The sequence below is a fragment of the Larus michahellis genome, chromosome 1, assembly GCF_964199755.1.
Source record: "Larus michahellis chromosome 1, bLarMic1.1, whole genome shotgun sequence".
Taxonomy (NCBI): domain Eukaryota; kingdom Metazoa; phylum Chordata; class Aves; order Charadriiformes; family Laridae; genus Larus; species Larus michahellis.
The window spans coordinates 54675-178658 of NC_133896.1; the positions used below are offsets into that span (position 1 = coordinate 54675).

The following is a 123984-nucleotide window of genomic DNA, read 5'->3' on the forward strand; positions in this document are numbered from 1 at the left end:
TGTCCCCTTCACTAGCCACAAACACCCTCTCCAACTTGGCTCCGCTTATGCCAGTGCCCACTAATGAAACACCCATCCACGCAGCCTCTCGAGAGCTAATCAATTCGAGACGACTGAGCAACCTTTGCCTGGTTGTAGACTGTCATATTCACTACAGACTCTCATCACGATTCTGCCTACCCTGGATGCTACACACCTGGGCAGGGCAGCCCCAAGCCAAACACACACAGACTGACACTACACAGAACACTACGAATGATGCGCCTCAAGGATGAGAGAAAACTCTTGGCAAGAAGGATGACACCGGGACCAAAGTCACCGTCAGGCAAGACGACCTGCGGCACTGTGATGGTGACAATGTGAAAAGGCTCCACAGAACCCCCTGAAACAAAGTGTAGAACTTCACAGTTCCTGAGAAGGGACTGTTAAGCCTAACAAGATGGACATGCAGAAAGCCTAGCTTCAAGACCTAAGAATGTAACGACACAGGGAAGAAGCCCCAGTCGCTGAAGTGGGCCATCCGGAAAGTTCCAAGACGCAAGACCAACGCACGCTTTAAGATGCTAATGCAAGAAGAGAGGCAGACAGTTGGTGCTACGCCCACAGGTGCAGGCGTTCAATACTGTAAGGATGGCGCCCGATGCACATTCTGTGCTCCTGAAGCTTAAAGATGATCTCAAGATGCAAAAAAAGGTCTAGGATGCAAGACACAGACAACACAAATGACACGACAACACACACAGACTGGAACTGCCCTGCCCAGGATGCGCTAACATCACACTGGTCAGTTAGCTACTTCATTTACCCGCCCAAAGGAGACTGTGCCCCAGAACAGCCCTCCCCACTACGCTAACATCAAAGACCCCATTACACAATTGTCAGCCTCCACCCCTCTCCGGTGCTGGTCTCTCAACTTAGCTTTTGGAGGGCTAGCAGCTGATTCCATCCTTGATGTAGTTCACAAAACACAACCATCCGATACGTTCCTGCGGTCACCAGCTTACTCCTCTTCCTCTGCAAAAGAAAAAGAAAAAGTCATCACAAAAGCAGCCACAACACCAGCAATAAGCATCCTGAGAGGAGATGATGACCTCCTCCACAAAACCCCTCAGCCTCCTGAACACTGACGCAGTCTGATTGCCTGCTCCGCACCGATTCCAGAGTCGGATGCTGCAGCAACAGTTATTCACGGCACCTAAGATGCCAAAAACCACAACATTACCACTGCACTTCTGCCAAACCACCAGTCCGTGCTCCTCCTCGATATTATCTGTCTTGCCTCAAATGCAAGAGCCTAGAAGAGACTAGATACCATAGACAACCAAACCAATATACAAAACTGTTTGAGAAAGACACATGAACCCGCCTCCCTTTCCCAGCCGTCCCCTAATGCCAAAACTTTAGAAACTCCCTCCCTTCTCCCAAACCGTCAGGGAAGGAGGCCCACTGCTTCCCCACAACTCCTGCCCCTTATTTTCCAACTGCTCCTCGGGACCTACTCTTCTGAGCCCTGCCCTGTGTTTGGCAGGCACCTCCTGTCTTCTGCCTTCACAGAGACTCCGGGCTCTGCTACAGACCCGGAAAGCCAGGAAAACTGTTACAGAACCTACCAGTAGCCTCCTGCAAGTTGCAAAAGGTTCAGGGCCACCGTGATACCCTGCGTGCTCTGGGGGGAAATGATGAGCCATCCCTGCTGTTATATCCCTGCTGCTTTCTCAAAACAAATAAACTCAATATACAGATACATACAAGACAGTCACCCTAAATCCCGCTCCCATATCTTGTAATGCACCCGATTAAGACTAATAAAAACACCAACTAACATAGTGTACATAAAAATTAGAAAAAAAGTACAAAATTTTACCTTCAATGAAGTCAGAAATTATAGTAAAACACACATCACCTGCCATAAGCAAAAAAACCCAACACATACTATTAAACCATTTAAACAAACTAAATGCTCCCTACAAAACTAGAAATATGAAAAAAAAGAGACAACATATAACCACCCTTACATTGAAAAGTCTTACTTCTGATGTCTTACCTATACTAGTTTAAACACTAAAACAAGCCTTCCCGAACAGCTGAACCGGCTCCAAAACAACACTTAAGAAGCTCCAGAGCTCTAACCCTGGAAAAGACCAGCAGCAGAATGACCTCCTGACCTGAAGCTGTGGCTCATATACCCCAGGCCCCACCTGCGGCCCTCAGACCCCACCCACCACCTTTCCCACAGTCCCTGGGTAAAGGGTGGGGCCAAACCCCAGAGGCATAAAAGCAGCTGAAGGTGCAGTAGGTGTTATTATTTGCTTTAAGGTTGCCATCTATGAAGTAGTGAAGAGTAAGAATAACCCTTGCTAGAAAAAGCATTATATGCTCCTCCTTTGCAGCTACATCTATTGCATCAACAATGTGTCCAGGTAAGCAATTTAATTATTTTTTTATGGAATGTAGATAGAAAAAAATAAACATCAGACTTATCTCTATAGCAAAGTAGTTTATTCAATGCAATAACAACATTATCGTTAAAACTTATGTACTTTAGTGTCCTTCAAAAAAAAAAAACAAACCCAAACACAATATATTACTATGGGGTCATTCCTTATTTCTAGTGAGACCACGTGTACTGCCGAACTTCTGCCAGAAGCCCTTTTTGGATGGGAGCAAATAACAAAATGGAATCTATAAGAAGACCTTCTCAAAAACATTTTCCTCTGTGAAATAAGGTATTTCCTGTAAATTGCTGGCAATTTAAAGTCATATTGGTAAATCTCTTTTTGACTTTTTACTCAACAGTGCTACTTGAGTCCCAAAATACAGAAAGTAATAAAAAAGCATGGAAATACAAGTCATGTATTTTCTGAACCTGCATAAAGCACCCTAATTAACATCTAAGTAGCTAGAACAAAAACAAACTGTAAAAGGCAGCAAAAATCATTATAGTGGACATATTGATAGAAGGAGATGAAGGCTAAGAGGAGATCTGAGACTGTGGTAGACATCTTTAGGAAACCCAAAACTGAGTAGAAAAACATTATAACACAGAAACCAAACACAAGGCTCAAGAGCACGTAGATGACTTTGGAAAAGGTTCTCGCATAAAAAGACGTGTTATCACATAGATTAGAGAGGTCCTGAAGGAGCCGGAGAAACTAAGTGTATTTTGGTATGCGATGAGATCAACAGGGAATCGAGCAAAGTATGATTGTCCTCAGGGAACTGACTTTAGGCGCACCAAAACGAAGAAAGAACAGAAAGACTGATGGGGTTAACAGTTGTGAACTCGCGAAAGGTTCTGAAGGGAAAAAAGGGGTGCAAAGTGCGCTCCAGAGCTAAAATGAGATTCTGGTGGGTAAGGAATTGTCATGGTTTTGTCCGGATTGGCCAATCAGAACAACAGATGGCCCTTCCCCCCTCTCTCCTCAGAGAAGAGAGGAAGAGATAAGGAGATTTACGAGTTTAGAAAAAGAACTAAACTACTTCAATGAAAATAATAATAAATTAGAGAATAGTAAATAATAATAGAATAATAAAAATTAAAGAAAACAGTATACAATATATATAAAACCGTATCTAGCTCCCAGGATGATGATCGCATCACCAGCAGACACAGGGAAAGTCCCAGACTGGAGTCATCAACAGACAGGAGATGAATTCCGCAACTAGAGTCAGGAGTGCTCGGATCGGGATCAAAGGCAGACGAACAGACAGGGTCCTCCTCAGACATTGGCCATTGAAGAAAGAGCGAGCCAGAGCAGCATTGCCCCTTTGATCCCTCAGCTTTTATACTGAGTGTGATGCAGATGGGATGGAATACTGTGTTGGTCAGTTTTGGGTCACCTGTCCCCTCTGCTCCTCCTTGTAGGTGTGACCCCTCTATGCTTCTCCACTTCCAACTCTCTAACAGGGCCAAGCAGCGAAGTTAGCTGACCATGGTTGTTATAGCAATAAGTATAAGCAAGAGCCTCTGTGTGCACCATTCCTTGGTATAATCAGGTCTTATCACTCTGAGAGTGACCAGTGTCTAAACAACATGCTGTTAATTTCAGACTTTAGTCAGTTAGAAGAGGCCCAGCTAAAATTACAGTAAAATTACAAATCAGAAAATTGGTTCTGTTTTACCTCAAACCAGGACAGGGATGTCTTGCGAGAGCTCGGCGATGGTAGTGGACGAGTCCCTGCCCGAGAGACCGAATAAGCCTCACAGACAACAAGACAGAATTCTGAAGCGAATTTTGACAAAGTACAGATGACATCAGGGGACAGCATAAAGAATCATAGAATCATAGAATTGTTGAGGTTGGAAGGGACCTTTAAGATCATCGAGTCCAACCTTTAGCCTACCCTGACAAGAGCCACTTCTAAACCGTGTCCCTCAGTGCCCCATCTACCCTTTTTTTAAACACCTCCAGAGATGGTGAATCCACCACCTCCCTGGGCAGCCTATTCCAATGTTTAATAACCCTTTCAGTGAAAAAATGTCTCCTAATATCTAATCTAAACCTCCCCTGACGTAACTTGAACCCGTTTCCCCTCGTCCTATCACTTGTCACCAGGGAGAAGAGGTCAGCCCCCATCTCTGTACAACCTCCTTTCAGGTAGTTGTAGAGGGTGATAAGGTCTCCCCTCAGCCTCCTCTTTTCCAGGCTAAACAACCCCAGCTCCCTCAGTCGTTCTTCATAAGGTTTGTCCTCCAGACCCCTCACCAGCTTTGTAGCCCTTCTCTGGACACGCTCCAACACCTCAATGTCCCTCCTGTAGCGAGGGGCCCACAACTGAACGCAGTACTCGAGGTGGGGCCTCACCAGTGCCGAGTACAGGGGGATGATCACTTCCCTAGTCCGGCTCACCACACTATTCCTGATACAGGCTAGGATGCTGTTGGCCTTCTTGGCCACCTGGGCACACTGCTGGCTCATATTCAGCCGGCTGTCAACCAACACTCCCAAGTCCTTTTCTGTCGAGCTGCTTTCGAGCCATTCTGCCCCAATCCTGTAGCGCTGCATGGGGTTGTTGTGACCCAAGTGCAGGACCCGGCACTTGGCCTTGTTGAACCTCATACCATTGGTCTCAGCCCATCGGTCCAGCCTGTCCAGATCCCTCTGCAGAGCCAACCTACCCTCAAGCAGACCAACACGCCCGCCCAGTTTAGTGTCATCTGCGAACTTACTGAGGGTGCATTCAATCCCTTCATCCAGATCATTGATAAAGATATTAAAGAGAACCGGCCCCAGCACCGAACCCTGGGGGACACCACTTGTGACTGGACACCAACTGGATTTAACTCGATTTACCACCACTCTCTGGGCACGGCCATCCAGCCAGTTTTTTACCCAGCGAAGAGTACACCTGTCCAGGCCACGGGCAGCCAGTTTCTCCAGGAGAATGCTGTGGGAAACAGTGTCAAAAGCTTTGCAAAAATCCAAGTAGATAACATCCACAGCTTTTCCCTCATCCACTAAGTGGGTCACCTTATCATAGAAGGATATTAGGTTTGATAGGCATGACCTGCCCTTCACAAACCCATGCTGACTGGGCCTGATCACCCTGTTCTCCTGCATGTGCCGTGTAATGGCACCGAGGAGGATCTGTTCCATGACCTTCCCAGGCACCGAGGTCAGACTGACTGGCCTGTAGTTCCCCGGATCCTCCTTCCGGCCCTTCTTGTGGATGGGTGTCACATTTGCTAACCTCCAGTCAGCTGGGACCTCCCCGGTTGTCCAGGACTGCTCATAAATGATACCAAGTGGCCTGGCGAGCACCTCCGCCAGCTCTTTCAATACCCTTGGGTGGATCCCATCCGGCCCCATAGATTTGTGCACCTCCAGGTGCTGAAGCAGGTCCCTCACCGTTTCCCTTTGGATTAGAGGGGCTTCATTCTGCTCCCCATCCCTGTCTTCTAGCTCAGGGGGCTGGGTACTCAGGGAACAGCTGGTCCTACTGCTGAAGACTGAGGCAAAGACTTCATTAAGTACCTCAGCCTTTTCCTCATCCTTGGTCACTATGTTGCCGGCCCCATCTACTAGAGGACAGAGATAATCCTTAGTCCTCTTCCTATTGCTAATATATTTATAGAAGCTTTTTTTGTTGTCCTTGACAACAGAAGCCAGGTTTAGCTCCAGCTGGGCTTTGGCCCTCCTGATTTTTTCCCTACATAGCTTAACTACCTCTTTGTAGTCGTCTTGAGTGGCCTGCCCTTCCTTCCAGAGGCCATAGATCCTCTTTTTTTCCCGAAGTTGCAACACTAGCTCCCTGTTTAGCCAGGCCGGCCTTTTTCCCCGACGGCTTGTCTTCTGGCACATAGGGACAACCTGCTCCTGCGCCTTTAAGACTTCCTTCTTGAAAATCATCCAGGCTTCCTGGGCTCCTTTGCCCTGGAGGACTGCCTCCCAGGGGACTTTGTCAACCAGGATCCTGAAAAGCCCAAAGTCCGCCCTCCGGAAGTCTAAGGTAGCAGTTCTGCTGACCCCTCTCCTTGCTTCTCGCAGAATTGAAAACTCTATCATTTCATGGTCACTGTTCCCAAGACAGCCTCCAACCTTCACATCCCCCACAAGACCTTCCCTATTTACAAACAACAGATCCAGCAGGGCACCTTCCCTAGTTGGCTCTCTCACTAGCTGTGTCAGGAAGTTATCCCCAGCATATTCCAGGAACCTTCTAGACTGTTCCCTCCCTGCTGTATTGTATTCCCAGCAGATGTCCGGCAAATTGAAGTCCCCCACGAGGACAAGAGCTCGCGATCTTGAGACTTCTCCCAGCCGTTTATAGAATATTTCATCTGCCTCCTCATCCTGATTGGGCGGTCTATAACAGACTCCTACTACGATATCCGCCTTGTTAGCCCTGCCCCTGATTCTTACCCATAAACACTCAACCCCATTATCACCATCATTAAGTTCAAAGCATTCATAACACTCCTCAACATACAGGGCCACACCCCCGCCTCTCCTTGCTTGCCTATCCTTCCTGAAGAGCCTATAGGCATCCATGGCAGCACTATAGCTATGTGAGTCATCCCACCACGTTTCTGTGATGGTGACTACATCATAGTTTCCCTGCTGCACGATGGCCTCCAGCTCGTCCTGCTTATTCCCCATGCTGCGTGCATTAGTGTAGATGCACTTCAGTTGGGTTAATTGTCCTACCACTTTCTTGGGGGGACAGGCCCTGATTTGCACCTGGTCATTCTCGGACACTACTGTAGTTACCAAATTATCACTACTCCTTGTGTCTATGCTGCCACACAATTCACTATCCCCCACCATCGCTGAGGCAGGCTGCAAGACCTTGCTATCACTTATACCCATGAGCACTGCTATGTTGCTCCCAGGCACCACTTTTGTGATCCTAGTTTCGTCCCCATCCCCCATCAAACCTAGTTTAAAGCCTTATGGATAAGCCCTGCTAATTCTTGTCCCAGTCTCTTTCTTCCCCTTCGGGTTAGGCTTCCCCCGCCTGATGCCAGCATGCCTGGTTTCCTGTAGATCAGCCCATGTTCAAAAAAGCCAAAGTCCTGCCGGACGCACCAGTCGCGGAGCCAGAAGTTAATTTGCTGGCTCCTCCTATTTATCCCCTCGTCTACCCCTGCAAATGGTGGGATAGAGGAGAACACTATTTGTGCTCCCGATCCCTTAACCAGCTGTCCCAGGGCTCTAAAGTCATTCTTCATTGCCCTCAGACTTCTGGTACCTACTTCGTCACTGCCTACCTGAAATATCAGTAGCGGATAGTAATCTGATGACTGGACCAGGGAAGGGAGTTTCCTCCGTATGTCCTTAATTCTGGCCCCAGGGAGGCAGCTGACTTCCCTGTGGGATGGGTCCGGTCTACAGATAGGACCCTCTGTTCCTCTCAGAAGGGAGTCACCTACTACAATAACCCTTCTTTCTTTCTTTGTTGAGGACGTCCTGAGGCGTGGGGGTGAGTGACGAGCACTGTGCATTTCACTGGATGGATCAGCTCCTCCATCCTCAATCGCCTGGTCCTCAATTTCTAGAGCCTCATACCTATTACGTAAGGGCAGTTGGGATGGTGAGGGGGGCTGTGAGAGGTTTCGCTTACCTCTCCGAGGAGGGATCTGACACCACTCCCCCTTGTCCCTTGAGTCCTCTCCTTCTGCCTGGTGACAGGAGGGAAGTGGGTCATCCACTTCTGATAGAGCCTCTTCCTGCTGCCTTTGCCTCAGGGTATGGCTCCACCAATCTATTTCGTTTTCACAGTTCCTAATACTTCTTAACCTTTCTACCTCTTCCTTCAGTTCAACCACCTTCCTGAGCAGATCATTTACTTGATCGCACCGTATGCACACAGTGTCTCTGGATCCCTGTGGGAGCAGTGCCAGACTCAGGCATTCATTACAGCCCGAGACCTGCACAGCCACATGCTTGCAGAGGAGCTCAGTCTGAGTTCCCATGTTTTTCCTCGCAGAAGCTTTTGACTGTTTTGCGGCCATGTTCTTTTCTCGTACTGGGAGATGGAGGATCTCTGCTGTTTGCTTCCCTCGTGCCCTGAGCCGGTGCCCTTGCACGCCGATGTTCCTCTGATTGTGGTTGCCCAGCTTCTGCTTACCTTAGACTCAAGGTTTCCAGTGACCCACCGTACGAAATGCTGCTCCTTGTTCGTTCGCTCGCACTGCGGTGCCACCCTGGGTGACCCACGTAGGCTACCCGCGTGCTGGGTGCGCAGCGGCCGGCCGCTGCGCTCCGGGACCACCCGTTTAGAGCTGCCGCATGTGACGCTGACTCCGCCCCTGCCGCATCAGCAGCCCGCCCCCGAGCTGCCGGTTTCGCCACGAGCTAGCCGCCTTTCCTGGCGACAAGAGCCCTTTGCCGGCCTTATCCGCCGCGATCCCCTTCCCCAGTGAGGCCTTACCTGCACTGAAGCTGGTCTCCACGGCGACTGACCATTGGCGTGTTTACAGCTCGTTTAGAGCTGCCGCGTGTGACGCTGACTCCGCCCCTGCCGCATCAGCAGCCCGCCCCCGAGCTGCCGGTTTCGGCATGAGCTAGCCGCCTTTCCTGGCTACAAGAGCCCTCGAAAGAGCCCTCAAAAGAGCCCTTTGCCGGCCTTATCCGCCACGATCCCCTTCCCCAGTGAGGCCTTACCTGCACTGAAGCTGGTCTCCACGGCGACTGACCATTGGCGTGTTTACAGCTCGTTTAGAGCTGCCGCGTGTGACGCTGACTCCGCCCCTGCCGCGTCAGCAGCCCGCCCCCGAGCTGCCGGTTTCGGCATGAGCTAGCCGCCTTTCCTGGCTACAAGAGCCCTCGAAAGAGCCCTCAAAAGAGCCCTTTGCCGGCCTTATCCGCCGCGATCCCCTTCCCCAGTGAGGCCTTACCTGCACTGAAGCTGGTCTCCACAGCGACTGACCGTTGGCGTGTTTACAGCTCGTTTAGAGCTGCCGCGTGTGACGCTGACTCCGCCCCTGCCGCGTCAGCAGCCCGCCCCCGAGCTGCCGGTTTCGGCACGAGCTAGCCACCTTTCCTGGCTACAAGAGCCCTCGAAAGAGCCCTCAAAAGAGCCCTTTGCCGGCCTTATCCGCCGCGATCCCCTTCCCCAGTGAGGCCTTACCTGCACTGAAGCTGGTCTCCACGGCGACTCAAGACATCCTAACTCAAGACATCCTAAACATGAAAGAAGAAATTAAGGGTGCTCTGAAGAGCACAAAAAGCCAAAATCAAAAGGGAGCTGAAGTGCTGTGGAGTATAAGAAAGGACTCAGAAGACAAGGCTTTAAGAGCCGGAGGCGTTCTGAGGGGGTAGGGTAGGAAAAAAGGCTCGGACCCGCAGCAAGGGTTTAGGAGCCTCAGGAGCAGGTATGGACAAACTACAGATGAATGAGTGAGAGCGGAACTCAACGGAGACGCCCTTGATGGTAGAGAGAAAGATGAAGGGGTGCCACGGAGCAAAGAAACATGGGAGGCTGTCGTGGTTTAGCCTCAGGCGGCAACAAAGAACCACGTGCCGCTCGCTCGGGCCTTCCCAATACAGGAAGAATCAGAAGAAAAAGGCAAGACTCTTGGGTTGAGACAAAGGCAGTTTAACAGAACAGCAAAGGGAACAGGCAAACAACAACAATAACATGGATAGAGGCATATACAAACACGATTACGGAACTGCCGCTCCCCGCTGCTCACCAACCGGACCTGGGATGACCCAGCCCGCTCCAAGCGGCGACTTCCTGCCCCCTCCCTCCCGGCAGCTCAGGGTGGGCATGGCTCACATGGCATGGAATACCAGGAAAAATTAACCCTATCCCTGCCGGAACCAGGACAGACGCTCTGATGGAACAAAAGAGATAGAAAGGGAGATAAAATGCTATGAGGAGCTGTGGAGTTCGAGAAAGGTCTCAGGAGGCTTGGTGAGGGTGAAAAAAAGGGGCATCGAGGGGTGCTGATAGACAAAAGAAGGCTGGGGGGAGGACTAGGAGGAACTTGGATGATGGTCTGAGGGGAGTACGGATGTTCCCGGGTGGCTGGAGACGAAATACGGGAATCCTAGGTAGCGTAGGGAAACAAATGTTTGCTATGCTGCTAGGTTACTTATTGCAGCCCAAGGCTCCGCAGGTCTAAGCAAAACTTCGGTGTGTGACACTGTGTCACATACACAGACTTGGGAAGTCTCCTGAGGGAAGGAGAGGGGTGTGCAAACTCCATGACAAAGCTGAATATGTGCTAAGGGTAACCTCGGAGGCATCTATAGCTGTTGTGGGTTCAGGGTCCTGAATGGGCCATAGGGTCAGAAGAAGGTACAGTGACACGAGGAGGAAAGTGGAGGGGGGCAGTGGAATGGAGTGCAGATGTCCTCAGGAGGCTGGGGACCAAATGGAAGCATCCTAGATGGCGCAGAGGGTGATAACATGGCTCTGAGGCACAAACACAGCTGAGGACGGGTTTCTGGGAGAAAGAGCTCAGACATAAAATTTTATAAGTCACAGGAATTAAGAAAATAAGAAAAAAAATTAAAGAATAGAAGTGGTGAACTCAAAACACTTAGAAAGAAAATCAAAAAACAGAAGGCACTAAGGAAAGACAAGAAATAATTAAAAATAAAGACAGCAAAGGAGATAAGTGTAAACAAAATCTTAAAAGCGTCCGTGATTAAAGAAGCAAGGAAACAAATTACAGAATAACAATGGCAAACTAAATCAGAGACGTAGGAAAAAAATTAAAAAGCAACACCGTTAAGGAAAGACAATAAATAATTTTAAGATTACAGCAAAGACAACAAAGGTATACATAGCAAGAACAATGAAAAAGTGGTAGCCGGTAGAGTAAATAAAGAGAAATATTCCAAAATAGGGACGGCGAACAAAGACAGATGTAGAAAGACAATTTTAAATGCAACAGCAGAAAGGAAAGACAAGCAATGATTCAATGAAAAGATAAGCCATAAAGAGAACAAACAAGACAAAAAACCAAAATTTAAGAAGTGATGGGGATTGGGGAAACAAAACAAAATAATTAGGAAACACAGATGTCAAACTGCAACGGAGATGTAGAAAGAAAATTTTAAAAAGCCTCTGCATTAAAGAAAAAAGAAAACAGTTAAAAATATACCCAGCGCACCAGATAAAAATGGACAAAAAGAACCTTTTAAAAGCAAGACTGATTACAGAAAGAAAGGAAAAAAAATTAAAAACATAGCAAGAGCGAAATAAATGAAAAAGTGTAAACGCAAAGGAGTACAAGACCAATACAGAACAAGCAAAAATTGGTACTAGCAGCTTCATAAAAGTAGACACAGAATTTTTAAAGCGAGGGGGTAAGAGAGAGACAGGAAAAATTAAAAGGCAAAAATGGCAAACTGGATAAAAGTTGATAGAAAGAAAACTTAAAAGACAAACAGATTAAGAAAACAGGGAGCAAAAAAAATAGGGTCAACAAACTGAATAAAGACAAAGAAACAAAACTGGAAAATTAACGAAGTAGAGGACAGGCAAGAAGAATTAAAAAACACAGATAGGGATCTGGGTAAATGGAAACACAGAAAGAAGATTTGGAAAGCAACGGGGTACTGGCCATACAGGTAGGTAGCAATTTAAGTAGCAGGAGGTGGAGTCGGACTGACAACCACAGAGAAAGGACACTGGAAGAGGGATGCAGGGTGGAGCAGAGGGAGTCACTAGAAATAGAGACAGGTGGCTGGGTAGAGAGAGACCTAACAAATGCAATTTTCACAAGCCATAGTGAAGAAGGCAGTGTGGGAAGAATGAAATAATAGCGGATGGGGAGCTGGAAATGCACAGGCACAGAAAGGAAATGGAGAAGGGGAGAAAGAACTTGCTGGCATTAAGCAAAAGAGCAAAAAGCTTTGGGGAGCCAGAAGCCAGGACAAGCAAGGCGGCAGGCAGAGATCAGAAGAGGCATGGCAGGGAAAGGCCTGGACATGCACAAGAGGGCACATGACTCACCGCAGCTCCTGGCTCGGGAGACCGCTGCTCACAGGCTTCTCTCTCTGCCCTTTTGTCCTCTGTGGTGCTGGCGGCCTGACCCTTGCTCACCTAGGAGCAGGCAGGGGGTGCCTCGATGCTCTTGTCCCATGAGGCTCACACGTGCAGCCGACGAAGGCAGCAAGCTCCCGGCGCTCTGTGCTGGTGGCGCGCTCTGTCAGGGATGGCTGGGAGGGATCCTTCCTCACTGCGGGGACCATCCATTCCTGGCTGGAGGCACCTGCCTGTCAGAACCCCCTTCGTTTGACTCCTCAGCCAGCGCCGGCAGGCAACTGTGCCCAGGCAGCTCCCTGGGAAGCTAGAGGCCCTTGGCAAAGCAGACCCATCCCCAGTGCAACCTTTCTTTTTAAGCCCTTGGCCCAGCCCATGCTCACCTCATGGGTCCCACCTGGGCTGCCTCAGCCCCAGCTGGAGCCCACTGGAAACAGGGGCCATTGCCAAAGCCCCACAGCACATCACCCCCTCCCCTGAGCCTCTCCCCAACCACCAGCTCTGCACCCTGGGGGCAGCAAAAGCATCCAGGGGCACAGAGGAGGCAGGAAGTGTTTCTTCCTTCATGTGCCTAACAAATCCTGGCAGAGAGTTGGCTATGAGGCTCAGTGCCCAAAGGTGGCAGGACAGGGGGAGAAAAGGGAAGGAAACAGCAGGAGGAAGAACAGAGGGACATAGGGAAGGGGTGTGGGACAGGAAGCCAGGAAAGGGGATGCTGCCACCAAGAGCAGAGAGGGGAGAGACTGTGCAAAAAAACCCAGGGACAGAGAGATGGAAGGATAAATAAGAGAGACAGGGAGCAAGAGAGAGAGGCGTAAGGCACCAGCAGGACAAGACAGAGATGAGACAAGGGGCTGGGAAAAATCCCACAGTGACCAGGAAAAAAAGCAAAGGCGAGAAATCTAAAATAGAATCAGGAAGCAGGACAGAGGGAGACGTGGAAAAGAATTTCAAAAAGCCACAAAGTACAAGAAACGTAGGTGAGAACTAACAAAGAGGGACAAGGCTATGTCAAAAGAAAGTGTAAAAAGTGAGAAGGGGCAGGAGAGAGAGGGAAGAACTGGGGAATTCTCAAGACAGAGATGGCTAGAGGAAGAAATGGGAAGTTTGCACCTGGGAAGGAAGAATGCCAAACACCAGTATATGTTAGGGGCGGACATGCTGGGAAGCAGCTTTGAGGAGAAGGACCTGGGGGTCCTAGTAGACAGCAAATTATCCATGAGCCAGCAGTGTGCCCTTGTCGCCAAGAAGGCCAATGGCATCCTGGGCTGCATAGGGAAGACTGTGGCCAGTAGGTCGAGGGAGGTCATTCTCCCCCTCTACTCTGCACTGGTGAGGCCACGACTGGAGTATTGTGTCCAGTTTTGGGCTCCCCAGTTCCAGAGGGACAGGGAACTACTGGAGCGAGTCCAGCGTAGGGCAACCAAGATGATTATGGGACTGGAGCACCTCCCTTATGAGGAAAGGCTGAAAGAGCTGGGACTCTTTAGCCTGGAGAAGAGAAGGTTGAGGGGGGACCTGATTAATGTTTAACAAACCCTCAAGCCCCGCCCACCACCCTTCCCACAATCCCCTGGAGAAAGGGGTGGGGCCAATGCCCCCAGAAGACATAAAGGTGGCCACAGGAATAGCAGCTCTTTTTCTTCTGCCTTAAGTTATCAGCAGGCAAAGCACCCCATTTTTTTATTTCTCTTTGGGACTCATCTCTAGTGATTCTCTTACCACTTTTGTTTGATTTCCGTCCAGTTCTTGCTGTGGAGAAGAGAGCTCTGCAGGGGCCGCTTTATTTTTGCGATCTTCAGATATTTTTGTGGCTACCTATCAATCGTATTTTGTGGTTTTGGAAGAGTGCTGGAAGCATATGATTTCCAGAACACTGATGAGCATTTCTAGGGTCCTGAAGGACTAAAGTGCTATAGAAACGCACGTTGGAGGACTGAGGGGGCACTTCCGGGCTCCTGGAGGACTAAAGTGCCATGAAGATGCGCGTCGGAGGACTGAGGGGCTCCTGGAGGACTAAAGTGTATAGAGACGCCCGTCGGAGGACTGAGGGGGCACTTCCGGGCTCCTGGAGGACTAAAGTGCCATAAAGACGCACGTCGGAGGACTGAGGGGCTCCTGGAGGACTAAAGTGCCATAGAGATACGCGCCGGAGGACTGAGGGGGCACTTCCGGGCTCCTGGAGGACTAAAGTGCCATTGAGACGCGGGTCGGAGGACTGAGGGGGCACTTCCGGGCTCCTGGAGGACTAAAGTGCCATAGAGACGCACGTCGGAGGACTGAGGGGCTCCTGGAGGAGTAAAGTGCCATAAAGACGCGCGTCGGAGGACTGAGGGGGCACTTCCGGGCTCCTGGAGGAGTAAAGTGCCATAAAGACGCGCGTCGGAGGACTGAGGGGGCACTTCCGGGCTCCTGGAGGACTCAAGTGCCATAGAGACGCACGTCGGAGGACTGAGGGGCTCCTGGAGGACTAAAGTGCCATAGAGATACGCGCCGGAGGACTGAGGGGGCACTTCCGGTCTCCTGGAGGACTAAAGTGCCATAAAGACGCGTGTCGGAGGACTGAGGGGCTCCTGGAGGACTAAAGTGCCATAGAGATACGCGCCGGAGGACTGAGGGGGCACTTCCGGGCTCCTGGAGGACTAAAGTGCCATAGAGATACGCGCCGGAGGACTGAGGGGGCACTTCCGGGCTCCTGGAGGACTAAAGTGCCATAGAGACGCACGTCGGAGGACTGAGGGGCTCCTGGAAGACTAAAATGTCATAGAGACGCGTGTCGGAGGACTGAGGGGGCATTTCCGGGCTCCTGGAGGACTCAAGTGCCATTGAGATGCGCGTCGGAGGACTGAGGGGGCACTTCCGGTCTCCTGGAGGAGTAAAGTGCCATAAAGATGCGCGTCGGAGGACTGAGGGGCTCCGGGAGGACTAAAGTGCCATAAAGACGCGCGTCGGAAGACTGAAGGGGCACTTCCGGGCTCCTGGAGGACTAAAGTGCCATTGAGACGCGCGTCGGAGGACTGAGGGGGCACTTCCGGTCTCCTGGAGGACTAAAGTGCCATAAAGACGCGCGTCGGAGGACTGAGGGGGCTCCTGGAGGACTAAAGTGCCATAGAGACGCACGTCGGATGACTGAGGGTATACTTCCGAGATCCTGGAGATCGACACCCGGAAAACTGCCGGGTACTGACGGGGACGCGGTAACGCGTAAGAGCCGATGCTGGATGGCCGATAGCCGCTCTCGAGGCCGAGCGGGCAGCACTGATCCCGCTGCAGGCGGCGCAGAGCTCGCCGGCCTCCAGGCCGTCCTGGTTCGTCCTCCAGCCGCCGCTCTCTCGAGACTGGCGCCAGACCGGCCTCCGCGAAGCCGCGCATGCGCAAGAGCTGCGGAACCAACGCACAGCGCCGCCGCGGGCGGGGGGCAAAGGCGGGGCGGGGCCAGGGAGGGCGAGAGACGGGGCCACAGCGCACGCGCGGCTCCCCACCTGCAGGACCAGCCTTCAGCCACCAGGCGGCAGCACCCCCTCCATTATCCTGCTCTCAGCGCTCATTAGGGTGATGAGCGGTGACCGCTCTCAGCCCGCTTTAGTCCAGCCAGGGACCAGCTCTGCCCTCTCTGCATTGGCAGCCCAGACAGCGACAGCCAGCGCCTCTGCACCAAAAACCTGTGGAACAGTGGTTTTTGCCCTGGAACGAACCCCAGGGACGCTGCATTGCTCCACACCGGGTACCAGGGCTGTGGGGGTGACAGCAACGAGTCTGCTGCGGACCCAGGAGGGAGGCAGGCGTGGCACCTTATCCACAACACAAAAACTTATCATTTTGGCTTTCCAGTGTGAATTTTTATTTTTTTTCCTTTTCTGGCTGCACAAATCCATATATAGCACAGGCATTTACACTTCTGTATCTATTTACACATTTATATTATCTATTTACACTTATATAGAAAATCTGTTTAGACTTAGATTTGCTTAGACTTATACATTAACACTTATGATATAGAATATCTATTTAGACTGTCTGCTTACACATCTATTTTGACACCAATATCTGTTTATAAATAATTTTAAGTATTTTTATATTCAAAGTCTTTTATATAATACAGAATCATAGAATCCTTAGAGATAGAGGTTTTTATTTTGAACTCATTTTACATACATAAATGAATATTATTCCTATATATATATATATAAATGAGAGACTGTTCCATATTTCAACACCTCACACCCATAGTTACAGGTTTTAACATTTTTTTTTAAATGCATCCCAAAAATTTTCAGACTTGGGGCTGTGACCCACCTCTTTTGGGGGGACTCCATGTAACCCCCACATCCTCCACTCACCTGTTCCTCTGCCACATCATTGCTACACCAATGACATCGTGGTGCCCCAGATGACATCATCACCCACCCACACTTCTATTCACCCCAAAAAAAGGGTATAAAACGCCCAGGCCCAGGGCTGGCCCCTTCCCCTCAGGGGGCTCCGCCACTGGCTGCAAACCTGGGCTGGGGCATCTCTCGAGCAGCACGAGGTGTATACAACAAGGCACCTGGAAAACAAAAATCCCCAATTATATAGTTCAGCATGCTAAAAAAAACAGTACAGAAGAGAGTAGAGGAATTCCGTCAGACTGAGGGACAGGAGCTGAGCTACAGGAGGATTCTGGGGAAACACCTCGTCTCAAAATGCAGCACAGCCTTCAAAACCCAGAGCCATCTGAACTCTTAAAGTCAATATTAAGACAAATCGATGCCATTTTGAACACGTTCTTAACAGCAAACCATCTGGCTGATGTTGCGTAATGCCTGACCCCTTCCCTTTTACTGAAAAGGTGTGCTTTAGGTTTATATACGCCAAATAAAAATACTTACACTATAAAAGTACTTGACTTTCTTCTGGCACTAATTTCACTTGCACAGCTGTGAACTGATACCATGACACTAGCTCTCTCCAAAATATACAGTTATAATTTGACTAGGGTTTTTTTGTGTGCTACACAAGGAGGAGGGACACCTGGCCAGCAGCACTGCCTGAGAGAGATGCTACTGGGCTGCAGGGGAAATGGACCACTGAGCGCCACACAGAAATAAAGTACTTCAAAGCACGCCGTCTAAACATCAGGGAGAAAAAAAAAACAAAAAACATTACATTCAGTTGTCTCTTTTTAAAGCTTTAGAGCAAATACCTTCCTTGATCTCCACAGCACCTTGTAGCATTTCATCTCCCTTTCCCTCACTCTCACCCCGTCAGAGCTCCGCATTGGTCACTGCTACACAGCTCCTTTATCATTCTCTCTGCCTTCCAGGGGATCCCCGCTTGGTTCCTCTCTCACTTATCTCTCCTTTGCTGAGATGCTCCATCAGGCTCAGGGGCTCCCAGAGGATTTGGCAGGAGCTGGTGTCCCCTGGTCCCCTGGGAGGGGGATGTAGGGTGTACCAGGGGGGAGTCCAGGGGGTCCCAGAGGGCTCTGGAGGGTCCTGGAGGGGATGTGGGAAGGTCCCAGGGGGTACTGAGGGAATGTGGGTGTTACCAGAAGGCTCCAGGGAGTCCTCAGGATGAACACAAGGAGTAACAAGGGGTCCTGCAGGGCTTTGGGGCGTCCCAGGGTGCTCCGGGCAGTCCCAGAGGGCTCAGGGTTGTTCTGGGGGGCTCCAAGGAGTTCTGGGGGTGGGTCCTGGGGGGCTCCAGGTGGTCCCAGATGATCCTAGAGGTGGGTGCGGAGGGTCCCAGGAAGGCTCTGGGGTCTCCAGGGGATCCCACAGGGCTCTGAGGTGTCCTTGGGGGCTCCAGGGGGCTCTGGGATATCCTGAAGGGACAGTGCGGGTGTCCCAGAAGGCTCCAGGGAGCCCAGGGGGAATATGAGGGGTCCCAGGGGCTGGGGGGGGTCCCAGAAGATTCTAGGGGGTGCCAGGGGTCCTGGGGAAACATGAGGGGTCCCTGGAAGATCACAGAAGGCTCCATGGAGCCCTGGGGGAACATGAGGGCTCTCAGGGGGTCCTGGAGGGCTCTCGGGGGTGCAGAGGGGGTTCCAGGAGGGTCCCAGGGTGATGTAGGTTGTTGCTCCAGTGGGTCCCAGAGGGCTCTGGGGTGTCCTGGGGGACTCCAGAGGATGCTGAAGCAGGTGTTGGAGGATCCCAGAGGGCTCTGGGGGGTCCTGAAGGGCTCAGAGGGGTCCCACAAGTCTCCAAGGAGTCCTGGGGGGGCTCTCAGATGGGATGGGGAGTCCGAGGAGGGTCCCACAGAGATGTGGTGGGTACTGGGGGGAGTTTCCAGAAGGCTCTGGGGTGTCCTGGGTGGCTCAGGGAGGTCCTGAAGCAGGTGTGGGAGGGTCCCAGGGGGCTCTAGGGGGCTCTCAGGGGGTAGGAGGGGTGGTCCCAGGAGAGTCCCAGGGGGAGATGGGGGGTACGGGGTGGGGGGGGGGAAGCTCCACAGGGTCCCAGAGGGCTCTGGCGTTTCCTGGGCGGCTCCAGGGGGATCTGTGGGGTCCTGGAGGGGAGTGGGAGAGTCCTAGAGGTGTCCTTAGGGGAATGGGGGGGGGGTCCCAAAAGGCTGCAGGGAGCCCTGGGGGGAACATGAGGGTTCCCAGGGGGTCCCAGATGGTCCCAGAGGAGTTCTGGGAGAACATGAAGAGTTTGCAGAAGGTCCTGCAGAGCTCTCAGGAGGTGCTGGGGGTCCCAGAAGATTCTAGGGGGTCTCAAGGGGATCCTGGGGTGTTTGGGGGATCCCAGGGTGTATCAGAGGGCTCGGGGGGGTCCCAGGGAAATGTGGGGAGTCACAGGCTGTCTCAGAGGGCTCCAGGAGAAGTCCCGGTCTCCCCATACCTGTGGTGCAGACGGCAACAGCACAGGACCCTAGGGAATAGCTGGTGTGGAGGAGGCACCCCCTGCTGGGGGGAAATGTGGTGGTAATGGGGGGGACACTCCCTTGAAGCCAAAGACAATGACCTTGGAGGAATCATTGGGCCCCTTGGAGGCCCTCAGATACAGGTCACTGTAAAGCTCCTCATCCTGCGGGAGGAGGAACAGTGGGGGGAGCGGTCACAAGGACACCCAAAGGCTGGGGGATGCCTCAAACCTCCCCTCCCACCCTCAGCCCCTCTCCAACCCCGCCCCCATCTCCCCTCAGCCCATCCCCGTCTCCCCCTCACACCCCTCCGTCCAAATTCAGGCCACGCCCCCGCCAAACTCAGGGCTCCCCCTGGACACCCCCCTGCCCAGCTCAGGGCTCCCCTTACGCACCCCTACCCCACCCCTGCCCCCCCCAGGGCTCCCTTCAGCCCCCCATGTCCCGTACTCAACCCCCGACAACGTCCCCACCCGGGAGTCCCCCATTTGCCCCCATCACCGCTCAGGACGCCCTCGAGATCCCCCTCCCCACCGCCCGGGCCCCCTCAGCCCCCTTGCTCCCCCAGCCCCCCTCAAGGCCCCCCCTTACCCCTGAGGGCCCCCTCAGCACCCCCCCAATCCGCCTCAGCCCTCTCGTTCCCCCCCAAAGTCCCCCCTCATAGTCCTCTCAGCCCTCCTCATCACCCCTCCGTCCCCCCCAGTCCCCCTCAGGGACTGGACCCCCCAGCCTCCCTCAGGGCCTCACCATTAACCTCGGGACCCCCGTCCCCGCCCCCCAGGCTCCCCCTTCCCCCCCGTCCCCCTTAAGAGCCTTCTCAGGGCCTCCCACCCGCCTCGGGGCTTCCTCAGTCCCCCTCATTCCTCCTCAGGGCCCCCGTCGGCTTCCCTCAGAGCCCCCTTAGCCACCTCTCAGCCCCCCCGTTCAACTTCAGGGCCCCCTCAGCTCCGTTCACCACCCCTCGGGGGCCTACAACCCTCCCGTTCCCCTCAGGCTCCCTCAAGTCCCACCCTCAGCCCCCCCAGGCTCCTTCGGGATTCCCTCAGCCCCCCCCCATCATCCCTCGAGGCACCCTCAGGTCTCCCTCCGCAACCCGCCATGTTCCCCACCGCCCCCCGCTCACTTTGATACGGTCCAGCTGCCTCACGACGTGCTCACGGCGGGCCCGCGGGCTGGGCCCGGCCAACCGAGTACGAGCCCGCCGGGCCGCGCTTTCCGTCCGGACGGCCCCGCTCCGATTTCGAGCTGCCCACCATTTTCCCCCGACCCTCTCCGCCTCCGGAGCGCCCCGGCCTGGACCGCCCATGCCGCGCGCCCATTGGCCGCCGCCCGCCCCCCCTCCTCGGGCAGCCCCGCTCCATTGGTACGTCGTTGCCGTCAATCCCCACCGCAACCCACCCCCGGTGAGGCGATCGGACCAATGGAAGCGCGGTGAGGCGATCCGACCAATGGGAGCGCGGCGCCCGCGCTCTGATTGGCCCATACTCCCGCCCATCCGCCTGGGAGCGGTTGCCATGGTGAAGACGCCCAGGCCGGAGCCCGGGACCGTCGCCGTGGCAACGAGGTGGTGCGTCCGGGCCCGCCGGCGGGGAATTCACCCAAACCCGGCTTTTTCTCCTTAGAAACTTTATAGAATTGTGTGCAACAGCACAAAATAAACCCGTTGCGCGGCCCGGCCCCCACGCAGCGCTCCCTGGGGTCCGGCATTTCGAGGGCGAGCCGGGGTCTCGCAGCTCGGGGCGGGGAACCGGCCGCTGCGGCTGCGAGTGGGCCAGCACCTGCGCGGCGGGGCGGGAGGCAGGGCCGGGGAGGACGGGGAGGGCGGGGAGGCGGGGCCAAGGGGGCGGGAGGTGGTTCAGGGGAGGGCCGGGAGGCGGGGCTGAGGGAACGGAAGAGGAGGGCGGAGAGGCGGGGCTGAGGGGGCAGCAGGCGTCTCTCCAGCTGCATACCGGCTTTTGGTCGAAAAGTCTTGAGCTGCGACGACCAGTACCCTCAGTGCACAGAGGTACTGCGCTCGCTGCCGTGTCCTTGCGGCCACACTCCGGTACTGGAGTAGGGAGGGGGGCCGGGAGCCGCGCATGCGCAGTACAGCGGGCTCCAGAGTGCTCACTGCTGGCGAGCAGAAGCCGGTACTGGATCTCGGGCGGGAGGCGGGGCCGAGGAGGGTCGTATTTTCCCCAAATTGGTTTCGGCTGCACAAATCGAGGTGGATTTGGCTTTCCCGGGAGCCCGAAAGTGGAAATTTCTTTGGCCTTCCCCCGGCAACCGCCTGTGCGGGGCCGGCGCCGCGGTACCGCGCTTGGCCCACGGAGCGGGGGGCAGCAGCGAGCGTGCGGTGAGGCGGGGACAGGGGACGTGGTCGAGACGGGGCAGGAGGCGGGGCCAGGGAGGGACAGAGGGCATGGCCACGGGGGGTGGCCTAGACGGGCCGGGAGCGCGGCCACGGAGGGCGTGGCTGAGACTGGCGGGGGCGTGGCTAGGGGGGGCGGGGGCGGGGCTACAGCGCACGTGACGCTCCCTACCTTCAGGAACGGCCTTCGGCCGCCGGGCGGCAGCACTCCCTTAATTGTCCCGCTGTCGGCGCTCATTAGGGTGATGAGCGGTGACCGCTCTCAGCCCGCTTTAGTCCAGACGGGGACCGGAACCACTTATCGGCCTGCGGGGCTCCTGGCCCTGTCCGCACTCGCAGCCCAGGCAGCGGCAGCCAGAGCCTCTGCACCAAAAACCTGCAGAACAGGGGTTTTTGCCCCGGAACGAGTCCCAGGGATGCTGCATTGCTCCACGCCGGGCACCAGGGCCAGGGGAATGACAGCAGCAAGTCTGCCGGGGACCAGGGAGGGAGGTGGGAGTTGCGCCTTATCCACAACATCCAAATTGGTGATCTTTGCTTTCCTGCATGAAAATGTGGGGTTTTTTTTGTTCCTCCTTTAAATCTACATAAATCCAGGTGGATTTAGCTTTCCCAGGAGCCCCAAATTGGGATATTTTCCCAAAAAAATTAGGGGGGGGTCCCCGCAACGCAGACCCAGAGTCAGGGGGTTTGGGTTATTTTTGTACTGTGGCAGCAGCTCCCGCTCGTGCGTGGCCCCACGGGGGAAAGTCCCTGCTTTGGGGAAATCGGCCCCAAATCGGGATGGGAAAAGGAGAAGGGTGAAGGGGCGGCTTTGGGAATAAATCTTTAAAAAAACTTTTTATAGCCTAAACTCCTTTATATTGCGCAGAATCATGGAATCCATATAGAGATAGGTTTTTATTTTTAACTCCTTTTATATACAGAAATGCATATTATTTTTCAATAGATATAAAAATGAGAGCCTGTTCTCTATTTCAATGCGTCACACAGAGTTACAGGTTTTAACATTCTTTAACCACCACACCACCACCCCCCGAATTTTCAGACATTTTGGGGCTGCCCGGCCCCTCCCAGCCAGGAGCAGCTGAGCCGAGCGGGGCCACCCCTGCTGCCCCCAGCCGGGCACGGGCTCGGTCCCGAAAACCCCCCAGCGGCCCCGGGGCAGCGCTCGGCGCGGGGCCGCTGCCGCCCTCGCCCACCCCGGCAGGGCAGACCCCGCATCCGCCCGCCGGGGCTCCGGCCGGGGGATCCCACAACACGCCCCGGCGCGGCTCCCGCTGCCGCAGCGGAACGAAACTCCGACACCGGCCCCGCCGCGGCACTGCTGGGCACCGCGGGCGGCCCGGCCCCGCCCGTAATTGGCACCGCGGTGGGGAGAGGGACAGAGGCATAAAAACCTGCTGTGCTTTGGGCTGAGCTGGGCACTGAACGAACGAGAGCTTCTCTCTAACTTCTGCCCCCTCCCAGAAGAGAACGGAGACAGAATAAGGCAGACAGAGGCTCATGGGTCGAAAAGAAACTAAACTACTTTAATGAAATATTAACAGTAAAAATAAAAGATGATCATATTAATAAGAAAAAAAAAAGAAAAAATACAATATATTCAAAAACAGTATCAGAGTCCTCCTCAGAGACCGGTTGTTGAAGGAAGAGGCTGAGCTGTTGATCCCTCAACTTTTATACTGAGCACGATGCCCATGGGATGCAATAGCCCCGTGGTCAGCTTTGGGTCATCTCTGCCTTCATTGGTGCCCACTGAGCACCTCCATCACCCTCCTGTCCCAGCAGCACCTCCCCAACAGCAGTTACTGCCACCTGCCGCAGGCCCCTCAGATCAACCCCCACAGCCCCTATAGATCTCCCCTGCGCTTTACCCCCAGCCCTGCCCCATAACCCACCTTCACAGCACCCCCAGCCCTTCCCCATACATCCCCACAGCACTTGGCCTTGTTGAACCTCACACCATTGGCCTCGTCCCATTCATCCAGCCTGTCGAGATCCCTCTGTAGAGCCTTCAACCCACCAGCAGATCAACACTCCCGCCCAACTTGGTGTCCTCTGCAAACTGACTGAGGGTGCACTCGATCCCCTCCTCCAGGTCGTTGATAAAGACATTAAATAGAAGTGGCCACGACACTGAGCCCTGGCAAACACTGCTGTGACCGGCCACCGAGGGGATTGAACTCCATTCACCACCACTCTTTGCACCCAGACATCCAGCCAGTTTTTCACCCAACAAAGTGTATGCCCATCCAAGCCACGAGCAGCCAATTTTTCCAGGAGAATGCTGTGGGAAACTGTGCCAAAGGCTTTAGTAAAGTCTAGGCAGGCAACATCCACAGCCTTTCCCTCGTCCACACCACCCCTTTCCTCCCTGGACCAAAGAGCCCATGGGGATGGCCAGACAGCAGAGGCCCTGCGGGGAGGGCAGTCTCAGTCAGAGCAGGTGCTCAGGTCCCACTGAGATCCGAGCACCAAGCACCGCTCAGCCCCCAGCTCTCAGAAGGTTTCAAAAACCACAGGGCTGCTTCTTGAAAACGTCCCCATTCCTAAAGTCATGGATGCTTCCCCTTCCCAGAGGGGCCAGCCCAGAGCAGGCAGAACCACAGGCAGCGGAGCCAGAACTGATGCCGGCACTGGAGCATCACTGTGTGGGAAGGCAGCTGCCTGCAGAGGAACTCTCCTGACTAGAACAAGAGGATATCTGTTCAATGCTCAGAGTTAGTGAGGAGAAATCCGAGCTGAAGGTCTAAATTTTGATTTGAAGGCATTTTTTTAAGCCGATTTCTACCGTGTCATAGAATCATAGAATCACAGAGCGTGTTGGGGTGGAAGGGACCTTTAAAGGCCATCTAGTCCAACCCCCGTGGGAACAGGGACATCTTTAACTAGATCAGATTGCTCACGCCTGACCTTGAATGTCTCCAGGGTTGGGGCCTCCACCATCTCTCTGGGTAACCTGCTCCAGTGTCCTGGGGATAGGTGTTAGGCAGGGTTTTTAAATGATCCTGGAGGATGTGACATCTCCATGCTGGGTCCTTCCACCATTACCCACATGGTGGCCTGAGGAAGGGGTCACGGGCAAAAGGATTTCAAAGGCTCATGGGACATGCCCTCACTCCACACACCCACACACCACAATCACAGAGAAAGTCCATGCAAGTCCATGACAAGCGCATCCAATGTGATAACTTCAACACTTAACATCCTAATCACATTCCCTAGTCCTAAACCCCTAACTCAAAACCCTCACCCTAACCCACAGAAGTTGCGGAGTTCCCATCCTTGGAGATATTCAAAAACCCTAATGTGTTGAATCCAAACCATAGCTCTAGATTCTATTCTCCTGCTCCTAATTCTTCAATTCTTCTATCAAAGGGAACAGTTCCAATATATGCTTATTGTACATTTTTTTAATCTTAACTGTATAAAGAAAGACAAGTAGGACAGAAAACAATTATCTCCCCTTTACAGAGATTTCCTCTTCCCCTCCCCAGTCTCCCTTCCCATAGCTTTTGACAAAGGCACATATACTGCCAGATTGGTCTCAAAGAACATGCTGGCTGCAGAGCCAAAAACCATTGAAATCATTCAGTAACAGAAGAACAGAAACATTTAGAACAAAAGACACGTCTGCAACTTAGGGTAGCTGTAGCATGATGTGGTTTTTTTGCCTATTACAAATGTCATAACTGCATCTTAGCTAGGAAATATTCCAGCGTCATCAGCAATGACAGCTAAGGAAGAAGCAGTTTTTATAATGTCTATTTAAAAAAAATGAAAATTAAACTATGTTTACAAATATTCAGGATTATTTCCGCGAATGTACTGTGTACATGTCCTTCTCCTTTAGGTACATCAAGAAGATTTTGTACAGTGTGTATAGCAACTTGCTGCAATACTGCTGCCAGCTGCAACTTCTTGGTGATTTCTTTAATATATGCTGCACTTATAAAAATTCTTTACTTTCCTAAGAACTAAAAATAGTTTTTTAGCTGTATGCCAGGTGATAATAAAAATGCAGTTTTACTTGTAACTGACTCAAAAAAATGCAGAAGACTGAGGACTGGTAACAGACACAGGACGGGTTCAACAGGGTCTTGAAAATCTCTGCCTTCCTCAGTCCAAAGGAGCAGCAGTCAAACAGCAGACGCTCATAAATATCCTCTGAAGAACCGAGCAAGGTTTGCCAATAGCCAGGTTGTGATTCCTCTCAGAAGCTCTAAGACTGCAGACGTGTATATGCCAGTGGGACCTGGAGTAAGACCCCGCCTGGTGCCTGCTCTAAATGTGATCACTCACTCTCTCAAGCTCCGCTGACAACGCTGACTAAATCTCCCTTGACTTAGATGACAGCCTACACACATTGTTCGGTATACATATGTACATCACAGAAACTTAAATATAAGCAAGATTAAGTCCACTCAAAAGTCTTCTTGTTACAGGTCTGCAAGTTCTTCCTCCTGCACAGGAAAAACATGCCCAATTATGGCATAGGCACTCTGATGAACTTTTCCCGCATTATTCTTACCTTCTGGTTCTCTCTCCAGATTCAAAGGAACTTCTATTTGTGACCTTACCTAATGTCGTGGTTTGGGCCTCAAACCAGGACACCTAATGTTAGTGAACAAGACACAGTTTGCTCTGTTTCTATCCATGCTACATCACTCTTCCCATCGTGTACAAAGACAGAGAGTCATTTGTGGCAGCACTGATATAGAGTATCAACTTCACTCCACTATTTACATGGACAGCAGAATTCACAAGCCACCTTGCTGAGTTGTTTCTTTTGCTTCTTAGGTTTTCTCCCCAAGAATAAAAAGAAAGACCAATAAAGGATGTGTGAAGCAACAATATTAGGATCATCTCCACATACTTAATTTATTCAGTTGTATGAGAGGAGAGTAGTAGGACAATGAGTGTAAAAGAGATTTGATCTCTCAGGTAATTCTTTTGCTTTGGGTAACTGAGTAGCATATTTTCTCTGGTTACAAAAGCTGCCCCTAAACTATTGACTTGTTTAGTAAAGAGTTCTTTGATCACAGAACGCTGCAAACAGCAGCATTACTGACAGGGCAGTTGGGAACAGATTTGTCACTATCAGCCTCAAAGACTGATTTTTCTTTCAGGTCTTGAGATCTTATGAATAAAGCTATGTCTGTAGAGACTACCAAATCCAAGAGCATCTGGTGTGGACAAATACACTGGTGTTCATGATCTAATACCATGACAAGAACAGTGGAAGTTACACTCCTTTGATAGTTCTCTACATTGATAACAGTTTGAAGCGCCTCTTTTGTACACATCAGAAATTCTCCACACTCCATCATCCAGTTCTGTTACTGCTTTTCACAAACTTAGCATTACTTTGAGTCCATTGCAAAGTGACAATCTGGGACACAGAATAAAGAGGAAATTTGTGCCCTGAAATTTGGCCTTTAAATTTGAAGAAGTCAGGTCAAATACTGCCACCCTTATTCAGTTTTTCTGAACCTACCCTGCATGCATGGGGTGAGTTTCAGTATTTGTACAGGAACATGCACTCAGATACACAAATACAGCAGTGTCTTTCTGTTCCTACTTCCATATGTGTGTTTATGAAAATGTTGTTTGTTTTAAAAAATGCTGTCTCTCCTTTCCGGTGTGTGCACACCCTTCTGTCTATTGGCACAGCGTTTTCTCCCAGCTTGATTTATACACTATGTCGACGGTTGTTGATCATGGCCACAATGTGTGTCAGGTCCAAACTTTTCATCATAACCTCCATGAACTCGTCGTCTTTTCTTGCTCCCTCCACAAATTCATCCAGAGAAAGTTCACCTGTGTCAGACAGACAGAAGGCATCGGAATCATGCCAATACACATTTGAAAAGGAAAAGGAGTACAGTAATCTAAGCTTCCTTTTTTTTTTCCCCACACACAAGGGAAATGGTACATAAGAAGGAATAGAGGAAGTGAGGAAGTGCACAGCTAAGGTTTTGGGTTTTGTCAGAGTTAGGCTGATGGTTGGACTAGATGATCTGAAAGGTCCCTTCCAACCTAGGCAATTCTATGATTCTGTGACGCTAAGAACTTCCTATAAATACGGCTAGATTCACTGTCTCCTTTTTGGCCTAACCTGTCATAGTCCTAACCTGCTCCATGCTTGTTGATTTTCATGTTTAAAAGAACTGACAGAAGGAAGCTGTGAAAGGCAGAAATAGGTTTTCTGTCCTAGGCCAAAAAGCCTTTGTGCAACGAACCAGCTCGGCAGAGTTCTTCTGGAATAAAAAAAGAGTCCACCAGAAGGTAATGAGCACATGAAGTAGCAAGGAAAGAAAAATCTCTCAGGGACATAGAGCAACTACAGGGGCATTAACCAACTTTTGACTGACTGGTCCATAGCACTTCACTTGCTGGCTGTACCGCCTGTAGCAGGCCCAGTGAAGAAATTCTGAATTTCGAGATTAAATTCCAGTTTTTTCTTTCCCTGCTGCTGAAATACTTTGGAGCAGTTGTGGCCATCTGTTAGTATTTCCCACTTCTAACTCTGACATAAGCTTCACAGCAACATAAAAAAGGCAAAAAAAACCCACTTCAAAAGCCCACTACCAAACTCACGTGGACAGAACATAGCTGAGACTTAGTACAGGGAACAAATCCTCTCATACTGATTACGCAAGGAGAAAAAAACCCTAGCAAAAGTCATGGAGAATGCATTACTGGATGAGAATTCATATAACAAGCAAAGATAAAACGAAGAGGCATAAAGTTCAATCAAGAAGGGAAGACATGGGTGTCTCTCTGTAGCACAGAGACCATCTGAGTAGGATGACAAAGACAGGAATCTTACCATCTCCATTCACATCAATTTTGTTGAAGACTCGGTTGGTGAACTCTTCTGCACTAGTTTCATGGTCACCACCATTAATAGCTCGAATAGCCTAAAAGAAAAGAGCAAGAACAGGAAGCTGCCTAATGGCTACCAAAAGGATAGACTGATTCCACTGCACCCTGTCAGTGTAGATTCAGAAGATGACAGTCATGCCTGGTACCTTCTCCATACAAGTGAACCACCACCATAGGAAAACACAGAAGAAATCATCAGGCCTTACAGTTGGCATTGAAGGGTGCAAACGGAGCATGGTTCGGGAGTATGGAATGAGCAATGAAACCCAGAGGATCACACTAAATCTGCTTAGGTAAAGGTTAAACGCTGCAGAAATGGCAGAATCAGGATCCACCTAATTGATTCACTTTCTATTACCCTATGGTCCACCAAGCCCAATAAACAGCATCAAACACCCTCTGCATGTGACATTATGAAATTCCTTTGTTATGTGCCATGGTCATTTAGTTCTGTTCTTGTTTTCCCTATTTCCATTTATATACTGCTTCCTGTGCGTCCTGCTTCTCCCTAAAGCTCACTGGAAATTAATTTTCAGCTTGAGAAAGTTTGAGCATTATTCACTACTGTTTACTACAATTCGTCTCATTCGTAACCATATAGTGCAGGGTTCTCTTTCTTTCCATACCTAATTGTTTTCTTGCTTAAGGATGTCCATGAATTATGTGATTCCATAGCCTTCATATTGATTCTAAGACTATTCATTTTCTACATTTTACTTTCCAATTTTTGGTAAGTTTCTGAATTCTTTTTCAAATGACATTTTACTAAAACTAAGTGTCACCTCAGCAACTTCCTAAGGCTGCCAAAAAGACACTGAACTACACCCACAAAATTCAAAGGGCAGTAAATCAGTTATCACCCACAGGATTTTTTTCTCAAGAGCTCTGTGTTAAACAATTACTATCTGTTCTTTCACTCATATGTCTGAGTATTTTTATTGCAAGCTATTAGTAGGAGGTTGTATATTATTACAGTTACTGATTTGGTTTAGTCTCTTCAATGCCCAGCACTAAAATTCATATCCAGATGAGAATGCATTACTAACATCTTATAAATGGTTTTATTTGTGGACAGCTCAGGCTTCAGATCTTTATCAAATTCATTTTCTGACCTTTCTTATTCAGAAATGTAAATTATTTAGGGTCATTGAATCTTTCCTGCACCTTTCTAGTTTCCTAGTCTCTACAGAATAATTTGAACTTCCAGCATGATTCATTCTGAGATATTCATAAGGTCATGTTATTGCCTGTAATTCCAACACCTTCCACAATAGCTATTTGCATACAATCTTTTCCATTGACAGTCATTCTTCTTCAAACTATTTGCCAAAGTCAGAAATGTTTTATTACGTTGACATTTAGGAGCTGGTTCTAAAAAGCAAGCTGGGAGTAACTCTCCAACTACTATTCACATGGGGAAAAAAACGGATGAAGGACACATTTCAGAGACTGCAACTGGCAGTCACGGAGTTTGAAGTCTTGGAAAGTGCAATTTAGGTCCTAGGCAGCTAAAACAATTTTATATAGTTAGCTATGCTGTAACATACATTGCAGTGGTAAAGAAGAGTCTGTCAAGTCTGCTTACTGACTTGGATAGATTGGACCGATGAGCCAATGCTCATGGAATGAGCTTCAACAAGGCCAAGTGCCGGGTCCTGCACTTGGGCCACAACAGCCCCACGCATCACTACAGGCTTGGGGAAGTGTGGCTGGAGAGCTGCCCGGCAGAAAAAGACCTGGGGGTTCTAATTGACAAGCGGCTGAACATGAGCCAGCAGTGTGCCCAGGTGGCCAAGAGGGCCAATGCCATCCTGGCTTGTATTAGAACTAGTGTGACCAGCAGAAGGAGGGAGGTGATTGTCCCCCTGTACTCAGCACTGGGCAGGCCACACCTGGAGTATTGTGTCCGGTTCTGGGCACCTCAAGATGAGAGAGATCTCGAGGTGCTGGAGCGAGTGCAGAGGAGGGCAACGAAGCTGGTGAAGGGCCTGGAGAATAAATCTGACGAGGAGCGATTGAGGGAGCTGGGACCGTTTAGTTTGAGGAAGAGGAGGCTGAGGGGAGACCTCATCACTCTCTACAACGACTTGAAAGGACATTGTAGAGAGGTTGGTGCTGGTCTCTTCTCACAGGTAATTAGCAATAGAACAAGAGGGAATGGCTTCAAGCTGCATCAGGCTAGGTTTAGGCTGGACATTAGGAAAAAATTCTTCCCAGAAAGAGTGGTCAGACACTGGAATAGGCTGCCCAGGGAGGTGGTGGAGTCACCATCCCTGAATGTGTTTAAGACTTGTTTAGATGTGGTGTTAAGGGATATGGTGTAAGGGAGAACTTTGTAGAGTGGAGTTGATGGTTGGACTCGGTGATCCCAAGGGTCTTTTCCAACCTAAATGATTCTATGATTCTATGATTCTACTGGACTATGAGATTGTGGGGAATTCTCGTAAAAGAACGAATGCTGCTAAAGAAGGTCTTATCCATGATCAGCCATATGGGGAATAGTGAAAGTCTTACTTGTGTGGTGGAATTTGTCTTTAAGAGGAAAGAACACAGACCCCTGGAGACTCACCTTAATGATGTTGAGCAATTCATGTCGATCAATGCAGCCATTGCCGTCCACATCATAGAGCTTGAAATACCACCGCAATTTCTGCTCCATCTTCCCACGGAGAACAAGGCTGAGGGCAGCCACGTATTCCATGAAGTCAATATATCCATCCTGTGGGAAAATGAAAACCAAATTGTGACAAGAACAAACTGAAAGAGTTATGGCTCTGGAGGTGTTTTACCTTAATGCTCTTTAGATTCACAGCTAAAAGAGAAAGGAAAACAAATGGCACAGGGACTCGGATTTAGGGAAAAGCTTTAGTACGTGTACACACACACACACTCTCCACTCTGAAAAAAAAAAAAAAGTGACTGAAGATAGTTTTTAAAATCCATAGAACATGTTTTGATAGCTGAAAAAATTGTTCTGTACTTAGGTTTTTAAACATTCAATTTCTTAAATCTACAAAGAAACTCAAAAAGCTCTTGTTTCCTCGGCAAAAAAAATGCTGGATAGTAAAGGTTCATAATCTCTTGATATAACACTGGATAAAATTTGAAGTGGTTAAAAAGAAACAACAAATAAAGTGCCTGTCTCTGGCAAAGATTCCAAATAACTACTTCAACAAATTACAGAGCAAAAAACCGAAACTTTCATTTATTGAGGTATTTAAACGAAGTTATATGCCTTTATGGAATGGACGTAAATAAATATATGTAAAAGGTAAAGGTAGGTGGACTAGCAGAGCACTACCGTTTTACAGCAAGGATCACAACATTTTAAAATATTAATTCAGGGTCACTGTAGTACTCTCCTTATGTGAGTTTTTCATAACTTCATTGAGCAAAGTCACATAAAACAAGATAACCAGCTCTAAAGGTGGGAAGGAGGGCATGACCGCAATTTATAAAATAACTATTTAAAATTTATCCTCTACGTCCTCAGCAGAGGTCCCGAGAGCAAATGATTCCATCCATCATCAATGTCTGTACTATTACAAGGTGCTCTTCCTCTGGGTGCTCTTGTTCCTTGCCCTCGTTTATAAAAGGAGCTTAGATTAAGTGGCTAAGTACTAACAGGCTAAGATTAACTCATGTAGGTCCATCTCCACTAGTTGCCACACATTTACTTCATGACCCTTGAGATCACTATCACTTTATTTAGAAGATAGCTTTTTACCTTTGTATGACCAAATTTGAATATGAGAGTCTTCTTAAAACATTGTTTACTGCATAACATGGGCCTCACAGGAGAACTTTGGAATGCGTAACATCCTTGAACAAATTTTAAAGTCCTTAAAGATCCCAAGAAATCACAGAGGTAAAGACTTGCGCAAGAACTGTAAACGTGTCAGTTTAGTTTATAAAACTCCTTCTCATCACCATCATCATCCTGGGCACAGAGAACTTTACGATGAGAATCACAGAATCACAGAATGGTAGGGGTTGGAAGGGACCTCTGGAGATCATCTGACCAGCCCCCCTGACAAAGCAGGGTCACCCAGAGCAGGACGGACAGGAACGCATTCGGGCGGGTTTGGAATATCTCCAGAGAAGGAGACTCTGCAGCCTCTCTGGGCAGCCTGCGCCAGGGCTCTGGTGCCCTCCCAGTAAAGAAGTTTTTCCTCATGTTGAGACGGAATTTCCGGTGTTCCAGCTTGTGCCCGTTGCCCCTTGTCCCGTCACCAGGCACCACTGAGAAGAGTCTGACCCCATCCTCTTGACACCCGCCCTTTAGCTATTGATGAGCACTGATGAGATCCTCTCTCAGTCTTCTCTTCTCCAGGCCGAACAGCACCAGGTCTCTCAGCCTTTCCTCATAAGAGAGATGGTCCAGTCCCTTGATCATCTTCGTAGCCTCCGCTGGACTCTCTCCAGCAGTTCGCTGTCCTTCTTGAACTGGGGGGCCCAGGACTGGACACAGTGCTCCAGATGTGGCCTCCCCAGGGCAAAGCAGAGGGGGAGGATGACCTCCCGCGACCTGGTGGCCACACTCTTTTTTAATGCACCCCAGGAGACCACTGGCCTTCTTGGCCACAAGGGCACATTGCTGCCTCATGGTCAATTTGTCGTCTGCCAGGACTCCAAGGTCTCTCTCTGCAGAGCTGCTTTCCATCAGGTCAGTGCCCAAACTTACCGGTTTAGTAATGGTGTCTAACAGAGACAGAAATCCTCCATCTCCTGTACACGCTGTCCTTCTTAAATGGATTAATACTGATAATTTTCAAGGCTCAGTTACACTAGTATCTCACTACATTTCTGTAACACAAACAATTTTTTAATTGGTCTTAATAATGATTACCTGCAGCTTCAGTATAAGAATACTTGTTGAGATTTGCAGTCATTTCCAGTCATTATATCCACCACAAGACCTGAGCTACCTTAATGGAGCCTAGTTACTCCTCTCTTGCCTTTAAAAATTTTGTAATATTCCTTAGCATTCCTTATTGTCTAAACCAACGTTCTTTGCTCGGTCCCTAGGCTTTCCTTCTTCAAAACCGACCCAAAACCCCCCACCTGTTTCACATGTCTCTGTGACTAGTTCCTCCTCGACTCACAGAACCTTGGAGCAGAGCACAAAGCTGAATTTTCACAGGCTGCCTTAAAACCAGATTTCTCTGTCATTGAGATACAGGCCTGCAAGCATAGGCTTAAGTATATATGGATTTTTTTTAAAAAGGAAAAAGTGAGGGGCATTGTATGGTTAAAGAAATTATGGGAGCTACTGTTTCTTACCTTAGAGACAGCCAGTAGTTGCCTGCCACAGTAAGGAATACTACCTACCTCCTAACTACTGCTATATGCTATACCTCTGTCCTGGCTTCAGCTGGGATAGAGTTAATTTTCTTTTTAGTTGTTGCTAATTGACATTTATACTATACAAAGACTTTTTCAGCTTCCTGGAGAAGCTGAGAAGCAGCATACACAGAACAATGGAATGGCCAATGAAATATTCTGTACCATAGATGTCATGTATATAAATGGGGGTTGGCCAGGGAGGAGGAATCGATGATCACTGCTTGGGACGGGCTGGGCAAACAATTTACTGAGTGCTGAGAGTTATTTGTGTTGTATTACTTTATCTCATATATTATTTTACCACCATTATTGTTATTGTTATTTTCCTTTTTCTGTTATTGTTCTATTAAACTGTCTTTACCTCAACCCATGAGGTTTATTCCCTATCCTTTCCCCTCCTTTTGTCCGTCTTCTCCCTGCCCTTCTGGGGGAAGGGGGGAAAACTGCATGAGCAGCTGCGTGGTCCTGGCTGCCGTCTGGAGTTAAACCACAACAACCTCCTAGCACTGAGGAGAGCCACACAGATTGTCTGTCCACACAGTATTAACTTCAGCTGCCAAATACCTGGAAATTACATCTTCTGTAAATGTTATAATGATTTCTATTGTGTTTGATTCCTGTAGTCTCTACTAGCTAATACAGGTGGATTTTAAAATAATAAGAACATAAGAATAAGAATAAGAATAAGAACAAGAATAAGAATGAAATCTTCTTTCATTAGTATTTTGCTAGTAAAACAAGGGCAAGTCAATTAATACACAATCAGGAATTCTCAAAATTCAAACATAAACTTGCACAAGGTAGTTAGATAATAAGGTGTTATTATCTATGGTTACGTTATCTATGTTATTATCTATGCACATTAATTTGCTCCTTGCATTTAGCTACTTTACATTACTGTCCCTCTGCAGCTTTCCACAGCAATGTTTGTAAGAGAAAAACAAGGACTCTAAAAGTGCAGGAGCTGGTTTGCTGTTAAGCAGCACGAGGCAGTTAATTTTCTTGCCAGAGGACTCACCTTGTTCATATCAAATGTGCGGAACATCTGCTCAATGTACTCATTGGCCTCTGGATCCAGCCCTCGAAGCCCAAAGAACTGTTTAAATTCATACTCCGTCAGCTGTCCAGAGGGGCACTCCGTCATGAACTTTTTGTACCAGTGGTGGATCTCAACAGCCTGCAGATCATCCACTGTTGAGCTACTATTGTTCCCCATGCGTATGTGTGGTCAGAAAAAGGATGCTACAGAAACAATCCTTTTCCTCCTGCTGCTCTCACAGCACTGCCTGTCTGCTTCTGTCACGCTTGACGTTAGTTGTCAGTTAAGTGAGGGCTCTAACTTTCCATGAGCCAATTATAAATATTAATCTGCTTAGAGGCTGATTTACAAACCTGAAAGTTTCAATGGTACAAACAGTCTTCTTAGAATGGAAAGGAAGTGCAAAATAATCTAGCAAATCACTGCTATTTCAGGAGCCAAATCAGAGAGGGTGAGAAGGTTAATCAGACACTGACATCAGGAGCTATACTGGTTTGGTAGACTACCCTATTTTTAATCTTGATATATTTATACATGAAGATAAGAGGAAAAGGCTACAAGATGTGGGATTTGAGGTGAAGTAGGACTGGAGAGTATGTTTTCTCAAATAGAAATGTTGAATTATTTAGTGTATAGGACCAGAAAGTGTTACAGAAGTAGCCCATCATAAATGTTAGGCTATGTGGAAAAAAGCTCATCTCTATATACACAAAGGGGCACATAAGAACAATGGCAGGTGGGGGCACCCAAACAATCCTCTGACCTGGCTAATCCCAGAACTACTACAGAACTGCAATCAACCCATAAAAGGCTCATCTGCATAAAAAGGAAGGTGCAAAAAGAAGGATGCATCCATTGGTGCTCTTTGTGTTTGTGTAAGTGTTTCTGTCTGTGTTGCTGGCTGGGCACGTATGTATATATGTGTTGTATACATGTGTTTGTGTGTGTGCCTACTAAGAATACATTCTCAGTTTTGCAACCAGTTGGGCCCGGGGGCATGGAGCTGTAGCAGCCTCACCTCTGTCAGGCCATCAGATCTGGCAGCTCCTAACAGCAGCACAGATGAATCGGAGGCAAATGTGTACTTAGGAACGGCTGTCATTCCAACGTTTTATCCTCACAAGTCTGTATCTACTAAAACACAGTAATAGCTTTCTTTTGTAGCATAACTTACAAAAAAAAATAAAATCCACACCCATAAACATTTTATAGTAAAACAAAGAGAAGCAATTTTAGATCCTGAAACAACGAACAGTGCTAAACAGTCCATGTACTTATCTTTTGTGGCTAGCGTCATATAACAATGTAAGTAGTACCACCTCAAATTCACTTTCTCAAGAGCGTATTAGATCAGTGCAATAAGACTATGTATCACAAATGTTTCAGCTACTTATATTGAAGTTGCAGATAATCATTATTAAGACCATCAAAAAATTGTTTGTGTTACTGAAATGTAGTGAAATACTAGTGGAACTGAGCCTTGAAAATTATCAGCATTAATCCATTTAAGAAGGACAGTATGTAAAGGAGATGGAGGATTTCTGTCTCTGTTAGACACCATTACTAAACATTCTTAAATTAATAACTCAGTGTTACTTTTAAAATCTTGTTTATGGACAAAGAGGAAGTATACCTTACATATAGAATTATAGATCATAGAATGGTTTGGGTTGGAAGGGACCTTAAAGATCATCTGCTTCCAACCCCCCTGCCCTGGGCAGGGACACCTCCCACCAGCCCACGTTGCTCCAAGCCCCGTCCAACCTGGCCTTGAACCCCTCCAGGGATGGGGCAGCCACAGCTTCTCTGGGCAACCTGGCCCAGGGGCTCACCCCCCTCACAGCAAAGGATTTCTTCCCAATATCTCATCTAAATCTCCCCTCTTCCAGTGGAAAACCCTTCCCCCTCGTCCCATGGCTCCCCTCCCTGATCCAGAGTCCTTCCCCAGCTTTCCTGGAGCCCCTTTAGGGACTGGTAGGGGCTGGAAGGTCTCCCTGGAGCCTTCTCTTCTCCAGGCTGAACAACCCCAACTCTCTCAGCCTGTCGTCATAGGAGAGGTGCTTTACATATATATGTAAAGTCAAGAATTTATTATTAGTATAATAGAAATTTTAACAGTCTAGTTCAAGATTCATGATCCGTTTAGATCTAATTACAGAAAAGCAAAGAAAAATAATGTAGGTCAAGTACTTATATACAGGAAAAAAGTCGCACTGATAGCAATAATACATTTAAAATTGCAACACACACACACTTAGTTCATATGCCTTTTCTGGTGTCACACTCACCTGACTGCTGCTCCTCTGGATATTAAGATCTGTGCTTCACTGATGTTTGGGGCGTGTGTGTGTCATGGCAAGTTGTCAGCATCTAGACTCCTGAACTGGGAGGAATGTGATGTTCTTGTTAATGGTTTAATCCTCTCTTTTTTCTTTTTTTTTCCCCTTTCTTCTCTTTCCTTCCACTTTTGCTCATGTATATATGTTTGCTAATATAAATTTACACTTTTTTCTTTTTACGTTTATATTTGCATTTACTCTTTATGGTGCCCCATACCTATCTTAGATACATTTACTTTGTTATCCCTAAACCCAGTTTTGTCCAGCTCTGGGTCTGCATTTTTTTTAACTAATCATTAGTTAGTTGTTTATAGCCATGGGGTCTCCAGCACAAAGCCCGTGCCCCATCTCTTATTGTCCCATGTCTGTTCTCTACACCAAATCCTGCACCTCCACTTCTCAAGACCTCAGCTGTTTTACCAGGCCTGTATTTCTCTGTTCTACATCATTGTATTAGCATTTTAAATACCTCATTTTACCTAGAATAACTGCTTGCTAATACTACTGTCCTGTTTTGAGGTAAAACAGAACCAACTCTCTCTTCAGTAATTTTATTGCTCAGCTAGGCCTCTTCTAACTCTCTGAAATTAACAGCATATTGTGCAGAGAACCATTTGTTCTCAGAGTGGTGTGGTAAGACCAATGTTTATAGTTCATGCCAAGGCATGGTGTGTAGAGAGGCTCTTGCTTGTACTTACTGCTGTAACAGCCAAGCTCAGCTAATTTCATTATTTGCCGCGTTGGAGGGTCGCAAGCGGAGAAGCGCAGAGGGGTCGCACCTGCAGGGAGGGCGGACGGGACAGGTGACCCAAAATCAACCCACACGGGTATTCCATCCCATCTGCCCCACGCTCAGTGTAAAAGCTGAAGGATCAAAGGGTCAGCCTCCTTCTTCGATGGCCAGCGAAAGAGGAGGACTCTGTTTGTTTGCCTTTGATCCCTACCCGTGCATTCCTGACTCCAGCTCTGGAATCCAGTTCCCACCCGTCGCTGAGACCAGTCTGGGACTCCCCCAGTGCCTGATGGTGACATCATCCTGGGAGCTTAATACGGCTTTGTTTATACTGTATCTATTGTATTATTTCCCTTTTTATGTTATTATTAATATTTCATTAAAGTAGTGTAGTTTCTTCTAAACTCGTAAATCTCTTTATCTCTCCTCCTACTCTCCTTGGAGCAAGAGCTGGGGGAGAGCATTTGTCACCGGCCATTGGCCAATTTGGCCAAAACCACGACAACTACCTATATAAAACCATGGTTGTACCATACAAGGATAAAGAAGCAAAATAAATTAGACATAGACACCTGATAATTAGAGAAATTGCTCTCACAGCTAAACCAAATGAAACAAAGCTGCAGGCAGGTCATGACAAATTCAGAGCAGGCCTGGCAAGCCTTAGGCCTTGTGAAGTCGGTGCAGAGCCTATGGCTATTAATACCCTATGACAGGACTACATTGTCACATCAGAAGCAGGAACAGGAGTGCACTTGAATGGCGATTGCACTGCTTGGACTTCATGAAGTCTTTGTCAACTTCATGAAGTGTAAAAAAGCCAAGTGCACGGTCCTGCAGCTGGGCTGGGGCAATCCCCAGTATCAGCACAGACCAGGGAGCAAACGGACAGGGGGAAGGCCTGAGAATGACTCAGGGACACTAGGAAATGAAAAACTGGACAGGAGACAGCAGTATGCAGCTGCAGCCCAGAAAGCCACCCACGTCAAAAGAAGTGTGAGCAGCGGGGCAAGGTGGGTGATTCTGCCCCTCTGTTCCGCTCTGGGGAGACCCCACCCAGAGCACTGCATCCAGCTCTGGGACCCCCAGCACAAGAGAGACTCGGACCTGTTGGGGTGGGTCCAGAGGAGGCCATGGAGATAGGCAGAGTGTTGGAACACCCCCTGTGAAGAGAGGCTGCGGGAGCTGGGCTAAACAACTAGCCCAGAGGAGGCAGCTCTGGGGACACCTTATTGCAGCCTTTCAATATATAAAGTGGTCTTAGAAGAAAGATGGAGAAAGACTTTACCGAGGCCTGGAGTGACACAATGAGAAGCCAGAGTTTTAAACTGAAAGAGGGCAGGTTTAGATTGGACATCCCCGGGGGTGTTCGAGGCCAGGCTGGACGGAGCTCCGACAACCTGGTCTAGTGGGAGGTGCCCATGGCGGGGGTCGGACTAGTTGACCCTTAGAGGTCCCTTCAACCCGACCCCGCAGCGCCCTCGGCCCGGCCCGGCCCGGCCCGGCCCTGCGGCACCGAGCGCGCGCCGGTCACACCGCCCCGTCACACCCCTGACGGCGCCTCAGGAAGCCGCAGCTGATTGGTCGCTTCCTTGTTATTGAGCGAGTCCCCAAGTCCTGCTCGGGATTGGTGATTTTGTGCCATGTTGCAGGATAGCTATGGCGCCGAGGCGGCTGCTTCGTCGCAATTCGCTGATGATCACGTCTATCCTCGTGTTTCAGCAGTTGATTGGCTGTTCTCCTGCGGGAAGGCGGGGCCGCGCTGGCGGCGGAAGTCTCCGCGGCGTGTTCCGGTGCTGAGGTGGCTGGGGTGGGACGGGTTTTACAGCGGCGGAGCGTGGCGGGTTTGGTGGTAGGTTGGTGTCTCCCTGTCCCTCTCGGTGCTGTCCTTCTGCCGTGTGCGGTCTGTGGAGTCGGAGCTGTTGCTCGGCTCTCGGCGGTGGTCGCGGACCGGGCTGTCTCCACCGTGCAGAGCCGGGACGCTGCTGCCAGCCCTACGGGGAGCGGCCCTGCCGGGCCCAGGGAACTGGGGTGGGTTCGCAGCTTCTCGGGGTACAGGGTGGTGAGGAACAGCGGGACGGGCTGGGCCGGTGGCGGCCATCCCTCTGCCGGGCTCCGTGGTGCCTGCGGTGCCCCCGTGCCGCCTGTCGCCGGCGGCCTGCCCGCGGTGTCCAGGCGTGACGGGCAGCGGAGCCCAACCTCGGAAGGTTTCTGCCTTGCGAGGCCCACCGCAGGCCTTGCATTGGGGAGGCTCTCGTCGGTAAATCTGCGGGACTGGCAGGGCAACCAAGCGCTCCTGCAGCTGTGCCGGTGCTGGCTTTCCCTTCCCTTGGTGGAAGGTTGTTGCCAGCTCCCGAGGCTTGGGATTGTGGGTGACAGCAACGGTCGAGATCTGTTGCTCTCTTTCCGTCCTTGTCCCTTTCAGAGCCCCTCTGCACAGCGTGAGAGATTGGATCCAGGGCTCGTGTACAGCAGCAGGGCCTTTAATGCCTCTTTGCGTTCAAAAGAAGGTGAAATGCAAAGAATTAAACTTAATTTAGTATAATAAATGTGTAATAGAATAAGCTAGGGAAAAACACTGTCAAGTCTTTCTTTCCTATGGCTGATACCTAGAGATAGAAATATGGGGATTTATGCATTGATTATTGCTTCTATGCAGACCGCTCTATGACTAGTAATGGGCTTAGGCTGTTTGGATCAGTAAGGGAAGTATAACTCAGAGTAAAGGAGCGTCTTCTGGAATACTGCTGGTAGTCCCAGTGTTCAAAGTGAAGTCTTATGAGCAAAAGTTCATTAGTCATAGGAATGCTGAGCAAAACATTGTTTTCAACTACAACCAGAACACAAATGGTACTGGCTTACATTTGAACATAGTGCAGGTCTTTTGTATTCTGCTATGAATTACAAAAATGGAAATCTCTACCAAAGTTAGTATGACTCTGGAAGAACAATAGTCTTGTCTCTGAGAGTTGTACTGTTTGCTTTATTTGGGTGAGGCAGTGAAACACAGAATAACCTCTGTCCTTTTGTGTTTGTCTACTTTTGTTTATGAGGAGATTGGCCAACATTGTATAATGCTTTCCTGCTATAAGCTCAGAAGTAAATAAAAAGTGCAAGCACCAGGGTGTTCCTGCCACAAGTCCTTCAGGCTAATGCATAAGACAGCTACCACCTCATGTGTGAACTGTTGGCTTGGAGACAGTATTTAAAGCTACAGTGTGCTTGTTCCTGGATTTATTCTCAGGGAGAGTTTGAAGAAGACTGAGCCAGGCTCTTTACAGTGGTGTCCAGTGACAGGAGGAGAGGCAACACGCACAAACTGAAACACAGGACGTTCCCACTGAACATCAGGAAGCACTTTTTTTACTGTGTGGGTTACTGAGTAGTGGCACAGGTTGCCCAGGGAGGTTGTGGAGCCTCCGTCTTTGGAGATATTCAAAAGCTGTCTGGATATGGTCCTTGGCAGCTATCTCTACGTGGTCCTGTTTGAGCAGGGAGGTTGGACCAGATGACCCGGTCTAACCTCACCCGTTCTGTGATAAGATCCTTCCTGAGACAACTCTTTGTTGTCCTTCATTGAATTTGCTCCAGCACGTTCCCGTCTCTCTTGTTCGGGTGAGACCAGAACTAGACACAGTACTCCAGATGTGGTCTCACCGGTGCTGAGTAGAGAGGAAGGATCACCTTCCTCCTGGCATTGCCCCTAATGCAGCCCAGGATGATGCTGGCCTTTGCCATGAGGGTGCATGGATGGCTTATGGTCAGCTGCTTGTCCACCATGATCCCCAGGTCCTTCTCTGCAGAGCTGCTTTCCAGCTTGTCTGCCTCCAGCATGTACTGGTGCATGGGGTTATACTTCCCCAGGTGCAGGAGTTTGCATTTCCCTTTGTTGAACTTCATGAGGTTCCCCTTGGCCCATTTCCCCAGCCTGCCCAGGTCCCGCTGGATGGCAGCACACCCCTTTGTGGGGTATCAGCCACCCCTTTCAGTTCTGTGTCTGCTGCAAAGTTGCTGAGGGTGCACTCTGCAGTGATATCAGCCAGCTTCTGGGTGCATCCTGTCAGGCCCCGTGGACTTGTGTATGACCAGTTTGTGCTCCCTAGCTTGGTTCTCTTCCACATAAGGTAAGTCTTCTTTGCTCCAGACTTTCCATTCGGTGTCAGTGGGCTGGGATTCCCGAAGCCTGGTCTTGCCACTAAATGTTGGGGGAAAGAAGAGAGTGAGTACTTCAGCCTTTTCTGTGGTCAGGGTCCCTGCCACATTTAGCAGCGGGTCCATGTTTTCCCTGGGCTTCCTTTTGCTGTTTATATAATTGTAGAATCGCTTTTCATTCCCCTTCACATCCCTTGCCATATTCAGCTCACCTGAGAATACAATGTAAAGGCGAGTTCAAAAGATGTAAATCTATAAGACTTGAGTTCAGGTTACTAAAGTCCATGCCTGGGCAAATAGTTGCAGACAGGCCTCAGTTCCTCTGTTTGCATTTTGAGGACCCAACTGTAAGCCAAGCCCAGCAAGGCATGTTATCTTGAGTTCAGTATCAAGTTAATGTAGCTAGCCTGGACGAAGGCCAGGGAGTCACTGACTTCTCAACATGTTCCATGTACGCATGCTTGAAATTTTAATACCTGTAGCATGCAGATATGTGCTGAGCCCCATATGTATTTCTGATTACAGTGGATGTCTGCAGATGCCTAGATTCTGCCTTTTTCCATTTTTCTAATACCACTTCTAACAATTCATCTATTGGTTCTATCAGTCCTAAGTCATGTTATCTTATGTTACCTCATGTCACATATCAACCACATATTGTGCATTTGTGACTTTAAGAACCTGTAGCCTAATGCTCAATAGGAAGATCAAATGCATTCTCTTCAAATATTATTAACAGTCTGAAAGAGGCACTTTTGCATTTGGATGACTGTTTTCTAAAATGTGCTTTTACCATTGCCAAGACAGCAGGCTCTGTTCCTTATTAGGGTGTTCTGGCGATGGTGGTTTACAAAACTATAAATTCTTTATTATTTTTGTAATGAACCAGGGATTCCAGGTCTTTAAATGAGTCTTTTATATTACCAGCTTGGTGAATAGTTGGTGTTGACAGAAGTTTCTCTAGTAGGAACAGGAAAACTATATTATGCTGGAATACCATGCCTTATTCTCACTCAGGGCCAGCTGAGACATAAGCAAAGCAGCAGTACTTTTTTACTGGCTATTGTATTGATACAGAATGTGGACAGTCCTGGCTCTCTGACATTATGCTGCTTGAGTAGATTGATCCTCTAGAACTCTTTGCAAGAGACTGTCTGAGGCCTGGCTTCTTGCCTCATGTCTTTTTGATTCACTAACTGCTTCTTGAGCGTTTTCTTCTGTAGGCTGAAGAGACTAAGCTCATGCCGTACAGCATAAGAAACAGAGGCATGTCTCTGCAAGAACAGGAGAAATTAAGTTTCCTGAATGGGGAAGAATTTTCACTTTTTATGCTTATTGCAAATGACTGACTGTAATAATCCCAAAGTGTACTGTGTAGGATGAAGAATGGGCTTATTTACTGCTGCATAAATTCTTTTCCCCTCGTTGAATGAAAGGGGCAAAGCAGTTTTGGCAGAAAATAAACCCCCATGCATTCTAACACTCCTCACTGAGGTGGGAGGCTAGCTGTGGCTAGGTTTAAATTATGAGCGATGCACAATTCAGCACTATCAGTCCAATCGCGTTTAATATGTATTAAACTATTACGATTTGGATACACTGATAGTGGACTGCACCTTCAGTCTAGTCGTGCTCGTGAACTGGCACGGCCACTCTCGAGCCTTTGGTCACATTCAGTGAGAAACCGAAACAACTAGCTACTTAAACAGCACAGTTTATTTAAACAACAGATATGTAGGTTCTTAGGATTGCTGGTGATAAATACGCTGTCTGCAAAGCATGTGCAAATGAAAGTATTGTTACATATACAAAACCTGCGACAAAGTTATAAACGATACAGCCTGGCTATAAATGTAGGAAAGAGATTCTCTAGAGAAATTTCTAAGTTTCCCGAGAAAGCACTCGGTATAATCTAAGTCTTACCCAAAGGCATCCCGATGCGGGGGAAGAGAGGCTCAGCCCGTTGACTGATCCCAGAAGTCAGTGATGGAGTTCTTTGCGATGGTGTCTTCCCTGGGTATCCCCCCGTCTCTCAGGCTATTTTTATACTATTTGTTATCTTCAAGGTGGAGTTTGAGTGACTTTAGTCATACATACTTTTACCATGATTGGTGTAAAATTCTCTCGCTTCATAACTAAAGGTATAGTTTATGAGAAATTCAGGGCGCGGACTCAAGAAGGAGTGCTCGCACCTTGGAGGCGGGTAGCCTTCGGGATGGAGGTGTGTTTTGGTATTATAATGACATTATAATGAGCAAAATTAGCATAAAGGACAGCATTTCATCAAAATTTGACAAAATGTTGGCTCTGAGTATTGAGCAGGCAGCTAATTGGCAGTTTATCTGTTTCATGGTATCATCTCATTCCTATATCTGCTATACATCATAAGGTAAAGCCGCAGAATAATTGCATCCCACCCTATACCTCATGTAGATTCACAAGCATCCTTATCAGGGAGCCGCAGATGTTGTATTCTTCATGCCAGCTGCAGCTGTTTTCTACCTCAGAAGCCTCTTGATTTTATACTTTTCCTTAATGTGTGAACAATGCTGTACTTTTGTATTTTTAGACAACTTAGTAATTATTCCGCACCTCTTTTTTTTTTTTTTTTTCTCTCTCAAGAGTCTTGGTTCATGCAACCTGTCAGTACCCAAGAACCCAAGAGATAAAAAAGAATGGCGTGAAGGACCTGTGTATGACCGCTCTGCCTTGGAAACCTCTTTAGTACTGAAAAAGCAGAGCTATGAGCTACTTGGTGCATAAAAAAGGTTGGTGTTCACATGCCCTTTTCTGCTATTGGTGCTCTAATGTGCATTGTGACATTTTCTACATCTGCAAAATCAGATGGTTAGAAAGTGTGACTGCTACAGAAGAATAATGCACTACTGTTCTCTCCATTGTCAATATTTCCACGCTTTAAGTGTCAATCTAAGAGCAAAGATTTGCTTACTAAGATGAAGGAGGTCAAGAATGAGTGGGTCATTGTAGCCAGATTAGAAGCCTACTTCTAGATAAAGGGAGCCATCTTGTCATATTAAAAGATTCCATTTGATGGAGATAATTATTGTAATGTAAACTACTGTGAGTTTGCCTAGCTTTGCTTTGCGCTACTGGAGCTTCTTTTATATTTGTACAAATTATTTTGCCGTTTACAGGCATGGACTTACAGTTGGGACAGATCTACAGCTTTTCTGTTAAGACATATGTTAAGTGTCACGTGTGACGTTTTTTCACGGAGTACTAGAATGATTTAGGTCTTAAGGGACCTTGGGAGTTCATTTGGTCAAACCCTCTGCCCTTAGTATGGCTAACTTCAAAGGTAGATCAGGTTTCTATGAGCCTGTTCTGGTATTTTTTTTATCATTTTCCCTGTGTATATGTGTTTTTCTGATTGAAATTTCTTGTGCTGCAACTTGTGTCCACTGCCTCATGTCCATCTGCTGTGCATCTCGTAAGAAGTGTCTGTCTCTGTCTTTAGGTTCCTAATAGGCAATTATAGGAAAGACAGCAATTGTATCCCATTCCTTACCCGTTGTTTCAAGGCTGAACAAGCTAAGCATTCTTAGCCTCTCTGTGTGGTTTGTAATCCAACCCTCAGTCATCCTGGGAGCTTTCCGCTGTACTTGCTTCGGTTTGTCCCTGTCATTTTTGTGTATCAGGGAGCTTGAAGGTGGACGCTGTACTTCAAATGTAGAATGACAAGTGCTGAATAGAAAGGAACAATTGCTTCCCTCAACCTGCTGGCTGCGGTCTTACCAATACAATTCAGTATGTAGTTGACCTCTGCTGTGAGAGCACGCTGCTGCCTCATGTTGAGCTTATCCACCAGAATCCCTAGGTTGTCTTCTGAAACACAGTTTTACAGCCAGTTGGTCCCCAACCTGTACTGCTGCATATGTTTGTTCCATCCCAGGTGTAGGACTCTGTATTTGCCTTTTCTGAACTTCATGATCTTTCTGTCAGTCTGTTTTTCTAGCCTGTTGAGATCCCTCTGGTTGGCAGCTCTATACTTTGGCTTATCAACTGCTCATTCGAATTTGGTGGACTCATTGGGGTGGATTGCATCCCATTTTCTGGGTTAATAATGGAGGACTTAATCTGCCACTCTCCTCAGAATGACAAATTATGCATTTCTGACACATACTGCTGTATTTTTCTTGTTCTTCACCTCCACTTGCTGGATCATTTTCACTCCTGAATTTCAAGGAAAGGAAAGAACGTATGCTAAGTAGCAGCCAGGCAATATATGCCCTCTCCAGACTATTCCCTTATGTCAAGGTCCTCTCATGTCACATATGTGACATGCAGAGGTCTCATAATCTCTTTAATGTGACACTCTGGCATCTACTTGGCAAACATCAGGGCTGAGTTCACTGTTCCCACTACTTATTAACTGAAAGCTTCTTTTATGTATTTACAGGCTGTGTTTGGCCTGTAAATAAGTGACTTCATTGAAGAATCACTTATTCTTCATTCGAGTAAACTGAACAGATCATGGCTCTGTAATGTCATTAAGAAGGGTCAAGAATGAACTATGAGTGACTCGAAATCTGGTGTAAAAATGTATTTTTCAATCGTACTTGTAGAGCGATGAAGGTATCTTCATGTGTCTTAACAGCACATCCTCTTTTATGTTCTGAGAGTCTGTCTGCTTTTGTTAACATGATAATTTCTTTATTCCTGAGGTTTTACTTTGGCTTTTCTCTCTTGGCACAGGAGATGTATTCCCTTTAAGCCTTGTCTCCTCTATAACGTTAGAGATAAGAATGAAGGGATGCGTATTCTTCTTAGTAATTTTGACTCTGTAACTGTATTCTGACTCTTTGTTTTGTTTCAGGCTGAAGATGCTGAGCCGTTTGTCAGGTTTAGCAAGTACTGTTTTGCAAGAGCTGTCAGGTGATGATGGAGATGCAGTTACTGATCCCTCTATTGCTGTAAGTACAGTTTTTAGATCTAAAGCCTTTCAGATCTCATTGAGAGTTAGTTTGAGGAGTGTAAATCATTTGATGGCAGTGAGAACCATTTCCTGCTTCTTCATTACTGAGCACTAGACTGAGCTGTCATTCCACTCTGCTTCTCCTATATTCCTGATCTCTTAAGTCAGCACTTTTGTGGGGCAGACCATATCTCCTTAGTTTGAACATCTTGAGGTGATCCTAGAAAACAAACTAGAACTAGGGTGAAGAAAGACTTTTTAAGAGTACTAATGATTCTGTGTAGCAGAAAGGGGGGCTCTGGATGATTGGGTGACAGTGGAAGGCTTGATCTCTGTGTTGCCCTCTGGTACTTGAGACACTGGGTAGTGTTTGAGTGGTAGAGTCTCTCCAGTGCCACTTATTTCGGATTTGCTGGTGTTGTGTTCAGCAAAGGTGCTCTTTTTTTGTGTATTGTCTCTTGGGTATCCTGAGCTTTACTCCTGGTTTCAGCTAATTGTATATAGTTCTATAGGCTACATGAAATGCTTGCAAGGAACAGAGTGCAGCATAGAATCATAGGGTTGGAAGGGACCTCTGGAGATCATCTAGTCCAACCCCCCTGCCAGAGCAGGGTCACCCAGAGCAGGTGGCACAGGAACGTGTCCAGGCAGGTTTTGAATGTCTCCGGAGATGGAGACTCCACCACCTCTCTGGGCAGCCTGTTCCAGTGCTCTGCCATCCTCAAAGTAAAGAAGTTCCTCCTCATGTTTAGGTGGAACTTCCTATGCTCAAGTTTGTGCCCATTACCTCTTGTCCTGTCCCCGGGCACCACTGACAAGAGCCTGGCCCCATCCTCCTGACACCCACCCTTTAAGTAGCTGTTTAGGAGTAGGCATTTTATGCCTACTTTAAGTAGGCATTTAGGAGTGGAGCTGAATATATCATTTGGATGCTAGGCTGCAGTCTGTTTAGACTTTTTTCCTCCAGAGCACTCATTTCACTGTTTCAGGTACAAGCTTTAGAGCCAGAAGCAGAAAGCATGGAGGAGGCACCTGAGGACCTATTGGAGCGCCTAGCCCAAGCGGAAAAACTAGTTGTTCAGCTGAAGGATTTGATCCGAGAAAAGGATGCCCTGCTCCAGCAAAAAGAAACTGTACTCAAGGTATCATTTCTTTTACCAGGGACCTAGGAACAAGAGTAAAATGCTGCTTCAGCTTTCTGGGCAAGACGGTCTCTGGTTTCTTTTGAACATTTGGGACACCTGCACTACTAAATGCATCAATTCCAGAGAACTGTTGGAGTCCAAAGAATGGACCCTAACCCAACAGAAGTAGGATAGCTTCTGTTCATTTCGCTTAGGGGTAATTCCTTCTAGAATAGATAAGTTATGTCCAAGTTATGTAGCATTTTGTCTCGGAGCTCCTCGAGGCCCGTGCGGATTCCTGGTGGCTCTAATAAACACTGGTATCTTTTGTGTGAGGTTTTTCTTTCCCCATTTCAGAGTGTTTGAGGCAGAGTAGGCTGTGCTGCAGTCACTCGGCATTCCAGTGGTTTTATGGCATGTAAGCAAAGATACATATTGCTTACCCTGAGGCACGACATGAGAGAAAGTGCAGTTACTTGAGACAGTGTTGAGGGACTGCATATAACAGAGGACGGCAAACTGAGTTTGCATTAACTGCTAGTAGAAGTCCCTTGAGCGATCTGCCCCTTGAAGAGAAAGTACTAGAGCAGAAGCTAACTATTTTGCTGTGTATAGTGTTTCAGAGCAAATTTGTTTCCTGGATGTGTTTAAATGAGCACTGTTACTGGGACGGCAGGCTTGGGCAAAGAACAGCAGACAAATTATCTAACTTTTCCAAGTGGTGCTTTCAGGGTGATAGCACTAGAATTTTAACTGCACTCAGTTTGTATCTTTTTACAGGAAGAGCGAGAGGCTGCAGACGCTAAACTGATGAAGCTTAAACTTCAGGCCAAAGCCAAACTGGCCTCTCTGAACAAACGCATTGAGGAGCTGACAGAGAAAGGATCACCATTGCCTGCACAGACCGTATCAGAAGAGCAAGTATATCCCAAGGTTGGGAGAATAGGGCTACTTAAGATGTGTTAGCTTCTACTGATCATCAGGTGCCACACTACATTTTAGGTCCCAGTGAGCTAGCAGGTCCTATCTCTTTTGTTAGCAGATTGTTCATAGTTCCAGTAAGGATGTCTGTGCTGTAGGAAGCCGGTCTGTCCAGCTTCCTTGTGCTGCAGATGCCCTTGGAGTGCACAACTTGATCTTCTTAAGGGTGTGGGCCAGTTTCACTTTGTGTACCTTTGGTAATCTGTTGTAGCTAAGTTCTTTCCTGCAGAAATCTCTATCTGAGCTGTAAGTTTCAAAATGTTATCTGTCATGTGAGTACAGCAAAGGAGAGGGACGGTTGGCTGAAATACAAGAACAATGGGGTAAGGAGGTCATTAAAATTGAAAGACAGTAACTTAAATGTGCTTTAAAAAAAAAAATAAATTCCAGCCATATAACTCCCTGTGCCACCACAAAGTCTTGTGGTTGGCAAGACAATTGTGTCAAGATAGGTAAAAAATGAGGGGAAAGTGTCCTGCACCAAGATATTGAAGAAGCTATTAGCTACTAGCTAGAAGCTCCCATCGGAGCTGGTAATTTTTAAAAACTTAAAATTGTTCTGCTGACCACAGTTTTCTTTAAAAGTTATTGATACTAGCCAAGGGAAATGTGATAGAAGTCCAAACAGATTGCAAGACATCAGATGATGCTTGTTAAACCAGAGAAGGTAAGGGTTATTTGAAACATTGAGGGGAAAAAAAAAAAAAGATTATAGAAAGCATTAAATGGTGAGTGTGAAAGCTGTCAGCTGAGACTAATGGAGTAAAGATTGGTTCCATGACTTGTGCTTACTACTTTTGATTGATGGCATGATAAAATCATAGAATTATACTGTAATTCACTTTACTGTAATATTAATATTGTAATACTAATTAATACTGTAATTCACTTTACAATACGTTTTTGAGTATCTTTCTCAGTGCAAAGCAGCATTTCATTTTCATATAGGAAGAACTGAGTGATCTTGAGGATTGACATAATGGAAAAATAAAGCAAAATTTAGTAAGTGCAAGATCAAACACCTGTGGTGTCCTGCCACTGTGTACTGCGAGGCCATGAAAAAAATCACCCGGCTACAGAGGACAGTGAATGCCCTAGAGGCTGTTTAGCTATGTCACTTCACATTGCTGTCCTGCTGCTGAGACCTTTTTTAGTTTACTCTTGTGTAGCGTGTATACACCTGTGCGCTGTTACATTATTTTGTGTAGGCTTGCTGTTGTGGACTAATGAGTGTTCTTGCTTCAAAATTCAAATTTATCAGTTGAAGGCAAAATCAGGGAAAGGTTATCATCATTTAATCAGTGTGACGTAGATTTTAAAAAGAGGCCTATTCTTTTTCGCACAAGGCAAACAGTTATCCTTCCAACTATTGTACTAAGAGTAGGCTTCATGTGGAGTGTTGTCATATTCTGTTCACTTGGAATTAGGAAGGATAAATTCTGAGAGCAGCAGAAGACTTTCCATTCTCCCGTCATATATTAGTAGCTGCTCTTACTAGACACTCAAAGTAGCTTGTCTGTTTAGTCAACCAAAGGCAGAGAGGAAACATAATTTCTTTCTGCAGTTGTATGAGGAAGGTGAGCACCAAGAAAGTGGGAAAACTGTTAAAGGGCAAGGACAGTACTGACGGTGGAAATTAGGCATTAAGAAAAATTACCTTCTAACTAGAGGAGTGAGGTCTTGATAGAGTCTCCAGTGGAAACAATGTGGACCAGAGCCTTATTGGTTTTGGGTTAGAACATTGTTTAAGAGAAATCATGTTAGGGCAGTTACCTGCAATATTATGTGTTTGACCCAGAAAGCACTTTCTAGATACTTTCTTGTAAGGTTAGACTTACTGAGAAGCTACAGATTCCTCTATTTATTTAGAATTATTTCCCCAAGTAGATGCTGTCTTGAGTAATGGTGGTATTTCCTAGGCAGATATCTTGGCATTTGAAGATGAAAAATTTAGGTTAAAGTTGCATGTTGTGCTGAGGTATTGAACATTCATGGTTCCTTTTGGAAATCATGAGGGATAAATACAGAAAAGGGCTTTTCTTTCCTCTCCATGACAGGGGCCCCATGAGAAGGCTGTATTTTAAATATCTAATTGGTACTATTACTTTCTGGGCTTTTAACAGAGTGTCTTATTTTCAGGAGAATAGAAGTATCAGCTTATATCTTTCTATTAAGTAGTTGGTATTTGTATACAGAACAATAGAGGCTCATCTTAATTTGTGTTTATCCACTTTAAAAGTTTATGTTCAGATATAAGAGTTTATGCATTTTGGGAAAACGTGACATTTGAAAGCTTGAGCTCTGGGAACTTTGTAGCTGTGCTACTGTCCTTAATTGCGGTACTCCACCTACTGACCAGGGTGCAAGGACTTCATCAAAAGCTTATCCAAATCTGATACTAAACATCAATCCTAAAAGCTAATCCCAAGTAAGCAAAGTAATTCATCTTTCCCTCCTAGCAACTGCTTTCCCCGAGCCTTATGAATGATATATATCTTTGGCTTCTTAAAGCTTCCTGCACTTACATTGTTTTGGTTTTTCCCCGTGTTCTACTTCTGAGTTTAAGAGCAATTAAAGCTTTCCTTGTCTGTTTTACCTGCTTCCAAAGACCTTCTCTGTAGGTGACACATCTTTTGAGGAACAGTAGCTTCTTACTTACTCTTATTACACTGACTTGTAAGTCCTTCTAAAAGCCTTCATAAATTTTTCAGAATGGGTTTAAAGGACATAAATACTCTGTACACTCCATGTGTTCTTGGTGATCTTTGATCCAATACCTGTAACAAGGAAGAGGAGAGAGGTACATTTTGTATATATTCAGTCAAAAATCCCCAGCCCTAAGGGCTTGAAGTAGTTGGGAGTGCTGTGATGATAACAATAGAAGGATGTTTTTCCTGCTTCTCAGTGACGGTGTTGACATGCTGAATCTGTTATGTGACTCTGCGTTAAGCAGGCATACGGCTGTGGTATGAGAGAATATCCTGCCATACAGATGGTCTTTGAGAGGCAAAAAAGGAGTGCAGGTGTAGTGTGCTAGTATGTCTGAGTAGACATAGCCCAAGGGCACGTTTTATGTGAAATGTCTGAGTTTAAATTTCATGGTCATGAACAGAGGGGTTTAATGCCTCAGAGTGGAGTGGAACTGATGATTGTTTGCATGTTCCCTTTGCTTATTTCTAACAGGTTCATTGCTATAAATGCCTTTAGTCTGAAGAGATTTCCACGGGCATTTTCTGTAATCTAGAATGTTTAATGTCTGCGCCTTTGTCATGCAGAGAATATCCTTCTATTGCTAATTAAAAAATGTTTAATTTCTGGTATTAGAGAAATCTGTGAAATTAAAAAGCCTCACAATCAAGGTGGTCATATCGTAGATTATGTATTATAAACTAAGGTAAATAATATTATTAAATAAAACATATGGTAAGCATCCATGGATAATTAGCCATTCCAAAGTGATTTAACACTTCCCAATTAAAGACATCTTGTGCATATCTACACAGAAATAGGGAAAATAATTACTTAGCGTAGGACAACTTCATTTAAAGAAACAAAGAAAATGTAAAGTTAAGAAATGAAGGGATGTAGTAGAAATAAGCCTCTGGTTAGGAGTTAGAAGTGCGGTAGCATTCTAATTTTTAATATTTTTTTTTTAATTCACCAGTAATACTGATCAGTTTGCTTTCTTCTGTTTCTTTTCCCTTGCAATGTCAGAATAACCAAAATACAAGTGAAGGGCATAGAGAGGAAGCCGAAGCACTAAAACAGCAGCTCAAGGAGCGAGAGGAGACTGTTCAGGATCTGAAGGAACAGCTGGCTCTAGCAAAAGTGAATCTGAAAGATGCTGAAATCAAGTATGCAACACAGGTACAGAAATTTTTTTTTCCTATTCATTAGTCTGTTTGTGTGTCTGTATTTCCCACCCCACCACTTACACTAGCATGATAGAATAGAGTAGTTCAGCTGGAAGGGACTTCCAGTGTTCACCTGGTCTAACTGCCTGACCAATTCAGGGGTGACCAAAAGTTAAAGCATGTTGTTAAGGGCATCGTCCAAATGCCTCTTAAACGCTGACAGTCATGGGGCATTGACCACCTCTCTAGGAATCCTGTTCCAGTGTGTGACCACCCTCTTCGTAACAATATGTTTCCTAATGTCAAGTCTGAACCTCCTCTGGCGCAGCTTTGAACCGTTGCCACGTGCCTTGTCACTGGGTAGTTTAAGAGAGACAGTTGTTCCTGAGGACATGCTGCTGCTAGAGAGTATGGCTAAATCCTAAATACCTAGATCCTAGGGAGTACGGCTAAATCCAAAGTAATTTAGCCGTACTCTGGCCAAAGCACTATGCCCCCCCAGTCCAGCCAGTAGCATGGCTGAGGATGTGTTCCCAGCAGGTGCGCATCTACAGCTCCTGTGTATGTATATCAATATCCAGCTGCATAGATAGCACAACACAGCACTCACATGAACACAAACAGTGCCAACAGCCTCACCTTGTTCGCCTCTGTGGCAGCTGAGATGGGAGAATAGTAAGAATATATACAGATGTACGCTGTGGATCTCGCCATCAGCTGTGCTTAGACACTCAGCTGGCCCAGTAACTGTCCCCTGGATCCAGGTCTCCCTGGTTGATGCCATGTGCACATGCAAAGCCCCAGGGCCCACGGCCCCACTCCAGCTGCCGGTACAGACCCATCGCTCACACACACGTGTGCACAGGGATGACTGGTTCGCCCCTGGTCCCTCCAATAGCCATCCCCCCTGTACTGGCTTGCTTTTAGAAAAATGTGCACATTAGTTCACATGTGTGTATGCACATGCACCACATCTGACCAGGGCTCCCCTGCCCCCTTCAGTAGCCAATCCGCAGCGTTGTTATCCTTGGAGAGACACAGACACACGTGTGCACCCTGACCAGCACTCCCCTGGTCTCTCTGGTAATCAGTTTTCTGAGAGATTGACACATACACAAAAGCAGGTCTCATCCTTAGAGACCCCCAAGACCCTATGCTCTGTCAGCTGGCCAGAACTCCCTTAGTCCATCCAGTAGCCAGGTCTGTCTCTGGTCTCACCCTTGGGCACCATTCTTCCTCTGTCCTGGCACCCAGGCTGCTTCATCTATTTGCCACCTAGTCCGGCTTGATGCTTGCTAATGGTCATACATTCGCTTGCATACTCGCACTTGTTCCAGTTTCTGGCACCATGTACATACAAGCCCTCTGACCTGTGGTCCCACTGCAGTTGCGGGCACTTAAGTTCAGTTGCTCTAATCTCTCCAGTTGCTAGTACTGTGGACACAAGCCCTTTGACCCACAGTCTGATTCCAGTTACTAGCACTTGGACCCCCCATACACACACAAATGCACACTGAATAGAGGCCCTCTTCCGCAGTGACAGAATTAGAAATGATGTTTGGTAAGAAGACAGGACAGACTGCTGATCGGTGCAGGACATGGACAGACAAGCATATTGAGCAGCCACTGTTTACACAGCTGGCCTCTTTAAATTCCCTTACTGTCTGGTTTTTTGTTTTTGTTTCTCCCCAGATCACCTAGGTAGATCTATTTCCCTGCCTTTCATTCCTCCTCTAAACATTCTGTAAGTCTTTTGCAATCCCACAATGCTGCTCATCCGTGTCCCGTAATATATCCTGTGCCCCTAGGCAGTAACCACCCTTTATGCAGAAGGTGCTCCACCATTTAGTCAGCTTAATGGGTTTCACGCTTGGACGATGGGACTGTTGGCCCTCTAAGGAGGGGGGCAACAGGCCCTGGAAAGGCCTGGACGGGATGTCCCTTTGTCCAGGTCAGAATATGGGCTTTTCCCTGCCTGCCATTGCTGTTCTGTGATGGGCTTTGGAAAGCTGGAGCAGAGTATTCTTTCAGCTCCATTGCCTCTCTTTGTCTACAGTGGATGTGCAGAGGAGCTTTTTGCCACATAATGTAACAGCTGGTATTTATTTATGGAAAGATTTTTATTAATACTCTGAATTGCAGGTTTAGCTTATGATCTGTGAATTGGGCTGCATCCTATACAAATAAAACCCCACAAGTTTTATGAACTTGTAATTATATAGTAATAATATCTTTTATCATTCTGTATATTTTTAGATTAAATTCTATGGGGTTTGCTTTCTGGGATCTGAAATATTATCAGTTAATATTTATGTATTGGTAGCATAAAGATACCATTTGACCAGGGTGACATAGAGGATTATCAAGCTGAAGACCTCATCACACACATAATATGGTGGTGCGTGTTGAAAGCAAGCCTGCATGTCTGTCAAGCTCATAACCTTCTTTTTTTTTTTTTTTTTTTTTTTGTGGCTTATATTTTCAGATGAGCACCCTGCAGGAAGTGATTCAGGAGAAGGAAGCTCTCCTAGAAGAGCAGGTTCACCATCACCAAGCTGAACTGTTCAAGATAGCGGCCCAGTCAGATCTAGAAGCGGAGATGCAGCAGGTATGTTTGATGTAATGATCTTATTATGGGAGGAGACGGGAAAAGAAATTTTACCAGTGTGAAGACACCCTGAGAGAGCAGTTGTCATCAAAGTAACTCAGAAGGGGTGAGAAGAGATAGGATTTGGTTGTTTGGGGTTTTTTTGGGATGCTACTTTGGACTTTGAGTCCTATCTTCAGTTTGCTGATTTGCTATCAGTTGAATCATAGAATCTGTTGGGTTGGAAGGGACCTTTAAAGGCCATCTAGTCCAAGCCCCCTGCAGTAAGCAGGGACATCTTCAACTAGATCAGATTGCTCAGAGCCTCATCAAGCCTGGCCTTGAATATCTCCAGGGATGGGGCCTCCACCACCTCTCTGGGAAACCTGTTCCAGTGTTTCACCACCCTCATTGTAAAGAACTTTATCCTAAGTTGAAAAGAAAGAACAGTTAAAAAGAAGTATTAAATTATTGTGCTCCAGTTCCCTGTATGTAAAACAACAGTGAGCTCTTCCTACTGCACCAGGGCTCCAGAGTAAGTATCAACAAAAATGAAGTTATTCAGGCTATTAAAGTAGCTGTGTTATGAAAATTAGGTGTTTGGATGAAACCAGGAAATCTAGCCTTCTTATGTTAGCCTCACAGATACTGGTATAGCACTGACTCTCTCACAGAACCTGCGTACACTTCAGAGAAAGCTAGAGGAGCAGGAAGCAGCTCTGCTAGGACGAACTCAGGTGATAGAATTGCTGCAGCATGAATTACGTACTGCTGAACAACAAAACAAGGTACCTTTTCATGCTTTACTTATTGCTTTACTCTCATGTGTAAGTGGTGGATGGGGCCTTTGTCAGTAACTCAGAAGTTACCAGATTAGCTTATTTTTGGCACCAGGTTTACAGCATGAAATCAGCCAGGGGTGTCCTTTGGGTCAGGTTTTAGAGCTGCAGGTTTGTATGCGTTGGTTGTAGTAGGTCCAGCCAAACAACAGGGACAAGGACACTGCAGCAGCCATCTCTAGTGGCCCAGATTCTGAGCAAGTGGACAGGGAGAAAATCTATCCATGCTCCGTGCTGCTGACTGTTATGTTCAAAGCCATCAAATACACAATGCTTTGCCTAAGAATAAAGTGCTGCTCTAGCTACAATGTTTCTGGACTGCAGCATCCAGGCCAGATCAGAGTACAGGCAGCTATTCTTTGGTATGTCTTGCTGAGAACTTGATAATACGATTACACAGCTTCTGGAGTGGTATTGGCTCTTAATCGTTTTGGAGCGTGAAGAGAATGAGATAAAGTCTGTGCATATATGATGATGTATAGATGTGCCCCTTGAGACAGGGTTTAGTATGCAATCATAGAATGGTTAGAGTTGGAAGGGACCTTAAAGGTCATTTAGTTCACCCCCCTGCCCTGGGCAGGGACACCTCCCACCAGCCGAGGTTGCTCCAAGCCCCATCCAACCTGGCCTTGAACCCCTTCAGGGATGGGGCAGCCACAGCTTCTCTGGGCAACCTGGGCCAGGGGCTCACACCCTCAGAGTGAAAAATTTCTTCCTGATATCTAGTCTAAATTTACCCTCTTCCAGTTTGAATCCATTACCCCTCGTCCTTTCACTGCATGCCCTTGTAAAAAGTCCCTCCCCATCTTTCTGTAAGCCCCCTTAAGTACTGAAAGGCTGCTATAGGGTCTCCTGGGAGCCTTCTCTTCTTTAGTCTGAACAATCCCAGCTCTCTTAAGCCGGTCTTCATAGGACAGGTGTTCCAGCCCTCGGATCATCTTTGTGGCCTCCTCTGGACTTGCTCCAACAGGTCCATGTCCTGATGTTGAGGGCCCCAGAGCTGGACACAGTACTCCAGGTGGGGTCTCACAAGAGCGGAGTATAGAGGGGGAATCCCCTCTCTCGACTTGCTGGCCATGCTTCTTTTGGTTCAGTCCAGGATGCGATTGGCGTTCTGGGCTGTGAGCACACATTGCTGGCTCATGTTGAGCTTTTAGTCAACCAACACCCCCAAGTCTTTCTCCTCAGGGCTGCTCTCAATCCATTCTCTGCCCAGCCTGTATTTGTGCTTGGGATTGCCGTGACCCGGGTGCAGGACCTTGCGCTTTGCCTTGTTGAATTTCATGAGGTTTGCATGGGCCCACCTCTCAAGCTTCTCTGGGTCCCTTGGGACGGCGTTCCTTCCCTCCAGCGTGTCAACTGCTCCACACAGCTTGGCAAACAGTCGGCAAACTTGCTGAGGGTGCACTCAATCCCAGCATCCATGTTGCCAGCAAAGATGTTAAATAGTACCAGCCCCAGCAGTGACCCCTGAGGAACGCCACTCATCACTACTCACCACTTGGATGTAGAGCTGTTGACAGCAACTCTTTGAGTGTGACTGTACAGCCAATTCTTTATCTGCTGGGTGATCTGTCCATCAAATCCATGTATCTTCAATTTAGAGACAAGGATGTGGTATGGGACAGTGTCAAATGCCTTGCACGAGTCCAGGTAGATATGTCAGTTGCTCTTCCCTTATCCACCAATGCTGTAATGCCATTGTAGAAGGCAGCCAAATTTGTCAGGCGTGATTTACCCTTAGTGAAGCCATGTTGGCTGACACCGATGACCTCTTTATTTTCCATGTGCCTTAGCAGAGTTTCTAGGAGGATCTGCTCCATGATCTTGCTGGGCACAGAGGTGAGACTGACCGGCAATCTCTTAAAAGGCTTGTTTGCAGATATAGGATTAGTGTATTTTTAAACTTTTTTCCATTATCTGAACTTCTGAAAATAATTCTCCATCCCTTTAGAACAGACTTACACTGTGTCAGTCTCATGTTAGTAGGCTGCACAATCTCCAGCCAGTCTAGTGCTGAACCTCACTTTGGGAACTTTTACACACTTAACACACCACTCTGTTTTCTTTTCCCGTGTGTCCCAGCCAAGCACAGTGGTGGGACCTCTTACTACGAGGAAGAGGTGAAGAGCTTCAGTGAGCTGACTTGTACTCTCTACTGATCACATTGCTCATCGGGGTGTTTCATGGAGTGGTGGAATGGATATCTTCACGGCATGGTTGTTGCAGTCCCCTGACGACTCCTCTGTGGCTTTGACTCCCCTCATGCATATTATGTGGTCAGAGGGAGACCTTGGTAGACATAAACTTGAGACCATGTGGCTGAAGTTTCTCTTCCTACCCATAAAGTAAAGGGAGCTCCTCAGTATAGCATAGCTCCTGGCTATGCTGACTGTCCCCAGCTCCAGGGGGAGGAAGTTTGACAAAAGGAATTCTGGCAAGTGTAGGGTCGGTTTCTATTCCTTGGTTGTTTCAAATCTCTTGTCAGTGTCGACTAGCTTTCTGGGATCTTTCTTAAAGCAGTGGGCACTGTGTGGAGCACTCTGTTACCTCCAGTTTCCTACGTGAGCATTTTTGACCCCCTTTCACGTACACACTCTTGTTCTGGCTTTTAATTGTACTCTGTAATTGCTGAGTTCCTCCCCTTTTGTTGTAGTCCTTCCTCCCCTTTTGGGGAAGCTTTCTTTCCTCTAGAAGAGAACTCATGGCCACTGTTCTGTTGCGTCTTTCCTCAATGTTCCTCTGCTCTAAATTAAGGCTTAGCTTTTCTCTACCAAAATTGAGAGTTCTTGTTTCTTCCAGAATTGTTTTCTTGCAATTTGTAAGTAGTAGGGCAGTTTCTTTCTAACAAATTGAGATTTCTGCCATATTTATTTCTTCCTTTGTGCTACTTAGTATTTGAAAAGGATTTTTAATGGCAATTTTAAGACACAATTCAGGTACTTTGTTTTGGCAATGTATTGAACTAGTTGAGAGTTAAATCCATTTCCATATTCTGTTACAGACACTCCTAGATCAGTGCCAGAAGATGGAAGTGGATCTAAGCTCCCTGAGGGGTGTTCTAGATGCAGAGAGACGAGAGTCTCAGAATCTCAGAGAAAAGATGGAGCTGGAACTAGCTGAGAGGAAGCAGTCCTCCCATTGCTTGCAGGAGGAGTTGCAGTGTCTCTCAGAACAGCTGGAAGAGGCAAGAAGAGCACAAGCTGAATTAGAGGTGAAGTATAAAGACCTGGAGCGGGAACAAAGGCTGGAGATAGAAGAGAAGAACCTGCAGATGAATTGCCTTAAGATGGCTGAGCAAGAGCTGCACTCTAGCCATGCTGCCATTGTAGCTGAAAATGAGCAGCTGAAACAGGATGTTGACCGGCTGTTGGTGTTACCTGCCGAAAACAGTGCTACAATACAGAAACTACAGGGTGAGCAAGCACAACGGTTTGGTGAAGCAGGTTCTCAAGAGCCTAAGGATCATTGGGTTTCCTTCTGTTTGACTTTGTTTTGATAATAGCTTATAAGAGTCTTGATATAACAGTTCCTAATTGCATAAGAACATAGGGGTGGTTGTAATGTATCGAACTAAAGGTCTCTCTAGTGCGATTCCACCTTTCTGTCTTTGGCAGCGACCAAAGTCGGTTGCAAAAGGAGGAGCATAAGAGTAGGGCAGCATATAGGGTCCTTTCCTTGTGTACTATTGCAGCCTGTAATCTTTTGAGGTTTATGGATTACAGGCCTGGCAGCCTGACCTCGGTACCAGGAAAGATCACGGAGAGGATCATCTTGAGTGAGCTCTCACGGCATAGGCAGGGCAGCCAAGGGATCAGGGCCAGCCAGCATGGGTTTAGGAAGGGGAGGTCCTGCTTAACCAACCTGATCTCTTTCGATGACCATGTCCCCCGCCTTCTGGACGCGGGGAAGGCTGTGGACGTTGTGTATCTGGACTTTGGTAAGGCTTTTGACACCGTCCCCCACAGCATTCTCCTGGAGAAGCTGGCGAATCACGGCATAGACAAGTGTACTCTTCGCTGGGTTAAAAACTGGCTGGATGGCCGTGCCCAGAGAGTTGTGATTAATGGGGTGAAATCCTCTTGGTGGCCGGTCACCAGTGGTGTCCCTCAGGGCTCAGTTTTGGGGCCGGTTTTGTTTAATATCTTTATCAATGATCTGGATGAGGGGATTGAGTGCACCCTCAGTAAGGTTGCAGATGACGCCAAACTGGGTGGGAGATTTGATCTGCTGGAGGGTAGGAAGGCTCTACAGAGGGACCTGGACAGGCTGGATCGATGGGCCAAGGCTAGCTGTAGGAGGCTTAAGAAGGCCAAGTGCCGGGTCCTGCATTTCGGTCACAACAACCCCAAGCAATGCTACAGGCTTGGGGCAGAGTGGCTGGAAAGCTGCCCGGCAGAAAAGGACCTGGGGGTGCTGGTGGATGGCCAGCTTAACATGAGCCAGCAGTGTGCCCAGGTGGCCAAGAAGGCCAACAGCGTTCTGGCTTGTATCAGGAATAGCGTGGCCAGCAGGAGCAGGGAAGTGATGGTGCCTCTGTACCCGGCACTGGTGAGGCCTCACCTCGAGTGCTGTGTTCAGTTCTGGGCCCCGCTGTACAAGAGGGACATTGAGGTGCTGGAGCGTGTCCAGAGGAGAGCTACCAGGCTGGTGAGGGCTCTGGAGACCAGGGCATACGAGGAGAGGCCGAAGGAGTTGGGCATGTTTAGCTTGGAGAAGAGGAGGCTGAGGGGAGACCTCATTGCCCTCTACAACTCCCTGAAAGGAGGGTGGAGAGAGGTGGGTGTTGGCCTCTTCTCCCACGGGAATAACGACAGGACCAGAGGAAATGGGCTGAAGCTGCAGCAGGGGAGGTTTAGATTAGAGATTAGGAAGAATTACTCTACTGAAAGGGTGGTCAGGCACTGGAACAGCCTGCCCAGGGAGGCGGCTGAGTCACCATCCCTAGAGGTATTTAAGAAACGTGTATATTTGGCACTTCAGGGCATGCTCTAGTGGCAGAGATTGTAGCGGGTTTTTGTGTGTGCGTATGGTTGGACTCGATGACCTCAAAGGTCCTTTCCAACCTTGCAGATTCTATGTTTCTATGATTTCTTGAGCCAGATATATTTTTTAATTAACTTTAATAACTTCTTGGATTTTTTCCATCAACTTATATAAGTTCTTCTTAGATGTGCCACATTCTCCAGAGTCTGAGTTTCTACTGACGTTATAAGTAAAACAACCAAGGAAAGCAAACAGTACCATTTTCTCTCTACACTTGTATTAGAACTAATAACATTGATCTTGGCTCAAACTATTACTTCAAATTGGTTTTCTTCCAGCTTCTTTACGGCCCAAAAAAGAAGCAGTGACTGAGAGATAAGGGACTTATCACGTGTAGTATTGTGCGTATGAGTAAACTGGATATATTTCAGCAAAAAAGACAAGAACACACCTTAACTCCCCTTTCCCCCCTCCATTAGATGAACTTGTACAGAAATCTGAGGAATTTGTCTGCTGTCAGAATGAGCTGTTGAAGAAACAGGTATGATATTTTCATACGATTCTCCTGAAAATTTCCCATGTGTTGAGGAACTGAAACCGAATGAAATGTTTGGATTTCCTTTTTATGATGTATTGCTTGAGAAAGGCTCTTATGGGTTCTCTTAGCTGATGGGCAGACATGTTATGACTATGGAAGCCTGGAAAGAAATAAGAGCCAATTTGAGTAATTTAAAAGTTGCCAATCGATTTGTTAAAAGCTTAACTGAAAGATCAAAGAGTAATGTATATGTGTAAACTGTACTGAAATTTATCTTTCTCCCCTACGTGCTATGTTTAAACAGGGTGAAACAACTTCACAGGAAAAAATAATAGATCAGGAAGATCAGAATGGGACTTCACTCCTACCCACAGAAAACTTGGAAAGACAGAAAACTGAAGGCGGTACGATTACTTTACTTATTTGAATATTCTTAAAATATTTAAGAATTGTTCTTGCCTTTTTTTAGATAATAAACATGTCCATGGTTACTGGTTCATTATGCTTTCGTTGCCAAGATCTTCAAAAATACTGTATTGTTCTTTCCAGTGATTAAAGTAGGATTTAGTTATAAAGGGAAAAGGAACTATTTGAATCTTGGACAGTGAACAGGCTGACAGAAACATGTAAGTAAACCATCTGGAGTTATTAAAAAGACGGTTCATGTGCTTCATGTTCCTGCATGTATGATCTATGGTGATGGGTGAAAACAACATGGCAAAGATGTGAAAAAGCTAGGATGAAGACAGGGATGGTAATATTATGTGATTGCAGGGTTTTCCAGAAAAGGGCACCAAGGTTAGCTTCATTGTGGTAGGGCATATTAAGTTCAATGAAAAATTTTGGTTTTGGCTTTTTTGTTCCATTAATGTCAGTTTTGCGGAAGGATGGTAGAATAAATTTTCTATTCGTAGAATCATCTATGTTGGAAGGGACCTTTAAGATCATTGAGTCCAATCATCAACCCAACACTGCCAAAACCACCACTAACCCATGTCCCTCAGCACCATGTCTACCCATCTTTTAAATACCTCCAGGGATGGTGACTCAACTACTTCCCTGGACAGCCTGTTCCAGTGCTTGACAACCCTTTTGGTGAAGACATTTCTCCCAATATCCAATCTAAACCTCCCCAGCATAACTTGAGGCCGTTTCCTCTTGTCCCATCGCCTGTTCCTTGGGAGAAGAGCCTGACCCCCCCCCGGCTACCCCCTCCTTTCAGGGAGCTGCAGAGAGCGAGAAGGTCTCCCCTCAGCCTCCTCTTCTCCAGGCTGAACACCCCCAGCTCCCTCAGCCGCTCCTCACAAGACTCCTGCTCCAGACCCCTCACCAGCTCCGTTGCCCTTCTCTGGACACGCTCCGGCCCCTCGATGTCCCTCCTGGAGTGAGGGGCCCAAAACCAGACACAGCCCTCGAGGTGGGGCCTCACCAGTGCCCAGTACAGGGGGACGGTCACTGCCCCAGTCCTGCTGGCCACGCTGTCCCTGATGCAAGCCAGGATGCTGTTGGCCTTCTCAGCCACCTGTCCTTATCCATCTGCCAGTCCATCTGTCAAACCCATATCCCTGCAGTTTAGTGGCGAGAATGTTAGGGGGACTGTATCAAAGGCCTTACAGAAGTCCAGCTTTTAATCTGATATCATACCCTAAGTTAAGATTGAATATATCCAAAATGTACCTGGAAGGCGTTCATCGGCTTTCTTAAAAAGAAGGTCCTTCCTCTGCTGAAAGGAGAACCTGAAAAATGCAGTGACTTTTAGAGCTTCACTGTCATGTTACTTAAAAGGTCTTTCCCAATGCATGTTTACTTGTGTGTTTACTTGAAAACAAACTTCTTTTCTTGTAATTCTGTTTCCAGTGGGTGTGTTGAACACTTGGTTACTGACATTTTTTAATATTTTAAACCCTGGGAGATGTAATTTTTTAAAGAAAACACCAAAAGATTAAATGGAAACATGTAAAAAATAATAATCTTTTAAACCTCCTCTGTAGATTCTAAATACTTTGTTGCTCTTCTTCATCTCCTGATGACTTTCTAATTTGTCAGTCTTATTTAAAGCGTGATGCCTAAAACTGCCCATAGTACTCCAGCCTTAACTTGAGTAGAATGAAATAAGGATTTACATATAGCTACCTTATATTTTGCAATTTCCTATGATTTTCAAGCAGACCTCAACAAATGCCTCAAAACTACTTAACTATAATTTTCTTAAATGTAAACACTTTCAAAGTCTTTGTACAGCCTTAATTTTCATAGGCTTAGCAGTGCATTGTATCAGTATATCTTTACTAGCCACATGGATTCCTTAAACTTTTCTTGAAGCAGCTCTTTGAGTGATTGAATGTCTCTGTGTGCTACATAAGAAACCATGGAGTTTACCTTTTTCTACTTTTTCCTCCATACTAAGAAAATAGATAAGAGTTAGGTTAACAGTCGGACTGTATGATCTTAAGGGTCTTTTCCTACCTAAGTGATTCTATGATTCTATCATCTTCAGGAAAAGCGTATGAAGTTCAGTCAGTTTCCAAGAAAGAAAACATCTGGATTGAGATCACTGCTCGGAATGGTGCCAATTCACCAGTTTACTGGGTGGTGGTAGTGACTTGTATCTTGTATATTCTTTTACCATTGTTATCGTTATGCTGTTTTCCTTTTCTGATATTGTTCTATTAAACTGTCTTTATCTCAGCCTACAAGGTTGGGGTTTTTTTGTTTCCCCCTTTCCTTTCCCCTCCTTTTCTCCCTCTTCTCCCTACCCTCCCCTAGCCTTACGCTGGATGTCAGCACAACCTTCTGGTGTATCAGCAGCTTCTCCCGTTTTGTGTCATCTGCAAGCTTGCTGAGGATGCAATATGCCCCATCATCAAGATGATTAATGATGTTGCACAGGATCAGACCCAGTATTAACCCCTGGGGTACACTGGCCTCCAACTAGGCTTAATGCCCCTGATCACCACCCTCTGGGCTGGCCATTCAGACACTTTTCAGTCCACCTCACTGTCTGCTCATCCAGCCCATCCATCAACAGCTTCTCTATCAGCCTCTTATAGAAGACAGTGCCGAAAGCCTTACTGAAGGCCTTGATGATATCGAGTGCTTTCCTCTCCTCTACCAAGCCAGTCATTTCATCATATACAGTGACATACCTATCATAAATGCCAGTTTACGGAAATATAAATGTAAAAATATCCTGAGTCAAATAGCATCTGAGTTCTTGTCACGGATGTGGACCATGTCTTGACATGGACTGTGGCCCTTGCGTGTTTTATTCTTCTCTGATTCTAATGACTTCTCATTTCGTTTATATCCAAATGAAATATGAAACATTTTGCTACAATAGTTCTTTCTTTCCCCTCCTTTATAAAAATGATTCTTAAAACTTGAAACTCTATTAGCTGTCTTTTAATTTTAGTCTGTATAACAACAACTGTTCTTTTCTAAAAGGTGCTTAAAACAGTATGTTGTTTTGGTGGTTTGCCTCTTAAAAAAAAACAAACCCAAAACACTATCCGATTACAATGTTTTACATATATATATATATGTAAATATATATGTACATATATATGTGTACACATACATACACACACTATGTAAGTGTTACTAACAGCCATGTGCCCTGTTCTCTAAAGCTCCTGGAAGAATATCCTGTTACTCTCTAAATCAGGGTTTTAGTTTTCAAAGAAATTGTTTGTGTTTGAATGTTTCAGAGATACCACACTTGCAACTTGTTCTCAAGGAGCCTCAGCAGGAAGCTGTGATGGTCACAGAAAAGGCAAAGCACGTAATGATTAAGCTGCTGAAATAAGCTAAAAGAGGTCAAGGACTGGCCTTAAAACAGCTAAGCCTTTTTTAACAATCCTCTTTGGAAGGTTATTATTAACTGGATTAATGATAAAATTAACTGGATTAATGATGAAAGACAGAAATAGCTTCCAAATACTGCGTGTACTGTATTCTTATCAGACTGTATTTCCCTTTGTTGGCTGTCTGGAAATCTTGTGTCCTTCATCCACCCAATCCATATTCTTGCTATTTTCTGCCTCTTGTGAATTAGTTCTTCATCAAAACCATAGACTAAACTCTGAGGCAGGTATCAGGAAATGCAATTCCAAAGGCTCAGCTGTCATTATAGGACGCCTTTCAAACCAGCCCTATCCATTGCCACTGCCCTGGTGGGGATCTGGCAGACTGACTTGAGGAAGCCGAGTTCTCTTTGTTAAGTGTGAGACAAGTAGACTCTGTCCTTGTACTCTTCCACTGTGGCAGCTGCAGGTCCAGTTGCAGTCAGCCTACTGGTGACATCTGTACTAAGAATTTCTTGTAGAATTGTTTGTTAGCTTACAGCGATGTCTAGGCTCTTTATAGACTGCTCCGCTCTGTTACAACCTGCCAGCACGGGGAAGGAGGTGCTGTGTTTTATCTAATACATTTCTCTCCATCAGAGAGAGTTTATAGTATATCTATTACTGTGAAGTATTAGGGCAAAAGTTGACATTTGGGACTCATGTTGGAACTGGAGAATGCATTTTGAGTCAGCTTATCCTGCTTGGCGTCAGATCCTTACATTCCAACTGCCTGGAATTAGTCGAGATGTAAGCTAGTGGATCAACGGATACACACATGCACGGTCTTTTCAAGGGCATGTGTAAGCCTTTGAGTTATTTTCTAGAGCTCCTTTACAGACAGTGGAGATAACAGGTTCTTTAGCATATGATTCACCTGAACCAAGGTGGATGTTTAAAATGGGTCAATGAACCCAGCCCTGGAATTGTCCATTTCAGTGTCTTAATTATAAAAAAAAAAAAATTAGCTAAATAGCTTGTATGTAAATATTTACACTTAAACAGCCATATCCTGCCATTTGTGCATCTGATGGCTTTTAGGCCAAGTCCTGTGTGGATCCAAACCCAGCTCAGGGGTTCGGGTCATGTGTGCGAGTTACTTGGATGCATGCCATACGTTCCATTTCAGTGCTTGGAGCTTGCGAAGGCAAAGTGCTTTAGAACTTGGGTCTGGAGATCATTCTCTCGTGATTGTGTGACCTGTTAGTGCCCTGTACTTACATTCTAGGTAGTTATAGCAAATGTTAATTCTGAACGCTTCATTTCATTTTCATTCTTTTCCTGGTTGAGTTGGGGTTGTTTTTTTACTTTCTTTTTTTTTTGGGGTGGGGAGGGAGTAGCCTTTTTTAGAGACGCTTTACTTAGTTCTGACTCGTTGTCTCCTTGTACTCTAGTTCAAACCTTTCCCGCAGAAGTAGTACAAGTGGTGTCTATTGTTTGTTGTGGTGAAAGACAACATTTGTTGGGAACTAGCCAGAAATCTTGCCATTCACTTTAGGCGCATGTTAACTCGTAAGCGGACTTTTCAGAATGAAGAAATTAGTAGATGAGTCTTAGTTCTTGTATGGATGTCAACAGCAAAGTAACCAATTTCCTGGGCTTTATTCAAGCACCTTTGTGTGGGCAAAAAGAATTTGTGTCTGTGAAATAGCAAAATCTCCTCTCTCTTCTTCAGCAGTCAGGTTCTGTCCTGTCTGACAGAGAAATGGGAGATGCATAGCAGTTAATAGATTGTTGTGAGGTGGTTTGTTTGTCTGCGTGGTGGAGCCTAGTGTAACTTTCCTGGGAAGACTGCAGGTTCTTTATCTGCTGGAGCGGTGAGGCATACAGTGACAAACACACGATTTCACACCTTCTCTGCTTGGGTGGTTCAGTGCAAGGTTATGAATCAATAGTTAGTCCCTTTGAAGCAGTAAGGATGGAAGAGGAAGCATCTCAAGGTGGGAAGGATGTTATTATAATTGTTGCATCCATTGATATCCTAATCTGCTGAGATATGTCCTAGTGTCTTGCTTGACGTCAAAAACAATCTACCTTATTTAAAATTTATTTTCATTAGGCGTTGTTGCGTATAAAGTTGTGACTGATAGTTTTTACTTAAAGCTTGGTTGGGCAGCAGGCAGCTAAGATAGCTATCTTCTAATGCAAAGATCATGGCCAAAACTGAGTATTTTTTGTTCAATAGAATAAGGATTTTGGACCTGAGGTGAAATTGCAAGACTTGCAGACTCTGGAAGCTCCAGCCTCTTATATAGACTGCTCTTCTACTCCTACAGGTGAGGACACAGAATAAGGCATGTAACAAGAAAATTGTGGGAATTTGAGAAGTTTCAGGGACAAATTTAAGGTGATTCGGAAAGAGGAGCTTTGAGATCAGAATCTGAAGATGTACGGGAGATAGAAAAGATGCACACAAGGTAGAAGAGAACATTCTAATGTGGGATGGATAGGATATATCAGAAGAGAAGAAAGAAGTAGTTACCAAGATGAGAAAGGGAGAAGGGTTTGAAGGGAGAGTGTGTTTGTAGATGAAAAGGCTAATGTGTAACACACAAAAGAGAATTAAGATAAGATGAAGAATTGGGTTCTTCTCTGCAAGCTAGTAATTTGGTTTTTTGTGTGTTTGGAATTACCATCAACCCCTGCCCACGAATAATTTAAAAAAAAAAAAAAAGAAACCAACTCACATCTCTCTTTGCCTCTTAATTTTTCTGTAGAAGTTAGATATAGTGTAGAATTAGGTGATGCCAGCACGTAGCAAATGCAGGAGGTTTTGCATGTGCACAGCTATTGGGGATGTCTGGGTGCAATGCATAGGCTCAAACTCTTTTTTTTTTTTTTTTTGTCTTTCTCGCCTCAGAAGCTAGAGACGCTCCAGTCCCATGTATTGTTTCTCCACTTACCTACTGACTTTCCATGCAACTTGTTATGCTGATGGTGACAAGTGTACTTTTTATCACTAGGTGTGTCAGGAGAGCTGATGAATTTTGAAGTGCAGAAGCCTTTTGATGACACTTGGGTGCTCCCTGAGGTATAAATTTATTCTGGAACTTTTTTCCTCTCAATATTGTATGCATCTGGGGTTATGAAAACTTTAATTTAGTTTAGAAGCTCCAAAGACTTGTTTTTTTAACATCCCATAACTTAAAGTGGTTGTTGCAACACTGCAGCAGGCTTTAAGAGATAGCTCTCCTTTAATGGTTCCCCATAAATTGTTTCTGCCCTCCAAACCAATGAACAGACAGCCTTTACAACATAAGATGTTGACTTATTGGTGGGCTGCCAATCCGTGCTTTCTGGGAAGGATTTGTGAATGCTTTTCTTTTGTAATCTGTTTTTGAAGGTGGGAGGAAACCCTAAGATAGTTGTTTGGAAAAAGCCAAGTGCTCTCGTCCAGATACTTTGTCTAGTGTTTTCACTTTGGAGATGGACACAGACTGAAATATGGGCTTCTAAACTGTTTCTTTGCCATGTCAAATGGGCAGATAGAATAGGGGACAAAACCACAAAACCTCCTCATTCAGAGACTATGGATAGGATGCCAGGAAAATGTGACTGGATTAGTACACCGGAGGGCTTGCGGGAATCACAGGAGAACTGAAACACTTCAGAATCATACTATCTTGTAATCGAGAGAGAATTGGGAAATAAGGGAATAGGAAGTTAATTTGTAGTCTAATCCTAAAGCCAGAATCTTTCATGCTGCAGCTTCAGAAACTGAAATGAACAGAAATGATCTGAGGAGACTTCCTGTTATTAGTGAGGCTACTGTTTATTGCAATAGCCAGCTCACGAAAGAGTATCCCTAAACTACGAAATGTGGAAAGCAGATACTTCCAAAAGTGACCCTTTCACAGGATTCAAAGGAAAATTGAAACCTATTATTTTATTTTAGGCGAGAACAGATGGCCTTCCCAATGGAAGTGAGCAGTTTACTGGGGAAAGCTGTTCGCCTGGAATTCTGGAGTATCTTGCTGCAGAGAAACAGAAAGAGCTGTCAGTTCTGCTGCTGGAGCTGAAAGAAGCCCAAGAAGAAATAACTTTTCTGAAAAGGCAGCTCAAGGGCTCAAATGGCCAAACTTCTACAGGTAACCAAACAGGAGAAGCAGCTAACCAGCTGGAAGATAATTCCCAGATACAGTTTATTGAGAGAGAAGACCAAAAGACTTCAGATACACAAAATGAGTTGGGCAGTAGTTCATTACTGAGAGAAATAGAAATGCAGCAAATTGGTGTGCTTCAGGAAAACAGCATCAGTCTTCAAGAAGTGCCGCAGGGGAGCACTGTCCCCTGCAGAGAGGAGGTGGAGGCAACGCAAGAAGTCTCTACAGCAGATCCAGAACCTGGCACCTCTCAATCTCAAGAACTGATAAAGTTACGAGAGCGAATTACAGAACTGCAAGTAATGCTGCAGAAATCAGAAGAATCCTATAAGAAAGATCTAGGAGAAAAAGGTGCAGAAATAAATAGGCTAAACCAATTGGCTGAGGAATACAGAAAAAAAATTGAGGATTCTGACAGTGCATTTTGTGTTTTGTCTGAAGAACGAGATCAGCTCCTGTGTCAGATGAAGGAACTTTCTACCATAGCAGAACTGAAAGAGCAAGTGAAGCAACTTGAGGAAAATCTAGCTCTTTCAGAAAAGCAGAGACTGTCAGATAGTCAAAGCATTCTTCTGAGAGAACAAATCCAGAGCCTTAAAAATGAATTTAAATCTAAGGAGGTAAAAATTGAAGCTTTGCAAAAAGACTTGGATGAAGCACAACTTCAGCTTTCTGACCAGGACATGCAACTAAAAGATCTGAGAAGCCAGATTGAGAAAAAGGAATGTGAAGTACTTGATCTAGAACAACTTTTGAGGAAGAATACAGCTGAGATAGAAGAGCTTTCCCAAAACTTAGCCTCAAAGGAACACAAAGCAGCAAGCCTAGAACAGCTTGTTGCTGAGCACACCAGGTCTATAGACAGCCTGCAACAAACCTTGCATGAGAAAGACCAACAGATGACAGAGATCAGCGTCAGCATGTCTGAGAAAATAGTGCTGCTGAATGAAGAGAAATTTTCTCTAGAAAATGAGCTGAAGAGTCTTAAAGAGCAAACAAGTCTATTTTTAAAAGTCCAGGCAGAAAAAGACCAAAATGTAGATGCTGGAGATACAAACCTGAAACGTGGGGCATCTGAGCAGCAGTATGAGGCAGAGGCAGCATGTGATGAAAGTGAGGTATTAGAAAATAAACTTGAACTTCTGAAAAAAGAAAACGAGCAAGTAAAGCGGAAGCTGCAGGCAGCACTTGTTAACAGGAAAGAACTTCTGAAAAAGGTTAGCAAATTGGAGAATGAATTAGTACAACTGAGAAAAGAACATGAATCAGAAACCTCAGTGGCTCGAGAAGCTGAAGGGGAAGAAAATGAGATAAGCGTGATAAGCAGAGAAGTGAATCTGGAAAGTCAGTCCAGTGAGGAGTATCTAATTCAGCTGCTTTCTGAAAAGGAATCCGAGTTGCAGAGCATCCGGAAGGACCTGCTGGATAAAGAAACTAGTGAAGCACGATTGCAGGCAATGATTGAGGAAATGAGGAGAAGCTTGCAAGGTACAACAGACACTGTTTCAGTTAAAGATGAAATCATGGAGAGTCAGACAATTGCTGACAAAGAAAATGAAACCAATAAAAGCCCAAAAGATGATGAAGAAAATGAAAAAGATAGTTCAGCAGCTACAAATCTTGAAGAAAACCAAAAGTCTGCTCTGAAAGAGAGGATTTCAACTCTTGAACAAGAAAAAGAACAACTTCAAAAAAAACTTCAGGAAGCCCTGGTATCTCGCAAAGACACTATAAAAAAGGCTCAAGAAAAAGACAGGCATCACAGAGAACAGCTGAAACAGCAGAAAGATGAATACAACATCCTACAAGAACAATTTCATAAGCAAAGCAAAGAGAAGGAGAGCATCCAAGCTCAGCTCAGACAACTCCAAGAACAGAAAGGATCAACAGGGAGTGTTCTTGGGAATCAAGGCGAGTTGGATTCTTCATGCATGGAAGCAGAAAATACAACAGATAACAAGCTTATACCAGTTGCAGATGTTTCTGGGGAAGAGTTTAAGAAAAAACTTGAAAAATTGCAGATGGAGAAAGAGGAATTGGAATATAATGTTAGTCATATGCAAAGTGAAATTGCTTGCAAATCAGAATTAGTCTTTAATTTGCAAGAGCAAGTAGCACAGTTGTTTCTGGACATAGAAGTGCTGAAGAGAACCTCTGACCAAGCTGAAGCTAAGGCAGCAAGTCTTCAGACAGAACTGGACGAGAGTCAAGCAAAAATTTCTAGAGAGGGCAGTCTGGAAGACCTGAAAACACTTATCCACCGAAAGGATGAAGAAATGGAATTCCTCAAGTTGCAGTTAAGGGAGAAAAGTGAAGCTCTCAATAATGTGCAGGCACTGTTGCTGGAAAAAGAGGATTCAGTCAGGAAACTATGTAGTGAGTTGGAAACTCAAGCTCAGGTACATGAGGAACAAAGCAAGCGACTGCAAACAGAGTTGCTTGAAATTCAGGAGAAGCAAGACGATGGTGCAGAAGCAGCTAAGCAGAAGAATCAAATGCAGAGAAAGTTGCAAGCTGCACTTATCTCTAGAAAAGAGGCACTAAAGGAGAGTAAATCTCTAAAAGAGGAGCTGGCTAATGCTAAAACTACTATTGAAAATCTTTGTGTTAAGTTGACAAATATGGAAAGCCAAATATGTGGCCATGTTAAAGAAACAGATACTTTAACAGAAAAGTTAGCAGGCCTCACTGAAGAGCGAGAAAAACTTATTGCGGAAGTTGATAAAGTACTTACAGAAAATCAGAATCTTGATGGATGCTGTAAAAACCTGACACTTACTCTAGATAGAGTTGTTCTAGAGAAAGAGAAACTAGAGAATGAGATGGAATCCTTGAAGTGCCTTCAAGCCACTGAGAGTTCCGAGTGGCATGAAAAATACAGGGAGCTTCAGAAAGAATATGAAACTCTCCTGCAGTCCTATGAGAATGTGAGTGATGAGGCTGAGCGGATTCAGCGTGTTTTGGAAACTGTTAGGCAGGAAAAGCAGGAAATTTTCATTAAGCTGAAAAGTGTTGAAGCAAAAAAAGAGGAAACGGATAAGCAGCTACAGGAAGCCGGACAGGAAATTGATGGAATGAAGGAGAAAATGAGGAAATTTGCAAAATCAAAGCAACAAAAGATCCTGGAACTAGAGGAGGAGAATGAGAAGCTTAGAGCAGAGATGCGTTTTACAGATGGAGAGCTACACAGGACTGGAGATGTCTTTACAAATACTAGTCTGAAAGAAGATCTGGAGAGCTCTAGGAGGGACTACCAGTCTCTTTCTACTCAGCTTGAGACAGTAATGGCTGAAAAGGAGTCTCTTAATCAAGAGATTGCAGACTTAAAGTGTCAATTGCAGCTAACGGAATCTAAGCTGAAGGAAAGCAGAGAACTGGTAGACAAGTGTGTTGCTCAGACGACAGCAAGGGAAGAAACAAATCAAGCAGTTACCGCACCACCACCAATGGAGAGGACTGAAAATCCAGTGGACATAAGTTTTGGACCAGAGTATCCTACTGCAGAGCTGGAACAAAAAGCCTTTGAAGGTGGTAGCCCTCGTGAAGATGTTGGTACCTACATACAGCAGATAGCTGAGCTCACAGAGCGAATCACAGAACTAGAAGATAATAGGAGGTCTTCAGAGCAGCAGCTGGGTGACATCCGCATGTGTGTTGAGACTTTAGCAGGTGAGAAAAGGGCTTTAGAGACCCAAATGGAAGAAAAAGTCCATGAATTGAATGCTCTTCGGGACACAGTAGCAAAGATGGAACAAATGGTCCAAAAAACCAAAGACGACCTTGTCAAGATGACAGAACTGAAGGACGCGCTAGAGGCTGACAAGGATGATTTGGAAGAAAGGCTCATGAATCAGCTGGCAGAACTGAATGGGAGTATTGGAAACTATCAGCAAGATGCAACAGACTTCCAGATCAAAAATGAGCAACTGAAACATGAGCTTCAGACTTTGCAGAGAATGATGCAAGAACTGGAGGAGGAGAAATGTCAGATGGTAAAGGAGAAAAGTAAAGCAAGTTCAGAAAAGCAAAAGGAATTTGTAGAAAAGCTAAAATGCAGTTGGAGGGGAGACAGTGGCACGCATGTAAAAGAGCTTCAAGAGCTGCTGAAACAGAAACAGCAGGAGATTAAGCAGCTGCAGAAGGACTGTATTAAAAGCCAGGAAAAGAACAGTAGTTTAGAAAGAACTGTTAAAGCTCTGGAATTTGTGCAGAGCGAGTCTCAGAAAGAGGTAGAAGCAGCCAAAGAGACTGTAGCTAAAGCAGTTGAAGACACCAAGAAAGCCCAAACAGAGCTTGCCCTCTGCAGGGTGGTATTGGATGACACCCAGAGTGAGGCAGCAAGGGTTCTAGCAGAGAGTGTCAAAGTGAAAGAAGAGTTGCAGGCAAACAAAGAGAATACTAAAATTCAAATGAAGAAGAAAGATGAGGAATTTGAGAGGAGACTGGAACAGGAAAAAGACAAGCACTCAAAGGAAATTAAAAACATGGAAGAAAAGCTGGCAACTTTGCAGAGGGAGAAAGACTATGTGGAAATAACTGTTGTTGATCTTCAAAACTCCTTGAAGACAAAGGATCAAGAAACCAAGCAATTGGAAGGCAGCCTAAACAAAACACTAGCCCAGCTTGCGGCCTTCACCAGGAGCATGTCTTCCCTTCAGGATGACAGGGACAGGGTGATAGATGAATCAAAAACGTGGGAGAAGAAATTCACTGAAACTATTCAAAAGAAGGAGGAAGAAATACGTTCAAAAGAGCAAACTTGTCTTATGCTAAAGGACCAGATGAAGCAGATGACCGTACATGTGGAAGAACTTCAGACTCATATATCCAGGTAACAGAGGTCGTAATGACTCAGCTGGTATTCTTGTATTTTCTTTTGACAAGGCAGCAGCCAGAGGAGAGGTAGGGTCCCCCTTTGCTTTTGCAGTCTACCAGAAAGAAAGAATTTTGAATATGTTAATATGGTAAATGTGACATGTGATTGGCAAAGCTAATGAGTACCTAAGATGGAGAGCAGAATTAGTCTTCCTAATAAAGCCATAAACATAAGGCTTACCTTCTGAATCACTTGGTTTGGATAGAAAAGAAGTTTGGAGTTAATGTCGTAGGGACTTACTATTTGTTGTCTGCACTGTGATACAGAGAGATTAACACTGTAAAATATTCCTTCTGATCATTAGGGTACCTGTGTTAAATCTCTTCTCTGTGACAAGCAGTAGCCATCTGAGTACTATCTAGAGTCTTTATTAATCTGAAATTTGAAAGAGTCCTTTGCATAGAGTTGTTGCATTCAGAGATTAAATTTGGCAGGTCAAGAGAACACTGGGATACATAATTCCAATTGAATCCCAAAATAGATTTTGAGGGAAAGATGAAGCTATGGAAATGTACGAAAATAGATCTCTGGGAATTTCCAAAATTCAAAATCAAACCATTCTTACATGACTAAAATTGTTCTATAAAGCTTGTGATCAAAATGCTATGTCTTTGCATGCTAGGACATGAACTTTGCCTGCTGGAACATGGCGTGGACGGTTGTACGCTTTGATGGGTAAAAAAACTGGCTGGAAAGCTGGGCCCAGAGTGGCGGTGAATGGAGTTCAATCCAGTTGGCGGCTGGTCACACGTGGTGTTCCCCAGGGCTTGGTATTGGGGCCAGTTCAGTTTAATGCTTTATCAATGATCTGGAGGAGGGGATCGAGTGCACTCTCAGTCAGTTTGCAGAGGACACCAAGTTAGGTGGGAGTGTTGACCTGCTGGAAGGCTCTACAGAGGGATCCGGACAGGCTGGATGGATGGGTTGAGGCCAACGGTATGAGGTTCAACAAGGCCAAGCGCCAGGTCCTGCACTTGGGTCACACCAACCCCATGAACGCTCCAGGCTGGGGAAACAGGGGCTGGAGAGGTGCCTGGCAGAAAAGGACCTGGGGGTGTTGGTTGACGGCCGGCTGCATATGAGCCAGCAGTGTGCCCAGGTGGCCAAAGAAGGCCACTGGCATCCTGGCTTATATCAGGGACAGCGTGGCCAGCAGGACTGGGGCAGCGATCGTCCCCCTGTACTGGGCACTGGTGAGGCCCCACCTCGAGGGCTGTGTCCAGTTTTGGGCCCCTCACTCCAGGAGGGACATCGAGGGGCCGGAGCGTGTCCAGAGAAGGGCAACGGAGCTGGTGAGGGGTCTGGAGCAGGAGTCTTGTGAGGAGCGGCTGAGGGAGCTGGGGGTGTTCAGCCTGGAGAAGAGGAGGCTGAGGGGAGACCTTCTCGCTCTCTGCAGCTCCCTGAAAGGAGGGGGTAGCCGGGGGGGGGTCAGGCTCTTCTCCCAAGGAACAGGCGATGGGACAACAGGAAATGGCCTCATTTATATCCAGTTTAGATTGGATATTAGGAGAAATGTCTTCACCAAAAGGGTTGTCAAGCACTGGAACAGGCTGTCCAGGGAAGTAGTTGAGTCACCATCCCTGGAGGTATTTAAAAGATGGGTAGACATGGTGCTGAGGGACATGGGTTAGTGGTGGTTTTGGCAGTGTTGGGTTGATGATTGGACTCAATGATCGTAAAGGTCCCTTCCAACCTGGATGATTCTATGATTCTATGAAATGAACATAAAGCATATGAGAACAGCAATTTAATTGATTTTTTTTGTGTGTGTGTTACTACAAATAGATGAGAAAAAAATTATTTTAATGAAAAGGAGATGATAACATTCAGTGTTTAACCTCATTCGTTTTTTCAATATTGACATAAAGATTCATCTTGCTGGACAACTTCTAAAAAATATTCCCCCAGCACTGGCCCCTTCAGACAGTAGTGCAGTCAGAGCTTTAAAAACTGCCTTGAATTTTAAATTGAGGGAAAACTAATCATCTAGATATTTCCAGCTTGCTTTCTTAAAGTAAAACTAACTTTGTGGCTTTTCTATTCTCTATTTTCAGGCTGGAACACAACAAGGAAGACTGGGAGTCTGAATCCAGGAAGGAGATTCAGCATTATCACAAGACATGTGAAATGTTGCAGGAGGAAAAAAAGGAGCTTTTGACTGAGCTTGAAGAGTCTCAGAAACTGTACAGCAAGTCTCAGAATGAACAGCAGAAACTGGAGTCAGAAATAAACAGCCTGAGAGACCAGCTTACTGACTTACAGAATTCCTTCACCAATTGTGAATTGGTCAGAGAAGAGCTGAGGAGTATGGTCAAGCAACAAGAGACCAGTATCCAGAATTTTAAATTCAGCTGCGAACAGCTTGAGGCTGATCTGCAAGCTTCCAAGGACCTAACAAATAAGCTGCATGAAGAAACTAGTGCCAAGGATCAAAAGATCATTACTTTGCTGTCTGCCAAGGAAGAAGCAGTTATGGCTGCTCTATCTGAATTACAGCAGCAACATTCTGAAGAGATTAAAGAGTTGGAGCATAGGCTAAGTAAGGAGAAAGAAGATAAAAAAGCCTTGGAAAATGAGAAGAACAAATTTCGTGACAAACTTGATCATCTCACTGAACAGATGAATAGAAGCAGAGAAGAAAGGAAGCAGCAGAAGGCACAACTGGACTCCTTCACCAAGTCCATGTTGTCTTTGCAAGATGACAGAGACTGCATACTGAGAGACTACAAGCAACTTGAGGAACGCCATCTTGTTATAATCTTGGAAAAAGACCAGCTAATTCAAGAGGCTGCTGCTGAAAACAATAAGCTCAAGGAAGAAATCAGAAGTTTTCATAGCCGGATGGATGACCTCAACTCTGAGAATGCCAAGCTGAATGCAGAGTTGGTGCGGTGTAGAGAAGACCTGAACCAAGTGATTTCAATAAAGGACTCCCAACAGAAACAACTTCTCAAAACACAACTTCAGCGGATCCAAACTCTGGAAAAGGAGAAGGCAATCATAGAAACACAGCTGAGGGAGTCCGAGCATACTCAGGATGATCTCAGGAAGTGCATGGAAGCCTTGAGAGAGGATAAAGTCAATATGTCTCAAGAAATTGAAACCCTTACATCCTCTCTGTCTCGGGTACAGAGTGAGATGACAGCATTACGTGAGGAGGGTCCCATCATGGAGTGTCAAGCACAACTGAAGGCCCGAGAGGAAGAGGCACAAGAACTGAGTCATAAGCTTTCCCTCTCACAGAAAAGGATAACAGAACTTGAGGGGGAGCTAGTATGTGTTCAAAGGGATGCAGCCAAGAGAGTGGGAGAAGCTGAGGACAGGCTCCGAAAGGAATTGAAGCATCTACATCATGATGCAGGGATAATGAGGAATGAAACAGAAACAGCAGAAGAGAGAGTAGCAGAGTTGGCACGGGACTTGATGGAAATGGAACAGAAATTTCTTGCAGTCACAGATGAAAATAAAGATCTCAGAGCTCAAATTCAGTCTTTTGGGAAGTCCATGAGCTCTCTTCAGGATAGCCGGGACCAGGCCAATGAAGAACTTCATGTTTTGAAACAGAAATACTCTGCAGACTTAGAGGAACAAAAGAGTCTAGTGCAGAATCTTCAGAAACAGATGGTTCAGCTACAAGAGGAGCAACATTCCACTGCCAGGGACCGAGATACAGTGAGATCTGAGCTGACAGAACTGCAGAAAGCCACCGATGAAAGAGGTCTCTTAGCCCAGATTGAGAAACTTAATCAGAAGCTCAGAGCCAAAGATGATGAGCTTCTTCATTTGTCTTCGGAACTGGAAAGCTCTTCCAACCAAGTCAAATCTTTCTCCAAGGCTATGGCAAGCCTGCAGAATGAGCGAGACCGTCTGCTGGATGAATTGCGTAAAACACGTAAGATTGAAGAACTGAAGCAACAAGCAGAAGGGAGCAATTCTACCTCTCCTTCAGAAGTGCAGAGTCTTAAGAAGGCACTGTCCTCCTTGCAGGATGACAGAGACAGAGTAGTAAGTCCTTGTTCTCTCTTCCTGCTCTTACTTAAAGCCCCATAGGAGATTTGGATCTTCAGATCTTAAAATTCAGCACACTTAGATCTGGTATTTTCAATGTGAAACACAGATCTGTCATCACAGAATAGTTCATAGAATCATAGAATCTTCATGGCTGGAAAGGACCTTTGAGATCATCGAGTCCAGCCACACACACACACCCCCACCCACACCCACCCACACCCCAACAAAAAACCAACCAAACAAAAAACAAACAACAAACAAAAACACCCCAACAACCTACAATCTTTGCACTTCAGAGCATGCCCTGAAGTGCCAAATCTACACGTTTCTTAAACACCTCTAGGGATGGTGACTCAGCCGCCTCCCTGGGCAGGCTGTTCCAGTGCCTGACCACCCTTTCAGTAGAGTAATTCTTCCTAATCTCTAATCTAAACCTCCCCTGCTGCAGCTTCAGCCCATTTCCTCTGGTCCTGTCGTTATTCCCCTGGGAGAAGAGGCCAACACCCACCTCTCTCCACCCTCCTTTCAGGTGGCTGTAGAGGGCAATGAGGTCTCCCCTCAGCCTCCTCTTCTCCAAGCTAAACATGCCCAGCTCCTTCGGCCTCTCCTCGTATGCCCTGGTCTCCAGAGCCCTCACCAGCCTGGTAGCTCTCCTCTGGACACGCTCCAGCACCTCAATGTCCCTCTTGTACAGTGGGGCCCAGAACTGAACACAGCACTCGAGGTGAGGCCTCACCAGTGCCGGGTACAGAGGCACCATCACTTCCCTGCTCCTGCTGGCCACGCTATTCCTGATACAAGCCAGAACGCTGTTGGCCTTCTTGGCCACCTGGGCACACTGCTGGCTCATGTTAAGCTGGCCATCCACCAGCACCCCCAGGTCCTTTTCTGCCGGGCAGCTTTCCAGCCACTCTGCCCCAAAGGTTGGAAGGGACTTCTGGAGATCTTCTAGTCTAACCCCCCTGCTCAAACAAGGTCAATTGGAGTAGGTTGCCCAAGACGGTGTCCAGTTGGATTTTTAACATTGCCATTGGTGGATATTCCACAACTTCTCTGGACAACCTGTTTTTTCATGTATCTGTACTGTACTTTCATGTATCTGTTTCCAGAGTTAGTTGCTCCACCATCTTCCTGGGGATGGAGATGAGGGTGACCACTTGCAGTTCCCCAGTTCCTCCTTCTTGCCCTTCTTGTAGGTAGGGGTGACATTTGCTTTTGTCCAGTCTTCAGGAACCGTTCCCAGACACCATGACCTTTTAAAGGTAATTGCGTTGCCTCCCAATGACCTTAGCACTTGTGGGCACACTCCATCAGATCCCATGGATTTAGTATGTGCCATCTATGTTATCTTCTCTAACATATGGAAGTTGTGATTTCATTCTTAACTTTGCAGGGTGGTTTCTCTGGTTAGTTTGATTTAAATGTGGAATCATAGATATGGGTTCCCTATTAACCTGCTTAGTCCTCATCTATGGAAACTCATGAATTTGATTTGTCTTAGATGTCTTAGAAGAGACTACAGGAAAGACTTGGGCCTGTTTCTCCTCTTGGCAGCTGACTGTCAAGACAAATACAAGGCATTGCAGCTTCATTTTGACATCCTTGCTTGCATACGTAACGTGTCTGTGTTTGTATAGCCTCTGGCACAATGCAGCCCAGCAACTTTTAGAGTTCTAGTTGGATGACAGACTTTTACAATCATTTTTCACTGTCACTTAGTCTGTCTTAGTTTTCCCTTCTGTTAATTCACAACAGACTTTGTGATACAATTCTTAAACATGTCTTCCTTCTTGTCCACTTTATGTCTCGGTTCTTTGTAGATTATATCTCCTCTACTGCTGTTTTGTTGAACTTGCGTATCTGTGTAGTGCTGCTAGTACTAAGATAGATCCTCAGTAGAGGGATTTCCTGACTCGTTAAGTGCTTACCTGTCTCTAGAGTCAGTCATGTCTTCGAAAACTGATTACAGTGGTGGATGTGTAATGACAACTTATTTCTAATTCCAGTCTGAGTAGACTGTCAAGGGGATTTTAGTTCCTCAGTTCCCTGGTTTACAGAAAATACAAACTTCAGGAGTTATTCTTAACCAGCTCCTTCTGTCTCACTATGTCTTCCTCCAAATAAGGGAATTAACATTGTAGTCTGGGATCTTTTTGTTAATTTATGTCAAATCTTCATGGAAGGTCTCAAAACTCACTACTCTCATTAACATTAGAGTTCTCTGAGGGTTTTTTTTTCTGAGTAGTTTTTAGCAGACTGCTGTAATAACTGATTCTATTTCTAGTTTCTCTGTCATCTGAAGGTGACTTTTTTTGTCCAGATGCCACAAAGAGAAATTCTCTTAAACCCTTATAAGTAATAAACCTAGCTGCTTGCTCAGTTGTGATACGTTCTGATATTTTCCTTTACTTAAAGGTAAGAGAGCTGAAGAACCTGCAGCAGCAGTACATACTAGTCGGGGTAGAATCAGCTGAAAATTCCCGCTTAAAAGCACAACTACAGGAATATCAGCAAGAGGCAGATAAACAGCACCGTCTCCAAGAACAGCTGAAGCAAGAAAGTATTTTCTACCAGCAGGAGCTCCAGCAGCTTAGGTGAGAATTACCTGTCTTCTCACTGCCTCAGATGCAAATGTACCGTTTCTTTCATTCAAAGAGCAATTGTGGGCAGAAGGCAAAGAAAGCATTGAGAACCTCAGCAAAGAAAGCATTGAGAACCTCAGCCTTACCTGTGCCAGGCATGATTAAATCACTTTGCCTTGTTCAGGAGTGGGCGCACATTTCCCTGGTTCTGCTTTTGCCTCAGACTTAGGGTGAAGGATTACAGCCCAGCATTTGAAGGAAATGCCTGTGTCAAATAAATCAATGACCTTTTAATTTTTATTTCCTTCATCCAGTGGTGGCCGATATCATTTGTTTGTGAGGAAACTTAGGCTGTTTCTTGTATTGGAGCTTATGTATATAACTACAAAACTCTCCATTCCAAGCTGATGGTGAACACCCTTTATTACCCATTGATGTCGTTGTTTAGAAAATACTAATTTTACATGACTAATCCTTTGTTTCATTTGCTTTATGTCTTCTATTTTTAAAATAGTCTGTAATTCAAGTCTAGTAAACTGTCATCTCCAACTGAACTAAAATTAGTCAGATAAATATGCTCTGTTCTAGAAATAGGTAAAAAATTCTTTCATGTACTTCAGAAATCCATCTAAGAGTGACTGAACCTGGAGTGAAAGGGGTGGGGGTTTTTTGTGGAAAGATCATAGAATACTTTGGGTGGGAAGGGACCTTTAAAGGTCAACTAGTCTAACCCCCATGCAATGAGCAGGGACATCCTCAACTGGATCAGGCTGCTCAGAGCCCTGTCCAACTGGACCTTGAATGTTTCCAGGGATGGGGCTTCGACCACCTCTCTGGGCAACATGGGCCAGTGTTTTGCTGCCCTCATTGTAAAAAAAAAAAAACTTCTTCCTTATATCTAGTCTAAATCTGCCCTCTTTTAAGGGTAGATTTTTACCCTCAAAACCATTACCCCTTTGCAACCCAGGTCCTATTGCAACAGGCCCTGCTAAAAAGTTTGTCCCCATCTTTCCTATAGGTCCCCTTTAAGTTCTGAAAGGCTGCTATAAGGTCTCCCTGGAGCCTTCTCTTCTGCAGCCTGAACAACCCCAACTCTCTTAGCCTGTCCTCATAGGAGAGGGACTCCAGCCCTCTAATCATCTTCAGGGCCCTCCTCTGGCCTGCTCCAACAGGTCCATGTCTTCCCTGTGCTGAGGGCTCCGTAGATGGACGCAGTACTACAGGTGCGGTCTCCCCAGAGCAGAGGGGCAGAATCCCCTCACTCGCCCTGCTGGCCACGCTTCTTTTGATGCAGCCCACAATGTGGTTGGCCGCCTGGGCTTCCAGTGCACGTTGCCAGCTGATGTCTAGCTTTTCATCCACCAACACCCCCGAGTCCTTCTCAGCAGAGCAGCGCTCCATCCCCAGCCTGTGCTGGTACTGGAGGTTGCCCTGACGCAGGTGCAGGGCTCTGCACTTGCTGAACCTCATGAGGTTCTCATGGGCCCACTTCTTGAGCTTGTCCAGGTCCCTCTGGATGCCATCCCGTCCCTCAGGCGTGTCAACCACCCCACTCAGCTTGGTGTCATCGGCAAACTTGCTGAGGGTGCCCTCAATCCCACTGTCCGTGTCATTGGTGAAGATATCAAACAGTACTGGTCCCAGTGCAGACCCCTGAGGGACACCAGTTGTCACCAGTCTGCATCTGGACATTGAACTGTTGACCACTACCCTGTGGATGCGACCATCCAATCAATTCTTTGTCCACCAAGCAGTCCACCCATCAAATCCATCCCTCTCCAATTTAGAGAGAAGGATGTTGTGGGGGACTGTGTCAAGGCCTTAGAGAGGTCCAGATAGACAACATCCATAGCTCTTCCCTTGTCCACTGTTGTAGTCACTCCATCATAGAACGTCACTAGGTTGTTCAGGCAGGACTTGCCCTTAGTGAAGCCATGCTGGCTGTCTCGAATCACCTCCCTTAGTGTAGCTTCCAGTAGGATCTGTTCCGTGATCTTCCCAGGCACAGAGGTGAGGCTGACAGGGCAGTAGTTCCAGGGTCCTCCCTTCTACCCTTTTTAAAAATAGATGCAATGTTTCCCTTTTTCCAGTCACCAGGAACTTCACCTGACTGCCATGGCTTTTCAAATATCGTGGAGAATGGCTTGGCAGTGACATCAGCCAGTTCCCTCAGGACTCTGGGATACATTTCATCAGGTCCCCTAGACTTCAGTATGTTCAGGTTCCTCAGGTGGTCACAGACCCGATCTTCTCTTACAGTGGGAGGGACTTTGCTCCCCCAGGCCCTGCCTTGCAGTCCATCCACTAAAGAGGTGTGGGGAGAGAGGTTGCCAGTGAAGACCAAGGCAAAAAAAATTTGTTGAGTCCCTCAGCCTTCTCTTAGTCTGTTGTTTGTCAGTTGCGCTCATCGGGCGGGGTGGGGGGAGGGGGTATGCCTTGTTTGACCTTCCTTTTCTGGGAGGCATACTTGTAGGAGCCCTTATTATTCTTTGCATCCCTTGCCAAGTACAGCTCCATCCACCCTTGGCCTTCCTGACCACATACTTACACAACTGGGCAGCGTCCCTGTACTCTCCCCAGGACACCTGTCCCTGCTTCCACTGCCTGTGCATTTCTCTCTTGCCTTTTAGTTTGACCAGCAGGTCTCAATGTATGGCTTATCTTTGTCCAAAGTGACATAAAAACTTGTAGTGTTTCTTCCACCTCTCTGTCTCCAATCTGACTGTCAAACTTAACACTTCAGATCTTGTACAGTTTGAAGTAGCTTACAAATGTTATTTATCTCCTGATAAAAGAAAAGGAGACTTACTTCCTGTCTGGCTTTAACAGTGTGAAAGAAGCTAAGGCCTCAAGTTTGCATGTTGGGACCAATGCTGTGGTTCTGGTGCATATTTGACTGAGGCAGTGATAATGTTATGATGACAAGTGGCATTGTCAATGACTTGCTTGACAAAACTCTTTGTACAGCAAGATCAAAACAATATCCAGGAACACTAAAAGTCTGAGCATTAAACAATCTGCAGCGTTGAGCCAAGTACAGAATACTTCCTTAAACCTGCTTTTAAGGTTCCTCTACTTAAGTGGGTTGTTTCGGTTTGGTTTAGATATCAAACTTCTTTTCTGGCATGGGGTAACAATAGGAAGTAGAATCATCCTCGGCTTGTTCTGAGCTGGATACCTGAATATCATAAGTGATACTGGTAATTTCCTTTGTGTTGTACTGGGCAGACAAGAGAAAACTACCTGGGAAAAGCAGAACAGCAGCATAAAGGAGCACTACCTGATGGTCATAGCGGAAAAAGACAAGCAACTGAGCCATTTACAAAGGATCACGCAAGAAATGAGACTGCCCCTCAGCAAGTCTCAAATTGTAGAGGAGCAGTACGAAATGAAGGTGGGTGGAAACACACAGATTCTTTATTGCATGGAAATGTGAAGCTTGAAATTCAGCCAAAGTAGTACGTGTTGCTTGTATTCAGCTTGTATAGACTGCAGTATTGGATTTTGTTGTGTGGCCTCCAAGGACTGCCAGCGATGCAACTTCAGTCATTGAAAACGTTAAGAAAACTCTGTAGTACCCTTATGCGCTCTTCCCTTAGTTCATGGTTTCTAATGTTTCAAGAAAGACAGTAGAAGAGACAGGGCTTCTTAGGTACCATAGGTCCTTCTAAGCAGTATAGAACTTCTCAGGTCATTCTTTCTGGCTAATTTAGAATTGCTTCTTGCACTGTGTTTCAATCTAAGATCTGGTTTAGTTCTTCTTTTAATGTCACATTCCAATTTTTAAGTTTTCTATTGAATATTTATTGCTGTTTTTACCGTGACAGGAATCTACAATCCTGACAATCCTCAGCCCAGAGAGACTGAGGGTTGACCATTGCACTTTCTGCCTTCCTTCCCCTGTATCACAGTCCTAAAAGTAGAGTGGAATATGTTGAGTATTTTGCTTGGTCTAGGGAAGGATGCTTGCCTGCTGCATGTACAATACCATTACATTATGAGTAAGGAAAGAACTCTCCTGCCTAGGTCTGTAATGTTCCAGTGAGAAGCTTTTGTGTCAGCGGAGGAGGGAGGAAATCTCCCTTTATCCCTTTGCATCCCACACATGCATATATGCAAAGAAAAAAGCTAGAACAATGTGCATGTGATCCTCTCCTGGATAATGTTTCAGTGCTAGCCTTTTAGTCTGTGTTGACTGAGAATAGTGTGGACATTGCTCTGGTTTTTTGTTTGTTTTTCTTGTTCTCATTTATACGCTTCCCCCTCCCCCTTCTTGTATCGTGGACAGCTTTAAGACAACTTCTGAGGAGGCCCATCATATGTACAAGTTCAGTGATCTTTCCTAATTGTTTGGATTTTCGGGTGGCTTTTAGGATATTTCTGTTTATTCCCTTTTGCTTGATCAGATCAAATTCCAGGCATAGGAATAATGTTCGGCTTTGACCTTGGAATACTAAGTGGAGAGGACTAATACAAGAGTGGGTTGTCATGTGTGCAGTACATTTTTCATTGTTCTTTCTCTGGCAGATTTCTTCAGAAGTTCTGAGAGGGGACTTCTCAAGCCTAGAAACAGAGACAAAACATCTCCAGGCCCAGCTAAATGACAGCCTGAAAGAACTACACCAAAAAGAGCTCAGAATTCAGCAGTTAAACAACAAGGTACCGATTATATCTTGCATTTGATTGCGGAATCTGGGATGAGGAATGTTGGGAAGAGGGTAGGCTTGAATAGGGCTCAGGGAGCAGGAATGAATCTTTCTGTTCTTGTGGGCATTTAGTGAAATAACCCAAAATCAGAAATATTAGTTAGAAGAGACTTGCGGTGATGATCTAGTACATCCTTCTGCTGCTCAAAGGAGCACTGTCACCAACATTAGATCAGGTCAGCCATGACTTTGCCTAGCTGCGTGGTGAAAGAATAGAGATTCCAGAACCTCTCTGAGCCTTTGTCCAATGCTGCTCTACACTTTTGATACAAATGTTTTTCTTAATGTCTAGTCTGATTCTTCCAAGCCACAGTCTGTGGCTATGGCCCCTTATTATATTTTTTGCCACTGTCAAAAAGTGTTTAGCTCTGTCTGCTTTATGACTGCCTTTAATTTAATTGTAATCTATTGTAAAATGTCCCTTTAGCCTCCTGTTTAGCAGGCTAATGCAGCTCAGCTCTCACGGGCATCGTGTGCTCCAATCCCTTGACAATCTCAGCAGCCTTTTCCTGTATCCTTCCCATTTCTCTATCCATTTTAGAATGATTTAGGATGGAAAAGACCCGTAAGATTACCTAGTCCAACCATTAACCTAACACCGCCAAGTCCACCGCCAAGCCATGTCCCTAAGTGCCATATATACATGTCTTTTAAATACCTTCAGGGATGGTGCCTCAACCACTTGCCTGGGCAGCCTGTTCCAACACTTGACAACCCTTTTGGGGAAGACATTTCTCCTAATATCCAATCTAAACCTCCCCAGCATAACTTGAGGCTCTTTCCTCTTGTCCTATCAATTGTTACTTGGGAAAAGAGACCAACTCACCTCCCCTCACTATCCCCTCCTTTCAGGGAGCTGCAGAGAGTGAGAAGGTCTCCCCTCAGCCTCCTTTTCTCCACGCCGAACACCCCCAGCTCCCTCAGCCGCTCCTCACAAGAGTCCTGCTCCAGGCCCCTCACCAGCTCCGTTGCCCTTCTCTGGACACGCTCCGGCCCCTCGATGTCCCTCCTGGAGTGAGGGGCCCAAAACTGGACACAGCCCTCGAGGTGGGGCCTCACCAGTGCCCAGTACAGGGGGACGATCGCTGCCCCAGTCCTGCTGGCCACGCTGTCCCTGATATAAGCCAGGATGCCAGTGGCCTTCTTTGGCCACCTGGGCACACTGCTGGCTCATATGCAGCCGGCCGTCAACCAACACCCCCAGGTCCTTTTCTGCCAGGCAGCTCTCCAGCCCCTGTTTCCCCAGCCTGGAGCGTTCATGGGGTTGGTGTGACGCAAGTGCAGGACCTGGCGCTTGGCCTTGTTGAACCTCATACCGTTGGCTTCGACCCATCAATTCAGCCTGTCCGGATCCCTCTGCAAAGCCTTCCGACCCTCAAGCAGGTCAACACTCCCACTCAACTTGGTGTCCTCTGCAAACTGAGGGTACGCTAGATCCCCTCCTCCAGATCATTGATAAAGATACTAAACAGAACTGGTGCCAGTACTGAGACCTGGGGAAGACCACTTGTGACCAGCTGCCAACTGGATTAAACTCCTTTGACCACCACTCTTTGGGCCCAGCTTTCCAGCCAGTTTTTTACCCAGCGAAGAGTATTCCTGTCCAAGCCATGGGCAGCCAGTTTCTCCAGGAGAATACTGTGGGGAAATAGTGTCGAAGGCTTTAGTAAAATCTAGGTAGGCAACATCCACAGCCTTTCTCTCATCCACTAAGCAGGTGACCTTGTCATAAAAGAAGATCAGGTTAGTCAAGCAGGACCTGCCTTTCATAAACCTGTGCTAACTGGGCCTGATCACCTGGTCATCCTTATGTGTGTCACGTAATCGCACTCAAGATGATCTGCTCCATAAACTTCCACAGCACCAAGGTCAGGCTGGCAGGCCCGTAGTCCCCGGATCCTCCTTCTGGCCCTTCTTGTAGGCAAGTTTCACATTTGCTAATCGCCAGTCAACTGGGGCCTCCCCGGCTGAAAATGAGTGACCTAAAACCAGTACCAGTATTCCAAGTACAGTCTTACTGGTACCAAGCAGAGCAGGTAATAACTTCCCTCAATCTGCTAGCCATGCTTCTCCTAATGTAGCCCAGTAGACAATTTGCCCTGTTCACAATGGGGACGTACTCTTGACTTGTTTTCAGCTGGGCAGCTGCTGTAACTCCCTGGTCCTTTACGGGAGAGCTGTTGCCTCAGCAGTCTTTTCCCATCCTATGCTGATGCATGGGTTTTGCCTCAGGTGTAGAAGTTTACATTTCTTATTGAACTTGAGATTTTTGTTGGCCCATTCCTCAAGTTTCTCAAGGTCCCTCCAGATGGAAGTTTTGATCTTTGTCATATCAGCCACTCCCCAACGTTCAATATTGGCTGCAAATTTGGTGATGCTATACTCTGTGTTAGAACTTCTGTTGCTGTCAATGTTGACCAATGTGTGCTCCAGGTAGGCCCCAGGATTATTCTGTGCATTGCTGGCTGTCAAGCCATTGGTCATTGCCTTTAAATCTAGTGGTCCGGATAATTTTTGACTATGTAGCAGTTAATTTGTCTAGTTCGTAGAATCATAGAATCTTCATGGTTGGAAAGGACCTTTGAGGTCATCGAGTCCAACCATACACACACAAAAAACCTGCTACAATCTCTGCACTTCAGAGCATGCCCTGAAGTGCCAAATCTACACGTTTCTTAAACACCTCTAGGGATGGTGACTCAGCCGCCTCCCTGGGCAGGCTGTTCCAGTGCCTGACCACCCTTTCAGTAGAGTAATTCTTCCTAATCTCTAATCTAAACCTCCCCTGCTGCAGCTTCAGCCCATTTCCTCTGGTCCTGTCGTTATTCCCCTGGGAGAAGAGGCCAACACCCACCTCTCTCCACCCTCCTTTCAGGTGGCTGTAGAGGGCAATGAGGTCTCCCCTCAGCCTCCTCTTCTCCAAGCTAAACATGCCCAGCTCCTTCGGCCTCTCCTCGTATGCCCTGGTCTCCAGAGCCCTCACCAGCCTGGTAGCTCTCCTCTGGACACGCTCCAGCACCTCAATGTCCCTCTTGTACAGAGGGGCCCAGAACTGAACACAGCACTCGAGGTGAGGCCTCACCAGTGCCGGGTACAGAGGCACCATCACTTCCCTGCTCCTGCTGGCCACGCTATTCCTGATACAAGCCAGAACGCTGTTGGCCTTCTTGGCCACCTGGGCACGCTGCTGGCTCATGTTAAGCTGGCCATCCACCAGCACCCCCAGCTCCTTTTCTCCTTAGTTACCAAATGTGAATACTGTGAGTGATGATGTTAAAAGCTCTGTGTACTGGAGCTGGCTAGGATGGAGTTAATTTTCTTCATAGCAGCCCCCAGGGTGCTGTGTAATAGATCTGTGACTAAAGCAGTGTTGACAACACACCAATGTATTAGCTGTTGCTGAACAGTGCTTGCACAGCATTAAGGCCTTCTCTGTTTCTCGCTCTGCTCTCGCTGCAGTGAGTAGGTTGGGGGTGGGCAAGAGCCTGGGAGAGGTCAGAACCGAAACAGCTGACCTGAAGGGACCAGAGGGATATTCCAGGCCATGTATAGATCACATTCAGGAGGATCAGTGACAGTAGTGTCTGAATGAGCAACTTTTCTGCCACTGAATTTTAGTGCTCTATTTCTAAAGTTGCCAGAGGGAGAAAGGAGGAGGGAAGAGGACAGAGGAGGACAGGGGGAGGGGAGGAAAGAAAGAGAGGAGAGAAGGGGGAGAGAGAGAGAACAGACTGGGAGGGACAATGGGGGAAGGATGGGGGGGACGGAAGAGAGAAGGAGACCAGACAAAGGGACCAGAGAGCGAGATTATGTGAAGAAAGTTGTTTCCAGGTTCCACTTCTGTTGTCAGGAGTTCTTTCTAGCTTCCTGCTTTCTAGACTCCTGAAGGCAGTCGCTCCTTTGGAAGGCACGCTTGTGATCTTCAGTGCTGCCTGTGATCTTGAAAAAGTTTCTATGTCTTAGTGCAAAATGACAAGCAGTTCGATTCCCACATTGAAATGGAAGATTCAGAATTTGGCAGTCTTCAGAAAGAGTTGCATTCAAGGAGAAAGCAAGAACATAAAATCATAACTTACTGACGATATTTCTGAAAGGTTTAGGTCAATCTCAGCACTTTAGAAACCTTGTTTTGGAAGAGTGTTATTCTGTATGTCGTGTTGATGTTTTGGGACTCCTGTTCTGGAAACCTTAGCCACAAGCTACAGTGGAGATTATCACTGGTCTTTGGACCTTAGTAACATGCAGCATGTCAGTTCCCATGTTCTTAATAGAAGTCTTACCCTCATTTACACAGAGAACAATTTTGCTTTCACAAAAATACGATTTCTTTACCTAGCAGTTGTATTGTCTTCTCAGCTCTCTCAGGTCTTTGAGGAGAAAAACGCCCTCTCCCTCCAGCTGCGCGGTAGCAGTCGGAACATTTGTGAGAGCCATCAGCACTACAGCGAGGTTCTGAACCGCTGCTTGGTGCTTGAGAGACAGCTCCAGGAGCTGCAGTCTGCAGACAAGGGCTTGGTAAGGATGGTCATCTTGGTGCCAGGGAGGGAAAAGCTTATTGCAGATGGTTCCACTAACTGAGCAGTATTGTATCTGCCATACATTCATGCTTTCTTTCAGGAGATGTTTGCAACAGATGCTGCTCCAGGAGCACCCCAAGAAAAGAATGAGCCTCAGAGAGGCAGTTACACACCAGAATTGCAGGAGTTACAGCTGAGGTAAAGAAAGCCTGAGAAAACAGGGGTGAGGATGTTAGTCCTGATGGAGGTGTTTAGGCTAGTGATGAGCCTATTTCTGTTGCTCTCTGTCAGAGTGTTGGAGAAACTCAGTTCCACACTAGGACCTTGTGGAAGTAGAGGAACTGTTACGTGCCCTTGACAGCTGTCATTAGTTATCTCTTTGGATTGAACTTCAAAAAATGAAGAGATGACATGCAGCAGCAATTCCAGTTGACCATCACCAGCCAATCTAGCATCTTTGATTTGATGGGCTGGGTCCTCAGTAACTGCTTAAGTATATTAGTGGTCCTGGTCTTAAGGCTGTTATGCTGAGTGTGTCTGGAATTGAGACCTAGCACACGACTCCTTGTAACCTTCTGGAATTAAGATCTAGCACACGATTCCTCATACCCTTTCAAAATAACTTTCAGAAGGTGGGGCCATGGATGACAGGGCCAAGGAACTCCTTCCTGATGTGACACAGAAGCTTCAAGAGATTTAGCTTCTCTTTATTAATAAGAGGTGACTTATTAAATATTAATAAAAGATGACTAAGTCTTCTGTGTAAAGTGGAAGGGAATTGGAGTCTGTTCATGTACTGCATCAGTGAGTACAACAGAAACAGAATAGTCCATGAATTAACCCTTTTTTGACACACGCTTGGTTATTTTCTGACAGGTTGTCTGAAACGGAACACTTGCATAGCAACACAAAGCAGGATCTGAGGTATTTAGAGGAGCAACTGGAAGAAGAACGAGACCGTCGTCTTGCTGTAGAGGAGGCACTGGCTGCTGCACAGGATCAGATCAGGAGGTGAGGGAGCTTGAGCAAACAGGCAGTATCAGCCTAAAAGTATGGTGATCCTAGCTCTGTGTTCATCTGCACTTCATTACATCCTTCTGTCAAATGTCACTGGGGGCACAGAAACAACTCTACCATGTCTATCACAGAATGGTCGAGATTGGAAGGGACCTCTGGAGGTCATCTGGTCCAATGCTCAAGCAGGGCTATGTAGAGCTGGTTGCCCAGGACCATGTCCAGATGGCTTTTGAATCTCTCCAAGGCTGAAGACTTCACAACCTCCCTAGGCAACCTGTGCTGGTGCTCAGACACTCTTACAGTAAGAAAGAGTTTCCTGATGTTCAGGCTATCTATCCTTCAATTGCAGACAGAGATAGAATGAGACAACTGACTAGACATTAAGACAAATTCTGACTAGAAATGAGATGCCAGCTTTCTCAATGAATTAAATTAACTGCTGGAAAATATAATTTGGAGACTGGGAATTGGGTGAAGGCAGAAGAGGAGCTTCCATACTTCCAGGGGATTTGTCTCCTCAGTAAGCATCTGTCTGTCATGGGCAAAACAGTCTTGACTCAAAGAATGTCACTCAGTTTTAATGTATTGCCAATTAACAAACTTCTACTTAATTTGGGTATTAAGAAACAACTAAACACTTAGGGAAAACACTTCCCACTGCCTTTCCCAGGCTCAGTTTCAGTCCAGACACCTCTCCTCCTTTGTTGCTAGTATCCAGTCCTATTGTTTACACCGCACATTACACTCAGTCCCTTTGGTGAGGCAAAGGGCCGCGTAGGAGGCTGGGGTCAGTATGTAGTTATTTCTCTCCGCTGCGCCTTGTTTCTTGCTCATTTCCTCCTTCCCCTAGCAGCTACCACCCTTTATTAAATATGTTTGAGCAGAGGCACAATATCCTCCTCTGATTGTAGTTTTGGCAGACAGTGAGGAATCACTGCTGGAAAGCAGCTCTGCAGAGAGAGACCTTGGAGTCCTGGCAGATGACAAATTGACCATGAGGCAGCAATGTGCCCTTGTGGCCAAGAAAGCCAATGGTCTCCTGGGGCGCATTAAAAAAGAGTGTGGCCACCAGGTCGCGGGAGGTCATCCTCCCCCTCTGCTCTGCCCTGGGGAGGCCACATCTGGAGCACTGTGTCCAGTCCTGGGCCCCCCAGTTCAAGAAGGACAGGGAACTGCTGGAGAGAGTCCAGCGGAGGCTACGAAGATGATCAAGGGACTGGACCATCTCTCTTATGAGGAAAGGCTGAGAGACCTGGTGCTGTTCGGCCTGGAGAAGAGAAGACTGAGAGAGGATCTCATCAGTGCTCATCAATAGCTAAAGGGCGGGTGTCAAGAGGATGGGGTCAGACTCTTCTCAGTGGTGCCTGGTGACGGGACAAGGGGCAACGGGCACAAGCTGGAACACCGGAAATTCCGTCTCAACATGAGGAAAAACTTCTTTACTGGGAGGGTACCAGAGCCCTGGCGCAGGCTGCCCAGAGAGGCTGCAGAGTCTCCTTCTCTGGAGATATTCCAAACCCGCCCGAATGCGTTCCTGTCCGTCCTGCTCTGGGTGACCCTGCTTTGTGAGGGGGGCTGGTCAGATGATCTCCAGAGGTCCCTTCCAACCCCTACCATTCTGTGATCATTCATTGCCAGCCAGCTGGAACCAATCGTGACTGGTACAGGACATTTCATTGCCTCCTGCCACACAGCTCTCCCTTGCAACTCCCTGTTACCAAAACCTTGCCATTTATACCCAATGCACTGTGTCTTTCAGGTTACTTGACAGATGTCCTTATAGTCAGCAGAGAAAAGGAGGCTGAGCTAGACTAGATGTTAGGATTAGGATGCAGTGAGTTGCATGTTAGAAATGCCTGTTTCTTCTCATTGACTATAAAAGTGGGTTTTATCACATAACTTGATTCTAGGCACTTGTGCTGTGCATTTCTTGTAGTTAAAATAAACCTCACTATTGGAGTTTCTTACATGAAAACAATGGCTTTCTTCTTACACACATGCCAATTTAGCCAAAAAATAATGCTCTGGATGGAGTTCCCTGGTAATTGCTACACAACTCAGACAACTGTAGTGCCTTCTGTAGCATTAAAGTCTATGGAAGCCTCCTACAACTGATTTCACTTCACTAACTAATGATAGCCCAAAGATTTGACGGTACTATTTCCGCATTTCATCCTTTAATAGTATCTTATCAATCTTGAATATCTGTCACTAGAAAATACTTAGGAAGAACCAGTACTATTGAGACCAGAGCTGGCTTCTAGAATAATTTCATAGAATTTAAAATATACACTTAAATCATTTGCCCTGGCTTCTTTCAAGTTACACGCTATGAAATTTCACTTGAAAGACCCTGTTAACACAAAGACCTCAGTTAAGTTAGAGAGTTCTAAATTCCTGAAAGATGAAAGGAAAAAAACAGCACCAAAAAAGTCATGAGTTTTGAAGTGACAGGATATAAATTAGGTAAGAAGGGACTCCACTGCCAGCAGCCGAGTTGTTCTCTCTACTGGAGAGGAATGGTAATCTGCATATCACGCAGTATGGAAGTTTTACTTTTCTCTGACTGCAGGCGCAGGAAGTGGCTGGCACTGAGCAAGTATAATTTGTATAGAGAGCACAATATGCCTACGCTGTAACGGTTTCACCAGCCTCCTGGTGGAGGAAGGAGGATCACTGCTAGTTGGATCACCCAGTCCTCCTGCTCAGCTTGAGCTCAGGAGGCACCACCTTTGTACAAATGAAACCAGTTCTTGTCAAGTGAGGCCATAGCTTGTTTGCAATGGTTCATTACTTTTTGCAGAAATACGTCCTTTCCTAAGCTTGTCTACAGTGTTGGGTTTGGGGCATCATAAGAAACTTAATTTAATTTCGTGTTTTTTTGTGACAGGTTGCAGTCAAGTGAGTGGACGTCTTCCTTAAATGCTAGCATTGATATGACTCCAGGTCACGAGCATTCCTTGCTGATTGACTCCATGGATAATAATTTCAGCAAAGTAAGACTTTACATTCGTAGCTCAAAGATGCTCACATCTCAAAGATGTGAGCCCTGGCTGATACAAGAAAATGCGAACTGAAAACTGTGAACCTATAGGAGCTAAATCCTTCTGTAGGCACATGTAAATCTGTTCGTGCCTGTGTGGGTTTCTGCTCTTATCTTCCTCTGTTTTCCACGCCAGAAGCCACATGTTGTTCTGATCGCGACCGTGCTACAGTCTGCATAAGCAGACTAAATTTCAGAGGTCACTAAAACTGTAGAGCAGCATTGTTTGTGCCTAAAAGGTGGTCCCAGGTTCCTTGTGGAATATTCAAGGCCTCAGTGGGGAGCAAACAGGCAAAGCCTGTGCAAACAGTGTGTAATCTCATGCATAAGAAGTGTACGTGTTACTGAACCTAGCCATCTGCAATGTCTGGAGAGTCTACCCTTTTGTTTAGCAGCCACCTCAGTTTTTCCCTACTCGTCATCTTTCAAAGCTGCATCAGTCAGGCTGGAAGCTGCGTTTTCACTGTACTGAAGGACAGCCTGGCAGTCACCTGTCCTGTTTTGCTAACCGTGAAGCCCTGCTGAAGAGTTGGGGGTGGTGGTCTCAAGAGGAGCATCACCAGAATTACGGCAGGAGCCGTAACCGGATGCTGCTCTGTGCTCATGCTTGGGGTTTGTTATAGAATAGACAGTTTTTTCTTTCTATTGGAACTTTTCTAGTAGATGTTACATTGTCTGAGGACTCCTGGAAGAGCCCCTGTAGAGTAAGGTCACTCTACAGCAGCTTGTTCAACAGCTTCAGAAGCCCTTTCAGCTGCAAGGGTGAAAGAATGCAACAAATAAATAATAATTTTCTTCTTCTAGGCTAGAGATTGAATAAGGATTCTTAGTAGCTCAAGGCTCTAGCAGAAAAGTACTGTTGATCCATTTGTTTATATTTCACTTGAAAGGGCTGGAAATTTGTAGGGACCAAATGTTAGAGGGATATGTTCTGCAGTCTGTTGCCCTTTCTCAAGCAGAATTGGAGAGAGCTGGTTCATAAGAAACCTGCAGAGAGCAGGGGAAGGGGAATATTTCACTGAGGATCAGCTCTAGAGGCCGAATCTGACAGTGGAACGGGTTTGGGAAGGTTGATGCTCATTAGCTTAAACTTAACTTCATGGTCAGGAGAGCTCTGGATGAAGGCAGCTGGACATACCCATTCCTGGTACTGACTGGTCTCTCTTTTACTCTTCCAGACTCGGAATATCCTTGGACTGCGACGCCTGTTACGCTCTCTCTTCCGATCCCGGACGCACTTGCCTATGCTAGTGGCCATGTATCTGCTTGCTGTCCACGTCCTGCTCTTCCTGTGTTTTACAGGCCACCTATGAACAGCAATAACAGCCGCCTCTTGAGCCACAGCCCTCTGTGTAATCCCTGGGCCTGCATTCCCTATCAACAGGGCAGCACGTCACCCAGCTGCCTTCTTTTTCCAAATTGGCCCTTAAGGAGCAGCTGCCCCCAGCAACTTGCACCTAGGTCGCTTGCTGGCAAGTACACAGCAGCCAGTGCTGATGCCTGGAATCTGTTTCCCAGACATCTGCCATTCCTTCAGTGTTTTTAAACGAGTGGTACATTTTCTGAGCCAGGGTCCTCATGCTACAAGCCTCAAGGACAGCATCTGTTCATGTACCTGGAGGAAGCACCACTCATTTTGTATAGTATCATGCAGTGGTAGGAATAAGAAAAAAATTCTTGAGTTCCTGCAGTACTTCAACACTTCTAGGAACTGCAGGATCTTCCCCACTGAATCAGTGAATTGGGTTGGGGAAACCCTGTAGTTAGATACAAGAAAGAGAAGTTTCTTCCTTTCTTCCATCCCTTAGATTCGCTCTGTGGCTCAGTGCTGTTTGAAATGCCATATCCTAAGGAAGTTTTAGACACTTTAAGGAACATGAATTGAATTTCAAAATCGTGTTCTCTGCTCAGTTGCATCTCCTGTTGAAGGAAGGCCAAAATTAGTATGTCTGGACCTGCTGAGCATTCCATTTAAAAACAGTCATATGTCTGCCCTGACAAGCTGTAAAATAATGTCAGTAATTTAGTTATTGAAAAGGAATAGGAAGCAAGAAACTTTTTAGCTCTAAGTTAATAACCTTGCTGCTTATAGCATTCGTGCACCTCTCACCGTGGAAGGTGCTTGCATACCTCTTGAAATGAGAGCAGCCGTGCTCCTGCGTTCTCATCCACTGAACCCTTGTCACAAGATCAAACGTGTACAGGCTGTGTTGAAGAGTTTCATCATGTGGTATGTGGGCCCACATCAAAGGCAGAAGCTCCAGAAGTAAACTGTTCCCCCCCTACACTGAGGAAGGGAATAGAGTTCTGAAAACTTCTGGCATCTCTGCTTTAGGAAAAGCCTGTTGTAGAAAGTTAGTGCTGGTCACTGGACTTGTTTGAATCTAAAGCAAACTGATGCAAATGGACTTGATCTTATAGGATATATGTGTTTTCTAAAGAATTCCTGAATACGTCCTGGAATTGAGACTGCTGTCTTCCAAAGGGAGAATGCTGAATGAGTCGAGTTCCCTGTCAGAGACCAAGTGGTGGTTCTGTTCAGAGTACTTGCCAGAAGGATGGTATTTGCTTCTTGCTAGTGTGTTAACAGTCACATTTTTCCCATGGGAAAGGGGTAGTTCTTTTGATGTTGCTGGTAAACTAAGATGCTGTAGCAGTGAACAAAGCCCGTTTGAGGATGGATTGATTTTATTATGGTAGCTAAAAATAACTGGCAGGTCCAGAACATTGGCACTATATATCCATTTGTGCACTACCCTTGATGATCCGTGTGGACTTCCTCAACTATATAAAATTCAGTGACCAAATACTTTGCCTATACCTTCCTGGGGGATGTGCTGCTGTATATAGAATAAAGATTATTTTTCAGATGGAATTTGTATAATGGTGTCATGTAAATGTCAGATCTCTTCAAGGTATGGTGCTGCTGTATCATACCTTTTACAGGACCACCATGGGACCGTGGGTCACCTTTGTATACGCTTCCTTGTATGTTGATTGCATACGCTCTATTTCTTTATATTATTTGAATGCCTGTGGAGATGACCTTTTTCCTCATCTCGCCTCTCAGCCTTTTTCAGCTTTTGCTGCAATGACAAAAGAGGAAATAGCACTTTAATAGTGAAAGCAATTCCAATAAAACAAGATCTGCTTGGGTTTACTTTTCTTTGCATTTAGGCACATTTGACTGAATACTGCACCCTGTTAGAGTTGTGCAACCCCAGGAAAGACAAAGGAGTTAGCAACAGCAAGCTGGAAACGTGTTACTAACTTAGATAAGACTAGTTAAAACATCCTGTCCTCTTCCAACTTGCTGGAGCGAAGAACAGGCGGCTCTGTCCATATTCACTGCTACAATCCACCACCACCTTTATAACAAAAGCTAGTAATGGGGTGTTGTTAGACCACAGATAATGTTTCCACTGTATTTAATAGGAGCAAGAATTATAAGCAAAGTATGTTTCCTCAAAGCCCATGATGCAAGTTTTCCTGAACTGAAATAAGCCAAGCTTCTGCTGGTTCAGAGACATTCAGGTATTTTATACCTTCAGGTAGAACAGTTACAGCTTAGATTAAATATATGAATAAATAAAATAAAACCTCAGAAGGAACTCCTGATCTGAGAATCATAGTCTGACCTAACAGCTTTGTGATTTGACCTAATGAAGATGTGGCGTTTTAGCTGATGTTTCCTGTTTCAAACATTTTAACTTTTTATTTCTTCTCTATTTGGTGGACCTGTCCTGCCTAGTGGTTTTGATCTATCTCCAATAGATTCTGAGAAGCAGATTCCGATGGAGCTGTGCTCTGCCATCTCCACTACACAAGCCAATTCAGCATGTCCACTACTGAGACCGGCCCAGGATGTGTCCGTGCCAGGGGGAAGGTGGATAGGTGTGAGGCTCTGGGTATGGTAGACAAAGCACATGATGAGATAGAATAGGAGGAACCTCTGCAACTACTCTCACCAAGGTCAAATCAACCGACTCCTTGCAACAAGAGCTGCATTAAGACCAGTGCTGAGAAGAAACAACAGTGAGTTATGGTTGTAGGTTATGCCCTCCTGAGCAGAACGGAGGCACCCGTTTGCAGACCAGACCCTCTTTTCAAGGAAGTTTGCTGCCCCCCTGGGGCCCGAATCAGGGATATCACCGATGACTGATGAGCTTAGTAAAGCCTTTGGACTATTACCCACTCCGCCTCTTTCATGTGGGTACTGATGATGTTGCAACAAGAAGTCTAAGGTTGATCAAAAGAGATTTCAGGGCTTTGGGGGCACAGGTAGTGTTTTCCTCAATCCTCCCAGCAATGGGAAGAGACACTGGAAGAAACAGGTGTGCTCAAGACATTGATACCTGCCTCCAGAACTGGTGCCTCCACCAGAACTTTGTTTTTTATAACCATGGGAGAGTCTTTAAAAACACAAGGTATGCTGGGGCCTGACGGGATCCACCTGTCCCAATGCGGGAAATGCATCTTTTCTTTTAAACTGGTGGAACTCATTGACAGGGATTTAAATTAGAATCAACAGGGGAAAGAGAGCTGAAGGTTAGCCAGGGGTTGGCATGGCATCGCCTGAGGGTGGCAATAATAATGGGAGCATTTACTCCAGTGGTCCAGGGAGCACTGAGGGATGAGGAGTACATCTGAAATGCTTGCACACCAAGACACACAGTATGAGAAACAAAGAGGATGAACAACTGGAAGCATTGGTCAGTTCCCGGAGCTCCAATATCATTGGTATTACTGGGACTTGGTGGAACGTGTCCCACGACTAGAGTGCTGGGATGGAGGGCTACGGGAGGAGCAGGCGAAGGGGAGGAGCTGCACTATACATAAGGGAGAGATTTGACTTACAGCCCTTACAGTTATGGATGGTGTGGTTGAGAGCCTCTGGGTGAAGACAAGGGGGATGGAAAACAAAGCAGATGTTGGGTAGTAGACAGTGGACATCTACTATTGATTGCCCAGCCAGGATGATAGCACTGATGAGTTATTTTGTAGGCAATTAGGAGAAATCAGCAACCCTTGTCCTTATGGGAGATTTCAACTTCCTAGACATCAACTGGGAATTCCATGCTGCTGTGACAAGCAAGTCTGGGAAATTCCTGAAGTTTGTGGAAGATAACTTCTTGTCACAAGTACTCAATGAGCCAACTAGGAAAGATGGGCTCCTAGACTTGCTGTTTGTGAATAGAGAAGGGCTCATGGGAGATGTGATGGCAGGCGGCTGTCTTGGCCATACTGATCGTGAAATAGTTGAGTTTAAAATTTTCAGTGTAATGAGAAAAAAAGGTCAGCAGAGTTGCCACCCTGGATTTCAAGAGAGCAAACTTTAAGCTACTCAGGGAGATACTTAGGAGTGTCCCCTGGGAATCTGGGCTTAGGAGTCAGCGAGTGCTGGTTAATCTTTAAGAAGCACCTTTTAGAAGAACCGGAGCAGGCAATTCCACTGTGTTGAAAGCCAAGCAAATGGGGCAGAAAGCCAGCTTGGCTGAACAGGAAGCTCCTTGTGGAGCATGAGAGGAAAACAGAATTGTACAATCTCTGAAAGCCAGGTCAGGCTTCGCAGGGAGATTGCAGAGCTGCGGTTTGCATGTGCAGGGCTAAGACGTGAAAGGCCAAATCTCCCCTGGTGATCGCTGTATGTCCCTTACGACTGAACTGTTCTACCCTATTCTATTCCAAGCCCTGTAAATCTTGCCATTGTGTCAAATAGAAATGACTGCTCTAGGAGCTTTTCTTGCTCCATGTGACTTATTCAGAAAGGAAGTTATTTTGGTTTGAGATGTTTATCTAGTGTCAAACTAGCGTGATTCATGCTACTCATTCCAAAATTGTGCATTTCCCACCAGTAAGCAACGTACCAAGAGTTTGATTTGTAAGTTCTTAGGATTCTTCAACTACATGCTTTCCATCTTCCTAGTTCAAGCTATTTACTTTTTTCTTTTTTTTGGGGGGGCGGGGGGGTGTCCTGGAAGGGCTTTTATGTATGTATGTGTATATATGCGTGTGTACGTCTGTGTGTGTATATATATTTTTATTGTACTGTAAAGTACTGAGACAAATTTCATAACAAGTTCTGTAAGCAGTAGGTTGCTTTCTTTGGATCTCGTTCTAGTTGTCAAGCCCAGGGGCTTCGGCCTTTTAATTTTTTTTCTGCTTTTACGGCAGAATGATTTTTTGGAAGAGGTGGAAATAGAGATCACACTATGCTTTGCACACTAAGAAACGTAATGGTGTCCCATTAAGCACTGCTCATGGAGTCAGCAATTTGTACCCTGGGTATAGGCCTTGTCGTCAGCATGCGAGGGCAGGTTTTGGTACTCATGACTTGAGCAGCGGGGGGCTGGGACGCAGGAAGTGAAGATAGCTGAAGTTAAAACAGGAACTCGGGGCACACAGCAGTCCAAGAGCTGTCGCTAGCATCAAGTGCCTGAGCAAAAAGCAGCAAGTTTGCCAGTAGGAGCTGGTGAGGCTTTTAAGGTAAGAAAGCTGCGTGGGTTTTGAGACTGGAAAGTGAAAAACAACAAAATGTAGGGGTTTGGTGAGCAGAGAGAACTCCTTCCTGATCCAGCATGTGTGAGTTGATAGCCCTCAGGATTTGCCTCTCTGTCTGTTCCTTTGGTCATCGTTGTTGCTCTTGTGTTTGAGGCTGTAAAGAACCACATTTCCAAATCAACCAGCACAACTGTGCTACGTGTAGTAGCCCTATATTTGTGGTGTAGTGGATGCTTTCAAGGAGGAAAATGGGACAATCTAAAGGGTTGAGCTGCTACTCTGGCTGGTATTCCTCATTATAAAGGGTATCTGGAGCCTTGTGGTGTGATTACAGTTCTGCAGTTTGTCATGGTTCCCAAGATCCATGGTGAGTGGTTTTGGAGAGTAGGTGGTCATGAACCATTTACAGCAGTATTTAAAGCCGTGAACCACCTTCATTTGAGCTATCTGCTCAAATCAGCTGCCTCGTTGAACAGCTCTGTGCTAGCTGGTTATTGCTGCTGTTTTATCGTTAACAAAAATGAGCCACAAACTTTAAAAATCTTTGGATGCTAATAAACGACGGAGGGGAAATGGAGATGAAAGGTGTTGTTAGATTGTGCTATATTGTCCACATGAGCCTTCCTGCTTCCCCTGCTTCTATTTGCAATTACCCATATTCAATTTTTCATAAGATTACTGTCAGTGCACACAAGCACAGCCGAGTATGGCACAGACCTGCTGTGTGCTGTGTTCCAGAGTATGAAAACTTTTTTTAAAAATTTTTTTCTTTTTTTTTTTCTTCCCTGAGGCGAACAGGGGAAGGCCTAAAGCCACATCTTCACAGTAAATCTGCCTTGGGCCTACATCCTCTCCTTAGCTAACTATCTGGCTTTTGTTTAACAAAAGAAAGTCTCGTCCCTTCTGTGCTCTTTTAGTTCCTGTTGTCTTTGCTCCCTGGTCTTACAGTGATGATTCTCTAGATGATTGGTAAGCGCAGCTTGAAACTGAACTGAACAGTGCACTGTACAGAACTGGAAGGTTATTCACTTAACATCTTTTTGTGTTGTACAATTAATTACTTGCTCAGCATAAATATTTTGCTTGCACAGAAAGCAGCTGTCCTGGGCACTGGGGACCAGTTTGTAGGCTACTGCATGGTTGTGGGATTAAGGGGTTAGTGCTGTTGAGAAGCACATGATAGAAGTGTGGTGTTAAATGAGGATCCATCACAAAGCAGTTCCCTTCCCCTCTCTTGGTTTGTTTGCAGGTTTATGTGATGTTTAAGTGATGTGAAACAGGGCTCAGTGGTCCGGTCTTTGCAGCACATTCAGCCCCTACGTGTGTAGGGGCAGGCAAGGCCCATAATCTTTCTTCTGTCTCTCATTTTGTGGAAACTGTGTTGCTTGGGAGGGGCTTTTTCATCAGCTTTTTTCACGGTGACCTTGAAAATTAAATGCGTGAATTTTAGATTTCGCATTACTTTTATTTAACTTCCTCTTCCTGGGCCTATCACTTCATCCAAGCCTCTCTGGGCAGCCTGTACAAGCCATACCGCCACAGCTTCAGCCTTTGCAGCCCTGCACACTTTATGATTTTAGCCCCATTTCCTGATTTTACCATATGACAGACATAAATACCACACAGCTTGCTGTACCAGCACCGTCATAGCAGCATACAGCTTTCCCCTGAACCTTCTCTATCACACTACGCGGTGACTAAAAGGTTGGAAAACAGATAAGAGACTTGAGGAGTCCAACCTCGGGTACCAGAGCATTGTGTGATGGTGGCAGAGCAAGCCACAGCCTCTGGTGCAGTGCTGGGACTGTGCTTAGCAGGAGGGAGGTTAAAGCAGCGAACGGTCTCCCAAAACGCAGAGAATTAGTGTACATTGGAAAAGCAGAATCTGGTAGTTGGATGCTAGTGCTAACGTACATGAAAATAAGGTGTGCGTTTTAACTGTGGAGCCAGTGTGCATGAAGACTGTGGTTTACACTTAAAACCCCTGTGTGTTTTGCTAAAAGAGGTGCTGGGGCTCAAGAGCAGCTATTTTGGGGTGCCCTGATGTGGTTTTGGCCAGATCGGCCACTGACGGGTGACAGATGCTCTCCCTGACATCTCGCTCCAAGGGGAGGAGGAGAAGGGGTAAAGAGATTTACGAGTTTAGAAGAAACTAGACTACTTTAATGAAATATTAATAATAACATAAAAAGGAAATAATACAATAGATACAGTATAAACAAAGCCGTATTAAGCTCCCAGGATGATGTCACCATCAGGCACTGGGGGAGTCCCAGACTGGTCTCAGCGACGGGTGGGAACTGGATTCCAGAGCTGGAGTCAGGAATGCACGGGTAGGGATCAAAGGCAAACAAACAGAGTCCTCCTCTTTCGCTGGCCATCGAAGAAGGAGGCTGACCCTTTGATCCCTCAGCTTTTACACTGAGCGTGGGGCAGATGGGATGGAATACCCGTGTGGGTTGATTTTGGGTCACCTGTCCCGTCCGCCCTCCCTGCAGGTGCGACCCCTCTGCGCTTCTCTGCTTGCGACCCTCCAACGGGGCAAATAATGAAATTAGCTGAGCTTGGCTGTTACAGCAGTAAGTACAAGCAAGAGCCTCTCTACACACCCTGCCTTGGCATGAACTATAAACATTGGTCTTACCACTCTGAGAACAAACGGTTCTCTGCACAATATGCTGTTAATTTCAGAGAGTTAGAAGAGGCCTAGCTGAGAAGTAAAATTACTGAAGAGAGAGTTGGTTCTGTTTTACCTCAAATCAGGACACCCATGCATGTATGAGGGACAGAGAGGTCAGCAGGGCAGGTGGTCTGCACAGTCCCCTCCGGTCCAAGTTACCCCGCGTCTGCTGTGGTCTGACATGCCACGGTGTGGGCCAGCAGTGCCCATGTGCTGGGCTCTGGGTGATGCTGTGTCCTCCTTGTGCAGATGTGGAAAGCAGTCGTGGGACATGATGTGTCAGTGAAGGTTGAGGCCCAGGGAGACGACTGGGACACTGACCCTGATTTCGTGGTGAGTGTCTGTGGTAATCCACAATAGCGGTGGTGGTGTGGAGGGTTCGCTGGCCCTAGGCATATGCTGGTCAGCTGGGCTGGGGCTCGGCATGGCACAACACGGCTTGGCATGGCACGCAGCACCGCTGGCTGTGCGGAATCAGCCAAGTCCCACCAGCCCCTTGCAGGCACTGTCCGTCCGTCTCTCTAAGCCATTTCTGACCCATATCTATGTTTAGTCTCCAGAACTTCCTATATCAGTGTACCCCACATCTGACTACAAGTAATATCACTTAGTATAGCATATTTAGTTTCTTTTAAACCTGCTCCCTGGTAACTTCACTGAGACCTCCCCACAACTTCTGTTACAAGAAATAGCAAAGATTTACAATTTCTCCTTCCCACATTGTAACTGTACAGGATTCCAGCATTGCACTCATTTGTCTTTTTTCCAGATGGAAGAATCCTACTCTATTTATGGTCACCTTGTGCAGAGGCAGCTCCATGCCTCTAAATAGCCTTGTTTTCTGTCTAGTCCAGTTCTCTAGGTGAGATGATGAGAGAATAGAAGGGCCCAGTCTGCAGGATACTCATGTGTTCACACAGTGTCATGATTTTAATTTTCTGTTTGATTCTCTGTTCCTTTGCTAATACGTCCCTCGCACTTTGGCATTTTGGCCAACTCTCTATTTGCTACTCTTCTACATAATTGCACATAATTCCATATTTCATATTCCTTCTGGACTGGCAAATATTTTTGAACCACCACTGTCCAGACATAATTAGGATCTTTTTTTCCATATGCTTTACTTTTATACTTATTAACACTAACCTTTACAATTTTATCACCCACTGATTTGGCATCACAAGATTTTTCTGCACTGCTTTGTCTCCTATATTTGGTCAACCTAAACAGTCCTTTACTATGTCAAAACATTGTCATCTCATTCTTTATACCCTTTTTCTAAACCTCTGTGGAGCACACGGCACAGCAGAAGCCCTGCTCCTCCTGCTGCAGAGGAGCGCCAGCCACGACTTACAGCCTTGTGCTGTAAGGCTGTCTGAGGCCTGTTGAGATTTTGGTTTCCTTTCCAAGAGTTTCTTGTTGCACAGTCTCTTCTGTTACACAAGACTCCTATGTTTCCGAGGTTCAGTCTTGTGTAGTTATTTCCGGTAAGAAATTCTAGTTTGGGACAGAAACGCAAGTCCCCTCCTCAAAGTTCCAAATTATTAACGTAAAAAAAGAAGTATCTATACTGTCAAAATTATTTGGTTTTACTTAATTTCTTCTATTTGTGGAAGCATTTAAGTCTGAACAGAATATGACTGTATTATTTTTTTATTGTGTGCATATACATATTTTTAGCTTTACCTTGTTATCAGGAAAGCGTTTATTGATGCTTCAATTTATCAAATACATGTTCAGGCCTTCCAGAGAGCCAACAGGTGCTGTCATAGCAAAGCTAACGTTCACCTCACTGTTCTTCCAAAATTTTCCTAAACAATTAATGTCCACAGCACTTGTGTGTGCTGGCTCCTCCCCGAGGCAGAGGGTCGGGGCGCCCCGCAGCCCCGTCCCCGGGATCCCGGCCCTGCAGGACGCTGGGGGCGGGCGCGGATGGGTTCCGGGACCCCCGGGCCCCTCCTTTGCCCCCTTCCCTTCCGGGCCCGGTGGCCGAGTGGCAGCCCCGCCCGGCGGAGCCTCGGGGGGCGGGGGTCCGAGCCCCGTCCCTGCGGGGCGGGCGAGCCCCGCGGCCGCTGACGGCTGCGGTTCGCTCCGCAGAACGACATCTCCGAGAAGGAGCAGCGCTGGGGGGCCAAAAGCATCGCGGGCTCCGGACGCGCCGAGCACATCGAGTGAGTGGGGCCGGCGGGGGCCCGGCGGGGTGCGGGTCCCGGGGCTGCGGGCGGGGCCCGGCGGGGTGCGGGGCTGCGGGCGGGCCGCCACCGCGGCCGCGTCCCGGAAGGGTAAGCGGCAGTGCCGGCCGAAACCGGCCAAATAAGGGCTCGTGCGCGGCGGGGGCGGAGCGGGGCCGGGCGGGCCGGGCCGCGGGGGAGCCGGGGGAGCGTTCCCGGCCGTGCGGGCCCCTCTCCCGGGGCGCACCCACGGCCCCAGAGAGCAGCGGGACGGTGGAGCCTTCACCCGGGCCGGGGTTGCCTGGGGGCCATTCCCCCGGGCCCTGCCGGCTGCGCCCGGGCCCCTCGTCTGAGGCGCTGGTCTTGCGCCGCGGGCAGAATTCACTGTGGCGCTGCGCGGGGTTGAGTCTCCAGTGCCGCCATTCAGCGGCTCTCACTGTGGAAGGACCCCCTGCTCCGGCCCTGCCCAGAGCTGACCCTCTCCAGCGGCTCCCGGGGGACATCCCAGTGCTGCCCGCACTGCTGGGGCAGCGCATGGAGAAAGGGAAGCGTGGGCTCCTGTGGAAGAGAGGGTGCAACCCTGAATGGGGGCTGCAGGCTGAGAACTATGGCTCTGGGTCCTTCGCCAGCCCCCGGGGTGGCATCGTCCCCATGTCACAGTGCGCTGGCTGCACGTGTGTGGCTCCCAGAGAGGGGCCCAGTATGGGCATAGCTGGCAGTGGGTTTATGCTCTGCTCTGTGCTGGGCTCTGGCTGATACAGCGGCTCAGGGATACTCCAGCTGGCTGCGTGGGTCCACACAGTTGCACAGTGACTTGCCCTGACTCTCTCTGTCTCACCAGCATCCACCAGCTGAGGAACAAGGTGTCAGAGGAACATGAGATCATCAAGAAGAAGGAGCTGGAGACCGGCCCCAAAGCATCCTATGGCTATGGGGGAAAATTTGGAACAGAGCGGGACCGAATGGATAAGGTAACAGTTGTAGAGGGGTTCCTTGGGCCCCAGTGGAAAAGTCTTTTTCTCATAAAGAGAAGAGCATGTCTGCTTCCTGGCCTGACCCTGAAGGGAGAGAACAGAGAGCCGGCATGGCTGCGCAGATTCCCACGTGTCTAGCTAGCCCGTAATCTGTCTCCAGGATCTGTTTGAACCCATTTGTATAACTTGGCTCTACAACCTCTTTGCAACACTCCCCTTAGCTGTGAAGAAGGACTTTGTGGCTTGTTTCAAACCTGCTGCATAACAATTAAATTAGGTGCCTCCCTACTTGTCCTTGGAGAACTAATGAATAATAATTTCCTCCTCACGTTCTGCATTCCGGATCTCTGTCATATCTCCCCAGGATGAAGCCCTACTGCATATTCTCTGTTCTCACGTCAAATCTGTTTTATGTTTTCTGATAATCATCATCAAGCTTCTTCCTGTACCTTTCAGCATTTAATTATTTTTTTTTCAGAAGTGAGATGATAAGGTTGTAGTAGTGTTCAATATATGGGGTCACTGAGGGTGTGCATGATACCGGGATGGCAGGTTGAGAAATGGACATATCCAGGAGGCCAAAATGGAGCCGCTGTGCTCAGACCCTTCTGACGGAGCAGAGTTGAGGATGTTTTTGTTCAGCAGCTCCTTGGCCTTTATCCAGCCGTGCCAGGATGTTGCAAGCGTTCAGCCTCTTGCCCTTCTCCTGAGGAGCATGAGCAGCTCCTGGCCATGCCACCTCCTGCAGGGAGCAGTGGGACCCTGGCCTGGCCCGTGGTGGGTGTAAAGGCTGGCGTCAGCCATATCTGCTAACCCTCACTCTCAGATGCAGAAAACAGGGAGCAGGTGCCAGACCTGCTGCCTTTGGGGTTTCAGTTATGTTTGCCTAACTGCACTTTTCTCCTCAGTTTCCCCATGCGATTATCCACCACTCTGCTTCACTGGCATTTGGGAGCAGCAGGTATTAAGCATCCCACGGTTTGTGTGATGAGCTGGCCGTGGGGCTGGTTTTGTGGGATGGCTGCCCTTGAAGCTACATCACAGGTCTCAGAGCAAGACTGGTACTGGCAAAGACCCTGCAGAAGGCATCGTCACCACCAGCACAGTCAGCTTGGACCTGTCGCCTTGTGGCCACAGGCATGTTGGCAGCGGGGCAGAGCAGCAGTGTGGTGCCTGTGTCTGTCCAACCTGCCAGTCTGACTGCGGGTGCTCATGTCATGCTGTCTCTCTCTTCAGTGCGCAGTGGGCCATGAGTACGTTTCTGATGTTGGGAAGCACTCCTCGCAGACGGATGCAGCCCAGGGCTTTGGGGGAAAGTATGGAGTCCAGCGGGACCGCGCTGACAAGGTGCGTTGGACAGGGCAGCTGGAATACGTACTTGCGCCCTGTGCTCGCTGCTGCCCCTAGAACACTGAGCTACGTTGACGCTGACGACTGTGGCTGCTGTTTTCCAAGTGCTGGTGGGTGCAAGGCTCAGCATGCCACGAACCATGTCGACACTGGAGGAGGCAGCTCACCTCCTATGTGCAGGACAATGACTGATGGCAAGTTGCAGGGCACTTGTGAAGATTAACTCATTGGTGTCCATTAATGTGCTTGCACTGTCCTATCCAGGCAGCACTGTGTTTGTCTTGGGGGGCTGTGATGTTTTGCATCCCCAGACTCCCAAGCTGTGCCATGCACAGTGACTGGCCATGGCGGGACTGGGTGGGGACAGCAGGATGGTGTCCCTCCTGTGCACATCTTGGTGTCAGATGCTGCCCAGCCACCTCTCCTGCTGAGAAGGTGTGAGGTCAGGATGGTGGCCCTCTTGCCTGGAGCGCTGGGGCTCTTGCGAGAGCCTGTTCTGAGCGGGCTGCTGAGCACATGGAGAGCAGAGTGGTGTGAGAGGCTGAGGAGGCCCGTGCCAGCCGAGGGGTGGCCACATGCCTGCGTGTTGCAGCACAAGAGAGAGAGCAGGGCCCCAGCCCTGGGGGAGGGTGCGTGAGACCCAGCTTGGTCCTCGGGACGACTGACATTCTTCCCCTTCTTGTTCCAGTCAGCACTGGGCTTTGAATACAAGGGTGAGGTGGAGAAACACTCGTCCCAGAAAGGCAAGTCCATAAGCACCTGTGACCCTTTGACACTTTGCCCAGCTTCTCTTCTGCTCGCAGTATCCCGTGCTGTCTGCTGTGGCACAGTCCCCTCTGTTATCCCCCTCCTGTCACTTGTTTCTGATTCCTGTTCCCAGTCAGTCGCCCCCACAGCCCCATTCCCTGCTGTCCTGTCACCACCCTTCTGTTGTACATTCCGCTTGTCTCTGCGTTTTGCCACATCATGGCTGAGCAGAGAAGATACCCCCACATGCACCCCCGATGGATGGCTGATGCTCCCTTTCCCCTGAAACTCCTGGGCAACTGCTCCAGAGGGAGCCCAGGCACCGTGGGATGTGAGAAGTGATTGATAAAAAAGTGGCATGTAAGAAAAGGCACAACAATGGATATGGAAAAAAAAGCCTGTACAGCACCCAGAATTCTGCAGAATTCTGGAGATGGTTCAGCCAAACTTGCACATGTACATACAAACAGCTATATTCATTAAGAACGTTGCAAGAACTGAAACTAATGATATTTTAATACTCTGCAACCAGGAGGAGATGAGAGAGCAAGGTCCGCTACTGTTTCAGATAAGTGTGAGGAATCCATTAGTAAGAAAAGAAGATCTGAATCATGTTCATTTCAGAGGAACTGTAAAAGGAGGAAGATGTTTTTGAGGGATTCTTGGTTGATCTTAAATTCATATGCAGTTGTGCAGTTAAAATCACATGGAGTTGTGCAACATTAACATATTCCTGTAGAAGAGATTGTGTACTAGATTGTAGACACAGATATTCATCAGGTTGTGAAAAACCACAGAAATCACTCAGAACAAAATGAAAATGTTAGAAATAGGGTAAGGTGTTTGGATTGTTTTTCATAAAAACATGTCTGTACTGGAAACTCCACCATCAAGCTAACGGTCATAAAATCTATATTTGCTGAAAACAGCATCCTAAAAGATCCATTTCCTAATGGCCTAATGGGTAAATAATAGTTTAATTGAGGTAAGTTTAAGAAATTTCTAGGACTTAGCGATTCATCCTTAATTGACTGAGCTTCTATGAAACAGAGAGCCGTTCTTGAATAGAAAATGTTTTCACGCATATTTCTTTAGATGGTTTGGGTTGCAAGGGACCTTAAAGATCACAGTCTTCAGGGGCTGATAAGGCTGAACTTTCTGGAGAAGCCCCAGCTCATTCCTGTGAAATGCAAACCTGTAAGAATAGAGTCAGGGAACAAAGAGAGCTGACTGTGATTTACTCCTCCTGAAGAGCAGGAGTTGGAAACGGAGCTGGCAGACCAGGTCTCTGAGAGTATCTCTGCATGGCCACCAGCTAGGAGAGAGGCTGAAATTTCTTAGTACGTCAGCCAATAATAACAAGGTAGTCCCTAGAGAATAACTGAACACAGTTGAAGTAGTAAATACATTAATAGTTTAGACGATGAGAAAAGGGAAGGTGTAAGGAAGATGTGCGGTGCCTCTGTCACATGATGGTCAAGCATGACAGAGACAGTCTGGGGGGAGAGCTGGAGCATGTCTCCAGAAATGTGGGGTTCAGCCTTTGCTGCAGCATCCAGAGTCAGTGATTTCCTTGTAGAAGTCAAGATTCCATTCTAGAAAATGTAAGCTGTACAGCAAAAGTTTGCCATTTCTTCTGTACTTTCAAGGGCTCAATATACTTAATCACAGAGCTTTTCAGAGTCTGGCAGACCACAGGTTGAAATCCTTACTCTGGGGATGCGTGACTGGGTGGATGCCTGGGCTGTTAGTGCCCAAGTCTTGCTTTGGCTTTGCATCCTTGGGTGGCTGAGCTCCCACTGCCTCCCCACCTGCCCTTGGCATGTCGCTTTTCTTCCTTGCCCTCTTGGCATGCTGTGTCTCCTGCTGCCCATGGCCTTCAGGCTCTCTTGCTGCCGTGACCCACACTTGCCCTGTGCACCCCATGGGCCCTCATTCTGAGTGGCCCTCATGGTGCTCCCTGCCATCCGCTCCGTCCCCTCCAAACCCCTTGCATTTTTTAGTGTTTTTCATTGTCCCTGCTGCTCTTCCTCCTCCCTGATGCTCATCCCCAGGACTTCTCCCCATATTTACCCTCACCAGCCCCATGCTGGGGGCAGCATTTCACTCCAGTGTACCACCTCAGATTACTCCAAGGGCTTTGGTGGCCGTTACGGTGTGGAGAGGGACAAGGTGGACAAAGCAGCAGTGGGATTTGACTACAAGAGCCAGGCAGAGAAGCACGACTCTCAGAAAGGTGAGCTCGGGGAGCCCAGTGCAGCAGGCAGTGTCAGGGCTGGAGCTGGGCACTGTGTCAGGACTCCGCTCACAGGGGCTGTGGGGCACTGTGCTTGGTTTTTGCAACCTGCTGCCTGAATGGTGCAGAAGCTACGGGGAGCTGTCGGGTGACCACTGCTTGCAGCAAGGAAATGGGGCAGATAAGAAAAGCCACTGCACATTGCGTGACTGCTGGAAAAAGTTCAGACTAAATGAAGGGCAGCAGCAGGTTTCTATGGGCACAGGGATCTCCTGGGCAGTCTGTCACCAAAGGAAGGGTGCAGGGGAAGCCCGGGCAAGTGCTAATAGTAGGTGACATGTCTCAGGGAGGAGGGAGGGCAGTTGCTGCAGCCTCCAGTGGGGAAATCTGGCCTTGCTCCGTGTCTTTTCTCTGGAGTCCTGGGAAGGGGAAACTGTTGTCCCTGTAAGAACAGCCTGAGCTCACTGTGTTGCCACTTTCCTCTTGCCCTCCCTTGTTGGTTCTCTTCCATGCCGTGATCTGGATCTCGGTGGCTGCAGACTATTCTGTGGGCTTTGGTGGGAAGTTTGGCATCCAGAGGGATCGTCAGGACAAGAGTGCCCTTGGCTGGGACCATCAGGAGGATGTGCAACCTCATGCGTCCCAGACAGGTAGGGCAATGCTGCCAGAGAAGTGGCAGCACAATTTCTTTGGAGCACACACAGATCTGGAGCTAGTGGTTCATACTTGACAGAGATCCAGCTGCTGAAAACAATGTGTACAGCATGCTGTGGAGCAGCTGGGACACTGTGAACCCCCAAAACACAAGGGTAAACTCTGCCACAGTAGGTGCATGCTTGGAGCAGTGGGGGACATTGAATGAAAGTCCCTCAGTCAGGCTTCCCAGACTATACTGTGCTTTCTCTGTGAGGTGTGTTCCTGATCATTCAAAAGGTGAGCGCATGGGAATGAGGCAAAGCAGGTTCCAGGAATGGCTCGACTACTGTATGTTTAACTTCAGCAAACAAGGCCACATTGCACTGGAGTGGCATGACTGGCTTCTCACCCCAGTGCCTTGGAAGCAGATTTGCCAGCATAAAGCACTGAAGACCTGTGCGCTTTGCTGAAAAGAATGAAGGATTAGTCTTAAAAGCCACTGTCCCGAGCATTTCGCATGTATTGTCTCTATTTAGTTCCATATGTGATAAGATGCAAGACTAACTCATTTTACTGGTCACAGCATACTGACGTCAGAGGTGCACACAGAATATAAAATATTATAAAACAGCCTCATTTTTTCCATACAGACTATGCCAAGGGGTTTGGAGGCCGTTACGGGGTCCAGAAGGACAGAGTAGATAAGGTAAGACTATATGCTGCATCCTGCACTTGCTTCCTGCTAATCACTGCTCTTGCACTGCTGCGAGAGAAGAGACTTCCCAGATGGAGATGAGGTCCCACTGCTCAGTGCGCAGCTATTGCGAGGGTGAGCGAACTGGCCCAGTGTACGTACCAGAGGGTGCAGAGGAATGCAGCCTGGGGAGATCATAATGCAAGGAAGAAAAAGTTTTTCCATTCACAGCTGCTTTTGAATCATTCCACTCTCAGACTGAACAGTCATGCTCCTGCTTTCTCTTGGGGTGGGATTTAATAGCAGAGCCAGCGAAGAACTTTGTAAGGGCATCTGACTGTGCCCTCCTGCATATCTAGTACCATTTGAGATGCTGGGAATGCTCTGTCTGGCTGCCTGCCATCACTCCTGCAGGCCTTGTGTGTACCCATACAGTCAGGATGAGCAGTGATAGCGCCTTGGAGATGAAATTTTGTGAGTGCAGCCTTATGAGGAGTTTGAGAGGCCACGGGCTATTGCGCCGTGCAGGACCTGTCTCTGACACAGGAGGGGTGCTGGATCAGACTGAAGGCCCATCTGGTGTCATGTCCCCAGCACTGATGGGTAGGTGGTGGTTGTGCAGAGTGGTGGTATGCGTACAGAGTGGGTCTTCCATTGGACTGTCTCCAGCGACAAGGTGGTATCGCTATGGGTGCCATCCCTCTAGCTGTTCTTGCTTGAGGCATAAGGTTTATTAGCAGCTGTCAAACCCACACATAAACAAGGCTTCCCAGAAGCTGGCTTGAATCTCTGGTCCCTCGAGTAGCCATCTTGCAGACCTCCCTGTGTGAGTGACTGGCCCTTAACTCCTGGTGACTCCCCCTTAACTACTGGTGAAATCTGGCCATTCCTTATAGAACTGACTAACTCATCAGCTTCTCTGCTACTTATTACCTGCTGCAGGCTTTTCTGTCCTGGCCAGGGGTTTCTTATGGTCTGGTCAGTTAGCTAAATCTCATGCCAGGGCCTAAACATCTGCCTGCAAACCTTAACAACACCCAGCAGGGATGGGACTGGGAGCAACCTTGTGTGAGAAGAGGTCGTCCAGTTTGCTGGTTCAAGTTTCCTGTCTGGGCTGAAACCCAGCAAAGGCTCATCTGCAGTCAACATTCAGACTGTCTCAGGCACTTGGATTGACATTGTGGGTTGGCGGGCTGCACTGCAAGCTTGTTCAGGAAAGGGGCTCTTGCCAGTGGATGATGATTTGCATGCAAGATGACATTCCTGGGTGGTGGTGGGGCTTTGGGGCATTTGGAGGAGAGTACCCTGAACCACGCTTTTTCTGTTGTTGTGCACAGTGCTGGTGGCACAGTGTTGTGCCTGGTACAGCACCAACATCGCCGTACTTGGGAGCTGGAGGAAGCAGATGAGGACCTCTCTGCAGGGCCCTGAGCCAAGGAAGAACATAAACACATACCTGTAGCAACCGAGCGTGTTCCTTTCCATGCTGCATGTGTAGGCTGGGCCAGTAGCAGAGTGGGAATGGCATCCTGCCCAAGGAAGAGATCTGCATGGTCTATGAATTTAACAACAGCAAATGGAGGTGCATTGTCAAAAGGCACGGCATCATGTATGTGGGGAAAAAGAGCATGCAAAATCACATGAGCACTTGTGCAAAAGTCAGTGCTGTGGGTTATTTGAGGAGCAGGATGCAGAGACAGGATAAGCAGTTCTTGATCAGCTCAAAGCAGAACATGAATTCGTGCATTTTGAGAATATTGAAGCATAATAAAAGATGGTAAAAGTAAGGATGTTTGGATAAGTACCTGATTGCCTTGTTTTTGGGCACTGGAGTAGTGCTGAGTTCATGGCTCCAGAGCAGAGCATAATGTACCACCAGCCAACCTTAACTGCCCTTTGATAAAGTTTTGAACGCTAAGTGTAGGATTCAGCTCTCACACTAAGACTCCTAAATTTAAATGCTTTCATATAAACACGTCCAAGTCTCTGCTGTGCTCTGTGTAGACCCGGTTCTGAGCCTGCAGTGCTGTTTGCCTGCTCAGGTGTTTTCTTTAAGGAGAGCAGAGCTGCTCTCTGAGCTCCAGTCCAGTGGTGACACCTGCAGGCAGAACCCTAAATGTAGCTGTATTGGTCTGAAAGCTGGATCCTACCTGCAGTTTCCTTTTTCTATGAAATAGTTTTCTCATGAAGGTAGATTAACCCTCTCTATCTCACTTTCTTTTTGCTGCAAGCACCCCACCGATGCTATTACCACTTCAGGCATCTCTTCACACCTCATAAAGCTAGCGATATCTCATGTTCACGCATGTGAACTGGCACTGGAACAGCCTGCCCAGGGAGGTGGTTGAGTCACCATCCCTAGAGGTGTTTAAGAAACATCTAGATGTGGCACTTCAGGGCATGCTCTAGTGGCAGAGATTGTAGGTTGTTTGGTTGGACTCGATGATCTCAAAGGTCCTTTCCAACCATGAAGATTCTATGATTCTATGTTTTCACTTTGATGTTTTCCAGCCTGTGCTACTATATACACATACTGCAGGCAACAACCTACTGAAGGGACACATGTTTTTCACGGTTAGGCAGCTGCAGCTTTGCATCCAATAGGGAAGTGCTTCCATGCCTCATACCGCTGGGAGTGCAGGGGACAGATGCATCGCGTCCGTGGACCTCAGGAATGGTAGACTGCCAGGTGTCCGCTCAGCGCTTTGCCATGTTACCGGCCAATGCTTCTGCCTTGAATGCCCAGCCTTGCTGTCCCATGCAGCAGTCGTCTTGCCACTGTGCATCTTCCTCTGCCTGTGGCAGTTGTACAGATGAGGACAGACACAGCTGGGAGCAAAGCTTGCAAGTCACCACTAGCCAAACGCAGCAGAGGATCTCAGCTCTGGCCTTGCCTGATAAGCTGGACACTTCATTCACTTCCTCTTGCAGAGTGCTGCTGGCTTCAATGAGATGGCAGCTCCCACCTCCTCATATGAGAAGACAAGGCCAGTGGAGGCAGGTGAGACAACTGAGTACCAGCCCTGGGCGTGGTGGGATGCTGTGGGCCTTGTGGTCCCTCTGTGGCAGCATATTGGTGGGTATGTGCTGTGGTGGGATGTGTATTTAACCTGTGTTGAGGGACAGGAGAAGGTGGCTGAACTGCAAGTTTCTCTGGGAGAGGAAGAGGTCTGGGTTTCTCCTGGATGCTTGAGGTGATGAAGGGAGCCATTTGGCAAGCTTGGTCAGCTGTCTTCTCCACAGGAGCTGCCAGTGGCACCAGCAGCCTGCGGTCAAGATTTGAAAACATGGCTAAGTCAGCAGAGCAGGAGAGCAGAAGGCAGGCAGAGGAGGACCGGGTGAGGTGGCAGGCTCAGGAGTGCCAGGCGGCTCGGCGGAAGGTGAGCCATGGCCATCTTGCCATATCCTCCGAGGCTTGCAAAGCAGACTTTTCCTCAGAATCATGCAGCTTCATGTCCTTCTACCTGAACTCTTTACAGTAATCTCTTGCCTAAACTGCTTCCCTGCAACTGCCAGGGACTGCATTTGAACTTCACAGCTGTCGCTGGATTTGCCCTTTTGGCACACAGATCAGGACATGCCTGCAGCCAGCCGTGACCCCCTCTGCTTTGGCCTAGGCTCCTTCTTGCCTCTAGCACCTGGCAAACACAGTGCAATCGCACCTCCCCAGTGTTGCCATCCCAGCAGACGGCATTCAGGCTTTTCCATCTGGAGATTGCACCCAGACTCTCATGTTTACTCCTTCTACTTTGTGCTGATTCTGCATTCAACGTGCAGATAAGGTTTCACCAACAAAGCACTCCCTGACACTTTCCCTCCTTGAGGCTACTTTCTGCAGACCTTGTAGTTGTTACAGGCTGGTGGTGTCCAGTCCCTAGGGCAGGTTTATGGGAGCTGCAACAGATCTCAGCTGGAGGAAAACTAAGAGTTGCTCTGTGAGCTGGAACAGATTGCAGCTGAAGAAAAATTTTCTGAGTTGCTCTGTTGGGAATGGGAATGGGCATTGCTCTGGACCTCATTCAAAGGGACTGAGGAGATCTGATGACTTTTCTCCAGCAGGAAATCCCACAGAGAGAGAAGGACCACACAGAGGCAGCCCCTACAACCATGCCAGCAAGGGCGCCTGGGAATGTTGACCAAGACAGGGCTGCGTCACAAGGAGTACAGGTGCCATGGTGGGCTGTGGAGAGCCAGGAAGGGGCGCAGGCGGAGGGGATTGCACCTGAGAGGGGGCTGCGTTTTACAGGCAGCCCTGCAGGAAGAAGTGGGGTGCAGCCACAGCGTGGGAGAGGCTTTGGAAGCAGTGAGGAGGGACAGATTGGGATGGTGATGAGACATGGCTGCACAGCACCTTACACCATGAGACGGGCTCTTGGAGTGGTCAGCATAGCGGCAGTGCAGTGAGATGTAGCTAAGTATGTGAGAAAGGTTCAAATACATGAGCCATGAGTGACTTCACAGCAATCTCAGGTGCCAGTTCAGCACAGACCTAATGGCTGAGCTGTTTCTCCCTTGTGCAGAGGATGATGGTAGCATTCGTGTCATGGTAGCACAGAAGACACCTGCAGTGGAGCAGGGTCCGTTGTGTTTGGGTGCTGTGCGGTCATGGGAGAGTTGTCTGCAGCAGATGCTTTGCAGGTGACTTTCCTGTTACTTTCTCACTTCATGGCAGGAGGCAAAAAAGGAGGATGAGGAAACACCACCCACTTTGCCACCAAGGCCAGCAGATCTGGGCGAAGAGCTGTGCAAGCTCCCTAGCCAGGATCAGCCCATCTACAGTGAAAGTTTGGATGTCGGTGGAGACTATGAGGAGCTGCCAGAGCCCTCTGAGTACTGTGACAGTACTGGTGGAGGTGCTGACTATGAGGAGCTGCCAGCACCCTTGGGAAAACTGGATGCCATCTGTGATGATGGAGAAGACGGAGGTGAGGACTATGAGAACATCGTTCCCGAGGAGCCCAGCCAGAGCCAGCCCCACCTGGGTGAGTACTGATGGAAGAGTCCATGTCTTGAGGAGCTTGTATCTGTCCACTCACCTCACTGGATGTATGGGACAGACTCTAGAGGGAATTTGTATCCTGAAGTCTACTGTGGTCAGAGTAACAGACCGTGATGATGGAGACTTGGTTGTCTCCCACTCCCTTGCCTGGCTCCAAGGTATGAGATCAGCTGCATGGGATGCTGGGCCAGGCAGCAAGTATCTCTGCTGGAGCAGGACTCAGGCAGGAGGACCAGGGGACTGCTGTGGGCTCTGAGGAACCTGGAGCTGGACTGATGCTCTTGGTGCACTCTTTCGTGTCAAGTGACTGCCAGTGCTGCACTGAGGCCTGGGGCGCCCTCTTAATTCAACCTTTTGCTCAAATGGCCAGTGCTCATGAGACCTGATTTGGTGGTGTCTCCTGGGCATGAGTAGTGCAGGGTAGTCTTCCTCCAAGCACATAAGCAAACTGCATGGACTGCTGTTGATGTTTCTGCCGCAGCTTTGCTGGTACTGGAGATGGTAAGTGGAGAGGCTGGAGTTGTGTCCAGCCTTTTTCTTGGGAGAGGAACATGAAGCATCAGGACCTTGCCTCTCTCCTGCAGAAGGGGAGGTAAGTCATATATTGCTTCGAGCCATGGTACAGCTCTCCCTATTGATAGGGTTTGGATGTGGTTCACCCCAAGGCTGACAGCTGGGTGGAGGATGGCACTGACCAGATCTATATGGCTGCTTTCAGGCTCTTTCTCATCTGCCCGTCCTGTCTTCTGCAGGAGAAACAGACAATATTTATGAGGTGGAGAACTCTGGAACCTGTGCAGTGGCTCTCTATGATTACCAAGGAGGTGGGTCTGCCATCCAGGCTGGGGGGAGGCACTGGGAGCTGTCTGGGACAGCGTGACAGGGAGGTGGTGGCTTACACTATCAGCAGTGGTGAAAAGATTTCTACTTGGTGGTTTAAATTCTTCTTCTTGTGAGGCAGAATGAGATCTGACTTGGGAACACAGAAGCTTCATCCTGCTCCTCCTGTGCTTCATCTGTGCTGTTTGGTGGGGGTTGGATGAGATGAACTCTGAGGGCTATCAGAATGCTTGTTCTGTATTCTCCTCCTGGGGCTGGTGGGAGGAGGGGTGTAAAACCAGTTCTCTCTGTGGTTATCTTTGCATTATGACTATCTTTTGTGAACAATTTTTGCAGATGGAGATGATGAGATTTCTTTTGATCCTGACGACACAATCACACACATTGAGATGGTGGATGAAGGCTGGTGGCGGGGGCAGTGCCGGGGCAAAGTGGGCCTTTTTCCAGCAAATTATGTGAAGCTTCTGTAGTGAAACCAGCTTCCTTCCAAATGCTTCTTTCCAAACTTTTGCCTGTCTCTGCTTCAGCCTTTTACATGTTATTAGTTTAATTTGGCTTGGCCTAGCGTGTCTACATGCAAGAAATACCAAGGAGCAAACTGTCAGTGTCTGAGGGAATGTTTTGGCCTGTGCCCAAGAGGACTTTGGTGCCCATCCACTTCCAGATGGGGAAGGTGGGATGGTTTAAGAGCATGTGAGCGTGATATAAGACATCTTTTCTACCTAGGCTGTCCCACATGTCAACCAGCAAGCTTGCAGGAGAGGTGTGTCCATTACTGTTCCCAATGGGGCAATTCGCAGAAAAGAAACACGAGCTCTAATCCAGTCCAAGGCAGAAGGGACATGACCTATGGGACCTTTTAAAATTGCTGTGGCCCTGAATCTCATCCTATCCAGGGGCCAGTGAGAAGAGCACTGTGAAGGCCGAACTTGCCTTTGTTCCCAAGAAGGGTTTCTACTTGCAGGATCACTTTGCTTTTTGCAGCATGGGGTAGAGAAACATGAACCTGGTCTATCTGGGCAGATTTCAGGGCTGGGGCTTGGGAGCACTGTACCGTCACAGTGAATACTGCTGGCTTTTCCTGCACACAGAACACAAGCTTGGCTGTAATGAGCTGTTCCGTTAAACAAGAAAAGTATGTGCTGGCGCAATGAAAATGTAGGACAATTTTGCTAAGGTAGGATATTACTTGCTTGGTTTTCCTCTATGAGTCAAGAACTCTGTTGGGATGTGTAATTTCTGGGGTAAACCTTGGTAAAGAAAGTGAAAAAATTAGATTATTTTCAGAGAAAAGTTATTCTGGAAAATGTCTTGGAGCAAGAGAAAAATACTAGAAGGCTTCACTTAACGAAGAGTATGGTAATAACTGTCTTGGTCCTCGTTCAGGCAGCCCATCAGAGGAATGTTCTACTGGGGAAATCCTTTCAACCTAGCAAATCAGTCATGGAATCATGGAATTTTCACGGAATCACAGAATTTCAGAGTTGGAAGGGACCTCTAGAGATCATCTAGTCCAACTTCCCCGCTAAAGCAGGATTGCCCAGAGCACATTACTCAGGACTGCATCCAGGCGAGTCTTGTAAGTCTCCAGAGAAGGGGACTCCAGAACAAGTGGATTCAGAACAAGTGCTGCTAGATACAGGCGGTGGAATATTTTTAAGAGAGCTCCATTTTTCTGTTAACTACTCTGACAGCATAAATAAGCATGCGCAATGCAGGTGGGGCGGGGAGAACAGTCCCACAGCTTGTCTGTAGCCTAAGGGCTGCAGCATGCTTTGCAGTCAGTGCTAGAGGTAGGTTCCCCCATCCAGTATTTGGCTCAGCCTGTTCTCTCCGCTGTTGGGTGGTTTGAGTCCCTGTGCTGAAGTCAGGCCTCCCCAGTGTGGCAGGAAAATAGTTAACACCTCATAAGCCTTTGCAGGACTCACTAGTTAAGAAATATTTGCAGATAATGGTCTCACCAGTTTAATTAACACTGGAGTGAATTGTTTGTTAAAGGGTGTGCTGGCTAGAGCCTCCTTATCTGAAGAATGCTATTTTTATTTACAATATCCTGCTTATCTGACACAGTTTGGTGAAGAATGAGTTGCATAACCGAAAGGTATATAAACTCTGTAACTGCCTCATTTGGGCAGAGTTTGTATCAGCAGCATCTGTCACTCTGCTGTGCTGTGTTCTCACTCATAGCTCTAGAAATAAACTGCTTCTGTTCTGGCCTGACTAAAATTGCATCCTGGTTATTCTGTGATGGCACAAGTCCCCTGTATCCATTGTAGGCTCGGTTCCTTGCACAGTGAAAAGGGCCCCTGATTCTAGCCCTCCTTTGTCACAGATGTGGGGAAAAAGGCTGAGCAGGTGGGAAGCAGGATAAGAGGGAGTTTTTTACATTTAATTTTTAAAGCAGTTCTCAGTAATAATCCAGTGCAAACTGAAGCCCTCCCTTGAACCAGTATATCCCAGGCTAGATGCTCCACATGCCACTGTAGGAGTTGGTTGTTCCTCCTTTGTGGTATGCAGGTACTATCACAAGAGGAATAAATCAGGGACGCTGGAGTAGCACAGCATGTGAGAAGCTGCAGGAGCACACCCCCGTGCAGTGCCACTGCCAACAGCTGGGCTGCAGAGGGTCCCTCCGTGACACCTTTACAGTTCTGTGTGGTTCACAGGTTGGTTCTGGACCATCCTGCACTTGAACAAGACATGGGAAAGATGCAGTGTGATTCAGATTTGAAATTCTGAAGTTTAATGTAAATTTTCTGGAGGCTTTCGGTTTGAGTTTTTGGTTGGTTGGTTGGATTTTTTTGTGGTGGTTTTTTTTTTTTTTTTTTTCTCTCTGAAATAACTTTCCCACTATTTTTTAACTTGTGCAGTTCACCCTTTATTTCCTGATGTTCCTTTCCAGGGGTCTCTTCAGAATGGGCCTCATTGTGGCAGACTCTCTTATGTGTCCCAGGGGGACTCTGAACTAGGTGCGTGTCAGTAATTTTTTACAATCAAGAAGGGTGTACAGCAAGTAGAGCTGGCTGAGAGGCTTGCAACCTGTTTGGGTAAGAGCAACAGGCCATCCCAACACATGGGTTACAAAACCACTTTTTTCCCTGAAGAATAAAATCAGTGTGTGTTGTGCCCTAAGAACTAGCAAACTGCTCCCAACAAGCTGTACGCCTCACAGGCCCATTTACTCTCCAGTAGGTTTCTTTGGGAACAGACTGTTTTTTGCAGGGTATCTTTTGGTAACTGAGCTGTGGATGAGCATGTTCTGGCCCTGTTCAGCCAATGTGCCCCTCTGGCAGAGCTGCCGAAACGCTGCTGTGGCTGCAGGTGTGGACCTGCATGCACAGCCTGTGCCAGCTTCCCTCCACGCAGACCCTTCACTGGTGGCTTCTGCCATGGCATTGGACACTGCTGGCCAACGTGAACCTGCCTGCAGATTTGGCCAGCTGTGGCCAAAACACCCATGCCATCACTTGAGCTTGGACGCAGTTGCAGATCCCCTGCAAGACGAGGCTGAGCTGAGGCAGTGGCAGCTGGATGGAGCTGCCGCACGCCACCTCTGGCCCTCAGCCACTATCGTCCACAGCCACACCACTCACAACTACATTTTGGGGTTTTTTTTATGTCTATAAAGCAAAGCAAGCATTTCTGGTGAGGTTTTAAGCAATGCGAGCTCACAGCTCAGTGCTGATAACTTGCTGTTTGAGCGAAGCGGTGAGAGTAATGGGTGGCCTGTTTAAACTGCTGGCTGCTGTGCTAACGTACAAAATGCTACAGAGCTTTCATGGCAGCCCGGAGAAACCCAGCAGACTTGGTGCCAGAGCATGTGTGGAAGGAGGATGACGTGGCAGCCCCTTTGCGGAGGCCAGATTTTGCAATCCAACATTGCCCCGTGTCCCGTGCGGGGCCTGGCTCAGCAGCTTGGGCAGCCCCAAGGCAGTGCTCACGGCCAGGCCCAGCACTTGTCTGGTACCACATGAAATTGCCTTTTACAGCGCTCCCTGGTAGCAGCCTAGGTGCAACAGGTCCTGGGCTGAGCTCAGCACATGATACTTGCAAAATAAAGACATAATCCTGGAACTGTAGCTTTGTTCCCAGCTTGATTTCACTGGATTTCTGCACGCCAGTGATGTGCAGAGGGTCAGACAAGTGGCCACAAGCAGCCATAGCCTGGGCAGGGAGCCCTGAGCCCGGTGCTGGCACCAAAGTCTTCCCACAGATGCCGCACTTCCCACCGGCGATGCTGCCCCGGTGCCACACCAGCACTCTGTTGCAGCCCTGGCATGGCTCATGCATTGCTGCCCGGGCAGCCCAGCGTGCCCTGTCCCCACACGGCCTTCCGCAGTGCTCCCCGCACCTCCTGGTTGCGGAGGCTGTAGATGAGGGGGTTCAGCATGGGGGTGACGATGCAATACAGCACGGAGACCAGCGTGTCAGCTGCCGGGGAGTAGCCGGAGCTGGGCCGGTTGTAGTTCAGGTTGGCTGTCACAAAGTACAGGGTGACCACGAGCAGGTGGGCAGAGCACGTGGAGAAGGCCTTGCGCCGGCTGGTGGCCATGGGCATCTGGATGATGGTGGCCAGGATGCGGAGGTAGGAGACGATGACAAGCAGGAAGGGGCCAAGGCCCACAAAGATGCTGGCAGCGTGGAGTGCCACCTCACTGGGGTGGGTGATGCTGCAGGCAGCCCTCAGTAGGGGGGGGACGTCACAGAAGATGTGCTGAAGCCGGGCAGCCCCGCAGAAGGAGAGCCTGGTGGCCAGGAGGGTGTGCACAGCCGAGTCCAGCATCCCCCAGAGCCAGCAGCCGGTGGCTGCCGCCACACAGACACCCCAGCTCATGGCGTGGGCATAGCGCAGGGGCTGGCATATGGCTGCATAGCGGTCGTAGGCCATGACAGCCAGGAGCACGCACTCTGTCCCTGCACACCACATCAGGAAGAACATCTGGGCCAGGCACCCGCGGTAGGAGATGGTCGCCTGCGGGCGCAGGGCATTCGCCAGTATCTTGGGCACCGTCACCGATGAGTAGCAAATGTCCAAGCAGGACAAATGACTGAGGAAGAAGTACATAGGGCTGTGGAGATGGGGATCCAGGAACACGAGGGCAAGTATTGCAGAGTTCCCCAGCAGCGTGGCCAGGTAAATGGCCAAGAAAAGAACAAAGAGGAAGGGCTGGCCATGGGAAAAGCCGAGGAGTGTGAACTCTGTCACATGAGTCTGGTTCTCAACTGCCATGGGGCCAGCTGGGTTGGTCTGTGGGCAGAAACGAGCACTGTGAGGGACTGAATATTGTAGTGATTGTGAGCCAGGGGACTGGAGCACACCCACAAGGCAAGGGTTTCACTGGTACGATGGCTTTAGTCCCATCTCTATAGTGGTTGAAAGCTTCCCATGTTGAGATTTCACAGACACTAGAGTTTTAGAGTCCAGAGAGCTGCCATTTGATATTGTATATCTAACTGCAAGAGAATCACACAGAAGA

General features: G+C 47.2%; 4 protein-coding genes and 1 long non-coding RNA gene across 17 annotated transcripts; 2 read left to right on the plus strand and 3 right to left on the minus strand.

The window, feature by feature from the left end:
* Positions 1-16170: 16170 nt before the first annotated feature.
* LOC141737651 (uncharacterized) lies at positions 16171-20549 on the minus strand. The gene is made up of 3 exons (XR_012585220.1): positions 20411-20549; positions 19266-19451; positions 16171-18250 (listed from the first exon to the last, which is right to left on the minus strand). It is a non-coding gene; the product is annotated as an uncharacterized LOC141737651 (long non-coding RNA).
* A 619-nt stretch (positions 20550-21168) lies between these two features.
* GOLGB1 (golgin B1) lies at positions 21169-97549 on the plus strand. Of its 11 annotated transcripts, XM_074573040.1 has the most exons (25): positions 21169-21292; positions 44760-44905; positions 46975-47071; positions 48063-48215; positions 48978-49130; positions 52893-53045; positions 55518-55640; positions 56294-56407; positions 59463-59874; positions 61924-61985; positions 62287-62386; positions 65690-65763; positions 68010-68100; positions 68685-68708; positions 68788-68855; positions 69720-74758; positions 76858-78808; positions 81230-81408; positions 84625-84790; positions 85924-86055; positions 90459-90617; positions 90720-90817; positions 91496-91630; positions 94527-94632; positions 95858-97549. In XM_074573040.1, the coding sequence occupies exons 3-25, from the start codon at positions 46982-46984 to the stop codon at positions 95990-95992; spliced, it is 9717 nt and encodes a 3238-aa protein (XP_074429141.1). In that variant the 5' UTR covers positions 21169-21292; positions 44760-44905; positions 46975-46981; the 3' UTR covers positions 95993-97549. The 11 variants fall into 11 exon arrangements, with proteins under 11 accessions (XP_074429141.1, XP_074429142.1, XP_074429149.1 ...); XM_074573041.1 differs by lacking the exons at positions 21169-21292; positions 68685-68708 and adding an exon at positions 39741-39837; XM_074573043.1 differs by lacking the exons at positions 21169-21292; positions 68685-68708 and adding an exon at positions 39771-39841.
* On the minus strand, positions 25037-35158 carry LOC141738015 (guanylyl cyclase-activating protein 1-like). The gene is made up of 4 exons (XM_074573052.1): positions 34893-35158; positions 31098-31247; positions 28473-28563; positions 25037-27460 (listed from the first exon to the last, which is right to left on the minus strand). Exons 1-4 carry the CDS (start codon positions 35088-35090, stop codon positions 27333-27335), a joined length of 567 nt encoding a protein of 188 aa, XP_074429153.1. The 5' UTR covers positions 35091-35158; the 3' UTR covers positions 25037-27332.
* A 3522-nt stretch (positions 97550-101071) lies between the features above and the next one.
* Positions 101072-120733, plus strand: LOC141738016 (hematopoietic lineage cell-specific protein-like). Of its 3 annotated transcripts, none has more exons than XM_074573054.1 (15): positions 101072-101165; positions 104110-104193; positions 105958-106031; positions 106873-107002; positions 108242-108352; positions 109044-109098; positions 111228-111338; positions 111878-111988; positions 112625-112680; positions 115600-115669; positions 115912-116048; positions 116725-116835; positions 117341-117650; positions 118420-118491; positions 118844-120733. In XM_074573054.1, exons 2-15 carry the CDS (start codon positions 104110-104112, stop codon positions 118975-118977), a joined length of 1566 nt encoding a protein of 521 aa, XP_074429155.1. In that variant the 5' UTR covers positions 101072-101165; the 3' UTR covers positions 118978-120733. The 3 variants fall into 3 exon arrangements, with proteins under 3 accessions (XP_074429155.1, XP_074429157.1, XP_074429156.1); XM_074573056.1 differs by having other exon boundaries at positions 116728-116835; XM_074573055.1 differs by lacking the exon at positions 101072-101165 and adding an exon at positions 103684-103759.
* A 2056-nt stretch (positions 120734-122789) lies between these two features.
* Positions 122790-123737, minus strand: LOC141738009 (olfactory receptor 2A5-like). Its single transcript, XM_074573036.1, has one exon. The coding sequence runs from the start codon at positions 123735-123737 to the stop codon at positions 122790-122792; it is 948 nt and encodes a 315-aa protein (XP_074429137.1).
* Positions 123738-123984: the final 247 nt, after the last annotated feature.

Coding starts and splice junctions, on each gene's coding strand:
- LOC141738015 (XM_074573052.1), bottom strand. CDS start 35,090: ATGGGGAACAATAGTAGCTCAACAGTGGATGATCTGCAGGCTGTTGAG. Junction 31,248..34,892: donor GCACATTTGATATGAACAAG/GTGAGTCCTCTG, acceptor ATTTTCCCACAG/GATGGATATATTGACTTCAT. Junction 28,564..31,097: donor AATTGCTCAACATCATTAAG/GTGAGTCTCCAG, acceptor CTTTTCTTTTAG/GCTATTCGAGCTATTAATGG.
- GOLGB1 (XM_074573040.1), top strand. CDS start 46,982: ATGCTGAGCCGTTTGTCAGGTTTAGCAAGTACTGTTTTGCAAGAGCTG. Junction 59,875..61,923: donor TACAATACAGAAACTACAGG/GTGAGCAAGCAC, acceptor CCCCTCCATTAG/ATGAACTTGTACAGAAATCT. Junction 84,791..85,923: donor AGGAGCAGTACGAAATGAAG/GTGGGTGGAAAC, acceptor TTTCTCTGGCAG/ATTTCTTCAGAAGTTCTGAG.
- LOC141738016 (XM_074573054.1), top strand. CDS start 104,110: ATGTGGAAAGCAGTCGTGGGACATGATGTGTCAGTGAAGGTTGAGGCC. Junction 117,651..118,419: donor CCAGAGCCAGCCCCACCTGG/GTGAGTACTGAT, acceptor TGTCTTCTGCAG/GAGAAACAGACAATATTTAT. Junction 118,492..118,843: donor TCTCTATGATTACCAAGGAG/GTGGGTCTGCCA, acceptor CAATTTTTGCAG/ATGGAGATGATGAGATTTCT.
- LOC141738009 (XM_074573036.1), bottom strand. CDS start 123,737: ATGGCAGTTGAGAACCAGACTCATGTGACAGAGTTCACACTCCTCGGC.